This window comes from Podarcis gaigeae, assembly GCF_964106915.1.
Source record: "Podarcis gaigeae genome assembly, chromosome: 8".
In the NCBI taxonomy this organism is placed as follows: Eukaryota; Metazoa; Chordata; class Lepidosauria; order Squamata; family Lacertidae; genus Podarcis; species Podarcis gaigeae.
In genome coordinates, this window is record NC_139684.1 from 65,194,192 (window position 1) to 65,318,634 (window position 124,443).

At 44.2% G+C, this 124,443-nt stretch overlaps 3 protein-coding genes across 14 annotated transcripts; 1 reads left to right on the forward strand and 2 right to left on the reverse strand.

The window, feature by feature from the left end:
• Nucleotides 1-4,977: 4,977 nt before the first annotated feature.
• Nucleotides 4,978-15,490, reverse strand: TMEM222 (transmembrane protein 222). 2 transcript variants are annotated; one of them, XM_083750983.1, is made up of 7 exons: nt 13,761-15,151; nt 12,602-13,124; nt 11,677-12,536; nt 10,699-10,730; nt 9,756-9,852; nt 9,258-9,388; nt 4,978-8,343 (listed from the first exon to the last, which is right to left on the reverse strand). In XM_083750983.1, exons 3-7 carry the CDS (start codon nt 11,905-11,907, stop codon nt 8,256-8,258), a joined length of 579 nt encoding a protein of 192 aa, XP_083607109.1. In that variant the 5' UTR covers nt 11,908-12,536; nt 12,602-13,124; nt 13,761-15,151; the 3' UTR covers nt 4,978-8,255. The 2 variants fall into 2 exon arrangements, with proteins under 2 accessions (XP_083607109.1, XP_083607108.1); XM_083750982.1 differs by lacking the exon at nt 12,602-13,124 and having other exon boundaries at nt 11,677-11,761; nt 15,018-15,490.
• Nucleotides 15,491-20,588: 5,098 nt separating this feature from the next.
• LOC310849966 (uncharacterized protein) lies at nt 20,589-30,670 on the forward strand. Of its 2 annotated transcripts, XM_083751009.1 has the most exons (4): nt 20,589-20,859; nt 21,442-21,513; nt 21,861-21,923; nt 30,519-30,670. In XM_083751009.1, exons 1-4 carry the CDS (start codon nt 20,680-20,682, stop codon nt 30,525-30,527), a joined length of 324 nt encoding a protein of 107 aa, XP_083607135.1. In that variant the 5' UTR covers nt 20,589-20,679; the 3' UTR covers nt 30,528-30,670. The 2 variants fall into 2 exon arrangements, with proteins under 2 accessions (XP_083607135.1, XP_083607134.1); XM_083751008.1 differs by lacking the exon at nt 30,519-30,670 and having other exon boundaries at nt 21,861-23,038.
• PHACTR4 (phosphatase and actin regulator 4) lies at nt 23,631-107,754 on the reverse strand. 10 transcript variants are annotated; one of them, XM_083750757.1, is made up of 14 exons: nt 107,656-107,754; nt 86,183-86,229; nt 47,852-48,028; nt 47,058-47,138; nt 41,035-41,199; nt 38,612-38,989; nt 34,174-34,744; nt 32,262-32,479; nt 31,324-31,483; nt 30,679-30,734; nt 29,355-29,416; nt 28,249-28,386; nt 26,545-26,621; nt 23,631-26,070 (listed from the first exon to the last, which is right to left on the reverse strand). In XM_083750757.1, exons 2-14 carry the CDS (start codon nt 86,208-86,210, stop codon nt 26,055-26,057), a joined length of 2,127 nt encoding a protein of 708 aa, XP_083606883.1. In that variant the 5' UTR covers nt 86,211-86,229; nt 107,656-107,754; the 3' UTR covers nt 23,631-26,054. The 10 variants fall into 10 exon arrangements, with proteins under 10 accessions (XP_083606883.1, XP_083606879.1, XP_083606882.1 ...); XM_083750753.1 differs by having other exon boundaries at nt 107,661-107,722; XM_083750756.1 differs by having other exon boundaries at nt 107,555-107,703.
• Between the last annotated feature and the right edge of the window lie 16,689 nt (nt 107,755-124,443).

Consider the following 124,443-nt stretch of genomic DNA (forward strand, 5'->3'; position numbering starts at 1 on the left):
TGTGCATCACAGATATATAGGCTTGGATTTTAAATAAACTTAAGATAAATGCATTTTTTTAATGTTCTTGTCTCTTCCTTTCCGCTGCCCCATAAGACCCCAAAGAGCCTCTCTGCAGGATTTAGGGTTAGGAGGGCTGCTTATGCATTGGCTCCAAAAGAGAAGGGACTTGTTTGCATTAAGTTTCTGTGTGCTAATTTCTATGCATACATGCAATTTTAGAAATCCTTTACTATAATTTAAATTTGCAATTGCCTTATCATGGTGGGAAGGACTGTGATCAGGTGATGTGTATGACATGCTGTCTGGGTGATGCAAACTGGATGGGCAACTTCAAGGCTCCTCTCCTTTCTTAGCATTCTTAACCGGCGTTGGACCTGACAGCCTACCAAACAGAGGCTGGTTCTTCAAAAAGTAGGACACCAGGGGACCACCCTGAATGTAGAATGGGGTTTGGGTCAGGGAAAATTTCTTGGGGGAGGAAAAGAAGGAGAACTCTCCTCCCATCAACTTATTTTACTTGTTTACTCCTGATCTCTCCAGGTCTTGTGCTGGCATCAGCTGAAATCTGAGTGCCAAAAAGCTTTTGGCAAGAAACAGAGCTTGAGAACATGAAGGCAAGATTCCAGAGAATGTCACCTTGGTGAGATGAAGACGAGAGGGGATGTACAGAAACGGATAATCAGGTTCATGGCTGTGTACCCCCTCCCCCCCACCAAGAAAAAAAAATATCAAAAAATTCTGGGAACTGTATTTTGTTAGGTTTGCTGGGAATTGTAGCTCTGTGAAAGGTAACTACAGTTCCCAGAATACTTGGGGTGGCGGTGCTTCTTTAAATGTATGCAGGTAAAGGTAAAGGACCCCTGGACAGTTAAACCTAGTCAAAGGCAACTATGGGGTTGTGGCGCTTATCTCGCTACCAGGCCAAGGGAGCCGGTGTTTGTCCACAGACAGTTTTCTGGGTCATGTGGCCAGCAGGACTAAACAGCTACTGGCGCACAGAGGGCCGTGACGAGTGCCAGAGCGCACAGAAACGCTGTTTACCTTCCCACCACAGTGGTACCTATTTATCTACTTGCACTGGCATGCTTTCAAACTGCTAGGCTGGCAGGAGCTGGGACAGAGCAACGGGAGCTCACCCCATTGTGCAGATTCGAACCACCAACCTTCTGATTGGCAGGTCCCAAGAGGCTCAGCATGTATGCAGCCCATGTCCTGTTAAGGGGGAAGAAATTGTGATTGATTTATTAGAAACCTTAAGGTGTAATCTACTTCCTGTGCCTTCAAAACTTGAAAAAAATACCTAAGCATCTTGTGTGCAGAATTCAGCTAACTGCATTGGTTATTAGGGGAAGAGCCATAGTTCAGTGGTGAAACATCTGTTGGGCATGCGCAATGTCCCAGGTTCAATCCCCAGCATCTCCAAGTCTGAAACCTTGGAGAGATTCTGCCAGTCAGTGCAGGCAATACTGAGCTAGATGGGCCACTGTTCCAACTTAGTATAAGGCAACGTCTTACGTTCCTATTACCATGTCCCAGTTTCTTAACCTTTACAGTGGTGCCCCGCAAGACGAATGCCTCGCTAAACGAAAAACCCGCAAGACGAAAGGGTTTTCTGATTTTTTAGCGGCTTCGCAAGACGAATTTCCCTATGGGCTTGCTTCGCAAGACGAAAGCCCATAGGGAAATCTCCGGGGACAGCGGGGAAGCGCAGCGCGCCTTCTCCTCTGTTCCTGGACCTGTCCTAAGGCTTGCGGTGGGAGGTCCGGGAACAGAGGGGAAGGCGCGAAGGGCTTCTCCTCTGTTCCCGGGGCTTGCGGTGGGAGGAGGGTTTTTCCTCCCCACCGCCAACATTCAGAACAGCATTCTGAATGTTGGCGGTGGGGAGGAAAGCCCTCCTCCCACTGCAAGCCTTCAGGACAGGTCCGGGAACAGAGGGGAAGGTGTGCAGCGCTTCTCTCCTGTTCCCGGGGCTTGCGGTGGGAAGAGGGTTTTTCCTCCCCACCGCCAACATTCAGAACAGCATTCTTGGGGAGGAGGGACTGGGGAGGAGGGACTAGTGGTTAAAGCACTCTGGGAATCGTGGCCCTCTGAGAGGAATGCAGTTGTGCCTTGGTTTTCAAATGCCTTGGTACTTGTACATTTTAGCTCCCAAACGCCGCAAACCCAGAAGCAAATGTTCTGGTTTGCGAACGTTTTTCAGAAGCCAAACATCCGACATGGCTTCCACTTGAGTGCAGGAAGGTCCTTGGTTTTTGAATGGTTTCAGGAGTCAAACGGACTCCCGGAATTGATTAAGTTCGAGAACCAAGGGACCACTGTTTGGGTCTTCTTAACAGCTCTCAGCATGCTTAACAAGATGCAGCTCCCAGGATTCTTTGTGGGAAGCCAGGATTACTTAAAGTGGCATGATATTACTTAAAAGATGTATGGTGCAGATGAGACCTTCTTTTAAAACCATTGCTTTTCTCTATACTTTAATAAATGTTCAAGATGTCTGTTTGCCTTTAAACTTGATTTCCAGAGCGTTTTCTTTCAGATATTTTACATGGTTTTGTGCAGACTGCTTGAGCACGTGGTTTTGTTTTTTGATCAAGTGGCTACTAAATCTTGTTTTAAAAATTGAATAAATGAAAAGAAGTAACACATGACGAGGCTGATCTTGTGTCATGATCTGAACTCAAGCCTCCTTGCTCCCATGACTTGTCCAATTTGCATCAAAAGCATGCAGTCATTATCTAATAACCCAAATGTCAGCCGGGACACAGACTTTGTAATCAATCAAGGCTGTGACAGTGGAGGTGGAAACAACAGCAAAGTGTGTGAACCGCTAGTCCCAAGGAGGCAGCGGTTTAGAGGAACTTTAATAAAGGGAAGCTGCAGGGTTTCAGGGATGAAGCCAGCCAACTAAAAGCAACCTGCTTTTAATTAGGGGCAATGTCAGTGCTTAGCTTAGCCATCCTGCCAGTGTGAGGTCTCTTGACATCTAAACCAATAAATGCAAGTAGAGAGTGAGCAACTGAAGATCAAGGCAGCTTTGCAGGTTACCCAGAAAAGCTGCCAGCAAGGATGGACCGTTCTCATTTTTCCCAGTGTTAATTTCAGTTCTCCACATCTGCATCCTTTTGCTAGTTAATACTTTTTTCTTGTCTTTATAGAAAACAGACCAGCATTTTAGCACATTTTCCACAGCAAACATTTTTCAATGCAGTTCCACCTGTATTTTGTATATATATTTTTTTGCAAGCAACTCTCCCCTGATACAATGTTTGTAATCTATTTTAACATGTGTGCTTTTTAGATTGAAACATTCCCCCAATATATGTATATTTTTGGTGGGTTGAACTACATTGCCAAATTCAAGTAGGTGCAAATGTGGAGAGGTAAATTTTGTTTCAGAAGGTGCAACGTACGTAGCAGCTTCATACTAAAATGAGAAGTGAACAGTATTTCTGCCTCCACCCAGCCACATATGAAGGACCCCTCACCTTTCCTTTCCACACACACATCTTCTGCACAGTAGGAAGCAACAGCAAGATGGGAAATTCCCGAGGGCACTTCTAGACTATTCCTAATTTGCAGGTGGAATTCAAGCATGTGCTGGCAAGTTCTGGCTGTGCAACTGAAGTGACTGGCAATCTTGTGCAATTAATCTGTTCCCCACCCCTGACTTAGAAAAGTTATAGGAAAATGCACTGGAACGTGTGGGGGTAACAATTGCTTGGGCTGGCTTAAACCTTGGCGGAATCCTCCAATGTTGCAGGTTCCACTTGATTCATACATACAAAACAAGCCCCTGACAGGGTCAAGGGGTACCTGCCCATATTTCCTGAAAGCACATTCCAATGGAAATTGTAAGCCCATTGAAAATGGGGTCATCTCCTCCCCCCCCCCCCCGCCCCATCAATGGGCTTCTGTTCACACTCCCCAGTGAGATAACCCCCCTGCCCCATGTGCTGCATTTCGTGTTTTAGGTTGCTGTACCTGAGTTGCTTCCCCCCACCTGCAAGCTCCCCTCCCAAAGTCCTCTTCAATGAAGCTGTCACCTGAGCATGTGCAATGGCTGACTCGGGTCTAAATGCCTCAGCCTAACAGCAGGTTCTGTTTTGGAAGCTGGTTTGAGCACCAAATGGGAGCATTTCTCAAACTACAGGGTACAAATTGTTTGTGGCTAATGTCATGTGTACATGGCTTTGAACAGCAGTGCACCGGCACCAGAGTAAGCAGTAATGCATGCACAATCCTTAACTAAGACACGTCTTCTCCACCCGGCCTTTGCAGATGTGAGATGTATATTTTTAGGACCCACCTTGGATTTCGTAATTTTTAGTTGTTTTCAACTAAGATCTTGGGACGAAGGTTGGTAATAAATAGCAATATGTGATAATAGTACAGTGGTACCTCGGGTTACAGACACTTCAGGTTACAGACTCCGCTAACCTAGAAATAGTACCTTGGGTTAAGAACCTTGCTTCAGGATGAGAGCAGAAATTGTGCGGCAGCAGTGGGAGGCGCCATTAGCTAAAGTGGTACCTCAGGTTAAGAACAGACCTCCAAAACGAATTAAGTTCTTAACCCAAGGTACCACTGTAATAATGTTGTAGAATACACCTGCAAAAGAACACAATTTTTGGAGGGACTGTTAAGTGGATGTGAACCTAATCAGTGCTTGGTTTCGATATCCACTAGGAATGCCCTTGTAAACTATTCTGCTTTCAAAAACAAGAGATAAAAACAGGATGGTAACCTTACCTTCCCCTCAAAAATGTTGCAGAAATATAGAAATTAAATATGCTCATCATGAGAATCCACCTTATTTGGGGGGGGGGGGGGAGTAAACATTAATTTCTCTACAGTGAGTTTGATCATAGCCATGCAGCCGCTGAGCTCTCATCAATTCTGAACCCAAGCCCTTCTCTCCTCCCCGACAGCTGGAGGGAGGGAAAGAGGCAGCCTGAACAATGAAGCCACCACTGCTTGGAGACATACACAGAAATGCATTTATTTTTCACCATCATCGGGATTATGAAATCACAGCAGCAGAGTTCAGTATATACAAAGGAATCCAGCACCCCCTGGAGAAACGACTCACAGGACAGAGGCCCATCTGGCTAATCATCAGCAAAGGAGGGGAAAGGGGGGAGGGGAGAGAGGGGGAACCCCAAGTGGCACATCAATGAAGCTTCCAGAGAAGAAAGGAAAATGAAGAGGCTGGAATGTAACAAAACAAAACAAAAAGCAAGAACCCTAGAAAGCCTCGATGGGGTAGGTACCAAATAAAGAATGACACCTTTGAGAAGAACCTTGGCACCTAACCAAATCTCTGAAGACATCTAGCCGATGGGAATGCAGAATGCGTGCAGAGACAGTGGCATACAATGACCTCTAAACCACAGGTTTCTCACTGTCCCTGCAACCAGCAAATTTCTGAAAAGAAATGGGAGGCAACAGCTGTATGCTAGCGCATACACACACACCAAGAAACCCTCTGTGCTGCACCCTATGAGTGAGTGACACACAGGTGTCAAAAATCCCTGCGCGGAAGTGCTTCCCCTTAGAGGAAGGTTGTAACTCACACCCTTGCCCTAAAGAGGCGGCGTTAAGTGGGCAGCACAGCATTCAAAAATGAGTGGCAATTAAACAAGTGCTGAAAGGAGGGCCAATTCATTTTGCGGGGTCGTGGCTTACGTGATATACGGGCTTGTGGTGAGGATGTCGCAAATTTATTTCTTCCACTAAACCCACCCATGGCCATGCCAAGTTTCAATTTTTTTCAGCAGTACGGTAAACAAAGGCAGGGCTGAAATTGGGGTGCACAGTGGAGTAAAATGGTGGCTTTGTCATAAGGGGCAGAGTTAGATGATCAGCAACCACTTAAAAACTCACCACAGAAGACCTGCAGTGTGTGTTGGGGGCAGGCATGGGAGAGAGCAGTTGCTTCCCATCAGTTATTGGTGCCCACCATTCCCATCCCTGAGCTGCAACAAGGAAATCCTTTGGAGTAGGATTCAAAACCCAGATTCGTAACTTCTCTGTGCCTTTAGTAGGTTAGCTCATTTGACTTCTGGGGTGTGTCGGAGAAGTTCCACTGTCTTCTCAATTGGTCACCTCTCTTCACCACTAAGCAGGCTGTTCAAGAATGTAGAAATATTATGAGAATGCAAGGGGGGAAAAGGGAGCGAGAGAGGGGAGGGAGAGGAGTGATGGGAGTTTCTGGCATCTTTGCTCCTCCTGCATCTATTGCCAACTTTAACATGTGGCAAAGCTTGTACAGTTGCATCATGTCAGCAAAGCACTTTTTAATTGACTCAAAAGACCAGTTGAGGCTACTGCTACTGTAGAAAGGAAGTAGGCTTTGAATGCCAGGTCTGTGAGTTGCTTGGCTTTCCTGGAGCTCCTTTTTTTTTTTTTTTTTTTTGGCAAATCACTGCAAGATTCCCCCCACTCCAACACACACACACACACACACACACACACACACACACACGAGCAGGGAGGGATAGAGTCTCTCTATTCAGTGGATCTGGTCTATTATTTCCCTCAGAACTAGAATCCCCGCTGGGTGTGGGAGTGTAAGCGAAGCAGCAGAGGGGCAGCGGGACGGGCCACCGCACGCATTCACTTTGATCTAAGACCTTTGATCTCCAATCAGCCTAGAGCTTATTGATCAGCTTTCTACAGCTGCTGTTGTTCATGGTTGAAATGGCAAGGGTCCGACACCCAAGAGGACCTGCTCAGACGCAGGTGTTTTAAGGGGAAGACAATGCGCCGCTCCTTTGCACAGTGCAAAGTACTTGGCACTCCAGGGAGTTTGCGAAAGACTGGAAAGGGGGGAGATTAGCATGGGGAGGGGAGGGTGGGAGGGGGTGGCATGCAGCAGAGAGCGGTGTAGCACTTTCCGTCCCCTTCGGTTAAAAAAAGGAGGAGGAAGACTGTGCTTTTCATTGCTACATGGGCCAAGGCCAAAATTAAGTGGGCGGCACACAATTTTCTAGTGCAGCCTTCGCCACCCTGGTGCCCTCCAGATATTTTGACTACAACTCCCATCAGCCCCAGGCAGTATGTGCTAGCTGTGACTGATGGGAGCTGCAGTGCAAAACCTAACGTGGTCACCAGGTTGCTGAAGACTGCCCTGTTTTCAGGTTACCTGGAAAACAGTACGAGAGAACTTGGCTCTTGAATGAATGGTTCTCTTCCCTTCAAAACAGACTTCATATGGGTAGGACTTCCAGCTTCGCTGGGCTAGATCAGGCATCTCCCTGGGGCGAGTTTTGCTTCTAGAGTCTTTCAAGGCACAGTGTTGTGCAGAACTACGTTATAAGCCATAGAGTTTAACCATCAGGTGGGTAGAACACTCTGTTTCTATCACACACACGTGCACAGAAAATCTTTGGGAACTGGTTTTATGAAGGGGAGCGAGATGTCTTAACTCTCAACAAGAACAGCTCAAGGTCACCCTTGGAAACGACTGCACCAAATTATCACTTAGGTTGGTGGGACCTTGCGGGGGGGGGGGTAGAGAAATCAGCTGCTTTCAGAACAATGGCATTTCTGAGGAGCACCAAATTAAAAGCAAACAAAAAAATGCACTTCTTGTGCAAAGGAGAAGAGGACACAACCTCCACGCTATGGTAAAAAGTCCTATCTGCAGAAGCGAAGACTGAAGGCAACCCCAGCTCTCCTGAGCAACGAGGCTGTCATTTCAGGCTGCCAATCGCTGTGGTACCCAGTCACAGGAACACGGTTACGACCAAGAATGCCACATACCCCATTTACCAGCGCAAGCAGGTTTAAAAACCAAACCCCTCCAACTCTAACCCACAGCATCCACTACTATCATTCCTCATAAAGTGCCATCGAGAAGCTTTCTGCAAGAGATTGGGGAAGCTTACAACCAGCCCTGGCGCCTACTGCGACGTGCCCAAAGTCCTCGCCACACCACCTACAAATCCAAGTCCAGGTCGTGCATCCCTACGCAGGAACTTTGAACCAGAATAGACCTTTGGCAAGAAGCAAAATGCGGTGGTTCCCCCCTTTCCCTTGATGTTTGAAGGGAAGAATTATGAGGAAGAAAAGGGGGGTGGGGAGGGAAGAAAAGAAAGTCCACCAGGATAAAGGAAGAGTTGTTATTACGCAGCACTTCTTTTCTGCGGGTTTCTGGGCCACGCAGCTTACTTCCACAGCCTTCCTGGGCTCGGAGAGCCAGAGTTTTCAAGACTTGACTTCCAAAGAGGGGAGAACGCTGGCGTCGTCCATCATCGCAAGTGAAGAGTCAGGCTGACTATCAGGATAATCCCCAAAAAGAGGATGAAAGGAAGCCAGGTCTTCACAAAGCCCCCTATGCTGCAAGGCAGAGAAAGAGAGATTTAGAGAACAAGAGAGGGAGCAGGGCCAGTAAGAGGCAGGTGGGACCATGAAGGAGATGGGGCAGAAACTGGAGAAGGTTGTTGGGAAACTGGAAGCACAGGAGGGAAAACAAGCTGTGCCAGTCATCTCGGCTTTACTTAAGCCTGTTAAGGAAGGTTGTGCCATACATTCAAAGCACGCAGCTTTCCCCAAAGAATCTTGGGAGCCTGTCCAGGGTTTGGCTCTGTGAACGGTAATCTACAGTTCCCAGGCTTAGGGTGGGAGGGCGGCTATTTCCAACCTGTGTACAAGGTGGTAAAGTGTTTGTGTGCAATTTAAGCTCAGCCCTACTTAAATCTGCATAAATACCAGGAAACTCAGGGGTTTTTTTCCAGCACAGGAAAGCTCAGTTTCCAAGTTGTACTTTAGAAAAGAATAGCTGGAGAAAATACATTAACTGGCCTCAGGTAGGTAGCCACATTGGTCCGCCATAGTCAAAACAGAATAATAATAATAATAAAAAATCCTTCCAGTAACACCTGAGAGGCCAACTAAGTTTGTTATTGGTGTGAGCTTTTTGTGTGCATGCACACTTGGCTGTGCTTTTTCAACTGTGCAAGTGAAGTTCCCAGCAGGTTTTGCCCACAGCCACCAACGTCCAGTCCATAAAGTTGGCCACTCATCCCAAGGGCTTGCTGTTGACCCTGGGACCAAACCTGCCGTCCAGAAGGGCTTAATGTTGCAAGCACCATCAGATTCTATGAGCCGAATAGTTTTCAAATCCCAATAAACATAACCGGTCACCAGACTGCTACGTACTGCAGAAGCTTGGTGGAGATCAAGGCCCTTGATCGAAGTCTGCACCTCTGCACGCCACAGTATTCACAGCAACAGTCAAGCTTTCTACTCACCTTACGTACTTTCCGTACAGAAGGGAGAGGAAGCAAAGTTTGACCATATTCCAGGAAGTGCTGTTGTCATATCGCATGAGGTTTAAGGCCAGGGCTACGTGAGAGTGGCAGTTGTCACAGCAGAGGTTGTGCTGAAATGGTAAAAAGCACACTGCTGATGACACTTTTATTATTAAATACGTATTCATTACCCACCCTTCAGCCTAAGGTCCCAGGGCAGGCTACAGCATTAAGAACAATGTTAGAAACAATCTAAAACAACTAGCTGGGGCTTATGGGAGTTGGAGTGTGACAATATCTGAGAAGACCACAGGTTGCCGGTCTGCGATGCAGGGCTTTCACAGTTAGAAGGGCTCATCTAAAACAACTCCTTGTTTATCTTCAGTAGCTTCCAAAAGGTTTCTTGATCAGCAGAAAGAGCCTTACTCTGCCCTCCCAGCCCCAAATCAATTCTGGGTGCATGTGACCCTGCCGATTTGAGTACTGAAGTCACCTCACCATACGGTGCTTGTACTCCTCAGAGGCGTCGTGCACCGCAGTATCCCAAGCATTAGGGCCACAGGAATACACTTTGCTGGGATCCAGCTTCCAGTATCTGGGAAAAGGGGGTGGAGATAGAGAGAGAAGAGAACTGAAGATGCCAGTTCACATGTTTGATTTCAACAGCCTGCTCCCTCCCCACACACAACATTCTCCTTTCTAATAAATTCTGTTGCTAGTAGGATTTTCAAATGACATCTCTGCAAATTTAGATCCAGAAACTCTGAAAGCAAGGCTGTGTGTGTGTGTGCTTGTGCTGTGTGTGCATTCATCAGCCATTACTTGTGCTTAGGTAATGGAAGTGCAGAAATTATAACCGGATGCAGCATTTAACATCCTGAGAAACCCTTTCCCTACTTAAACTTGTTTCCCGCCCTTACTGCTGCACACACAATATAGAAAGTGCATGGGTGGAATTTCAGAAGCCGGATATAAGATGGTTCCCAAAGAGGATTCCCAATGTATTGGGGATCTGCATCTTCTAGCCCTTCCTGCTCCTTATGCTTTGATCTGGGCACAAAGGGGGGGGGTAGCTTTAAAGAGGTCGGATAGTTGTCTTCCCCATAAGGATTACAGATTTGGAATCTCCCAAAAGGATTCTGTTCTTTCAGAAGTTTCAGCAGCTTTTTGTCTTAGTCTGTAGGCACCAATAAATTACATTCCGTCCATTCTCAAAGCAGCAGAAATATTATTATTACACTGGAACCTCAGACGGCTGCAGGTTTTCTGCTTAAGGAGAGATTTCATGTTATGCCCCTCACTGAGAAGTCCCAGTTCTCTGCTGCAATCTTTAGTCTGCCTTAATAGCTAAAATACAGCATGCATTGCTCAGCTTTTCTGTGGATACAGTTTATTTGCAAGTAAATGCATCAGAAGAGGACGGAGAGAAAACAGCACTTACTTTACAGGCCTCCCAAAAGCCATGTTGTCTTCCTAGAGAGAGTAGGAGGGAAAATAATAAGCACACTTCATTTCCTGAGTAGCATAGAATAAAGAAATTCATATCACTAAATACATAATCTTGGATTCTGAGGAATTACAACAGGGGCTGTTAACACCCACAGAAACCTTCCCTACAAGGGCTCCTCCCCTTGTTGAAGATTGACTTGAAAAACACACACCATTCTGTTCTAGTCAACAGAATAGATGTTTGGATGTGCTTGATGCCAAAAGACTTACTCCAGTTTGAAATATTGCTGACACATAAGTCAGACAAATTTGCTACTGCACCCCCCCCTCTCTCTCTCCCACCACCAGCCGCCCTTCATGTTTTCTTTTCCTAAATTTGCTGGGAGACTTGGAACAGGATTGTCTTCTTCAATGCTTATTATCTCTCGAGAGATAGAGGCCAAGAGGTTTGTGCATTGTCCGCTTCAGAACATTCTGAAACTAGTAACCAAACATGAATTTTCAGAGCTCTTTGGAGCTACTGGAAGGAAAAGGAAACTAACCCTGGAAATCTATACACACTTAGCTGAGAATACATCCCACTGAACTCAAGAGAACTTGCTCTTGGGTAGAGAAGTATATGATTGCACTGTTATAGCCTCCAGGTTTCGTGTACAAGAGGAAGGAGCAACCGGTGGTGGAGAGCCCAGTCTTATTCTTTACATGACCACCTGGATGAATCTCAACTCAGTCTTGTTATTTAACCACTTGCCAGGTTATCATAGGCAACTAGGAATTCCCCTCCCCACGTGCCCTCAGAATCAGCTCTGGAGGGTCCTCCAACTCCCTGGAGCAGATTTTGAGGGTGCTCAGGGGTGCGGCTGCTGAGAAGAGGAGGAGAAAGCAAGAGTACTGCTGCGATAGTGGAACAGCGGCACTGGCCACGACTCAGTGGTTGCCAACAAAGCCACAGGAACAAGTTTCTACTTACCGAGACATAGTATGGCCCTGCAAAGTCCCGGATGACTCCAGCTGAGGTACAAATGCCCATGTGACCAATAATGGGGAACAGCCATCTACCAAAAGAAGAAAAGAAAGTATCAGAGGGCAAAATTTTTGTCCTTGAAAGTAAGTTGCTAAAAAGATGCTGCAGTGGCTGCCCAAGGCCATGGCCTGACAGGACTGAACAGGGTGAGAGACAGTGACAATTCTGACAGTCCATCAAAGCCAGTAGGACCTAACCTGGGCACAAATCAGATGGGATATTTGGTCTTTTTCCTGATTCAAGTTCCCTGTGCTCTGAATGGTTGTAGACTATATGTATTCCTCCTGAACACACAGGCTTCTAAACAACTACTTTCCAGGCCACAAGTAGATAAGTAGGAATCATTTCCAGGTGATCTGGTGGAAAAAAGCCTTTGTAACCTAGGGGCAGTTGCAGTCAATTCATTTATTGAACATTCATCCCGATTTGTTTTGGGGAGGTTAGATAATGTTGTGCCAAAGCAAGTGTCACCACACACTTTCCAGTGTGTTTCTCCATTAAGATTGATCTTTTGGGGAGGTGGATTTGTCGTGCAAGACCTCCCAATCAACTGATCTGCCAGTTTGTGATTGAATCTCACTTGAAAAATAGCAAATCTGGAAGCATCCTAGAAGAAGAAAGCTGGAGCTTTATTCCCACCAGTCTTTAGGAGACATGGATTCATTTCACAAGAGCAGCCTAATTGTATGACCTAAATATGGTGGTATGCAATTGAATCCCACCCAAAGTACAGCAACAGTTGGGCATAGTCCATGGTCTTTAAAGCCATCAAGCATATTTGCCAGAAGATAACTAAGACTGCAACTCTAATCCCACTTACTTGGAAGTAAGGCTGGCTCACTGAATTAAATGAGACTTACTTCTGAGTAACGGGACGTGGTTGGCGCTGTGGGTAAAACCTCAGCGCCTAGGACTTGCCAATCGTCAGGTCGGCGGTTCGAATCCCCACGGCGGGGTACGCTCCCGTTGCTTGGTCCCAGCGCCTGCCAACCTAGCAGTTCGAAAGCACCCCCGGGTGCAAGTAGATAAATAGGGACCGCTTACTAGCGGGAAGGTAAACGGCATTTCTGTGTGCTGCGCTGGCTTGCCAGATGCAGCTTGTCACGCTGGCCACGTGACCCAGAAGTGTCTTCGGACAGCGCTGGCCCCTGGCCTCTTAAGCGAGATGAGCGCGCAACCCTAGTGTTGGACATGACTGGCCCGCACGGGCAGGGGTACCTTTACCTTTACACTTCTGAGTAAATATGGTTAGGACTGCATCATGCCCCACATGCCAATCTACAGAATGCTGTCAGTACCAGCTGAAGAAGTTGACACCCTCTGCAGCAGACACACAAGGTTTATGGCCAGGGAGCACCAGAGGTTTGCCCTAGAAGACTGCATAAAACCCACACCTGGTCAGAAAGTTTAGGATCTTTTTTCTGACCTGTAAGAGTCAAGGAACATTCTCTTCTTTTGTACTTCAGGCTTTCAAAATAATTTCTGAGTTATGTAAATACCTGCAATACTGGACAAATATAATTTCTGTATTTCTAAACCATGTTTGTGTTTTTAAACCCCAGGGTGCATTAGGTCTAGGCACCAAAGCCTGCCACATTAAGGCCCAAAGAGACACAACATGGGAGATCATAGAGCTGGGAGAAACCTCAAAGGTTATTGAGACCAGCTTCCATCTTAATGCAAGAAATACACTCTTAGTTACCTGTGATAAGATCCCAAAGCTTTTCTTTAAATGCTATTCAAAGCGGCTGTGTGGTGCACCAATTTTAATTAGCGCACTGGCTCCAAAGGCAGGTATTTAATTCTTTCCCCATAGACACTTCCCCAATCTAAACTGACATCAACACCCTGCTCCTATTTACTCCACAGAAGGGGGGGGGGAGAGATAATCCTAGATTTCCCCATACAAGAGTAGCAGCAATTTTGTGGGTGGGTGGGTGTGAGTATCTGACATTTAGGTCAGGAAAATGAGATCAGCAGGGAGAAAATGTTGAATATCTCTTTCTCCAGCACTACAAGCTGGCGTTCACCATGGCTTCTTTAAAGCCTCCATTCAAAGATCTGACTACAGAACTCCTACATTAGGGGTGGAGAACCTTTCTCAGTCCAAGGTCCACATTCTCTGGCAGGCAACTTTCTACACACTAGGCGAGGCTGGGGCCTGAGGCAACAAAATGGATGGAGCAACAAATGTGACTCTTATTTTTCTACATTCAAGCTACACAAAAGTCAGAGGTCTCTTTGCTGTGATGAACAAGAAGGGTTTTTAAAATTTATGTTGCAAAATGTTTCAGCTTCATCAGCTATTCTGATAATGATGAAATTATGCTGTTTTTAAGGTGGCAGTTATAGAGCTTTGAGGATAGAATGCTCAGATGGGTTAAGGAATATTTATTATTTTAGTGATTAGCTGAATCCTAAAAATCCAGACTTATCTATCCATCTCTGTACACACATATTTATTTTATGTTGTTCTGTTGTTCTGAACCTACTGTTCATCTGAAGTGCACCAAGGTGACCCCCCCATGTACTATTTTTTGTAAGCAGGAAAGGAAAAAAAAGATGGAAAAACAAAATTACTAGAACAAAACGGGGGGGGGGGGATGGACCCAAGCAACAGTACCAGCTGTGTAGACAAAAAAAATTAATCACACCACATTCTAAACTTTTTGTTTTGTTTTAAATTACTTCACAAGGGGGAACATTTAAAAAATGAACAGATCCCAATGCTCTACTTAACTACTTGATACTGCACAATTTTCTAATAAGCACAGTCTTATATATGATCCAACAACCTACTTCTGAAGTTTGATTTTGCCCCTGAAGAAAAGTGTTTAGGAAAATGCAGAGAGGGACATCTTTTGCCTCTGCTGCTGCTGTTTCCCCCCTCTTCTCCCCCACCATCACGTCCCCGTTAAAACTGGAGCTATTGCTTCAATAATTCCTGGTCCTATCTTTGTGTCTTTTACACATTTTAGCTTAAATCATTATTTCGACCTTCCGTTTTATTTAGTGAGCGGCCCAGAGAACTTTATTCGTTAATGGGCAATCCGTAAACAACAGTGCTTCGAGCCCCGCTTCCTTCCAAAACCCATATCTTACCGCCACAACAACTGTGAGGTAGGCGAGACCCAGAGCAAGTCTTGCAAGACTGCCCGTGTCGTCCCCCACCTCACCCCAAAAAACTCCATTTCACCTTCCTAACAGCCCTGCGGAGTAGGCTAGGCTGAGCGGGGCAGGGAGGAGGGGCTCCGACGCGGCGTCCCGAGAAGGGGGCGGAGACTCACGTGAGCACGGGAATGGGCGTCCACACCACGCAGTAAGGGAAGCGGCAGCGCTCCGGATCCAGCCCGGCTCCCCCGGCGCCGCCGCCGACCCCCACGCTGACGCCGCCGTGGAACTGCTTCATCTTCCCCACCGCAACCTCCTCTTCCTCCATCACCAGGAGGGGGAGGTTCCGGGCCGGGGGCCGGGTGACGTCACTTCCTGGATGCGGGAGCGCCGCTTCCGGGACGGCGAGGGGGGCGGGGCAAAGTCCAGCCAGCCTATCGCGTCGCCGCATCGGCGTTGTTCCTGAAGCTGCCTTCTGTCGAGGGTTCTAATGAGCTAGCCTGGTGACGCCACTGAGGGCAGCCCCGTCACTCAGCCGCACGTTCCCTATGCCTCGCAGAGATGGGGGGTGTGGTGGGAGAAGGGCTGGGTTACTACATCTTTTATTAAACACTGGTGATTTTACTAAGTTTCAGTTTATCTTGAGAAGTTCTTTTGTGAATTCTTTTTATTAATTTTTGCTTAAGTGATCAAAAAGAAAAACAATGACAGCACGAAAAAACAAAAACACGAAAAGAAAAACGGTTACAGCCATTACAACAAAATAAAATAAAACAAATTTCTAAACATAATGACTATTTCCTTTTACACTTCTTTGCTTGTTCAATTGTCTCTTTATATCTCTAGATACTTTAATCCTTCCTTTGTACACCTATTGACTTCCATCCCTACTGGTTTCAGGCTTTTTACATTAAATAATTTATTTCTCTTGCAGTTACTAATTATAATAGACTTATACATCGTAAGATCTAAATCAATCCTTCTGTGGTTTTTATGTTCTTATAGTTCTCTTCAATGTAGGTCATGAATTTTTTCCAGTCATTCGTAAACTTTGTATTTTTTTGGTTTCTAATTTTTTGTGTCATTTTTGCAAGTTGTACAAATTCAAATAACTTTGTTTGCCAATCTCTAATTTCTGGGATACTTTGGCTTTTCCAATTTTGGGCAATTAATAATCTAGCAGCAGCTGTGGCATATTGAAATAATGTTTTATCTTCTTTTTTAATTTCGTCCCCAATTATACCCAATAGGAAGGCCTCCGGCTTTTTAATAAAGGTATATTTAAATATTTTTTTTAGTTCATTATAAATGCCTTCCCAATATTTCTTCATTACTTCGCATGTCCACCACATGTGGAAAAAATTACCTTCTCTAGTTTTACATTTCCAACAAGACTTACTAGCTGTTTTGTACATCTTCCCCAGTTTTGCCGGGGTGATGTACCACCTGTACATCATCTTTTCTAAGTTTTCCCTTAGTGTTACACATGCTGTGAATTTCATTCCGATAGTCCATAAATTCCGCCACTTATCATAGTCTATTGCCAGGAGGCATTGCTTCAGAGGTCTCCCTTCACCACAAGCCTCAGATTGGGTGAGATGGTTTGGATCCCCTGTCTTCAGTTTCTTCTCCTTACCTCTCCCCCCCCTTAACCCTTTGCTCCACACACCCCACACCTTGCTTCTCTGTGGATTTTGTGAGAACTCCGCCCTCCCCCTCCCCGCGGCTGTGCTCGTGTTTATTTGCATTTATTGTGTGGGTGCTTTTGAGGGTGTGTGCATCTGCCTTGTGTTGCTGCTGGTCGTTTTAGCTATGGCACCCTCTTTTCATGCTTTGCTCTGCTATATGATCTTGCTATGGCAGTTGTCAGTCACCATGTTGTTGGGGCCGGTAGGAATGTTTTCCACGTGGCAAACTGACACCAGCCACTTGGTTTTCACCTAAAGGTAAAGGTAAAGGTACCCCTGCCCGTACGGGCCAGTCTTGACAGACTCTGGGGTTGTGCGCCCATCTCACTCAAGAGGCCAGGGGCCAGCGCTGTCCGGAGACACTTCCGAGTCACGTGGCCAGTGTGACATCGCTGCTCTGGCGAGCCAGAGCCGCACACGGAAACGCCGTTTACCTTCCCGCTGGTAAGCGGTCCCTATTTATCTACTTGCACCCGGAGGTGCTTTCGAACTGCTAGGTTGGCAGGCGCTGGGACCGAGCAGCGGGAGCGCACCCCGCCGCAGGGATTCGAACCGCCGACCTTTCAATCGGCAAGTCCTAGGCGCTGAGGCTTTAACCCACAGCGCCACCTGCGTCCCATCCACCTACCTAGTAGCAATCCACAGCTTTTGTGAGCTTAGGCATTGGGTAAGCCTTTGTTTTGTTGGAAGAGAGGTTGTTGCCCCACCTGCCCCACCTCAGTAAGGGTATCCTGTTAAAGGGATCCAGGGTGTGAATACTGTCTAAAGCCTGGGCGTGGGCTAGGGCCATGTCACAGCCCCTACAGGGACCTATCTGACATAAGTTATAGGGCACCCCCTATCTGTGGTTTACTCTTCCCTGCAGACGAGCAAGAGTCAAGACATAGCCTGGCTTCACACCTGCACCTAAGCCAAACCATTCACATCTGTAACCAATAAAGTTGTGGTCTATTTGAACCCATATTCCTTGTCAGTGTGATTTATTGTTCTCCTGGGAACTTTGTGGCTCGGGTGCCTTGGCATGCAAGCACAACTTCTGAGTAAGCATGCATAGAACTGGGCTGTCCTCTGTAGTTCGTTAAACACAGATATACTTTTTATTATATTCTTATCTATTATATTATTTATTAAATTTATATACCGCCCTTCGTGCAAGGATCACAGAGAGGTTTGCAGTAGAAAAAACCCCACCATGAGTGTAACAATAACACCCCCACACACACACAGTTTAAAACGCCAAAGACTGTTTATTTCACAAAAGGTCTGGATGAGGAATGTTTTCACCTAGCACTCAGCTACTTCTGCATATGTATTTATAGGACTGGGCTCCATATGGCCCTTTGTGGGTCTGTAGCTAAAGTCTGCAGGAAAACAAAAGAGTTTGAATAAATATGCAGATCATCTCTCAGCAAAGAGAAAAGTAATGCTTTTTAACTTTTTCATAAACTATTGAGGAGCAGGGAGGTAGCGAAGTTTGTGGACAACGCTGATGGGCTGTTAACTAGAAGGTTGGTGGTTCGAGCCAACCTAGGATTCCCACATGGCAGCCAGTTGGACTAGATGACCCCTGAGGTAAGGTTACCAGATTTTTTTTTCAATTAATCCAGGAACACTTTTCAACTTCAATGGATTTTGTATGGGGACTAATTTGTAAATCCGGGGACTGTCCCCAGGAAACGGGGACGTTTGGTAACTTTAACCTGGAGTCCCTTCCAACTCTACTGTGATTCCATGATTTCGGATGATCAAACGTGCGGATTGTGAAGGGCTCCACAAGAATCTCTCCAAACTGGGTGATGTTAAAATGGCAAATGTGTTTCAATGTAACTTAAGTGTGAAGTGAGGATGCACATGGAGCAAAATAGCATATATATATATATATACACACACACAATCAAATAAATATTGTTGTATAAAACCATTTAAAATAATAAATTCAACAAAAAAATGTGAGCCCAAGGATTTTCCTACAACAACAATAATAAAAAAATTCCTATTCCTCAGTGTCTCAGTACAGTTTGATAGGATTTCTGATGCTGCTGGATTTCTTTAAGAGGGGTTCACTGAAGAGCAGCTCAAGATCCAGCTGACTACTGTCCTTGTGGGTATGAAAAACCAGGAGATGGCTGGATTGTGGATGAAAGCTCTGCAGAAGTTTTCGTCCTGAAGGAGGTCAAGGAACATGTGAGTGGGCAATGAGGTATCATAACACATAACCTTTGTATAGAACATAGTTGGGGAATAGTCAAAACAAAAAAAAATTCCTTCCAGTAGCACCATAAAGACCAACTAAGTCAGTTCTTGGTATGAGCTTTCGTGTGCATGCACACTTCTTCAGATACTATTCCCTGTTGGGGAATAGTGTAACTGATCCCAGCAGGTTTTGCAGTTGGCACTGATCAGTTTGTTTTTGGCAGGTATTGGCTTCACTTCGGAGTTCATGAGCTTCCTGGCTGAGCACCTTGCTGCTATGCACTAATTTATGACCAGGGATCTCTATTGTTTGCTCCAACAGTTTATTAAGCACTTCGCTGACAAAATGGTGAAGGTAAGGTGCTGCAAGGATTGTAGAGAAGAGACTTGGACCATTTCTTTTCAGTGTGTCAGCCAACCTCATGCTATTGGGTCCCATGACATGCAATGGAAGCACTTGCTTACTATTGTTTGTTCAGTGGGGCCTGACAATTTCAGGGCAAAAGTTTAACCAGGTGTCCTGAAAAATATTGTTTTGTGAAAGGCAGAGTTCCCAACAAGTATCTCCGCTTAGCTATCAAATGAGGGGTACTTGCTCTGTGAGGCAGTAGAGGTCTAGTGCTCCCAAGTGTATAAACAACTACCTGACTTTTAGAAGACATCTGAAGGTAGCCCTGTTTAGGGAAGCTTTTAATGTTTGATGTTATATCATGTTTTTCATATATTCTGGTGGGGGCCACCGAGAGGGGCTGGGGAAACCCAACCAGATGGGCCGGGTATAAATAATAAATTGTTAATAGTAATAATAGTAATAGTAATTATTATTAATAATAATAATAATTTCTTTGCGGGCACAGATACCAGCAGCAGCATCCTCCGCTATGAAATCCTCATCCTCACGAAGTACCCCCAGATAGCAGGTGAGGTAAATGGTAAAGTCGTTCTGTTGCACACATTTTATTATTTATACATTTACTGCATTTCTAGGCCCCCTTTATCTTCCAAGGAGCTCAAGGTTCTGCTCCTCCCCATTTCACCCTCACAACAACCCTGTGAGTCAGGGGTCAGCAACCTTTTTCAGCCATGGGCCAGCCCACAATCCCTCAGACCATGTGGTGGGCCAGACTATATTTTGAAGGGGGGGGGGATGAATGAATTTCTATGCCCCACAAATAAACCAGAGATGCATTTTAAATAAAAGGACACACTCTACTCATGTAAAAACGTGCTGATTCCCGGACTGTCTGTGGGCCGGATTGAGAAGGTGATTGCAGCCTAACTGGCCACATGAGTACTTTTTCCTGTTCTTTTTCAATGCACATTATAGAGGTGTGTGTGTTCTGAATGCAGGCCATTTATTCCACATTTTTCATCCCACTATTTGGCTCCTAAGAAGCCCTCAAGGCTTCTTGAAGTAAGAAAACACCACCCTAGAATAATGTGGACAATGGGATGTTCTGCAGGGGTTTGCCACGCCATCCACCTCTTTGCCAACCAGATCAGAATGCGGAGTGGTCTGGCTGCAACTGTTGGCACCTGAGGATGTCACCCGCAGATGCCACTCACTTGTTCACAGGACCACAGCTACAGTTCATCTGCGAGTGGGAGATACCCAAAGATAATGCCATTCTCACTATGCTAGCATGTGGATTTGGTTCCCTCTGGTGCCCAAAGACAGGAAATGCTGGTCTTTGCCAGCCTGCTCACATTCCCTCCCCCTTGTGCTCAGAAGAGAACTGTGGTGTGTCCCCCACCCCCCAATTCGTCTCCTCAGGCTTGCCTCAGTTTCCCTTTGTGGATAGTCTGGACTGAGCCAGCATCTGACTGTGTTATTGTAGAAGTTTCTCATTTCGGTTTTTATCCTAGCTTCAGCACAGGGCTCCTCTAGACACAAGTGGAAAGGGGGCATGGATTTAACGTTTTCACCTTTGGAAGTGAGAAGGGACAATTTGTAGTCATGGTTCCTCTTGTTTCGTGCTTTCAGGATGAAGCCCTGGTTCACGTAGCGGCAGTTAGACACCTGGGGCTGCTGCGGGGCAGGGCTGGGCAGCGGTGGTGTCCCTGCTTGCCGGAGGAAGGCATTGCGGAAGTGGTGAATGCAATCATTCACCTGGAGGACACAGAAGAGGTGGCACAGGTGAGGGCCTGTATGGATTGTTCTCTGGAACCTCATGGACATGTCCACTTTTGAGGCCGCTAACCTCTCCAGCTTCCTCCCCTTCTTGACTCCCTCCCTCTCCCTATCTATGACTTGGGGCTTCTTCCTTTTGGGATGCTCACCCCGCTTCTCTTCCTGCATTGCAGACAGCAAAGGCTGTTCTGAAGCAGCTGGTCCCCAAAGTCATCTGGTGGGCAGAACCAAATGCACCATGCGCTGCATAAGGCAGCTAAATATTTGGTAAGATCACCTTCATTCTTGGGCTGCTTCTAGCTGCTTAGTTGGCTTAGTTGGCTAAGGAGACCAGGGCAGCTTTGCGCAGGGTCGTCCCGTTTTATCTTTCCAACTGCCCAGTCAGGTTGGTAATGGGAGCAGCTGTGCCAGGATCCTCTAGAGAAGCTCCTAGCCATGTGGCGAATTGGGCCCAAGTCTCCCTCATCCAGCTCTAGTGCTCTTAGTCTGTGCATTAAACCACATGGGATGTCTTTGGCACTTAGGTTGGGTATAGGATATTCTCCTATGTGCACAAACCTGCCGTTTCTCCATTTTCTTTTCTGATAGATCAAGACATACAGCAAGGACGTCGTCCGGGGTGCTGCCAAGAGCTTATTGCAGCCTGCTGCCAACAAACAGGTGTGTGTCATGAGTGGCAGCGCTGCTTGTTGGGGTAAGTAGAGCAACATGCCTCCCTGGTAGGGAAGGATGGACTCAGCTCTTGAATGATGGAAATTACAACCCAGGCATGTGACTAGGCAGGGGCCCAGGCACCTCCTGAATCTTTTTCTGAGTGCCCCATGGAGTGTCTCATGATGGGTAATGAATTTCAGGAAATTGGATTGGTATGCAGGGCCACTATGCATTCATCCCTGCTCTGCCCCAGCACATCATGGCCCTTGTAAGCCACTCCTGAGAGTACCTGCTCCCCTCCATTCCATTGGCCTTTCAGAGTGTGACCTCGCTTTTCCCCACTGTCCCTCTAGGACACCTGGCTCACAGCACGGCCACGTTCATTATGGAAGAGGATATGTCTTCCTACTGTTCCTGTAAGTGAGGAGAAAATGCTTCTGCTGAGAAGGGTGTTAAATGAAGAGAGTTTAATATCTGAAATGATCTGAAAAAGACTTCACTGCCCTCAAACATCCCCCTATTGAATGAAATGAGTTTGGGGTGGGCTGAGGTAGATTACCAAATGTTGTACAGTTGAAGTGAAAAGGGACAAGAATTGTCCCTTCTCCAAAACGGAAGCAACCACTGCTTGTGGACACTTGCGATGGATGAACCTATCCATTTCCATTTCTTGGTTTTGCAATGTTATTTATGATGTAATGCTCTTTGCTTTTAAAAACTGAATTGAATTAAAACCTACCCAATGTTTCACTGCAGAAGGAATGGCACACATGGGAAAAAGCAAACCTAGACAACAAATGGTCAAATAGTATTTCTTAGAACGGCCAGCTGGCAGGGGAACAGTTCAGGGCTAGGAGGTGTCTGGAGGAGCTGGTCCTGGAGCAGAGCTGATGGAATGAGCCCTGCTTCCTATCTCTCCCATTCAGGCAGCTTGATGGAATTACCAGGGAATAAGTTCCATTGAACTCAGTGCAATTAGTTCTGTGCAGACATGCAGAATACTGCACGGTTAAGTAGCTATTCAATGTTAAAAATGCAGCTTGTGGCCTTCCCTTTGCATACTACCCAGCTCCCCAAACTCAACACTTTGAAAATTTAGCACAATTCCACTTTGTTTGAAGCTCCAAGCACTCTCAGCTGCCCTTTCTAGGGGATCCAGCATGCCCTTCTAGAGGGGGCCACTCTGCCGTCTTTAGTATTGATCTAATTTCAGAAGATGCAGACCTCCTGTTCCTTTGAACTTTCTAAGTTATCTAACTTTTTATAGTGACAGTCCTTGCAGAATAGTTCAAGGCTGCCCTCTAGTGGGTAGAAAGTTTCTAGAGTGGAAACATGTTTTGGCCTGATTTTTGAAAGAACCCTGCACACCGGGGATGGGGAACCCTTTTCCACCCGAGGGCAGCCTTCCAGGGGACAGGGGACAACGGCAGGCAGAGTGGACAGGATGCAGTTTTTTTGTATGGCACATGACATTCATAACACAAAACCAGGGGTTTCTGCACATATAAACTCACCCAGTGCTTTTTTTCTCTGGGGGGGACGCAGGGGTACGCATACCCCTAAACGTTTGTGAATCTAAATTTGGCCTCATTGATGGGCAGTATTTCAATATGAGTAGGAAAATGAGAGTACCCCTAAACATTTTTTTAAGAAAAAAAGGACTGAACTCACCTATATCTCCCTTTAAAAAATAATAATTCTAAGACCGTTCAGGACAAGCAATTGCAGAGGAAATGAATGCATTGCACTGAGTAGATTTGATATAATAATCTCCACATTTCCATCTGTAAGACACGGGGGGGGGGGGGTAGTATGTAGCTGCACTTTTCACAAGATAGTTTTTACCTCTACAGGGAGTGCAGAGGTAGCAAACCTCTTCTTCGTTGGAAATTTAAAAACCTCTCCTTCCTTGGAGGTTTTTAAGCAGAGGTTGGATGGCCGTCTGTCATGGATGCTTTAGCTGAGATTCCTGCATTGCAGGGGGTTGGACTAGATGACCCTCAGGGTCCCTTCCAACTCTACAATTCTATGATACTATGACGCCCCAAATCACTCTCTGTATCTGGGAAGTGACTGCACAAGAGGTCGGCGATGCAACTGAGAGGGAGAAGAGAAGAGCAAGCTTTTTCTTTTCTAAAAAAAATTTATTCCATAAAATCTTATTGAAAGGAAGACAGCTATACAATGCAATGATCTGCTCTACAGAAATATATTTTACACACTTTGAAAAAGCAGTTCTGGCATAGAGCGCTTCAGCACTCCCCTGATGTCTACAACAGCTTCTCTCCTTGCACTCTTCCTGAAGAAACGCTATTCAAGTAGCAGTAGGAATCCTGTGGGCTCTCCCAGATGCTGGTCTCCAACTCCCATAATCTCCAGCGTTTGGTCATGCTGACTGGGTCCCCTAGGAGTCCAACACATCTGGAAGACCACAGATTGCCCATCCTCTGCCTTAAAGGCAACAAAGCCAAACTCCATCCCCCTCACCCCATGCAAAATATTCTCACCAAGTCAGTGCTCAAGAAAACAAAAGGATTTGGGGTGTGGTTTGGGGGAGGGGGAGAAAGAGAGAACAAAAAAGGTCAGCTGAGGGGTAGGGGGAAAGGGATAGAATGAAACCCTTGAGGTACAAAAGCAGAGTTTGAGATCTTTGTATCCCTGGTCTGCCCCGAAAGGTGACTAGGACATATTGGAATGGGATTATTGATGCTTCAACACGGGTGGAGAACTCCCACCAGCATGGCCAATGGCCATAGATTATGGAAGTTATAGCCCAAGATTACCTGGAGGCACCCACTTACCTGTCTACTGCTGCCTTTAACAGTTGTATAGCAAAGAGTGTTCCAGGCTTTTGTCCTTTGCTCATGAAAATGTATTCTGCTGGATTCAGATAAAGTGAGTGGTGCAGTCCCCACTGAAATCAATGGTTTTTTTAAGTCTTGACAATCTTATTCCTATGGATTTCAGTGGGTTCTAAATTCATTTAATCTGGATCCAGTGTCTCCTGACACTCCTTATCATATGTGATTGTTGCAAGCTATAGCAGCCCTTCTTCTATTGCATCTTACCCACCAGAAGGTTTGGCAACTGGGTAGGCTTCAGCAGTATGTAATGGCCTCTTCTCAAGGCGAGGAAACATAGAATGGCATGGGACACAGCCTTTAGCCATCTGTGCGCTGCCTACCCACTGGTACAGCATCATGTTCTGCAAGGGTAGCTTGTGCAACCAAATCAGTTGTCAAACATGGAGCCACCTACATCCGTCTTCCCCAAACAGAGGCTTGCCAAGTGATGTTGAACTACAACTCCCAGCAGCCTCAGCTGGTGTGGTCAATGGTTGTGGGCCAACATCATCTGGAAGGCCTGAAGCTGGGGGAAGCTGACCTACGTTAACAGGCATCCAAATCCCTCCCAGCCTCTCACACAAAAGGGTGGCCAACCCAGCAGTGGCTGGCAAAATCATCCAGAAACATTCCACGAGAGATCAAGGGATGCTGTATTTGCTAACGTTTATAAATACGAAAAGGTCAATTTCAAGCCCTTCTCAAGCACGTGACATTTGGAACTTCCAATACATTTTGCTACTTGACTAAGAAAAGGCAAGTTCCACTCTAATTTCAGAAAGTTTTTAAAAAGAAAAGGAAGAAGTCATGATTTTTTAAAATATACAATATATTCCATGCCATCTGCTTCCTGAAGGCAACTTGATTTAGGCTTTGCAGTTCCTGTTATATAGGACTAAATATGCACCAGAAAAAAGAGGTCTCAACGTTACAAGTTTTTTGTTGTCCATCTTAAAAAAATTGTCTAAAAACAGTTCCCCTCTCTCAAAATGCAGCATATGCCATTTAAGAACTATACAATTTTAATGCAGGATGATTTAAAATTGGTCAGTAGTGATTCTGCATATTAAGTACATCCAAAAGACATAAGCAAAAAAACAAAACAAAATCTCCCATAATGTGTCAGTTTCCTGCTAGGACAGTATTTTAAAGTTTCCTTTGTACAGAACAAATGCACGCACAAGCACGCACACACTCTCAGTCTCTCTCACCCACATGCACAGGCACACATTCTTGCTTCCTGTTCACTACCTACAAAGTCTGCTCCAATATTATCTCTTCCTTTGAAAAAGCCTATGAAACAGATCAGAACATACTATTTACAGCAGAACAGGAAGTGGGGGAGGCATTATCCATTCAAACGCTGGAGCTGTCCACATCTGATGTGAGTCAGGGCACCCAGCTACAAGCAGGGGGTATTGCTGATTCATCTGAGGTATAGTGTTTCTCCCCCCGCCGTTGTGATTTGATGGCACTTGACAGAAACTCCTTCCAATGAAATGCAACTTTTGGACAAGGCTCTCCCCACCCCTCTTTTGTTTCCCTGAAGAAGGTCATTTCCTGGATACGATCTGAAGGCAAATCTTAGACAAGCCTCAAAGGTTCCTCTTCAGCTCAGGAGAGGGCAACCAGCAAATGCCTCAAGTCATCAGCAACCTTCTCTGGCACATCTATCAGTGTTGGGGAGCGGGTTTTCTAAAAGATTCATGGCCGATGAAACCTGTAAGAGAATCACATTGTGCTTGTGAGAATGGCAATGGGCTTGGACGCCTCCCCCCCCCCTTTTGGGTCTTGCATGCCACATCCCTCAGCACATGAGAACCACAACTGTCAAGCTCTCACTGCTAGATGGTGCTGGCCAACCATCAAATACTATCAGCAAATGTCTGCCTGTGTTGATGTCTCCATTGCCCCTCACCCAGAGCATAACCACTGCCTTCTTGGCTCCAGCCTGCCGCACAACGTTCACCAAACATGGGTTTAGCAGGGGCATGTCCAAAGCTCACTAAAGATGGGGAATCCATGGGGGCAAGTTTCTGCCCTCTCCCCACCCCAAGATATCACACACTAGAGAGGTGATGAGATGCTGGTTCAAACCTGACCATGGCAAGGAAGGCTAGTGGGAATGCTAGGAGCCACTACAGTCCTACGAAAGAAGCATGGGAAGGAAAGTGGGCACCTCCCTCTTACACACCGTGTGAACTGCTTGCTCTCTTCGTGGACTTCCATTTCAGAGCTCTTGAACTCGTTCAGCTCCTTCCGGATGGCAGCCTAAATGGGGAGAAGTGGGGAGAAGGAGCCCCATCAGTTCATATCTGAGCACTTCCATCCCTGACAGGTGCTATCCAATCAGCAGGGTGCCCTAGCTTTGTATGTCTGCCTTATGTCTATTTCATCCTATCAGAAGCAACCCAGCTTAGCCATTGTGCTGCACTTCCTCTTTGGATGTTCTGACCAGTAGCCAGGATCAAAGCACGAAAGGAAAGAATCTGTCAGGAGACCAGAAGGGCCCTGGGTGGGGAGGTGGGGAAACAGCTGGCAGGAAACACTGGGTTTCTGGCAGCTTCATTACTTATGGGGGTTTCAGTATGGTTTATTTACATACTTATTATTTTGGTTATGTAAGAATGCTTCCCCTGCTTTTCTAATGCATAAGCATCACTTATCACATTCCAGTATCAAGACAAAACACCCTGCGATATAGTGTATAACAAAGACAAGGAAGTGCAGATAGAATAATCACTTCCAACAGAACATTGTTGCAGTTTTCATTTAGCCACCAAGAAGGCACTCACTCTTGCCCAGCAAACAAGCCCCCTATCAAAGAGCCTCTACAACAGATGCAAACACATGGACCTATAAAATAGGTGGCGCTTCTTTGTGTAGGTGTATCAGACTTATTTATAACAAGCTCTATCAGACTATAATCAGTGCTTTTGTGGTCATCCTGGCATTTGGTTCTCCCTTTGCAATAAAGCACAGGAAACCTCACTATGCAGGGGCGGGTGAACGGATGGTGCTGCAAGAGGCATGAGACACAGCCGGAAATGGAGCCAGCAAGGAGGATGTTCCTCACTGCCCAGAGGATGAGGAACAGAACAAACCCCTTGAAAGTTTGCACATACGCAAGGCTCAACTTATAAGATGATGAAGAACATGGTGGTGAAATATGGCACTCTCCCATGTGTATGGCACTTTTGCAGAGCACAAGAGAGCAGGAGGTTCCTTGAGAAGTTTAAAATCTAGTATCTTATATAGGCAAGCAAATAGAGAACTGCAAACAGACACAGGCAGGGGTAGAACGTGTATTTACTTCAGATGCACATACCTGAACCTAATTCAACATCCTGCTTTCATAGTGGCTGAAATGCCTATGGGAAGCCTATGGGAAGCCCGTAAAGAGCATCTGAACTCAACTGTACTCTCCCCTCTTGCGGTTTTCAGCATTTGGCATTCAGAAGCCTACTGCCTCTTACTGTGGAGCTTTGATGGGAAGTAGGGATGAGGAACCTGTGTCTCTCCAGATGTTCTTGTACTACAATTCCCATCATCCCTGATCACCAGCCACACTGTCTTGGTCTGATGGGGGCTGGAGTGCAACAACATCTGGAGGTCCAAAGGTTCACCGGAACAGGAAGGCAGAGCAGAAGGCACACAGCCACAAAACAAACAGGGGTTTCATTACTGCAGGGACAAAAGACTTTGCAGAAAAGGTGGAGTTTGAAGGAAATGACAGGTGATGTCATACGAGTATTATGAAAGGCAGCCCCAGTCCGTAAGGTGCAGATGAAGTTGTTTGAGAAGACAGGAGGCCTTGGACATCTGAGGGTGGCAGAGATGCACTGGGACAGGAGTGTGGAGAGACAGGCTGGGCAGAGAGAGCATTTGCCTTTCTCACCTTGTCAGCAGGGGTTAATTTGGTCCATGGCTTGTCTGCTCGCCTGTCGTAGTCCTGGGCATCTGTTACCTCCACATATTCATTAAACCTCAGGATCTTCCTTGCCTGCAGTTCAGCCACAGTAGGCCTTTGACTAAGCTAAAAGGCAGAGAGAGAGAGAGAGAGAAATTGTGACTTGCAAGTGAAATCAGGTGGCCTGCTTCACAAGGCTAAAGTAGATCCTGGCACAAGCGCTGCACCAATCCAGTGTCACAAGTCCTAGCATGGCAGCACTGCATATCCAGGTAGTTGCTCCAGTCCAGTGACTTGGAACAGTGTGGGTTGCCTTGGTGCATCTGTCTGGTGCAAAGCCTCCCAATAGTCAGATATGGAAAGAGGGAGTGTGGTGTATGGACAGGGTGGGTGAGTGGTTTTGTGAAGAGAAAACTCACTTAAGTCAACAAAACCAAAGATGTCTCTTGCCTTGGTGCAACCTTGCAAAATAAGGATTAACCCAAAACCCATGAGGAGCAAATGTCACCTCCTAGGCATAATCCTGGTGGGCTGACTGGCTTCCACTAGTGCAGCTGGTGCAGAAGGAAATGTGAACAAAGTCATTTGTTAGGGCAACTCAGTATGGTTGGGGGTTTTCCCTATTTTTATTTATTTATATAGAAATTAGAGACCTGGATAAATTACATCTGGGGCAGGGCTCTCTCCGATCATTTTATGCAGAGAAGGAGAGCTATTGGGGCATCTCAAAAAGGGGTAGGTTTGAGGTGGTCTGCTTTCTGCTCTTCTACTTCAGAAATATGGGGCAGCCTACTCTGTAGACACTCAGGCTCCACTGTGCAGAGGCCACGTGGAAGTTTGTGGAAAGTGGGGTAATGCATGAGGTGCAGGATCCGTACCACAAGATGACTCTTCACATGCAGGAGAGCAGTGTTTACAATATTACATTGGTGGATACTTTCCGCTGCTTCTGCGCTGTGCTTTGTATATGTTTGTAGATTAAATAACTTTGTGTAGTTTTCTTTGTTGTTTGTAATGCTTAATGAAACTTTTTAAATTAAAAAAATATCAATAAAGCAGTACAGAATTCCCAGCAGCCCATGATGCTCCAATACCTTTCTGGTGAGCCTGCGCTTTATTTCCCTTTTTTCAGCTTGCCGGTCAGCCTCATTTTTTTCTGTGAAAGAGAAAAATGATTGATGATGTCTGAAACTTCTCTTTCCTTCCAACATAGTTTAGCATTAACAAATAAAATGTTGCAATTATTGATCTATGAATGGTACACACCTGTCAGTCAAGTGCTTCTACAGATTTGGTCTCTTGCATGAAGGAAGGTATTAGGAACTTGGTGTGTATGTGTGCATTTGATACTATATAAAGGTAATATGGGTGCCCATTCACACCCAGCAAGATTCCTTATGACCCTCCATGCAAAAATCTGTTCCCTTGGAAACAATTCGACCCACTGATTTTACTTTAGACCACTCATTCCCGGCACGAAACAGTTTATTAAATGACTCTGGATAAATCCAAGCAGAGGAAACCAACTAGATTTATGACCTGACAATCCCTCACTAGAATTGTGGAAGAAGAATAGCATTTATTGCCTTAGTCCACAGAACGTAGCAGCATGACATTACTGAAATGCTTCTTCTACACAGGACCTGTCCCTGAAGACAGTTTAGAAACGTCAACTGGTGCAAAACACAGCAGTTTGATTTCCTGCTTGGCCCCACCCCACCCCCCAGGAATCATGTTATTCCCACATCGCTGACAATCTAAATTGGCTGCCAATGTATTCCTGGGTCCAGTTTATGGAGAGTTTGGAGTTTGTTTTACATTTAAAGTCCTATGACTTGGGCTCTGCCTTCTCCACATGTCCTCCTCCTTAGGTTATCTGGGGAAGACTCACTCGTGTGTGGCATCCCTCTTAGCTCAGGTTGGAAGGCCTTAGCAGGTAGGGCTTTTTCTATTGGGCTAGAGCCACGGCTGTGGATCTCTCAGCTCAGATGAATTTAAAAACAGATACAGCTAAAAAAAACCACCCACCCACCAGTTATAAATATTTTTTAAAAAAGCAGGCCACCATATTAAAACAGCATGGCATATTAAAACAGCACTCTTCCTCCTCTTCCTACAACAAAAAGCAGTTCTACCACCTGCAGTTGCCAAGTGGGAAGAGCTTGCCCTGTGCGCTATTCATTAATTGCAATCCAGATCACCTACTGCAGCATATGGTCTGCTGCAAATTCAAATAAAACTTTCCATGCAAATCACAGGTACGGTAGCAAGAATGCTGCACGGCAGGAATAGCAAGCAACGCTGCAGCAGCACAGTGTTTGGGACAGCAGCCAAGGGACAATGCCTCGGAGCCAGAGTGCTATAGAAATGATCTGAAGACTCCTTAGAAAATAAGCCCATGTAGAAGCTTCTACTTACGTTGAAGTATATTCCTTTGCTCCAATTCCTCTGCTGTTGGTCTCTGACTTAATCGCCTAATTTAAGAGTAAGCAGGGGCAGAAAGGCAAATCACAATTGCATCCAAAAGCATAAAAGAAGACTCTGACACCGACTACAAGAAAACCTGTGGCTTTCCCCATCTTTCTTCGCACTAAGGTAGTTTGCACGTAACCATGGTTTAGCACCATGTGGAGGAGCCCCAATGAGCCCGACTGAAGTGTCAGGCTCACACACACTATTCTTTTCCTGTACAGCTCTAGAACAGCAAAGATGGTTATATTTTATTCCTGTTTTACTGTATTTTGTATTTCATTGCCTTGTATTTGCATTACTGTGGTTAGTGACTTTTGAGTACCATTCGGTGGAAAAACAGGATATAAAACGCAAGAAATAAATGCATACTTAAACAGCAGAATGTCTGAATGGCTTTGATTTCAGGAAGCACAGAAAGTGTCCTCCTGCTTCCAGTGCTGGCAGGCCAGATGTGCAAAATCTGCCTAGGACCGCAGCTGGAGGGGTGGCTGTGTTTAGTACAAATTCAGAGAGGAAAATGGCACCTACCTGGGACATTTCCCACACAATCCCTAACTGGGCCCTATTGTACACTTCCTTCTGCCTTCCTACCTGATCAGTGTCGTCCCAATCTGCTGGCGGATTTCCTGCCACTCTTCCTTGCTCTTCCGAGGAAAGGTGGTGTTCTCTTCTGGTAGCTCCTGCCTGGGAGCCATGTTGCCCAGTTTCATGGCTAGGGTATCTTTCCTCTTGACTTTGTTGGCTAGTGCAGCTTTGGAAAGAGAGAAAGAAAAGGAGATCTTGTCACAAAACAAGCAGAGTGGCTGACCCCCAGCCAGCTGTACCCTCACTTTCAGATCACATTACCATTTTGCTGACAGTCACAGCATGGATAAGTCACAAAGCGGGAGGAATGTGCCACTGCAGCAAAGGAGCACCTGTCTGCTAATGCAAAGCATGTACAGATATAGGCCTTTTTGATCTTGCACCTCAGGGCCAAAGTAAATGTGACATAACATTTATGTGTGTTGCTTAAACACACACACACACACACTGCATTAGCTGCAGGGAGAGGCCCTGATCATTAATGGGGTCACAGCAAGTGTGGGGAAGGAGAGGTGCGCTGTTATTCTAGGTCTTGAAGAGGCTTCCAAAGAAATATATACAGGACTTAAAACATGAATTAAACCTCAAAAACACTTAACCCCCCTGGATATATTTTTTAATAGCAATTTTTTTAAAAAATAGCAGAGCAGCATTTGTAGATAGGTGTCTGAAACTCAGCAAGGGCAGTGGCCTGTCTGACTTCTAGTGGGAGGGAGTTCCACAGAGCTGGGCCCACAGCACCTCTCCTGCTGTGGATGTGAGGTAAACATCGCCCTTGAAGTTAGTGTTGGCACTGAAGAAGAGGAATAACACACGAGATCAAAGGGGGTTCCCTGCTCCCAAGGCAAACATCACCTGTCCCAAAGAAGGGAAAGGGTTAAATTCTCCCCTGCATTTTAGTAGCCCTCTCTGGAGTTAGTTCTGTCCAAAAGTGAGAGCCTTACTGTTATGGCTGTCATCATCTTCATCCTCTTCCTCCTCCTCCTTGTACAGAATAGGTCCCTCGGAGTCTGAGTCGCTTGGACCCTCCTCTTCATCCTGTACTGTCTGGAGGCTGAGCCTGGGAATGACCGTAACAGTGGGAGACTCTCCAATGTAAACATGGGAATTGGAATGATGCACATCCTCTTGGACACCTTCCTCCTCTTCATCATCGTCTGGACTAACAGAAAGGCACACAATTGTGATTTTTAAAACAAAACACTCCAGGTCAGCCTTCTACAAGCGTGCAATTGCATGCATCAAGGTTTTATTTTCTTCCCTTGGCCTTGATTCAGTAGAAACTTATGGTTACACTTCGGGACTCCTTTCTGACCTCAATACCTGAAGAGCAATTAACCGCCAGTGGTTTCTCCCAACCTGGTGCCCTCCAGATGTTTGGGACTGCAATTGTCATCGGCACCAGCATGACCAAGGGTCAGGGCTGATGGAGGGAGGAGGGACAGCAAGCTGCCCACAGCTCTGGCAACCATTTCTCGCTGCAATGACTAGTCAATGTGTATTACACAGAACATGCTTTACAGATTTCATGCTGCCTGCCAAGCTCTATTTTCAGGGCTCAGAGTGCTGGATATTAAAATCATGCCCTACTTGTGAACACCTTAATAAGCTGTTATAATTATACAGTGGTACCTCGGGTTACATACGCTTCAGGTTACAGACTCCGCTAACCCAGAAATAGTACCTCGGGTTAAGAACTTTGCTTCAGGATGAGAACAGAAATCACGTGGCGGTGGCACGGCAGCAGCAGGAGGCCCCATTAGCTAAAGTGGTGCTTCAGGTTAAGAACAGTTTCAGGTTAAGAACGGACCTCTGGAACGAATTAAGTACTTAACCCAAGGTACCACTGTAATTAATTAATTGATTGATTGATTGATTGATTAACTTTGTATAGCGCTCTTCATCCATAGATCCCAGGGCGGTTCACAACATAAAATTACAATATAAAAACCACAAAAGGCATAATAAAAATGAGAACAGCAACCAATAATCCCCCTCCCACAACACTTTTAAAAGGGCACTGGATGTCAATCAGCCCAAGGCCTGGTTGAAGAGGCAGAAGTTATCCTTCATGCCATGTAAAACAAACTGAACAGCCCAAGAAAGACTATACCTAGGCAAGTTAATACAATCGTACCTTGGTTCTCGAATGTCTTGCTACTCGTACATTCTGGCTCCTGAACGCTGCAAACCTGGAAGCAAGTATTCCGGTTTGCGAATGTTTTTCGGAAGCCGAACGACCAACATGGCTTTTGCTTGAGTGCAGGAAGCTCCTGCAGCCAATTGGAAGCTGTGCCTTGGTTTTCAAATGGTTTCGGGAGTCGAAAGGACTCCCAGAACGGATTAAGTTCGAGAACCAAGGTACCACTGTAATAAAATAATAATAATACCAAGTTGAGCATTAAGGATTTTGGTGCTCACGCATCACAAAGTTCTTTGTGTGCCTCCCCATTTGTGGTATGGCCTCACCATGGAAGTTCTGCTAGCACCTTCATTACACACCTTTTGGCACCAGGCAAAAACCTTCCTTTTCAACCAAGCCTTTAGCTGATTAATATTCTATAGCCTTTTAAACATGCTTGGGAGAGAGGAGTGGGGTTATTGCTTTATTGTTTCTGTTTTAACTATTTATTTGTGCTTTTAACTTGCATATCTATTTTGGGAACTGCCCTAAGATTTTTTGATGAAGGGCGGTATATAAATCTAATAAATAAAAATAAGTAAATAAGAGTTCAGAAATAATAGACTATTTCAATAAAGTGTTGGGCATGCAGCAGCCGAGAGACTTGGAGTGGGAAATAAAAGGAGAAACGGACTGCACAGAACTCCACACCAGCAATTTCAAGTGGGACTCACACTTTCAGCATCTCAATAGTAACCGGCAGTGACTTCGTTCTGCCCAGGGTCCCGTTGTCGTCATAGGAGCCTTCGTTCTCAAAGAGCAGGGAGTGTGCCCTGTGTGAGCCTTCTGCTGGTGGTGTTGATGGCAGGGGGCTCGTCAGCGCTTGCTGGATGCGGATGTGGAGCGGGAGCGGGGGCAGCCGCGAAGGCATCCGAGGCTCTCCAAAGCCCTGCTCAGCCATCCTCTTGCCTGCATCTAGCACAGAGAGCCCTTCCTGCAGGGTTTCCGCCCGCAGTTCGGAGGGAAGGGGAGGCTCTGCCCCAGGGGTGGAGGAAGACGAAGGGACATGGGCGGGTTCTGGAGGAATGTGCGAAGGCAGAGGTGGCGAAGGAGAAGGTGGTGGGTGATGTGGCAGCATGTGCGCCGGTATCGAGGAAGGGTAGGACGACCTTTCATTAGGCGACTTGGGAGCAGCAGCCGATTCAAGGGATGAAGGCAAGTTTAATGGGATGCCTCTCTTGGGAGGCAAAGGCGGAGAAGGCTTAGACAAAGCTGTGCCACTACTGATTGCTTGAGTCAATTCAGCTAGAAGAGAAGAGAGGAACACTTGTTAGGTATGGTTACAGCAAGCACCCCAGATCACACAAAGGGGACCCAGACCAGGCAAATTCCGGAGAGAGGCAGGACCTTTTCATGCCTTCAGTCCTCACCCCAATGGAAAACAATTTGCCAGGTACCTACAGGTCATTGGGTGGCGCTGTGGTCTAAACCACTGAGCCTAGGGCTTGCCAATAGGTCAGTAGCTACCGTTGCTCGGTCTCAGCTCCTGCCAACCTAGCAGCTCGAAAGCACGTCAAAGTGCTTCCGGCGGGAAGGTAAACGGCATTTCTGTGCGCTGCTCTGGTTTCACTAGAAGCAGCTTAGTCATGCTGGCCACATGACCTGGAAAAACTGTCTGAGAACAAACGTCGGCTCCCTCGGCCAGTAAAGCGAGATGAGCGCCACAACCCCAGAGTCATTCACGACTGGACAGGGGTCCTTTACCTTTACCTTTTTACAGTTCATTGGCAGACAAATGGGGCAGCAAGGTCAAACGGATAATGAACAGAACTGTAAAGTTTTGTTTTTCCTACTCATCCTTTTATTGATGGCTTTTTCCTCTTTTCTTGCCTCATATATTTAGGTGCTGCTGTTTACACACTGTTGATTTACAGGGTTTGGCTGTTAATGTTTCGCTAGCTTAGTTAACCAAGCCATGATTTATTCAATGAGGGTTTCTTAAACTATGGTTTGTTTGATCAACTGAACGCTGCCCGGTGGCTTAATTACTGTATGTTTAATGCAAACAAACCACAATCTAAAGTCATGTTTTCATTGTTGACTTGCAAACCTTAAGTTTACTTTAATGATAGCTTGGCACTAGATGCAAAACCACCACCCTTCAGTAACCATGGTTTGTTTGGCCACATGTGGGGTGCCTCTGGCCCTCTGGATGCTGCTGAACTATAACCCCCATCATGCCTAGTCACTGGCCATGCCTGCTAGAGCTGATGGGAGATGTAGTTCAGAAACATCCAGAGGGCCAAAGGTTTCCCACATCTGACCCAGATGCTCACTCAACTATAAAGCCACAAGGGGCAGCTGAAGCTGGAAAACAAAAGAAACTTTGGAGATACAGGCTATGGTTTCTTTGATCATCTGTGGGGAAGCTCCTGATAAACTTGTGGTTTGTTAAGGAAATCAGGGCCTTCCCCAACTTGGTGCTCTCGAGCTGTTTTGGACTACAGCCCCAGCCAAAACAGCTAAGCTGCAATGTGACAGTTTTACTCTTAAAAAGTGGGGTGTAAAGGCATTTAATAAATAATAATAACCATTAGATTTAGATCTGTGATCAAACCCCTGATATAATTTTGGGATGTCACTCTCTCAGCCTCAGTTCCTCAAAAAATTAAGAGAAAGCAACAACCTTGTATAGAAAAATGACAGCTTTAGATCACATACACTGAATACTGGATTTTTACCTATTATTCTACAGCAAGGTAATTTCCAGTCCACAGGCCAATTTTGGCCCACCACAGGTCCAATATTGGTCCACAATGCTGTTTGCCCCAAACCACATCCACCCGCCCATCAACTGAAGTGCCTTGTTACATCAGCTGATGGGCAGGATGATGGGATGTAATTCGACACTGGATGTGGGAGCAGGGAACAAGATAATGCAGTCAAGGCTGCAGGATTTAATCCCTGCTCATCACTCATTCATAACTATTCTCTTAGCCCTTTGCTTTCTGCCTCTCCTGGGGCTTTCTTGATCACATCAAGCTCTATAGCAAAAGCTCAAATTGTGACATGTTCCTCCCTGTGGCAGCCCAAACAGGTTCTAGGGGAAGGACAGACTACACCCTACTACTCCTTACCCCCCCTTTTTTACATATGTATTGACTTAACCAGAAGATTTCATACACACCTGATTCACCACATCAATATTCTAACATGGATGCCTACATACTTCATATTAACATGGGAAGCTGGGTCACCTTCTTGCTTACTGTGTTGTCTGATGGCTCTGGTTTCTGCTTTTAGTAAAGAGTGTTTTCGTTCCCTAGGGTTTCATCCACAAGTGTGCCATGTTTATTTCCATGGGTTGAGGCGAGTCCTCTTTGTATTATCTGAGTCAGTTGTCCCAAACTTTGTGCCTTCTAGATGTCACTAGACTCCCACTCTTTCCGGTCCTGGTCAGCATGACCAATGGGCTGGGGTGTTAGAAGCTGGAGTCTAACAACATCTGGAGAGTCATGCTTCAGGAAGCCTGATCAAAACTATACCTACAGACCAATCCATTTCTGTCTCTGAAGTTCTACTTCCATGCATCCCCCAACACACACACACACACACACACACACACACACACACACACACCAATCCCAGGTGCTATCTGGCCAAGTCCCTTCTCATCGCTTTATATTTATGCTCTTCCCTTCATATGAGATTGTAAGGTAGGGCTCTGCAAGCGATACAATATAGAATTTCCTGCTATCATTACCTTGTTTGTCAGAAACAAAAGGCACACTACACCTTACAATGTGAGTACACGTGCGTTCAGAGTAGGATTGTGAAATCTACCACACACTCCCACTGCGAATTCTCAGCAGGTGAGCAGGAACAGGTGCAGTCTTGGAAGATCTGTTTACGTTTCACCCCTCCTTCTCCCCACACCCTCAAACCGCAGGTGTTGCATAGCCCTTCCCTATATACTGCCAGGCTGTGAGTGCTACAGGCATTCTTTCCGAAAAGCTTATGGCAACCTGCTCATGTTGGTTACATTCCCTTGCCTTTCTTCCTTCATGGCATTCCATTTCTAAACAGCTCAGGTGAGTGGCTTTGTTGATATACCTTTGAACTGTGTTAAGAGACACATTGGGAAATACAGCACTGGCTTGGGACGCATATTCCCCACCTATCCTTTACAATATATGAAGCGACCACAAAAAAAGCTTTGCTTCAGAGAACTAAGAGTTCTAAAACCTGACCAGCATCTAGAGGGGAGGAACAGCTAGAAATCCCATGAACAGATGTAGACTTGCGGGATGAACACTACACAAGTACACACACCTACATGAATGCAGTACTGTGCTGAGCTGTGCTGTGTACACGGCACATTTCCGCAGGCTTATGCAATGGATCCTTGTTGTTTGGAATGGGAATGAGTTACCAGGAGCATTGCAGAAAAGGTAGGACAGTTAGGTCTAAGTCACAGAATAGTCCTGCTCATGCTGGCCATGCCAAAAGAACAGCAAACTTCACAGCCAATTAAAGACATATCTTACTCCTGATGTTACCCAGGAGGGTAACCTATTAAAGCACAGAGGCTTGAGAGTTTAGGACTGCCTCGCTGTCTCTTTCTCTCTTACACGCAAACTTCTTTAAGATGGTCTTATATGCTCCAAGTTCTAGTGCTGTGTCTTTGGAAAAGTCTCCTAAGATACTTACAACAGAGGTATAAGAAGAAAGGAAAGTGGCATCAGGAGGCCTAGCAAAGCAAGAGAAAGGAATAAGAGACTGTGTAGAGCGTGAATGCAACCCAGATCCATTCACAAAAATAAAAGATCCAGAGCGTGTGTGCCATGATCCACTCCCAATTGGTAACAAATAGACAAGAGTGAAACAATTATTTTCTGTATCTCAGCATAACACTTCATGCATTTGATGAAGTAGCCCTTGTAGACTTATACCACAATAAATGTGCTAACCTAAGGACAAGTACAGACATTAAAAAGCAAAAGAGAAATGTGGAAAACTGAGTGATTATATATATATTTGGTGCTTTTTCTTCAGACTTTGCCCCATCCACACTGAGCTCGTATCAATTACAACTGCAGTAAGAATCAAGGAAGGGCCTGGAGATGGAACAACGCACATTGCATACACAAAGAAGAGCCAAGAGCCACTTACCTATTAAGGGGTTGCTATTCCTATTCATTGGCTTGGGAGGTGGAACAGGGGGTTGCTTGGCTGGTGCTGCCGGGGTAGCATTCGTAGCAGCAGTAGTGCGAGCATTTGTGAAAGCAGAGGGCACAGTCCTAGGGGCTGGGGAGGGAGCAGTGGAAAAATTGACCCCTTTCGCTGTGCTGGTGGCAGCCGCAACTGTGGAGGGAGGCATAGTCCTTGCGGTGCTGCTGGGAGGGCCAAAATCCCTCGCCTGCACGTTGCTTGTTTCCTGAGAGGAAGATGACAAAGGACGTTTCGGGGGAAGCAGAGGCTGTTTAGGAGCATGAGAATCATGATGGTGGTGGTGCTCCACTTCTGAATTGGGATGGCCGTCCAAGATTCCTGCAATGAAACATATTTTGCTTTTGTCTTCAGCAACATTATGACAATACCTAGAAAAGAACTTCTCATCTCAGGGTAGCTCTCTGATCATTATAGGGAGCATCATTAAAGGGAGCCAAACCTTTTAAAAGTACTGTTATCTGCCCACTTGACATAAACCCCTGAGCTTCCTTACATGCGTGAAGGAGAGGGTTGTGGCATCTTAGAGACTAATTTATACTGCTGAGTGTGAAGGTTTGGACCACAACTTACTTCCTATGTAACACGGACCTTCTGCCTCTAATGTAGCTTTCTCACCTGGTATCCTCCGGATATTTTGGATCCCAACTCTCACCAGCCCCAGCAAGCACAGCCAAAGCATCTAGCAGCCACCAGCCCACAAAAGTATTGGCCACTGGAAACCAGCTGGCCTTAAGGTGCCTCACACCACTCTCTTTGGATGGCTGCAAGCCAAGAGCATATCCAGACAGTATGTTTTGCACTCCTGATTGGGCACAGCAGCTGAAGGTTCCTACCCACGACACCTCGAGCACAGGGAGCCTAAAAAGCTACCATAGACTACATAGATACCACAGTCCATACTGGTTTCTGCCAGCCATGCCAATCAGCAATCGTCAGCAGAGTGTTTAAGACCTTGCATGCCTCTGTGTGTGATACAGATCAAAACCAGCAACAGTTTCCCAGTTCCTGTATTTAGAGCAAGGATACTGTGCCTCTCCATACATTGTTGGACTCCATGATCCCTGACCATTGGCTATGTTGCCTGGGGATGACGGGAGAGGGAATCCATCAATTTCTGGAGGGCCTGAAGCTTCTCCATCCCTGACTTAGAACTTTAACAGGGATATCCTGAAATTTAAGCATTTATGAAAATCAGTAAGTAGGATTATTAATATGCTAACCCTAACTATGCTTTGCTCCAGCGACAGGATCACCTCATAGCACCCCAGGAGTCCCTTCAGGCACTCCTTCCATGCATATATGAACACACACCCTGCCATCACCAACTGTTTTGTGGCCTGTTTGTACATGGCACATTTTTGGAATGTTTTTAAGCTTTGTGTTCAAAATTAAACTTGCTTGTAAGCTGCCATCATATGAGATGGAAAGGGCTTAAACTAGTAAGTGCCCCCACTTATTGGAAAACAGGAAGCAACCTTAAGCTGATTCAGATCTTTGGTTCATCCAGTTCAGTATTGTCTGCACTGGCTGGAAGTGGCTCTCCAGGGTTTCAGACAGGGGGTTTCTCCCACCTCTACCTGGAGAGGCCAGGGATTGAACTGGGGATCTTCTGCTTGCAAGGCAGATGTTCCACCACTGACCTATGACCCTTCCCCAATGAAACAGCAATAGAATTAGGTGATTTTAAACTCTGGATTTAGTTGTTTTATTGAGGGAGCCCTTTAAATGGCAATGCTCATTTCTTCAGAATGTAGTTAACCAGACCTGCATTTGGGGACCCTCCTACTCATTCTGCTAAGTGAAGCACTGGACTTCTACCTCCTGCCCCAGCCCTGCCTTTATGGCACCACAGACTTGAAGAGCATTCTAAAAGTGCTGAGTTTTTGCAAAAAGGGCCTCTTCCTAGTAGTCAGGAAAAGGATCCTATGCACTGTTCTCTGTTTCCACCCAACAGTTCCAAAGAATTCTGATTAAGCATTAAACAATTGTCCCTGGAAAGGGGTGAGGAAACTGCATTGGAAAGTCTTTGCAGTTATTTATGTGCTGTTTGTTGGAGGAAACTTAAAAGGTTTCTTCCAATTTCCAAACTAGAGTTCAAGGTGAAGGCTGGCACTCAGCAGCAAAGCGTGGGCAGGAGGAGACAGAACGTCTGATAATAAGAAAGATAAATTGGGTGGGGCTAACCCCCTGGAAGTGAAGGTGTGAGTCGCTTGTGTTAGAAACTTGTGTGAGAATGAGGAAATCTTCTTGGGTGGGTGTGCTCCACAGGAGAGACCCAAAACTGGTATTTTCACAGTGAAAGCCTGATAGTTAATGAAAAACACTTCTCAGAGAGCCACCACTCCTGCATCCCAGTTTCTCACCTTGTGATTTCTTCAGCTCCTCTAATGGAGCAGGCTTCTTAAGGCTTGTTCTTTTTCCAGTCTCTTCCTCCAGGTGTGCAAGGCTGACAATCCCAGAACCGTCAATGGGGATAGTGTGTCCATTTTTCAAGGCATCGTGGCTGAGTTTGTCTGGCTCCTCCTCATCTGTTTTGGTTGTGGGGGGAGATAGATTAAATAAATAAATAAGAGTTAAGGAAAGCACAGACAGGCCTGAAGATTGAGGCAGAAAATTGGCCAGGAAGGAAAAGGTGCACGTACCATGTAGCAACAAGCCTGCCAGAAAAACACCGAGTCTGCAGGTGGTGGCTGAGGATTAAATATTGGTGGCTGGGATTTAAAGAAAGAAGGCACCTTTGAATAGGCCTTAGCTGAGACTCCTGCATTGCAAGGGGTTGGACTAGATTACCTTTGAGCTCCCTTCCAACTCTACAATTCTATGATTCTGTGATAACACCTTCAAGTAAAAAGGATTGATGAGTGGCGTTGTTAAGGTAAAATAACATCTGGTCCATTTGTCATGACACAGGTGGGGGAATCCCAAGTATAGCAGCTGGGGCAGCCCTTCTCATTTTCTAGCACATTTTTCTTCAACACAGTCAAAAGGCTGAGGGCCCTATTTATTTAGACCTGACATGGGAAGCTTACAGAGGAATGCAGTCACACTGCAACTGATGGAGCTATACAGCCTAAGAGCTTTCATCTATTCTAATTAAACACCAGAGAAACTCAAGAGACAGCAGCCAGCAACCCCAAAGAATTCATAAGGTGCCTCTAGCCTTGACAAAGGTGGGAAGCATTTCCCCACTGTCTGGGTTCCACAACTGGAGTCCAAAGCTTTCCCTGTTAGTGTTATTCTCATTAGAAAAGAACCAAGAGTCTACTGGATAGCTACAATAAAGATCTATGATTCAAAGAGAATTTAAGACAAAAGGTGGCATCCAATGTTAGCTATACTCAGAGTAGACCCATCGAAATTAATGAACATGGCTAACGGGTTCATTGATTTAAATAGGCCTACTCTGATTAGAACATAGTTAAATACAAAGCTAGCAGGATGCATCCTATTGGTTATAACATCAAAGTGGTCCAAGATACAAATATAAAGCATTATTTATTTTTAATTGATCTATTTGTGTCAAGGTTCAAGCATTTGTGCACAAATCCACAAGAGTCTTACCAAGTATCTAATCTTTTCATTATTAATGGGGTCTAAACAGCAAGTAGTGGATAGATCAAAAGGCAAGCACCTGCCACCTCTTACTGGTTGGTTTGATAAAACATGGAAACTTTTAAGTTACAGGCAATATTTCAATCCAAATTAAAGGGGTGTGTAACCTGCTCTGTTTCTAGAAAAAATGTTTCTAGAAAAAATATATATGCATAGAAGACCTTTACATCCAAGTTCAATATTTATTTATTTTGCACTGTGAAAGGAGATGGGGGAGCAAAGGGAAATGCTAAAAGAAACTGCTGAAGAAATGTAAACTTTGCAGCTCTTGAACTTCAAATGTACAGGCAACAATGCTTCTCTATTTTGTAGCCACTCTTAAAAAAAACACCCCTTAAAAATAAGTCAAACCAGGGAGGGGGGGGCAGGGAAAGAAGTGCAAGACCTTGAATGCACAGTCACATAACACTGACTAGAAAAAATACTTAATCTTATTCTGGTTTGGAGGGAACATGTTTGCTCAATTGCTTTGCCAACTCATAAAGTCACAATTTTTTACATTCAATGACATAGAACTGCACCCCAAGAGCACCTGTTCCTGCATTGCTGCATACACATCTGCCAGGGCCCTGTGTTGCCGGTCCTTTTAACACGGTATTCTTAATGAAAGCACCCTGGGGGTTGTGCTAGGAAGTGATAGAGAGGCTTGAATAAATGACGCTCCACATCTTCTCATGTATTGTGCTTAATTCTTCCTGCACTGTCAGCATTTGGTGTAGCAGCCCAGGGCAAGGCCAGATCCAGAGGGTGGCAACATCGGGCCTTTGCTAGAGCAGCAGAAGGCTCGCCACTCATATCAGTGCTACCTTTTCCACTTTGGAGAGTATCCAAGAAAATCACCTGCAGCCCCAACAGCCTAACTACATGTTGACATTAACATTGTGTATTTTTAAAAAGGAGCCCAATTGTCATCAAGAATGCACTGCATGGGGAAGGAAGGTTTAAGCCTTCCCTCCCTGGCCATAATATACCGTATTTTTCGCTCTATAAGATGCACCAGACCACAAGATTTTGGAGGAGGAAAACAAGAAAAAAAATACTCTGAATCCCTCCTGCTGTTCTGGCTTCTGGGATAGCTGTGTAACCTGCATTTGCTCCATAACACACACACACATTTCCCCTTTCTTTTTAGGAGGGAAAAAGTGAGTCTTATAGAGCAAAAAATACGATATGTGAAAGTCACCACATTCATTCTCTGCCAATATGAGGAGGTTGTTTTTTTCCCCTAGCAGCAACATTTGCACTTGGTAAGATCTCCTTCCTGCACTTAAAAAGTAATAATAGCCGAAACTCACGCAAGAATTTTGCACATACCCCAAGCCAGAAAAATACATTTAAAAGAAGCAGTAAAGAGGGAGAGGAATAATAAAGCGTCAGTCATTCCCTCTAATGACAAGCGATATATTATTTTTTGGAGCACTGTTCTATTTGCCTCTCTTCCTTGGATCTTCTACTGTCTAATTATGTCAGCGACCGAGCAACGGCGGAAACAAGCCCCCAGTTCTCAAGAGGCTCCTCTTCTTACTCTACTTCCGATTTACCTCTTGACTCAATTTGTTCCAAGTTTGGTTTACTTTGGGCAACTGAGAGTGAGTTGTTGTGGTTTGCTTAAAAAAACCCAAAACTACGATAAGTTCAAGGGGAAAAAACCCCATTTGACATTGCTTGTGCCTGGAAGATTTTAAATGTTTTAAAATTGTCTGCCGTAGTTCAGCTTTATCTCTCAATGTACTTATCACATTATACCAATGTACCCTTGAACCTTGCAAACATCAGTTGCTCAATCAACAGGTACACATACCATTAATTAGCAACAATTTTTGTCATATACTGTTCGGGGTTTTTGGTTTTCTGTGGGGGTTGATTTGGGCTTTTCCACCACACACACCCACACCCCCGGTACTTTTTTCTACTTCCAATTTCTCAGCATGCTTTAGTTTAAGGAGGAAATTAAGGCAGAAGTTCAGACAATTATCCTGGCAACATATAAAGGCAATGGCTTTTGATGCAATGCCCTACAAATGCAAAGCAAAAAGCCTCTGGCATATGATGGCTTCTAAAACTGAAAGCTGATGAGAGAAAGTGAAGAAACGAGTTGTTTTTGTGAGGGATGGTAGATGCAATGAAATATGTTCTTTGAAGACTAAAACCTATAGGAATGGGATAAAGGAGCGCAGCAGTAACTAGGAAAAGGATCTGGAAGATAAGCTCAAGGTAGGAAGGAGCACAAACACCCTCCCACCTCTGAATTTGTGGGAATGTCCACAGAACCCACATCTGGAATTAAAGTTCTCCAAGGGACAGGCAGAAAGCACAAGCTGCTTCAAGCTCACTCATTACAGTCCAGCTTTCTGCAACCTGGTGCCCTCTAGTTGTTGGCAGACTCTGACCTCCATTAGCCCCAATCAGGATGCCCAATGGTCAGGGACGTGTAGTGAGTCATTTAAAAAACTGTTCTGCATTGCTTTTTAAACTTTTTAAATGTTACTGTATGCCACCCTGATGTTTTGTGAGAGGGCTATATATAAAGGTGATGGACTCTCCTTCTTTGGTGGTTTTTAAGCTGAGGTTGGATGGCCATCTGTCATGGATGCTTTAGCTGAGATTCCTGCATTGCAGGGGGTTGGACTAGATGACCCTTGGAGTCCCTTCCAACTCTATAATTCTATGATTCTAAATACTTAAATAACTAAATGGAAGTTGTAGGCCAACAACATCTGGAGGACACCAAGTTGGAGAAAGCTGCCTAGGTTTTATTTTTGCCAGCTGGGAGGGCTTCAAAAGCATGTTGTTGTCTCTCTTTCTAAAAAACACTCAAGTGTCTCTACGGCAGGGCGGAGAGCAAAACAACCAGAATCAGCAGACTCTGTTCCAACAGCAAGGCTGATGTTATCTTTCTTCCCCTCCACCTTTTAGAGTCAGAGGGGAGGGCTAGGAAGGGAAGGGGGACTAAGCTCTCATTCTATTGAGAACCTAAGAGGAAAAGGGTATTTCCTTTGCTATCTTTTCCTGTGGGAAGGGCTGGATTAACTATTATGCTAAGGCCTCTACAGAGTACGGTTCAGTTTAATGGTTTGACTGCATGCAAAAAATGTGTCCAGCTTGCTTCTTGCAAAATTCCCCATAGCTCAGAACAGGGTGTCTTTCCCCACTAGCACAGTGCAGAGGAGTACACTTCCTAGCTGGAGGAAAACAACACACTGAGCTTAGCCAGCCTGAACTTTTTCCTGCAGAAGACTGCAAGGGTGAGGTGCAGTGGCGTTAGGGAAGCTGTGTTCAAGGTGATGTATTGGTCTGCACAAGTTTTTTTTAGTGTAAAAATCATGGCAGATGAGAGACAAAGATCTGCAAGCGTGAGAAAAAGACTCCCAGAACACGACTTTGCTTAGCCCCCCTCCTGGGACTGTCCTTCAGCCTGGCCTAGAGGGGAGGAAGTCCGAGTTATTTGTACTCCAATTTGCTTCAGACCTTCCTGTCTCTAGTAAAACGACAACCAATTATTGCCATACCGTAGCCAAGCAGCCACAGACAAGGGACTTGTCTGAGCATCTGCTTTAGAATATAAGAAGCTGCCTGATATTCCTGCATGGTGATCCATCTACCGTATTTTTCGTCCCATAGGACGCTCTGTCCCATAGGACGCACCTAGTTTTTTTTGGGGGGGGGAATAAAGAATTTTCCCCCCCTTTATTTTCCTCCCAAAACCAGGTCGGGGAACCGAACCAGGTCGAGGAACAGTGGGATGGCGGCGCTGCGCCTCCCTGCTGTCCCCCAAGTTTGTGGCGCTGGCCGATGTCTGCTTCAGGGTGCCCCACACGCCGGGCGGCAGGCTGCTATCCGCACTGTGGGGAGCCCTGCGGGGAACTCCTGCAGGGCTCCCCATGCTGCGGATGTCTGTCCGGCGCGCGGGGCGCTCTGCTTCAGGGCGCTCCGCCCGCCGGGTGGCAGGCTGCTATCTGCAGCCTAGACAGCCCTGCGGGAACTCCCGCAGGGTTGCCTAGGCTGCGGATGTGTTCCCTAAGCGCCGGGTGCTCTGCTTTCAGCGCGCCCGGTGCTGCGGGAAGCAGGCTGCGGATGCGTTCCCGAAGCCTGGAGAGCGAGAGGGGTCGGTGTGCAAGCTTCAGCGAAAGCCTGCATTCACCCCATAGGACGCACCCAGATTTCCCCTTCATTTTTGGAGGGGGAAAAGTGCGTCCTATAGGACGAAAAATATGGTAGCTTAGTATGTCCTACACTGACTGGTAGGAGCTATTCCAGAGTTTCAAGCTCCCCACCCCACCAACACTTCTGTTGAGCACTGATAAGCAATACATGCTCCTTTTGCCCAGACTTACCAACAGATTTTCGGCATTGAACCTGCAACCTTCTTTATGCAAAGCCACTAGGCTATGCTTCTTTCTCTTTACCGTATGCACATGAAATCCAAGAGAAAACCTTTACTACGGAGCTCACTACATGAACTTTGGCAAGACACAGCCTCCCAAGCTAAACTACCTCATAGGAATGTGGTTGGGGCTAAAATGTCACACAGGGTCCCTTTGGGGAAGGGAACAAAATAAAACAGCTGTTCGCCTCCAAGAATGAGCAATGTCCATAGTGGGAAAAGTTTAAAAGGCAGAACAAGGAGAAAGAATCACATGTAACTAATGGGGGTGGGGGGGGCGGAAATGGCAGGGTGGGGGGCTGCACACAGGCATGGAATCCCTGAGGTGAGGTTTACTGGAGAGTCAGAATGGGCAGTGTAGGGTGGACAAAGGAAGACGGGTAAACTCACCCTGTTCAAGGTCTTCCAACAGAACCCCTCTTTTAATGAGCTCCTCTCTTGGCTTTCGCATTGAAATCTTTCGTTCTAAAACTGACATTACATTGGAGAAAAAAACCAGCACTCAGAATACAGGGCAAGTCGGAGATTTTGAAAAAAAAAATCCTTTAAGATACCATATGTGGCCTAAGTGACTGTTTTTTTTTAGAGCTGAATGTTAAAATACTAGAGAGTCCAGACTGTTTGTGCTTATCTAAAACGCTAGGAGGGACATAAACTATTTCTCCCAAACCATATCTCTGCAAGAAAAGGGGCTAGCAGCATCTTATTGCTAAAAGCGCATAGCCTTTACTTTTAAGAAAAGTATTTCCCAAACATCTTTTCAAGAGAACTTCTGTCTGTGGTTGTGCCTTGTTTAAGGCTTCAGTCCCTAATGTTTGACCAGTTTTGAGGGTTTCCCTAAATTTGTGAAAACGAACATTTTCCATCCCACATCACTGTGTATGACATCTTTTACAGCTCCATTCCACCACCACCATCACCACCAGCCTTCTCCAAACACTTAGGGGCCTCCACGACCATTATGTGATGAAGTACAACTTGAGAGAGACAGTTGCAGAAACAAATGTTCCCTTGCATGAGTGTAGATTACTTCTTAAATTTAAGTTTAAGATTTGATATGGGCTAATTCTGGAATTTTGCGAAAGCAGCTGAGAAAGGTGGGACCCTAGAAGGACAAATCCATTCCATAGCAAAGAACCCTCATAGGCTTGGGAAGAAGGGGATACAAAAGTTTAGTGTATTACCTTCCGAAGTCTCCTTAAACTTGCCACTGCTTTTCTTTTTTCTCCACTTCCAAGGTTTAAAGATCTTGCCAAAACCTGAAAACTTGCTTTTTCTCTTGGAAGGAGGTGTTGTGTCACCAGATTCCAGAACATCAGCCCCCATTCCAGCATCTTGTGATGGCTGATCCACCTCCTCAGCTACACAGAAAGAAAATACAGAAAAATTAATTACCTCTACAGTGGAGATAGAAATAAAGAAAAACTGTCTCTCTTGTTCTGTGTTAGGAAGATGCCTTTGTCTATTTGTCTATTTGTCCATCCAGACCACTATGATCTGGCAGCAGCTCTCTAGGATCTGAGACAGAAAGAGGTCTTTTGCATCACTGGCTACTTGAGCTTTTTAAGTAGAGATGTCAGAGACCTACTGCATACAAAGAATGACTTGCATACGAACCCATCTTTGTAGGCAAATCCACTTAGCTCAGCTGCTTTCTCTTAAAGGTTTTCTAGTGCTGCAGATCTAAAACTATTTTGCATTGGTTAATTCATAATGGTTAGCTTTTGTCATCAAACGTCTTTTAAAACAAAATATTTATTTTATTTCATTTATTTATTTTATAAGGACATTTATAAACTGCCAAGGAAAGGAAAGAATCATGGCGGTGTACCGTAAAATCATAAAAACATCATAATGGTGTAAAATCATTACATACAGAACAAAACTAGCAACACTTGGGAAAAGCAAAAACTTTTTCAACAGGTAAGGAAACATTATAACTGTAGGTGCCTGTTTGATTTCACTAGGAAGTGTTCCCAGTTATGGCACTGTATTTTACGTAAGCTGCCTTGCCTTAAAAGAAATGTTCTAAATAAATAAATCATTTGCAGATTCCATCTTTCCATCCTCAAAGCCAATCCTCCAACTGACCGACTAGCAGAAATACAGGCTACATAGACGCCATACATTTCAAATCACATTTAAAGCCCATGTTTAAAGAACCCTGGGAAATGTAGTTTGTTAAGGGTACTGGGAACTGTAGTTCCACGAGGGCCAAGCTAGTCTCCAAAATTCTTCTGGTGAGGGTGTACTTTGAACATGCTTCAAATGTATGGTGTGTTCACAGCCATAATGTAAGTGGAAGGGAGAAACAGAGATACAAAGCCAGACAAGATGACTCTGAAACCTTCACACAGCCAGGCATTGTCAAACAAGAGCAGCAAGGAAAACAGCAGATATGCAAAGTCCAATATGTGTGTGCAATAGAAGGTAGAAATGTGTTCAGAAATCCATTATGTGACCTATGGTTCACAAACAAAAATACTTTCTTTTGTACTGCTTTGCAGGACGATCTTTGCATCAAACCAGCCAAAATTATCTACTTTATCAGTAAAGTTACACTATTTGGTTTTTTCCTTCCTATTAAAAAAAGAAAGAAGGTGCTGACATCCTGGGCCAAGAGTAACAATCTCAGGAAAGCAACACAATAATCGCCTCCTACTCCACCTACTGTTCTGGCATTTTCCAAACATTTTCAAAAAGGAAAAGAGCTCAGGAGGGGAGAGTTGACTTGTGGGGAAAGTGTTCTGCAATTTGAAGCACCCAAATGAGTACAGCAAAACAAACAGGACTTGGATATGAATCCTCAGCCCAGATAGATTAGCCACTCATGCAGAATATTTATGTTTTCTGCAACCTTGGTTTGATTGCCCAACTGCAGAATGGGGCGGATGGCTGGGAAGGGGGCAGCTCCTGAAAACACGGATCAACTGATGTCAAGGCTAGCTGCATAAATGCCTCCACTGGCAAGCAGGTGCCCGTTTCATAGACCCCAGGTTCACCAATAGCTGCTCCTGCCTCTGTGTCCCTTTTTTCCAGTTGGAAAAACTTCCAAAACAGCTACCAATGGTTAAAATATAATCAGTTAATAGGTTAACAGGGGCAGCTAACCTTTTGTGGCCATAAGGCCGTACTCACTCTTGGGCCAATCCTGTAGGGGGCTTCTTGCCAGTGGTGTGTATGTTTACCCCACACTCTTGCTCTCTCACACACAGGTATACAGCCCCACCCATGCAAACCAGCTGAGGTGGGGGTTGTTCTCACCTCTTCTCCACTCATCAGATGATCAATCAATTGAATGAAGAGGGGCACTTTACATACCCATCAAGACACTGGGCTGGCTAACTGGTTTAAACCTCTCCACCCACCCCAGCATCATGTATACTCTATATCAGGGGTAGTCAACCTTTTTATACCTACCGCATCTTTCTTGATGGTGAAATTTCCTTAACCCACCTAGAATCCTGAAACGCCCACCCACCTAGAATCCTGAAACGCCCACTAGTGGGTGGTAGGGACCAGGTTGAAAACCCCTGCTCTATATTGTGTGTTATTTTTGCGGCCACAAATTTTGGTGAGGTCTTTGGTGTGGGGTATAAATACTGGCTTCATGTCCAGATGAGTCCCCCACCCCAAGAACACGTTTGCCACTCCTAACACAGAATGAAAAAGAAACAATTAAAAGAGAGGGGGGAAGGAAGGGGCCAACCAAACAATAATCAGCAGACATAATCAAAGAGCAAGGCTAGCCTTTGAAATATTACCCACCAAAAACAGGAGGAGGGGAACTCTTTCCTATTGTACTATTGTACATTTTTTGGGTGATTTAGCTTTAATGTTGTGAAGTTTCATTTTACTTAAAAGTGAAAAAGGTATCCGTTCCCAATAAATAAATCAGGATACTATAGGAGTCCAAATGTCACGAGTCCCCTAGTTTAGAAGCTCAGAGCAAACATTATACCCTATGGGTGCAAAACCCTAGAAAGATAATAGCAGCACTATTTCATCATATTGTCACACTTTGCATACTATAAAATATTCAGACAATCAACAGGTGTTGGACACCATAAAGTGGTGTTACACAAATCCTTCCAGCTTGTTCAAGTGACTATACAGTGGTTTGTGATGCAGTGAAAGTAGAATGCAGTGGATAGGATTTGAGCATTATAAAATCAAGCTTCCAATCCCCATTTAAACCTCACTTAATTTCCTTGACTAAATCCTCCTCTCTCAGTGTTACTCACAAAACATTTTTACAAGAACAGAAGCATGGCAAGACACTCCGCACACTGAAAACCATAAAAACCATACGGAAAACCACTTTAGAAATAAATACATTTGCTCCTCTCTCTCTCTCTCTCTCTCTCTCTCTCTCTCTCTCACACACACACACACACACACACACACACACACTGTATAGGATGTCTATCAACTTTGTGGCAAATACTAGAGAAGTTCAAACCAACAGGATACTAGATAAAGGACATTAAGACATTCCAGAAAAAGAAGACTGAGCAAGGAAAGCATGATTTCCACATCACATTTTACTCAGAGAACAACAATTCATCAGATTCCTTTGTCTAACTAAATGAATGCCATTAACTTCATTAAAATGTGCAGGAATAGCCAGGAGGTGGTCAGGGAAACAGAAGCACTTCCAAGATGCACTGTCTCCCCTCCTTCTGCTATGACCTATAACATTAATCTGTAACGCAGATGCTGACAACCTGGATCCAAACATGGATCAACTAAGTCCTCTGTGCAAAGCCTGCTTCTTTCCACACACAAGGGAAGAAGGAAGGAAAGGAAGGAAAGAAAAATTCATTCTGAATCAGGGAGATGCCTGCCAGCAGTCAGAAACATTCAATTGCCAAGAAGTGTATTCACAATGCTCATTGGAGCATTCTGAACTTTTGTCTGGCAAGAAATGGTGAGCAAACATTTCCAAACCTATTCATGGCCAGTAATGGTGCCATGCAAAACAGCAAACACCTATGTTGTGACAGAAGACCAGCTAAGTTGACCTCAAAATATATTTGGGATGCACTTCAAGTACTTTTTGAAACCCAGGATTTGATAGGACATTCTGGAGCAAAACTAGCTATGTTCCCTCCTTAAAATAAGTTTTCTGATCCTCTAATTAATGGGTGGCATGCAAAGTTGACCTGCCTGTCACTTCTTCACTTTCATATAAAAAGTTAGGAGTGTTTCTTTTTTCCCCTTCTGCAAAACCCTCTGGATGTCAAGATAGAGCACTAAACAAAATGATCAATTAGGCAGTTTACGTGTCACAATTAAGCCTGCTTTTGTGTTTATCACAGCTGAAATTCAATACAATGCCTGAATTGCTTAGAATGCACAATCAGTTTAACAATTCTGCTTTTTACTCTTGGGCTTGTAACATTCAGAGACACTGACAAATAACATGTAAGAAGCGAAAAACAACAACAGCATGGCTACAATTTAAAATAAAAAGATAAATGCATGGCCAAACCACCACTTAACCTAAGGTATACAATAGTTTGCCCTTTATTCTGGCTAGTTTATAATTAAGAGGGACGCAGGTGGCGCTGTGGGTTAAAGCCTCAGCGCCTAGGACTTGCCGATCGAAAGGTCGGCGGTTCGAATCCCTGCGGCGGGGTGCGCTCCCGCTGCTCGGTCCCAGCGCCTGCCAACCTAGCAGTTCGAAAGCACCTCCGGGTGCAAGTAGATAAATAGGGACCGCTTACCAGCGGGAAGGTAAACGGCGTTTCCGTGTGCAGCTCTGGCTCGCCAGATGCAGCTTTGTCACGCTGGCCACGTGACCCGGAAGTGTCTCTGGACAGCGCTGGCCCCTGGCCTCTTAAGTGAGATGGGCGCACAACCCCAGAGTCTGTCAAGACTGGCCCGTATGGGCAGGGGTACCTTTACCTTTACCTTATAATTAAGAACAGTTTTCCATCATCCTAAACAAGACTGACACAGAATTATGCTAAAATGCCCAATGAAGTCTAATAAAAACTTCTAGATGCTATTCTTATAGCTCAGAGTGAAAACAGATGTGACTTGGGAGATCTGCGGTTTTGATTTCCCACCCCCTCCAAGTTATTACCCAGCTGGAGAAAAATAACACAGATATGATACAGGTAACTGTCTTTTCCATCAGTAGGATTAATAACAGCAGGATTGGGGGAGGGGGAGAATGTAGGTAAAAGATTACTGCCTGTTCTAATCCATCACCACCATTGCAGCACACAGCTGCTTAAGTAAAAAAGAAGTCAAAACAGTTCATGGACCTCCCACCCACACCACGTCTCTTTTGGCCTTTAAGAGTTTATTAACATTCACTTCCACTTATTCATTTATTTAGAGCATGTCTACAGTCACAAATACTCCCAGAGTGGTTTACGTACAACCATTTGTAGCAAGACAGTCCCTGCCCACAGGCATATAATCTAAAAGCATGGCACAAGAGGAAAGGGGGACAAGGAGGGAAGAGGAAGAAAAGGAAACAGTTCAGGGGCATGAGGTGCTTTCAGAAGAGCTGATGGGATGAGTGGGATATCATTGACACAAACAGAAGAGCCACTAAAGATCCACCTTATGAAGCAACAGTGTCTTCTGTTTGTTCTGTATGATTAATTAGTGGGTGAATCAGCTGCTCCCAGTATGCTTTAGGACTGAGGCATTTCAGGTAACTGCATTACTCAGAGATGGCTTATGCACTGAGGTGATGAGGCGTGTGTTCCCTTGGATTCCCCCTGGAACAAATCTGGATCTCGGCAAGAGCAGAGATGAGGCACGTGGCAACCCAAGGAAACAACTGCACACTGGCATTTCATGTCCAGATTTGTTCTTAAAAAAATAAAATAAAAAATAGAAGGGCTTGCATAAAAGCCCCTCTCGGTGCCGATCAATCTTTGTTGCGTAAGAAAGAGCTTCAGAGAGCACACACCAACTTCACGTCTGAGTCATGAAGTTGGGAAAATAGACACATCAGTGCCTTCCAGAAGACACAACAGGTGGAACTGAGAAATGGGAAGGGCTGCAGCTCAGCTTTCCCTGCCGATGGGCCCAGATTCAGCTCTTTGCACTTCCATCTCTAAAAGATCTCAGGTAGCAAGTGGTGGGAAAGACCTTTGTCTGAGATTCAAGAGAGTTGCTATGTAGACATCACCAAACTAGCTAGGCCAGCTGTCTCACTCAGTAGAAGGCGGCCTCTCAATGTATGAATTTATTCTCGTGTTGAGTAAAATAAAAACCACAAATGCAAACACTAATCAAAATGGTTCACAAATCAAAACCTATTCCAGGAAAACAGTATAAAACATTTAAAACTCTTGGAATACACATATCCACAACATTACAAGTATAACACATGTACTACAACAGATGAGCACTACAATACCAGATCAATCACCTGAGGAAAATTTCCACCTTTTAAGAAATTCTTATATTTATATAATGCCTTTCCTTCAAGGAGCTCAAGTACATTGCCCTCCTCCATTTGATCTTCACAACCGCACCTTGTGAGGTAGGTCAAGCTAAGAGTATGTGACTAGCCCAAGATACAGTGAGATTCAATGTTGGATAGGGATTTATACCTTAACTCTAGTGTCCAAAGTATATGAAAATACCCAGTTCAATCGCCCTAGCAATTATGGTAATTCTGATGCCAATTCAGCTATTTGACTTTTTTGCCACAAAAATTCTTTGTGCAAGGTAGGAAGGAAACCCAAATAAAACAGATGTTTAAAGGCCAAGCAGAATAAATAACTGTGACCTAGGACCCACTTACCTACGGGACTGCCTCTCCTCGTATGCCCCACGGAGGACCTTAAGGTCCACAAATGACAACATTTTGGAGGTCCCAGGTTGCAAGGTGGTTAGATTCATCTAAACTAGGGCCAGGGCCTTTTCAGTACTGGCCCTGACTTGGTGTAACGCTCTGTCACAAGAGACTAGGGCCCTGCGGGTCTTGACATCTTTCCGCAGGGCCTGCAAGACAGAGGTGTTCCGTCTGGCCTTTGGTTTGGACTAAGTCTGACCCTTTTGTTTCCCTCCACTTATGCATTTTAACCTGTATTTTAAATTGTTTTTTTCTTTTACTATTATGTTTTTACTGTAATTTTACTGGTGTTAGCTGCCCTGAGCCCGGCTCTGGCCGGGGAGGGCGGGGTATAAATAAAATTTATTATTATTATTATTATTATGCATAATCTTGCTATAAATTTGGTCCCAAGGAATAAAGATACAGAGCAGGTGAGATCAGTTCTTATATCAGACCAATGTCTTCTTCCACTGGAATATTCAAGCTTTTGCACTGCACAGATTCTGAGAAAGGTGAGTAGAATATCACAATCTGCATCATATCATACCTTTTTTTTTTTTAACAGTTCTACTGTGCCTGTGATTCCCAGTAGGTGTGAACTTTTAAGTACATTTGGCAACAAGGTTACCAGAGCAGACAATCTAAGTAAGTGTACGTTTATAAATTCATGACCATCTTTTAATCCCAAACAATTTCATACAGCAAATCAAACATTTTACTATGTTGGTACATATTCTGAACACAGATTTGTTTATTTGTTGTATTTATAATCCACTTTCATAAAAGTATAACATGGTGGTATACAACATACAAGATTATAATGAAACAAGTAAAAGCACCAGTAAAAACATCAATAAAAACACCAATAAAACATCAGTAAGTATTGCTTGGTTTAAAGGAAGGAGGAAGCATATTGCAACGACCTGCCTAAATAAAACAGTTTTCAGGAGATGTGTAAAAGTAGGTAGGAACGATTCCTGCCAAACCTCCACTGGCAAGGAGTTCCACAGGGCCGAGACTGCCATACTAAAGGCCCTAGTAAAGGTGAAACAAATCTCAGGACAATGGGGAAACACTGGGGAAGTGCCCCATCAGAAGATCTGTGATTGAGAGTGGAGCACTTCAGCAGAGGTACAATGAAGCATCATAATTCTATAAGGATTTATTCACGTATGTCATCAGTGAGAGACACACAAGACAAATGCGCCAACAATCACAATTACTGAGAGGCTGGCACTTGGGTGACATGGCATTTCTGTTGAAGATTAATGCTCTTGCATATACCAATAAATATGAATTATGAACACTGTGAAGAGGGTCACTGGGACCTCAGCCTCAGAACCGAAGGCAATCTAAACCAAGGAGTGATTTTCGTAAGCATGGCTCACTGGATAGCAATTGCTGGATTTGGGAGACGAAGTTTCACCTACAGCGAAAGACATTTGACACAACGCTGTTTCAGCATTATATGTGTAAAGAAGAACCTAGCAGGACCTGCAACAAAATGTTGCAGTATATCCTCATTTTCCACATAGGTGTACTCCAGTGCAAGGTGCCAGGTAGCCTTAGTGTCACCCAGACAGCACCATAAGCATAGTTTCCTGTTCTCTTTTCCAACTGACCCTCAGCATTCCATGGCTGCTGAGTATGCTTGGTGCCCAAGAAGATGTTTTGGTGGAAGGGTTGCCCACTTGGCTTTGATTTTTAAAAGAAGTTGTGGGTTTTTTTGGGTACTTCCACAGACCTTACTTAATGTTCCCTCAGTGGCCTTGTTTTTGGCTCCACTCCTGACACCACCCACTACCTGAATTTGCTATTAAAGGGAGCAGTAGCAACACGTTTGATAGCTGACAGGAAGATAAATTTAGAGTACTGCAAATACCCACACACCAAAATATTTTTTATCGAAGGACGGTGTATCACCATTTGCAGAAGCCATATCAGTTGATCAAGATGAATTATTTTTAGAGTTCTATATAATATAAGGCACTACCATGGTATATTCGGTCTTAATACGAGAGAGATAGATTTATTTTAATTGTTTCTAAGCTGCACAGTCAGATAACACACGGTACACCCATCTTGCTGAATCGAAACAAGTCTGAGTCTGATCAGTGCTCAGATGGCAAGCTGCCTGAGAACCCCTTGACCTCAGTGATGGAAGATATAATAAACATAATAAAACAATGTGCCTTAAACACCTTCATATATCTTATTAAACAAGAAGCTGAAACTTATGTGAACACCCACAGCTTTCACACCAAGGCACATTTTTCTATTGACAAGTTGCTTCAAATTACAATATTCAATTATAGTACTAGGCAAAAAGGCAATGGGAACATTGATATTCCACTGAATAGTGGTTCTAAAGAGGCAATTCATTGGAAACACACAATGGGTTGGCACAGGTGTGTAGCGGCGGCATTCAACCGCAAGTAGAGGGGAATGGAACAACAACAGTTAAATGCAGTAACCCTAATGAATCAAATCACCACATGTGGTCAAAGAAACTGGCTCACTCTTATTTTTAAGGATGTTATGAATGGCTGGATGACAGGGACTGATGCAGTTGAGATGCTCGTATCCCTTCACCATTCAAAGACTTCGTGAGCATGGGCTGTCTGGTTCTATCACTATTTTACCTTCTTCTTTTTAAAGCTTTCTTGTGTTATACATTCCAGAAGGGTAGCAAGGTTAGTTACAACAAACACAGGAAGGAGTCCCATGGCACCTTAGAAACTACCAGTTTTTATGACACACAAGCTTTTGTGGGCAAGTGTTCACTTCATCCAATACATTAACATCAGCAAGTAAATTAAACATACAAATATAGATATGCAAACAGACGTGTGTATGCACACATAATTCAGGTGAAGGCAGCACTTCTTGCATCTGATGAAGTAAGCTCTAGCCCTTGTAAATGTATGCCACAATAAATCATATAGTATTTATTAAGCCACAGGGCTCTATTTTGTATGACAAGTTGTATGTCCCCAAGGGATGAAAAAAGAAAAAGATCACAAGTGCAGAGCTATATGCTTTGGTAAAGTATAAAGCACACTTGCTCCATAGCAAGTGTATTTCTTTCAGGCCCAATACCAAGACCACAAAATTAGGTGTAAAATTAGCATATTGCATTGCACCAGCAGCAGGTGCCAACTTTGGACATAACACCAACACAGTCATCATGCGGCTAATGTCACCAAGCCAAGAAAACCCCATGATGACAGACACATCAGTGAAAACCTGTTATGCAGCACAGCAAGCCAGTAGGCCTTGGAATAGGAACAAATACAACTCAACGACACTTCACCTTTGCATTTGCTCTCACCTGAAGCCAGCAACAATTCTTCTGAGGTCAGTACAAAATAGCACGCACTTTGCACCCTAAAATGCAGCAAAGGAGGTCTTACTCATACCAACCAACAGTGCAATAAAATCTAGGAACATTGGAAGCTGCCTTATACTGAGTCAGAACATTGGTCCATCTAAAAAAAAAAGGGGGGGGGAGAACACTGGTCCATCTAGGTCAGCATTCTCCGCACTGACAGGCAGTAGCTCTCCAGAGTTTCAGACAGGGGGTATTCCCAGCGCTACCTAGAGATGCTTGGGACTGAATTTGGGACCTTCTGTATGCAAAGCACCACTGAGCTATGGCCTTCCCCATGCAAGCCTTTTGTACTGCACTGATGTAGTAATATAAAGGCAGTGGTATTTCCATTTTTGCTCTTTCATTAAGGAAGCCTTTTCACATGCCCTCGACATACCTTCTGCCAAAAGTCATATTTCTCATTCAGAAACTGCAACTCCCATATGATTAAGAGTAGCAGTCAGTTTTGAGACACCTACTTCATTCAGGCATCTGAATGATTCACAGGGAACACTGCTCCCATTTTAGACATGTCTTGCCATCTACATGTACCATCTGAATACTTCCTTGTTTCTTGACAGCAAAATAATATTTTAAAGAATTTGTCATAATTATTTGCCTATACCAGAGGTTGGGAACCTGCGGACATTGTTGGGCTATGGTTTCTGTCATCCCTGACTAGTGAGGTGGGTCTTCTGGAAAAATTCGAATTGGAAACCTATGCAAATTACTGGATAATTTCCATAGGTTTGGGAATATGTCTAATGCCCTAAAGAGTGGTCTAATTTAGCATGTTTATTTTACTTGTACTTAGCAAACAAGTTAAAACAGTTTGAAACTGCCAAGATTGCCTAATAATGAATTTGCAATTGGCATTCATTCATTGTTACTAAAGAACTTATGAAAGAAAAAAATCCCCACGGAAAAACAAAGCAGTGGAAAAATTTCCACCGCCCATTACTGTCCCTGACAGTTGCCATCCCAGATGGAGTTGGAAGTCCAGCAACTTCTGCAGGGCAACAGCTTCTCCACCTCTGGGCAATACCCAACTTTTCCAACACTGCTCACACCATTTCACAAACGATCAACTTTAAGTCAGATAAGATGTAATTATATGTCCTTTAAATGGCTATACAGAAGTTATACCAAAATTCTGGCAGACAAATACATCACAGGCAGTTAACATTCTTATTTCATAATGCTTTGTGAGCGTTGCAACCTAGTAGGAAAAGGAAATCACTTGTTTCCACAGCTGCTTAATTATACTCTGAAGTTCAAGCTCAAACATGAGAATCAGTTTGGGTGGCACTTCTTTTCACAGGGAACCTAAGAAGAAGTCAAGGATGAATCTCTTACCTGAAAACTGGACTGCCTCACATTATGTTTGCTCAAATGTTTATACAACTATCATGATCTGAGTGTGGGGAAGTTCATCCCCACTCCCTCAAAGGGAAAGGGCCTATTATGTTGCTTCCATGGCTAAAAATGAAAATAATAAAAGTGTATGTATCTGGCAGATCTTTGCAAATTAAATAGCACTTTTCCAAGGTATTAACAACTTATTTAAAAATGGTTGTTTCCATCATTATAGAGTCAGTCAATACTATCCACAAAGGCCACATACACAGGCTGCATTAGAGATAAAAATGTTTTCTAATTACTTGTGAAAGCACAAGCAGATATAACTATTTGTGTGCCACAGTAGACATAGAATCATAGAGTTGGAAGAGACCACAAGGGCCATCGAGTCCAACCCCCTGCCAAGCAGGAAACACCATCAGAGCACTCCTGACATATGGTTGTCAAGCCTCTGCTTAAAGACCTCCAAAGAAGGAGACTCCACCACACTCCTTGGCAGCAAATTCCACTGTCAAACAGCTCTTACTGTCAGGAAGTTCTTCCTAATGTTTAGGTGGAATCTTCTTTCTTGTAGTTTGGATCCATTGCTCCGTGTCCGCTTCTCTGGAGCAGCAGAAAACAACCTTTCTCCCTCCTCTATGTGACATCCTTTTATATATTTGAACATGGCTATCATATCACCCCTTAACCTCCTCTTCTCCAGGCTAAACATGCCCAGCTCCCTTAGCCGTTCCTCATAAGGCATCGTTTCCAGGCCTTTGACCATTTTGGTTGCCCTCCTCTGGACACGCTCCAGTTTGTCAGTGTCCTTCTTGAACTGTGGTGCCCAGAACTGGACACAGTACTCCAAGTGAGGTCTGACCAGAGCAGAATACAGTGGCACTATTACTTCCCTTGATCTAGATGCTATACTCCTTTTGATGCAGCCCAGAATTGCATTGGCTTTTTTAGCTGCCACGTCACACTGTTGGCTCATGTCAAGTTTGTGGTCAACCAAGACTCCTAGATCCTTTTCACGTGTACTGCTCTCAAGCCAGGTGTCACCCATCTTGTATTTGTGCCTCTCTTTTTTTTGCCCAAGTGCAATACTTTACATTTCTCCCTGTTAAAATTCATCTTGTTTGTTTTGGCCCAGTTCTCTAATCTGTCTAGGTCGTTTTGAAGTGTGATCCTGTCCTCTGGGGTGTTAGCCACCCCTCCCAGTTTGGTGTCATCTGCAAATTTGATCAGGATGCCCTTGAGTCCATCATCCGTCGTTGATAAAGATGTTGAATAAGACTGGGCCCAAGACAGAACCCTGTGGCACCACACTAGTCACTCTTCTCACATGTTAGAATTCCTCCAGGTGACATATTTATCAAGCATTTGTTCTGATCTATTTTTATTTACAAACATTATGTGGGGAGTTAGATTACATTTGGCCTTTACGGAGTATTCATTCTGATTTGTTTGTGGGGTGGTTATATGACAATGAATATTCATCCCAATTTGCCTGCAAGGGTGTTTTCCCATTATTTATTTACCAAACACATTTCCCTGCCACCTTCTACATTGCTAAAAGCCCAATTCTTTTTTTAAAGTGGTGTGCTGGAGCAAAGCAGTCATAGAATGGTAGAGCTGGAAGGGACCCTGAGGATCAGCTAGTTCAACCCCTGCAATGCAGGAATATGCAGCTATCCCATATGAGAATCAAACCTGAAAGCTTGGCATTATCAACACCACACTCTAACCAATGGAGCTAGCCACACAGTTAAGTCCTTTAATCCACTAACTATGCAAACCTAGAGTTCTGGTATATGCTTGAATACCTCCCACAATACATTGGTAGCTGTCTGGAGGTACCCTTAGCTATAGCAAAAGCATGGCACACACACAAATATTGTGGCACTAACAGTTTTATTGCACCTTAAGCTTTCAGGAACTAGAGTCCACTTTATCAGCTGCCTCTGAGGAAGTGGGCTTCAGTCCACAAAAGGCAAAATACACCTACTAGCCTTTTAAAAGCCAAAATACTCCTCTTTAACTACTAATGTACCTCCCCAAACAGCCAATGAAAATACAAATAAGGTGCTTACAAATAAATAGGTTAATACTAAATATAGCATGCTAGGGGCTATGGCACAGATAGCCAATATGGTACTTCCCAGATGTTGCTATAACTCTCATCACCCCTAACAACTGGCCGGAGTCTAATAACATCAGGAACACACGCACCATGGTGGCTCCTCCTGATGCAGTACGTCCTTCCGCCTGCCCCACAAAAAAGAGTCTTAAAAATCAGATGAATCACACAGAAAGCTAGCCTACAACAGAAGCCATGTAACTCATGCAAGTCAATCTAGAAAATATATTTAAAGTCCACAAACCATCGGAATCAGTCGTCACCTCAACTAAAACCATCTGTAAAATATTTGCAGGGTCAGTTTAAGGAAAAACTAGTAATTTGGCTTGGGTTACTATGTAAATGTTTGGGGTAGATATACAGAAAGCCTCAACTGCCAAGCTCCCTTATCCAGCCCTTATAGCAAGGAATGCCAGGCAACAGGGTGAGGCCCACCACGCCATCTGGGGAGCGTTACAAATGGGATCTGAAGTTGCCAGCTCTAAGCAGGAGTGGGAAAAGACGACAACTGGTGCCACCCCACTGGAAGAATAGTGATAAGCCACATGGGAGATCTTGAAACAAAAAAAAAAATCCCCAAATCAAAAACTCACTCTGCTTCCACTGGACATTACTGGCTGGAAGTTTTTCATTCAAATGCATTCTCCTCCTCAGCCCCTTTGGCAAAGTTAGGTAATCTTAGACTCTGGACTTTAAATGGTCTTACCAGCAGGGGGGGGGGGGGGGCTTCTCTAAATGGTAATGTGTTTTACTTCACCGCAGCCCTCCCCCAAATGAACTCTTGTACTTCCAGAACATCAGATCACAGATGCAATTTAGAGCCAACACAGATTAAAATATCCAACTAAAGATCAGTCATATCAGAGAGGTAAAAAGATAACTCAACACCTGAACCTTAGTATGAAACGCTTAATTCCAGCCCAACACACAACATGTTGCCATGCTTGCTGCTGAACTCTTTAAAGCCAGCTTTTCCCATCATCTGACCATTTTGGCAGGAAAAAGCGAGATCAAAAGGACTGGTTCTTAACAATGTGGCACAGAAACTACAACCCCCCCCCCCCCCGCCACCGCCCACAGAGCAGCAAGTTAAACAGCAAAGTGTATTCCAACCCAAAGGCCTTTAATAAATAATATTATTTTTCTGGATTAAGAAAACAATCCCTTTTTGTCACTTGTTGAGAACTGGAAGCCCCTCTGAGCTGAGTGCAAGTTACACAATCCTCACATTCTTTTTTGAACATGCTTCACCTGCAACTCTCGCCCTGCCTACAGCCGCAGCTAGACCCTCCATTACTCACCTGAGGGAGCTGGATTTACCGGTCTTGAGTAGCGTGTCTGCCCCATTATGAGAGTCTTCGAGGTAGCTCAGGGAAGGAAGAGAAAGAAAAGAGAGTCTATTCTGGAAGCAGACATTAGCCTTCGGAAGATGACAAGCCAACTCCACAGGGTGAGAGCGACGGAATTGTCTGGAGTCCGGGGAGCAGAACAACAACAGCCAGAACTCAGGAAACGGCCGGGGTGTAGGTCGAAGCACAAACCCCTCCTGTATTTCCTGTACCCCTGGGCCGGACACTTCACGATTCTCATAAATAAGCTCCCATGCCAGCTCCTTTCAAGGAGGAATGCCTGTCATTCCACAGTGCGAACTCTGTTTAGGGCTGGATCTCAGGAAGGGGGGCGGAGTCTTCCAACCCCAGAAGCCAAATAAATCAACACCCCTTGCTCTTTAAAAAGCAGGAGTTTAAATGCTGTAAGGGAGTGGAGGAAGGATCAAGAGAGCTCAAAAGAGACTTCAAAGGCAGAACAGCTTTTACAAAAACAGCCCCACTACCTAATTGCCACTGTTTTGCTATTCGGAGAAGAAACCTGAGCTTCCCCAGCCCCGTTGAGGGCAGATTAGAAGACCAGTAGACACAGATCCAAAATAAGGCTCTTATAAGGTGCTCTGTGTTGGTTTGACTCTGCAGAACAATAAATAAAGGCTTAATTAAACAAGAAAGATGGGGTTTTATTGGGTGTAGGTGTGCTTAATTTCTTCTGTACCAGCATGGACGTGGGCACTGTGCTCCGCATGAAAAGGAAATGTGAGCTGAGGGTGACAGTGACTTTGCTAATACAGTATATCAATTGTGTGTGCCTCCTATGGGACTCATAAAGCTTGCAAAATGTGCAAACAATTAATTGGGCTAACCAAAGGGATAGTTTCGTTCTTATTCAGTATGTGTTGTCTTATTTAACATAACACATGTCTTGTGTAAGACACGTAGTATGTGAGAAACAGAATTCCCTCTAGTATCTGACTTAAAGCACTGTATGTGTCCATGATCTGCCAATAATTTAATTCCCACCATTATGAAACACTGATATAAGCCCTGTGCATGCATCTGCCAGTGTACAAACTTTCAATTAAAGTGGTCCTTCCTAAGGAGATGGCATTTGTTTTCATGGATTGTGGCAAATTAGGCATAAGACAGAAAGTTAGTGTGGAAGAGAAATATTGGGGTGGGGGAGCAGGGGGAATCCCACTCCTCTGGCTTCAACGCTTACTGCAGTTGTTGAGCTTGCTTTTCCTTCCAGTTGAGATTTCCAACCTAACAGATGGATAAAACCCCAACTATTCCAGATTCCAAGAAAGATTCAGCTGCATTGCACTTCACAAGACTTGGAATCTGTATTATGGTCAATTAAAGAACTCAGCTTCATCAAGACACTTAATTTAAAGCTCAAGTTGTTTGTTTTGAAACATACAGTGGTAACTCGGGTTAAGTACTTAATTCGTTCCGGAGGTCTGTTCTTAACCTGAAACTGTTCTTAACCTGAAGCACCACTTTAGCTAATGGGGCCTCCCGCTGCTGCTGTGCCGCCGGAGCATGATTTCTGTTCTCATCCTGAAGCAAAGTTCTTAACCCGAGGTACTATTTCTCGGTTAGCGGAGTCTGTAACCTGAAGCATATGTAACCCGAGGTACCACTGTACAAGAAATCACCCAGACACTAAGTGCAAAGGTGAGGTGGCAATGTTGAGTCTTCAAAGAAAGAAGAGTTTGGGAGAATGGATTTCCTCAGCCAAAAGGGATGATAGATGAAATAGATTGATGATAGATCAGTGGACAGTTGTCTGGTGGCCCATTCTCAGAGAACACTGAGGTCTATTTAAAGCACTAGGTGTTCACTGTTAAGATACAGGTTAAATCCAACAGATGAATTCCAAAATGACCAATTCCATTAGTCATTTAATTTTTTAAGGGGGAAAATATTTGTTTTCAGTTTTTGTGATAGTGAGCTTCTTCTATACGCAATGTTTAATACTGAATCATCCTAGACTCAGTTGAAAGTATACTGCACCAAACAAGTGGGATGAACTTCCAAGTGAATGTGCCTAGGATCGGGGGTGAGACAATTTGTATCTAGAAATATTTGGCTTGACATAGGTCCTGTAAAATGGTTCACAACTTCCTGTGTTGCCCTGGCAAAAGGCTGGTTTGCACACAAAAGCAATGATGAACCCCCCATTTCTACAGTAGCTAACTTGACTATATTTTGGTTAATGTCTGAAGGGCATTCATGTGTCTCAAAACACTTAGTAAACATGCCCTAGGAGCCTGTGCTAATTGCTGCTCTTTGGGACACATTTACCACACCGTTTCAGTCATGTTAATGCCTTTTGAGCATTCACAATGGAAATGAAGACTCTGCATTTTGCTGATATCTGAAGCAACCTTGATTGAAGTCAGATATTACACTTCTCCTGGCCCAGTGTTTCAATAGGCCAAAGAAAAGCTGACCCTGTCAGATGTCAAAGCCTCATTAGGGAATGTATGGGGTGTTAGGGGAGGGATAGTACCTCTGTAGTGGGGGACACACCATGCTGCTCCTGGGGTAGTTTGCCCACCTTTGGTCCCCACCCTGCAGTTAGCTCTCACCTGTGGCTCCTATCAGCATGTGACAGCGGCCACACCTCGGAAACAGCTTCGACTAGCAGGCTAAACCAGATGAAGGTAGCCAATGAGTCTCAAACCCTCAGTGAGTTAGTATGTGAAATTAGCATGAGAAAACATGCTCTGGCAGATTGAGCAGACAAGATCAATAGTGGGTCCAACAGTCAAGAAGGCAGCTTCTGCATGTGCTGTAGAGGGAAGAGAGGCAGCTGGTGCTTGTCAACCTGGGAAAGTAGCCCATCTAGGAGAAAGAAAACTCTGATCCTAACCCTCCACTACCTTGCAGGGTTATCTATGGGGGAAGAAAGGGCTAAGAAGTAAACCCTACACAAATCTGGAGTGGAGTCCCTAAGATGGTTGGATGGCAGCTTGTATGCCTCCTTCCAGCAACTCCTGCAGCCAAATTGGTGCCAAACATATTGCTCTGCTTTCCTTTGGAACACATCAGCATGGCTGAGATGAGGGTCTTGTTGTCTGTACAGCCCAGGACCTCCATATACACTGCCTGGGCTTGCACCTTGGGGAGGTCACTTTGGTGCTGCTAACGCAGCAGTTTGATTTCACCCCCCAGAGTCGCACTCCATTGTCTCTTGAGACAGACAGGGGCCAACAATTAGGAAAGACAGTCTCATACATTAGGAATCATTGAAATATTGAGTGGTCTCCCACAACTGCAGAACTGAAGGATAGAATTTCCATTACCACCTCAAAAATTGTATCTTAAAATAATGAGGCTGAACTTCAGACTTCAAAGATAAGCAAATTTATTTCAATAAGAGCAGCAAGGTTAAATGTGGTCAATACAAGTAAATAGAGCAACAGCAGCTTTCTCTGCAGCGATAGTCAATCTTCAAAGCCCTTCAGCAAATTTTATTAAAACCAGTTTCAGCGGGAAGACCTGCGTTCAAATCCGTACTGCGGCATAGATTTACTGAGGGGCTTTCCATGATCTCTGCATGGTTTTCCTATAAATGAGGAACTAAGATCTCCCTTTTAAAATAGGTGTTATGAGGTTAAGAAAAATGTTGCTACTTATCAAAAGCTGGAGGGAAACGATGGGTTTCACCTTTAAGTCATCATCAAGATAAATTACTTCATTTTAAAAAAAAGAACCTTCTTTTCTTGAGCATATTGGGAATACTTCATTATTGTGTCACTGGGCTGCCCTTGAACACTATCCAGAGGCTATACTGAACACAGTTGTGCTTCCATCTCTTAGGAGACAAACTCCTTCCCTATATGTGATTAATACACTTAATCTACATTTCTGCCCAATAGCATAGTTCTCTAGAAGGCTCACAATGATATAAAAATATAACAAACAATATTAAAAATATAATAAAAATAATTGCTGCAGAAACATTTGCAGCACAGGGACATCTAAATCCAAATTGAAAATCAGTGGGATAGCAATCAGATTTTTAAAATAAGCCTTGGGGGGGGGGGGAGTCTTCATCTGACACTGAAATTACCTCAATAAAGTTGTCAGGATAGTCTCTCTTGAGGCTGGTGCGTTCTCTCTCTCTCTCTCTCACCCACACACACCCATGGTGTAGGGCAGGGGTAGGCAACCTAAGGCCCGGGGGCCAGATGTGGCCCAATCGCCTTCTCAATCTGGACCGTGGACGGTCTGGGAATCAGCGTGTTTTTACATGAGTAGAATGTGTCCTTTTACGATATTTTTTGCTCCATAAGATGCACCTGATCATAAGACGCACCTAGTTTTTAGAGGAGGAAAACACGAAAAAAAATATTCTGAATCAAATGTTGTACTAAACTATTTAAAGCAGCAAAGCGGGCAGCTTCTGTCCACTTTGGTGCTTTAAAGCGAGCCTCAGAGGAGGTAAGGAAGGAAAAAAGTGTGTCTTATGAAGCGAAAAATACGGTATTTAAAATGCATCTCTGGGTTATTTGTGGGACCTGTCTGGTGTTTTTACATGAAGAGAATGTGTGCTTTTATTTAAAATGCATCTCTGGGTTATTTGTGGGGCATAGGAATTCGTTCTTTTTTTCCCCCTTTCAAAATAGTCCAGCCCACCACATGGTCTGAGGGACGGTAGACCAACCATAGCTGTCAAGTGTCCCTTATTCCAGCGCCATGTCCCACTGCTGTCCCTTATTGATGGATGTCCCTTAAATGTCCCTTAAATGATGTCCCTTAAATTTCAAAGGAAGCAGCTCCTCTCTCTCCCTCCCTCCCTGCCGGCCAGGGAGGAGGGAGTCTCCAACTGTGTTGCTTGGCTGTGTTGCTCACCCAATAAGAAGTCTAAGAACGACTGGGGGGTGGAGCTTGCATGCCTTGTGTGTGGCTAGTTAATGCAAGCTGAGGGGGTTTTTGAACGCTGGACGCCATTTTGTTGCACATGCTGCTGTAAACTTTGCAGTGCAAAGCCAGGCCGGGGAGCCATCTTAAGGCTTTGTGGTGCATGTGATTCAGATTCTATTCAGTTGAACCTCTGGTTACAAAGTTGGTTGGACAGTGTTCTCAAAGCTACCAGCATGAGTTTGACCAGACTGCAGGAGGACAGGAAGACTGGAGTGCCTAGAACAGGTGAGGCTGCAGGTCCCTTATTTTGGCTGCTGGTCCCTTATTTTCAAGGCTGCTGGTCCCTTATTTTCAAATCTGTAAGTTGACAGCTATGAGACCGACCCATGGCTGAAAAAGGTGGCTGACCCCTGGTATAGGGGCAGTTTACAGATCCATACTCCAGCAGCCCTTTGTGGATCCTCACTTCTGCCTCTAGGCCTGAAATCCCACTTGGAAGTGGGTTAAAAATACCTCCTTTGCTCAGTAACAGTGTTCTTGATCATTGCCTTCAGCAGAGGTATACATATTTCAGGAAATCTTAAGTCATTAATACAGTCAGTACCAAAGAAATGCCACAATAGCAGATCTGCAACTATTCTGAACCACCCGTCAATAAGACAAGCTATTTATAGTCATTGGTCTCACTAGGCGGGAATCTGTATACAAAGCAACTTTCCTAGAAGCAAGCATCTTAAGGTTTAAGGAAGTTTGTATTAAGCATTAATTACTTCTAAGGGTCTCCGGGTCTAACTGAGATATCCATCTTTACAGCACACATTCAATGGCCAAAGTCCAGTGGCAGCACTAACTCAGGGACCTCCATATATCAAGGTGACTAGCTCTCATACCCCAGTTCACAATGTGCATATCAAGATATACCTATAGAATAAACAAGACCACATTACTCACACATACCAAGCCATGCACGATAAGCGAAGGCAAACACCACCAAGCTGCCACCACTTATGGAAATTAGAGCCTTGAAAAACACAAAAAATATATGCCTTCCAACATTTCACAGGAAAAACAGGGAGACTTTAAAAAACAGTTTTTACTGTCTGAACCCACCACTGCTGAAGGCTCTTATTTCCCTGTTGTATCTCAAAACTCTTATGTGACTAGCCAGTGTTAGAAACTCAAGATATATAAGCTAGGCTCCAAATGGCTCCTTAAGCCAAGGTTGCATTTGCCACAACGGAATGTATAGTTGCCATTTTTGGGCAAGATGGCTCTAAATCTTATTTTTCAAATAATGGACTGACTGTGATTGATTTCCAGTTAAACATCTGGCTAGTTCGAGATGACAACCTTGGGCTAGGTTAAGAACTTTGAGAACTGAAGAAGGAAAGTCACTTGATCCAGAGATAGTCCACATATATATTGGCCTATTTTGACTTCTTTTTCTTAATGGTGACTGCTCTTGCTCAGGCTGCACAGAAAAAGTGATTTAGTTCCAGAAATTAATTCTGATTGTACAGATATTATATAACTGATAGATATACCCTACAGATGGGGTATTAGTTTACGAAAGCAGTTCAGATCCAATGATCCCGAGGTGGTGGTGTCAGGTGCCATCCTGGTGCCCAGACATCTTCACTTCTTGTTGATGTTGTTGTTGTTGTTATATCCCAGCTTTTCCCCTGACAGGGACCTCAAGGCAGCTTACAGCTACAATTCCATTTACAGTCGTACCTCGGGTTCAGTACTTAATTCGTTCCGGAGGTCTGTTCTTAACCTGAAACTGTTCTTAACCTAAAGCACCACTTTAGCTAACGGGGCCTCCTGCTGCCGCCGCGCCGCTGGAACATAATTTCTGTTCTCATCCTGAAGCAAAGTTCTTAACCCGAGGTAATATTTCTGGGTTGGCGGAGTCTGTAACCTGAAGCATATGTAACCTGAAGCGTATGTAACCCGAGGTAGCATCTGTTGAAGATGCTATACACAATCCCTTCCCTCACACTCTTTTTCTTTACAACACTGCAATATAGTAAGGCTGAGAGGTTGAAACTGGCTCAAGGTGACCGATGTTGATGTGTATATGACATCTATGTGTACAGGAGATCAAACATGGGAGAAGCTTCCTGATGTAGAATATGTTGTCCCTATTTTCAACTGAGAAATGTAGAGGGGTATGCGCTCATATTTAACATGAGACCTAGGAGAAAGCTAAATACTGAAGAACTCAAGTGGACAGATATCAACTCGGGCAATATTTTTAAAGGGCATCTTCAAATTCTTTCCAAAAACAAAAAATGGTGCTATAAAATAAAAGAGAGAGAGATACTAGAAAAATTGGGGCTGTCCCTATAAATAGGAAAAGTTATAACATTTACATATTGAAGAAAAAATAATGTTAGTACCTCATACCTTCTAAGGAAAAGAAACTGCAACCAACCCTTTCAACATTCAGTAAAAATTAGAGAGCCTTAATTGCAAAAGTAGTACCTACAGAAAGTTGCAAAAAGTTCTCTGATTTGTAATTTTGTAAATTAAAAAATAGCTTTTTATTGGTTCTGGAGGGGGGCGCCTTCTGGGTTGTTTTGTGGCAGGCTTGCTTGGATGTTTTATTTCAAAAAAGCACAAGGAAGAAAGTTCTGCTATTCCACCCACAACTGAATAATCTGAATAATAAACATCTGAATAATCTAGATAATCTTAGACCTACAGATTGACAGGGATGAGCAAAGCATGATTATTTCCCATTTTAAATTCATCCATCCCCAAGGATGGCCGGAAAGACCCTGCCTAAAGTATCCCTGATGTGGGATTTTGGAAAGTCTTTCCAGCAGCCTTTAGAGAAGGATACTTGTATGGAACATTTGTGCTTTGCCCTTCACCACCCACCCGTGTGTTCAGGAATCCAGTACTGGGGTTCTAGGTATTTTGGCTAATAGCTGGGACCCACAGGATCAAACTCCTACACATATCCATAGCCTGCTGAGGTTGTACATCCTCAGTGAGCCCTTGGTCATGGCCCCAAGTGGTTGCTCACACTTGGCACCCAACACTAGCAAGCTACCTAGTTGTGCTTAAAGACAGGATCCGTCGGCCCTGACTGGCAAAGTTTAACCCGCATTTGAAAAAAGAGAAAATGTGAACCAGTACCAATCCCTCCATTCTCTTCAAAATCCTCCCATTAATTGTACTTGAAGCTTGAAGTTTAGAAGTTGCTTTGAGGCCCCCTGGAGCCATCTGGAGGCCCACAGGATACTACAATAAGGAATGACTAACATTCTTTGCCTTCACTATTGCAACACAAACATTTTCAGTGACTCAAACAATCAAATACATCAGATGTTAACATGGGAGGATCCTTTTGCCAGTCCTGAACTGTCAGTTCAGGATCAACAACGATGGAGCAATTGCTTTACAACTATCTCGGCAACAGGGACCCCACAGATTAGATAGAAGATCCAAATTGAAAGGTTTTTTTTAAAGATTCTTATTGTCCGATGAAAGCATCACTACTGGATTTATAAACATTCCTGGAGGGAGCTCAAGGCGGGGAGAGGTGGAAACAAATAGCATTCTGAACATTCTTAAATAGTTTTGCTCTGTTTCATCAGGTTCTCGCCTCCCACCCTCCCCCTTTCCAAGTGCCCACTTTGAAGGGCTTTTAACCTGCTTGTTGGATTTTCCTCTTGGCTTTCATATTTTGCTAGACCAAGCCTGTGCCACCTGTGGACCTTCGGATGTTGCAGAACTACAGCTTCTATTAGCCCTGACCATTGGCCATGCTGGTTGGGATAGATGAGGGTTGGAGTCCAAGAACATCTGGATGACCACAGGTTCTCCATCCCTGACAACTGAAGGCCTGCTTTCTCATGTTCAAGATTTGGGTGCCCACACCTTAAATCTCAAAAGAAGGGCCAGCTAATGTGGCATCTCCAAATACTGTTGGGCTCCAACTCCCATCAGCCCCTGCCTGCAGCATGGCCAACAGGTGAGGGATGATGGACGCTGTAGTCCAGCAGCATTTGGCCACCCCAACTTCTTAAATAGTGTGGAAAATGGAAAATGAGAATATAGCACTTGCACTCATTTCCCCACATAATATACTACAACTGAACAAATTTCCACTTAACAGTATTTGCATTCCCCTAACCCTTGAGGAAATAAGGCTGCCACCGTATATATACGGTATATGTGTTTGCGCACACTTTTTATGCAATTGGTAACAATTAATACAACCACATTGCAAAAGCTCAAGAAGAACATTTTTCAATTTGTTTTTTGACAAATCCCAAAGGAAAAGAAAATGACAACTTCTTAATTTAGCAAAAGGGAGCTTTTAGGTATCCCCCCAAAAGGCAGTATTTAATATTTCCCCATCGAACTTGGCAAAGAAAACATTCCAAATTACAGTAATGCAATAAAGAAAAAATGACTTCTAAAAAACAAACAAGTTCAAGACCCATTTGCATTATGAAAGAAGATGCTGATTTGGAGACACTGACTTCATTGGTATCACACCCCTTAAAATATTAAAGACTGCATGTTAGAACCATGACCACTAACTACCACAAGCTTACCGAACGAATTCAAAACTCCAATCTCTACCAACAGCTTCCATAGTCCAATAAATCCAAAATTCCATCAGAATGGCTCAACTGCAACCAAAAATTCAGCATGAAAGGGAGCCAAATTCACTTTGGGTTCACTCAGACACACTGTTCATATTATTCCAATTACTAGAGAGCTCTGAAGGACACACAGGTGTCTAAATTTCACAGTCCTTAAACAAGCTTGACAGCTTTCATCTTTCAATGCCAGGAAGTGACAGTCAAACACAGATAGAATAAGGTTGTGTCAATAAGTATTCAGATTGGTTGGCTGAATTCATGCACTCTGCTTCATTAAGAAAAAAATAGAATAAACCCAACAGAACTGCCAGGTCTAAACATGAAATATGGTCAGTCACAGTTTGCAAGATACATTAATGATTGAAATCAAATCAGTCAATTTTAATGTCCCAACTATTTCAACTTGATTTGCAATCTGATTTGACAATTTCATGGCTGGCTTTTAAATCCAACTCTGTTTATAATTTTCTTTCCCTCCCCCTGCCACTCCCAAATCAAGGGTGTTACTTCTCCCTGCCCCACCTTCTTATTTCACTTTTAGGCACTTTTTCAACAGTACCTTCCTCCAGATACCTGGTTTTTAAAAGAATAATATCCCTCAAAACCAGATATCTGGAGGAAGGTACTGTTGAAAAAGTGCCAAAATTCGTTTGGCAGCTGTGAGCCCATAACTAAACAGGAAATAGAAAGACTTCCCCAAATCTGCTGGAGGGGTAATATATGCCAAACAAAATCATACCCACAAGACTTTAATGAAAGTAGAGAATACAAAGCTTTTGTTTTTGGAAACACATCTGGGAGGCAGAATGCACAGCACAGACTAACTTTCCCTAACTTGGTTTGCTCCAGATGTTTTGCACTACAGCTCCCATCAGCCCAAGATGGGAGTCACAGATCAACGTCAGAGGGTGGGCATCAAGTTGGGGAAAGGCTTGTATAGGCAGATGTAGCTAACTTCACTAGGCCAAGGAATAAAATGGTGGATGGCAAGCAATGTGCAAAAAATAATAATAATTAAACAAGCCAAAGTCTTCAAAACAGGGAACTAATCCAACCTCAAACAAGTAAGTTCAGGCATATGTGGAACTTTCTGAAGATCTGAAAATTGAGCCAAAAGCCACAGAAACATAGACGGGAAAGGGCAGTGATGCAGAAACCAGGTGACAGAGCTACCCAGGAGCATCAAAAGGCAACCAGACAAAACAGCATGTTTTTGGAGGGAAGCATATTAACCATAGTTTGCATCAGTCTGCACACAACTGAAAGAATTCCTAACGTAAGGAATGCAATGAAAACATTCCTCGGAGGAAAAGATGAGAAAGGAGTGATCATGCATTCACAAAACTGTCCCTCTTTGCAAACCATAGTTTCCTAGGAGTCTCCAATATACCTGGCACCAGGTTTTTCCTCTATTACTTATGCAGGCAGTGACCATTTTGCACACGTCCGTATTGACGTACCCACACCGGCAAGGGCAGGACAGGCTGACGTATGACCGCTGACGTGCAAATGACCCAGAACACAACCCCCAGCAAATGGGGAGCTTCCTGTACCAATATGACTCCAATTCAATGTTTTCAAGATTGGGTAAGAAGCTTTCGAATATGAGAATAATAAACAAAGAGCATAGCTTGGAGGAAGGGCATCTGCTGTGCATGCAGAAGGTCCCAGTTTCAATCCCCACTAGAGCTGGGAATGTCCTATGTCGGAAACCCTGGAGAGCTGCTGCCAGTCAGTATAGACAACACTGAGCTGAGATGGACCAAGGGTCTGACTCAGTCTGAGGCAGCTTTCCATATTCCTACTACTAGCAGTGTTTGCTCTTTTGGCTTAGCTATATAACGCCAAATAAAAGCTCTTTGATTTAGCTTTTGGGAAGCAACCAATATTTACAGGCACCTGCCCTATTTTACTTTCTAACTGGACTAGAAGCTTATTAAAATGCGAAGCAAGTTCAGCATATGCAAGCTCAGCAGCTGATCACTTCGGAAAGACTTTGGCCACCACTGGTAAGTAATTGAAAGGAACTTTCAAACAAGAAACTGGTTAAACTCTTTCATTTTGAAGAGATAAATTCGGGAGCAAAAATGCTCTTCACATTTCGTTCTGTAATCACTAAAACTTTCTCGACTTCCACAGTAGTTCACTTATTTGTCACAGATACACACAAGCTGCTTTTTGCTAGGCTTTCCTAATTGCATGAATCTAACCATAATTACAGGTTTGGCCTCCTTGTACATTGCACCAATATACCTTTTGAAATGATTTATGAATAAATAGTTCCCCAAAGACAGGATCAGCGCAGAAGAAACCCTTCCAGTTTAACAGCCTTGTGATTCAGGTTACTACAAGCCCAACAACACATCTGCCCAATATGAACATCACTAAGTTGTGCCATCTCAGAGATGATCTGGTTGCTTGCTTAGCATCCCAAGCTACTTCCCCATGCCAATTGCCAAGCTCGACTAGAACCTTATTCTCCATGAATTCATCTAATCCCCTTTTAAAGCACTCCAAACCGGCGGCCATATCTACATCATGTGGTAGCAAATTCCAGTTTAACTACACACTGTGTGAAGCACATAGTTCTGTTTGTTTTGAATTTTCCTACTATTCTGCTTCAATGGATGTATGAAAGAGAGAAGCATTTCCCTTTCCACTTTCTCCAGACCATGCATAATTTTATCCACCTGTATCATGTGTCTTCCCGCCCACACACCCCTGACTTGATTTCCCCCTAAGCTAAAAAGACCTGAACTTTGTAGCTGCTTTTCATAAGACAGAATGAAAATAAACAGGGCAGCAAAACTACTCCAGAGAGAGAGAGAGAGAGAGAGAGAGTGAGAGAGAGTGTACCAGGTGACAAATCAGTCCAATCCAAAGGCCAGATAGCCTTAGTGGTCCAGTCACAGGCAAACAGCATAGGGGCCACACAAACATTCCTTGGGACAGGGGCACAATCTCAGCTCCAATGTCAAAGTGGCTGTGTCCTGTGCAGTCACATTTACAAATTCTTCCTCTCTACTTTAAAAACAAAACAAAAAAAATTCTATTCAACTTGAAAGAGATCTCCTGGTCACCCCAGTAAAACAAGACAAAAGTGTTTTGCTTACTTAAATTAACCCCAGAGCCAAATACAGAAATCTGATGCCTAACCCAATTTAATGAGGATCAGTCAAGCATGCTGGCAATGCGGGGGAGGACAACAAAGATCCTGCATAATGCGGGTCCAGCCCTAGCGACACAATGAAATAACAGCTGCTTACAATGGAAAGGCCATTCTGCAGGGCGGGAAGGGAGGGGGGGGTGGAAACTGGCAAGTGGTGATAACAGGGACTGAAAAACAGGTAGGTGCAGCACTCCAGCATTATGAAAGAAACAGCTGCAAAAACGTTATCCTTCTCCAGATATGATCTTTTACACTTCCTGAGATACTTGGCTTTTCTCTGGACACAACCCCCCCCCCCAACCTCACACTTTCAATTCTACAAGAACAAGATGCACACATTTGGTTTCAAGAGGTTAGCAAACCCTCTTTGTGTGGGCTTTCTAGACTTTGCTCCAGCTTGCAAGTATAGGCAGCCTGTGGTTGATGTGAATAAGCAGTTAACTTCTGAATCCTGTAGTGATCAGACTATTATTTACGCGCGCGCACACACACACACACTGAATGTATGAAGCTGGTATTTGGGAGGGGTTTTCATTTTTATCTTCACAAGCTCCCCTACCAAAATTTTAAATGTAAGAACTAGAAATCATAGGCAAACACATAGCAGGTATGGAGTCCCACAAAAAGTTGATAGAAAGAGAAGCAATTGAGTTTGGAAGCAAGAGCAATTGGGGGCATTTCAAGCAGTCAGGCATCAGTATGTTGCGCAGAAGGCTAAAAATTGAAGCTTGATCTCACCTCCTCAGTCATGAACTCCCAAGGCAGTCTTGTGCAAGCTACTATCTTTCAGCACCCTAGTTCACCCCCATCTTTCGCACGGGGCAAAAAACACAGGAAGTTGCCTTATTCTGTAGCTTACATACAATGAATGGATTAACACCCAGGTTTTTGCAGTTATATCAAAAATTACTGATTTGGTTATACTATTAGAAATGCATACAGATAATTATGAAATTATTGTGAGGTTTAATAAGTTAACTGTTTATATTTGGACAAGTTTTCTGCTGTACTTTGTTGGAAGGAGAAAAACAATCATTTCCTTAATAACAATTTAAACAATTTATTTAACTAAAACAATAACATTATAGCATATGTATCCATGTTTGTTAAGTGATGTGGTTAAATGGTGTGTTTTTAAAAAAAAAAACTTAGACTGAGTTTTAGCACACATGAAAAACTTAAAACAAATCCTTATTTCCTGATGAATAGCCTTTGGACTACGTATAATGTAACTTAAACAGAAAACTATCTTTAGAAAGATTTTTCCTCCAAAAGCATTTTATTTTAAAAATCCAATTTAATTTTTTTAAAAATCTGATTTAAATTTTTAAAAATCTGATTTTTTTTTAATTATTATTTTAAATCATTGATTTTTATCCACCCTGATATTACCTGGGGTAACTTGCACAAGCATGTTGCCCTGTGGAGCAGCCTCACTGCAGCTGCTTTTTCAAATGGTCCCTGAACTACTGGGTTGCCTGCATGAATCAAGTCTTAGCAACATTTGTGGGACCAGCTACCATCAGTCACCATATCCAGGTTTACAAATATAATCAAATGAATATTGATTCAGTCACCAAGTGTATCCATACTTCAAATGTGGCAAGTAAGAAGAGAGTCTAAGTTGGGCTTTGTCAACCTCGGTCCTCCAGATGTTTTTGGCCTACAACTCCCATGATCCCTAGCTAGCAGGACCAGTGGTCAGGGATGATGGGAACTGTAGTCTCAAAACATCTGGAGGGCCGAGGTTGAGGAAGCCTGGTCTAAGATCGCATATATGGCAACAGTAATAGCTTGGTGGATAAGCTTCTGAACTTCCATGGTAATTGATGGAGAACCATGTCATCTTACTGGAAGGAACAGCAAAGAGACAGAGGAAGAAATGTTTAAATGTCAGTGAAAATTAGCTCATCATCCATCCATACAAAGCTACGAGTTAATGCAGGGAGAGCCTTTTTGGTTCAGAGAATACACTAGCACACTGCTGTTTTGCCCTAGTACAGTACAGCTTGCTTCCAATTTCAGCTAGTGCTGGGTGAGCAAATTTCCAGATAGAGAAATAATCCCAAACTTATTTCAAAACAGAAAAAACACTCCTTTTTGGTGGAGAAAAAGAAAAAAGCCCTGTACTCAAATCAATAGCCATTTTGAACAAATTTCCTCACCTTGAAAGCTTTAGCCTGAATTTCAGCAACAGGTTTTTGCTGTAGTAGGAGAGGTCCAAACAAGCTATCAGCAGTGACAAACTATAGGGAAAGGAACGTGACTAGAGTGCCATGTCAGGGTGCATGGATACAGGTGTGTTTGCAGAGCACAGGGACTCTTCACCATGGAGAAAGGCTGCCCGCAACTTTAGAGGTCCATTGCCCAAAACTGAATTAAGAATCTGCAGATAATATTGAGCACCAAATGTCATGTATCTGTAGAACTGAAGGAGAGAGTCATCCTTAAGTATGATCATCCTTATTTTTTTATTTTATGTAGATGTTCTGATGTAGCATCCGATAGCAAGCATTGGAGCAAATTACTAGGCTTCAAACAGTGAATGGGAAAACAAGTGTCAGAGGGGAAGGCTTCACTTACATCAAAGGTGCAGGCCATTTTAAAGGTTTCTTTAAGACTTTCAGCAGATGTATTTAAAAAGAAAAAACCACCTCCCAAAAATTACTCTCCCAAGATAGAGGTTAACACTCTATTCCAAGATTCACAGAATTGTAGAGTTGGGACACCCTGAAGATCATCTAGCCCAGCTCCCTTGCAATGCAGGAATATGCAGTTGTCCATTACAGGGATTAAACCTGCATGGCAAAAAGAGTAGGAAGGGGGGAGCGAATGGCTGCCCTCCGTTGCCACCTCCACTGGAGCCATATAGCCAGGGGCTAAGGAAGCCTCTCCGGCACCCACTGGCAGAGGAAGAGGAGTGTGTGGGGAGCACACCGCACCCGGCAGCGCGATCCTGAAGGGGTGCCATTGAGACTGCCCCCCCCGCCCATGCTGGGCACTACGCCCCCAGGATGTTGTCACGCCCCTGTGGGCGGTGTGCCACACCCCCAGGACACGCGCCAGCCCCATCCCCGCCTGCTCTCAGCTCCCCAGTGCCGGAGCATGAAGCTCCGCCACTGTCAGCACCCAGGGCGGGGCATGTACGGGCGCCACAGGGATGCAGCGGGCCATCTTGTTACCCCCCCCAGGTGGCACCTGGAGTGAGCCGCCCTCCCACCCCCTCTTCATATGCCCCTGCATACAGCACCCATTGCAAACAGCAGAGGGAGAGATCTGATCATCTCAGATTTATAACAGATGATTCTTCTATGTACAGTGGTACCTCGGGTTAAGAATTTAATTCATTCTGGAGGTCCGTTCTTAACCTGAAACTGTTCTTAACCTGAAGTACCACTTTAGCTAATGGGGCCTCCCGCTGCCACCCCTGTGCAATGTTCTCATTCTGAAGCAAAGTTCTTAACCCAAGGTACTATTTCTGGGTTAGTGGAGTCTGTAACCTGAAGTGTCTGTAACCCGAGGTACCACTGTATTCTTATTTTGAACTGCATTGTTAAATTGTTTTATACAAGTTTAGGTTTTGCTTGTCACCTAGAACATATAAATTTAAAATAAATGAATAATGCCAGGTTATCAAGGTGAAGACGTGCTCAGCCCACTAAAGCGCCTTTCTGTGAACATGGTGAGCTACGAGACACTTGCCAGAAGTACACAAGCCCCTTACTGTGCCTCTGCTGCAGCAACAGTCCCAGAAGACAAATAACTGAAGAATGAGACCAAAGGAAGGGCCACTGTGAGTTTAGTCCTTATACGTGAACCACCACCGCCCACATAAAATAGGGTGTTGATATTGCTACACACACGAGAACAGTAAACGAACATGAAATAAATTTGGAGCTAACGGAAATAGCTTTCCACACAGCACCATTCGAAACTGCTGAAATGCACAGTTGACTCCCACTGGCCTGATGCCCTTTTGAGAGAGATGTTGCACCTCACTTACAGTGTTTCAGCAATTTGCTAAGAGTCAGTGTTTTTTATGCCAATTACAAGGATAGATATAAGGAAGAAAAATTACTTAGGTCCCCCCACCCAGCTCACTAAAACATTAAATTTGAAGCAGAGCTACACTTAAGTTTAAGACAACACCAAACCACCTTGTCAAGTGTCAAATTTCTATTGTTTCATAAAGAATGGAACACAGAGCAATTTCACATGTAATTTCAGTAAAAAGCCCATGGAAGCCCTTTACACCAGGGATAGGGAACCAGTGGCCTTTCAGGTGTTGTTAGACTACAGTTCCCATCATCCTGGACCACTGGCTATGCTGGCTGGGGCTCATGAGAGTTTGGGGTCCAACAACACTGGGAGGGCCATATAGGTTACTCAGCCCTGCTTTGCCTCATGGGTAGAGAAGCTGCAGCCCTTTAGATGTTGTTGGGTATGACTCCTATACTGTAATGTATTTTTTTACTCACTAAATTTATATTCCACCCATCAACCCAACTTTTATAACAAGATTTATCCCGTATCAGCTTGTCCATACACTGAAGATCCTTCTGAGAGGCCCTGCACTTTGTGACCCCACCACCACCCATATCATAGATTAGCATGCTGGTCAGAGTCTTTTCAACACTGGCATGAAAACTGGAGCTTCTTTCCAAAGGAGGTCCATCTCATTCCATCTTCATTAGTATACAGCTATTACATGGAGGGCTTTCCCTGCCTTTTAGAGTTAATTGCTAAATGACTGACATTGCTATAATTCTATTGTCTATTTTGTTGTTGCTGTTGCTGAGATGTGCCTTGTATTTTAGCCATGATGCTTTAAAACAATGTACTAAAACAATCAGTATTTTCATAGTTGCTTCATGGAACCACAAATTGAAAGGATGTGGAAAAAATATTTTAACAAACAACTGTAAACAAAAAAGTTCTCATGAATGAATGCTGACGTTATACCTTTGCACTGAGATAGCCGATATAGTACCTTCTAGATGATGTCTGACTCCCATTTCCATCAACTCCTGTCAGCATTGCCAATGGTAAAAAATGAAGGGAGTTGGAATCCAACAACACTAGGAAGGCACTACAATGACTATTCCTAGCTTAACACTTGGAAGCTGTACATAAGGTAAAATCTTCCATTAGAATTCTAAAAACAACTCATTACAAACAAGAAGCAGGTATTTTTTGCCGCACAGGTAGAAAGCTCAAAGTGAAGCCTGCCATCTAGTGTCTCGAGAGCAGAAGAGCCTGACTACACAACACATAACATGAGGCACTTATATAATTGGAGCAACCAGAAAAATTGGGCATGAATGCCAAGTTGAGGCTTGTCAGACAGGCAAGTGCAACAGGAACAACAACATTCTGACCAACATGCCTGCAAATCTTGAACTGAAATAATAAGGGTGAATTATAGTCAGCAGTAAATTTTGTTTACAACTGCCACAGATAAGGCCTTTGCCAAATATGAAGACTCTGTGCAAAAGGCAGCAAATCTATTTTATTCCATTTTTAAAATGTGTATGCTATATCCTTGCCATCATCATTACCATTCAGAGGCTTAACAAGATCTCATTAAACTCTGCCCTGCCTTTTATATGGGACCGGTCTTAAGAATAAGACGTGAATATTGGGAGACATTCCTTTCACTTTCACCTCACCTCCCTATTGACCTCCCCACTCCCACCATTCCAATGTTATTCTTCTCACAGGTGAGCTTGCTTCTAGGATCAGAGCTCAGTTGGGAGGAATAGTGAGGCTGGTGCTGCATAGAAACAGACAAGCTGGGCTCAACCCACCTTGAGGATGTGTTTAAGGAAGAGGAGAGAAGCAGGGCAAACACTGAAACAAACACTGACACAAGCATAGTCCATGTCCCCAAGAATCCTGCCATCTAAAATCCTGGAGGCTTTATCAACAAAATAGAAATTAGTGCTGCCAGCACATCAGTGCAATACCATTACAATGCTGCATAGTAACATTAAATGCATTTCAAAGGCCTGGTTCACATGTAACGTGAAGTCAAAGTGTGGCTTAGCAAGCCTGTAATATCCATGGGGGAAATTGCAGTCTCTTCACCTCTTCCCTGGTCCTGCTCCTGCTGCTGCACCACCCAGAGGTAAGCAATGGTTAGGTTTAGAATTACATGTGAAACCAGGTCCATGGTCGCTTAAAGAGAACCAAATCATGAGCCTGACTTTGGACAACACAAGTCAAGGCTTGCTGCTCCTGGCACAACTAAAAGTAGAGGAGGAATGAAGCAGGGATTGTTGTGCATCAAAACTCTGCTCATTTGCATTAAGTCATAGCTAACCATTAACTAAGCCTTAACGTGACATTTGAACACAGCGGCAAAAGATTTACAAATATACCATTTCCTCTAGTGCTGTGTCCTCCAAATCAAATCCATTCTGTAAAATTTGCCCCATTTTCAGTTATGCAAGGAAGGGAAAATAAAATAAAAACATACGACTTCAGAATGCTGCTGTAAGAGTAAAAAGTTTTCTAGGAAAGCAAGAATGACACAGCAAGCTTTTAATAGAGACCTGCACCAAAAAGCATTGCTATGCTGATTCACATTAATCCTCGCTGCATCATAAAACCCAGACAACTATTATGTATCCTCCTCTGGAGGGTTTAATATCCACAAGCTTAAAAAAATTAATTAATCTTTTCATGAGAACACAAAACAAAAGCTCAATCTAATAGATTTTATCTTATTATCAGCCATATTACTCCATAAAGCAGATTAGCTGCAGCAACCAAGCAGAAACTGCTTCTTCCTCACAGTTTCTTCAAAAAGCAGCCAGGGAAAAACTTTCCTTGGCATCCCCTCGTGGCCAACAAGGTGCACAACAATGCTACTCAGAAGACTCATAAAGTCTAATCTAAATAGCTAAGCACCTATTGTGCAAGCGGTAAACAAACAAATGGCAAAGGGCAGAAATCAGTCCAGCCACCTGGTTGGGAAATACATGTAAGTAAATAAAAGATGGGGGAGAAAATGCTGAAGTCAACAGAGCTGGTCTCAAAATACCTGGACTGCAAAGCTCTGCTTCATGGCCGTTCTGGCCTCTGCCCAGAGCCCTATTTGCAGTAGGTTACTGATACTTGGTGGGAGGGAAGTAGCCTTATCGTCCCCCAAGCTACATGCATTCAATTTAATGTACACATAGAGTCTACAAAGATGCAACTATCTGCATGCAAGATTCTCTTCCAGGATTCCTAATTATACAGGGAGAACCCTGGGCAGGAACAGCTGCAAGTACACAGATTCCATGCAGGCACACAAGACTCCCCATGTTCACTCTATGTCGTGAGTACAAGGCTATAGAGACCTTAAATAGTTACTTGGGAAGATAAAACAGCAACATGCAAAGAGCTGCATCAATTGCTCCTAGCAACTGAAATCTAGCATTGCCAAGCTGGGCTGTTTGTGGGGAGGGGGGCAGTGTTAAACCCTCTGATTCAAAAGTCGCAGGAATTTTGGCTTTAGCTGCATTAACTCAGCCATGAAAAGTTTGCAGATTTGATCACTGCACCATGAAGACATAGATTACTATGGGGGGAATATTAAATACATCTGAGCAGTGCCTTTTTTCTCAAAAAAATGTTTAGGGGTTCTCTCATTTTCCTATCTTGAAATACTGCCCCTCAATGAGGCCAAACTTAGATTCACAAAATGTTTATGGGTATGCGTACCCCTGCGTCCCACCAGAAAAAAGCACTGCATCTAAGAATAGAACCTTTACAACAATTATCGCTTAGATTATCCAAAGAGCATTCTGCAGTACAGCATAGCTTGCATCAAATCTCAAGGGAAAAGAAATGGGGCAGTAACATTAGTGAAACATCCAATTAAAGGAACAATTACAGCACATAATAGTAGCTCTGCTGTCATCAGGAGCACCAACACGAAGACATTTCAGTCACGGACTCCAGCATAGACAGGAAACTGCAGTCATGCCAACCAAGTCATTAGGGCCTTGGAGACCGATTTCTGCTGTGTCCCAAGCTGGCCTTTCCCTAACTAATCCCTGTCATTACGGGCACTGGGACAATGCATGACAGAACAGTGCCTCCTGGTTCCGAAGTCTTGGACTACAAAAAATAAAACTAAAAATCAATGGCCACTGCGCAGATTTGGGGTCACAAACTTTTTAAAAGGCTGCAACAATAAAACTAAGTCAGAAAATCTCTTTGCCATATCACTTAGGGGGGAGTCTTTTTAAAAGGACAGAATGTATAGTCTATATGATCCACAAAACAAATAGTTTCTTACAATTATCTCTAATACAGTGTTTCCCAACCTTTTTTGGGCAAAGGCACACTTGTTTCATGAAAAAAATCTCGAGGCACACCACCATTAGAAAATGTTTAAAAAATTAACTCTGTGCCTATATTGACTATATATAAAGTAACTCTTTTTAATAGGCATCAAATAAACACAAAGAAAGTATTTTATAATTACTTTATTATGAAATAGGAAGTACCATATTTTTCGTCCCATAGGACGCTCCGTCCCATAGGACGCACCTACTTTTTTTGGGGGGGGGGAAATAAAGGGGAAAAAACTTCCTTTATTTCCCCCAAAAAACCAGGTCGGGGAACAGTGGGATGACGGTGCTGCGCCTCCCCGCTGTCCCCCGAGCTTGTGGGGCTGGCCCATGTCTGCCTGGCGCGAGGGGCATTCTGCTTCAGGGCGCCCCGCGCGTCGGGCGGCAGGCTACAGTCCACAGCATGGGGAACCCTCTGTTTCAGGGCGCCCCACACACCCCCGGGTGCGCAAGGCTGGCCAACACCAGCGCGGAGCACGGGGCGTCCTCCGTAGGGCGCCCCGTGCTCCGTGCTGCCGGCTTCCGCCCGCAAGCCTTGCACTCCTGGGGGGAGATCCCCCGAGTGCGCAAGGCTTGCCAACACGAGCGCGGAGCACGGGGCGTCCTCCGAAGGGCGCCCCGTGCTCCGCGCTGCCAGCTGCCGCCCGCAAGCCTTGCACTCCCGAGGGGACATCCCCCGGTGCGCAAGGCTGGCCAACACCAGCGCGGAGCACGGGGCGTCCTCCGAAGGGCGCCCCGTGCTCCGCGCTGCCAGCTGCCGCCCGCAAGCCTTGCGCTCCCGGGGGGAGATCCCCCGGTGCGCAAGACTTGCCAACACCAGCGCGGAGCACGGAATGGCCTCCGAAGGGCGCCCCGTGCTCCGCGCTGCCAGCTGCCGCTCACAAGCCTTGCGCTCACGGGGGGAGATCCCCCGGGTGCGCAAGGCTTGCCGACACCAGCGCGGAGCACGGGGTGTCCTCCGAAGGGCGCCCCATGCTCCGTGCTGCCAGCTGCCGCCCGCAAGCCTTGCGCTCCTGGGGGGAGATCCCCCGGGTGCGCAAGGCTGGCCAACAGCAGCGCGGAGCACGGGGCGGCCTCCGAAGGGCGCCCCGTGCTCCGTGCTGCCGGCTTCCACCCGCAAGCCTTGCGCTCTCGGGGGGAGATCCCCCGGGTGCGCAAGGCTGGCCAACACCAGCGCGGAGCACGGGGCGTCCTCCAAAGGGCGCGCAAGGCTTGCCGACACCAGCGCAGAGCACGGGGCGGCCGGCCGAAGCGAGCGGCGATGTGATGTGGGAGGGAGGGAGCTCGCCGCCCCGCGTGTGCTCGCCGCCGCCGCCCCGCCTCTCGCCGCCCGACTCGCCCGCCTCCCTCCCACGGCACACCAGGCAACGTCTCGCGGCACACTAGTGTGCCGCGGAACACCGGTTGGGAAACACTGCTCTAATAGATCAGGCAACACCAGAAATGTCAAAAGGCAGGTGGGTCACTTGCAAAAGTAATTGCCTTTGCTGCACATTATGTATTGTTAAGAATTTTGGCAAAAAAAAAATCAGATGGAAAAGAGTTTACAGCATCTTACTGGCAGCTTTACACAAATTTTGAAACTTGCCAAATTATTTTCATGCCATCAATTAAAGTCACTTACATAGGTTAATTTGACCTGGGAAAGTCATATAGCACAGAAAACTGTTTTTAATTCCGTGTTTAATCCTTTCCTTCACACACAACACATGGCATAATGCCATGCACAAATAAATTAGAGAAGTGCTTCTGAACCCAAATAAATCCTTTTCCTTCTCCATTGGTACACCACAACCATTGGTCCATTTAGCTCAGTACTATCTACTCAGAATGAAAGTAGCTCCCCAGGTTTTCAAACAGCAGCTTTTCCTAGCCTTACATGGAGATGTTGGGGACGCAACTCAGGACCTTCTGCCTGGAAAGCATTTTTGAATTCTACCACTGACCTCTAACCTCTCAACCGCAGAACTGTCATTGTGACCCAGAAGCTGTTTTGAGAAGAGCTTCTGGCATCATAACTGCTTTTCACAGAAATTTTTGAAAAAGCTGAGTGTACATAAGATCACATACTTGCAAATTTTTCAAACCAAGAGAGAAAATGTCTTCCAGGTCTAAAACTCATTCAAGTCAAAATCTTAAACTAACAGCAAACTCAGAGCTCTTTATGTACTTGCATGTAGGGTCAGGCATTTGCCTGGTGAAGGACTGATCAAATTCTGTCAAATAATCAGATATACTTCAGGAATTAACTTTATAAATTTTATAAATTCTAAGCACAGTGACTGCAATTTTATGTGTAAACCAGCTCAATAATTGACTGTGGTCAAATAATATACAGTCAGTGCATAATATCTGACTATTCAATTGACCACTGTGCCAATGCCATTTGTGCCAGTGTGCCAATACCACAATTCAGACTAAAAGTGAACTTTAAAAAATGAAAATTTAGAATGATTGGGGACAGAAGGGATTGCAAACACTGGTTTTGGATAATCAGAAGAACACTTACCAATGCTGTCTTCCGTTTCCTGTGACATGCTTGGTTTTTTAGCAAATCTTGCAAAAGAAAAGAGAAATTAGAAATTTTATTAAATCATGGATCTGTTGAACACCAGAAGATTTGACATCTGAGCAAAAGAAAAAATATCCAGTCCTAAACACAAACTTGTATACAATATGGTCAAAGAGCGTTCCTAGGAACTTTAGGATTTCCTTCTTACATGCAAAGTTCCAACTTAACAAGAAGGTTGGTGGTTCAAGCACAGCCAGGAACAGCTGTGGGAAGGATTCCTACATTGCAGAGGGTTGGACTACATGACCAACCCACTACAAAACTCCATTGAATATAATGGGACTTACTTCCAAATACAAATTGTGTTGAAGGACAAGATCAGGGTTCTGGTGACAACACATTACATATGTCGCTACCAATGCCAGACAAAATGTGTGGACCCCAAATTACATTTAAACTTTAAAATCATATTATTTTCACTCTGCAGGACAAATCTTTAACCCAGATCAGAACAGAACTTCTGCACATCAGTAATAACCCTAAAAAGACATCAGTCCATTTCTCTCTGGGGTCATTCCACGTCAGTTCAATGCGGTCATGTCACCCACTGTCTCAAATTTTGATGAAACTTGGTGTACACCCTTCCCTTATGGTTGAAAGAAACCCCTTTTCTTGGAGGAAAAAAAATAAAATGTACACAAGGCCGAGGATCTCAAGAGGGACTGAAACACAGATTTCATGAAACTTTGGAGTGCTATAAAATCAAAACCGTTTGTGATAGAGGGGAAAAAAATTAAGGGGGTTTCTTTCAACCAAGGGCAATTCAGTCACATGAGCACCAACCTGCAGTTTGAAGTGGTACTTCCTAAAAGACAGGTTAACATTTAATTACCCAAATTTTTAAAGTCCCAAGTTTGGGAAACCCTGTCTTATTGCAACATTTAATTTTCTAGATAGGTTATGATTTCATTTGTACCCTTAAGAACAGGGGTTGGCCCATGGGGCACAAGCGGCCCATGGGGGTCATTTAACTGGCCCATGGCCCCCTGCTGCCAGCTCAGGGACCTCACCGCCCACTTGGTCAGCTTCTGGTGTGGAGCAGACAGAAGACTATCTTCTGCGACGTTGGCCAGCTTCCCATTGGCTGCAGGAAGCTCCTGCAGCCAATGGGAAGTTGTGCACGTCTCCTCCGTGTCGGAAGCTGTATCGAAAATAGCATTTGCGCATGCGTGCGTCCGCCTACTCCGGTGTCTGTGGGACCGTGAACCGGCCCAAGCCACAAAAACCTTCTGACTCCTGCTTAAGAACCATTCACAAATGAAGTTGCATATTAAGCTATTTTTAACCTGGTCTTGTCTGCAGCATCATTTTCTGTGCTTCCAGTTTGGCTCTACTGACAAACCAAGTGGGCAGAAATTTTAAGTAGAAATGTATCCTTTGGGCAAAACAAGAGAGGGTACTCATCTAGCTCTTCCTTGACCTGAAGGAAAGGCAGAACAAAGGAAAGGAGGCTTGTAGAAATCACACTGGGCTATAGGTTTATTGCTAGTAGCAATCCTCTGAAAACCAAAGGTTTGGTCTCCAGCAACATTAACACACAAACTGTAATGCAATTAGACAGTGAAAAGTTTTCATCTCCTAAGAAATAGCTCTCATGTTGGGAAGTGATACTAGGTAGGGCATTCTCTCTTATTTATATCCAGTCCTTCCACAAAGGAGTTCGGGAAAGCATGCCTAGTTTGTTTCCCACATTTAATCCTCACAACAACCTTGTGGGGTAGATTAGCCAGAGAGCGACTGGCTTCACAGATGAGAAGGAATTTGGCATGCACACATAAATTTGCATACATGGGGGGGGGAGCTCTTTCAGTCTATTCAAGATTGAGGACTACCCAATTTTAAGAAATTAAGATGATCTGGAAGTGACCTTCTGTAGAAAACTACTGCCAAATCCCCTACAGGTTGCCACTTGTTCAGAATAAATGTGCCATGAATCAGCCACATTCTTTCAAGTTTATGCTTCAAAAAATTGATAGATAGTAGACCTAATTTATATGGACACCACGTTGGATTTCAGTTTCTTTCACAATAAGCTTCACCAGAAAGGTCAATTTGCACACAAACAAGCAGTTACCAACTCCCCTAACACAGTCACAAGACAGGCCAATACACATGCTTCTAAATTAAACAAGGAAAAACCACCAACTTCATGAAAGAAAATACTGTAGTATGAAAGCTTGCAACTTCCAAAAGGGAAGCTTTCCTCACAATAGGGAACATCTGAGCCGCTACTAGTGCTAAATTTCAAAGGTAGTCAGAGTTACAGCTAAAGTAACAAAGTATCTGCAACATCATCAAAACCAAACAAATGTACCACAACGTTCTCATGGCACTTTTTCTCTAGGCTGTGCACACCTGTGTATACCACAGGAAAGCAGCATGTAAGCAACAGTTTATCAGTTATTAGACAACTCAAGAAAGCATGAATCCTCTGGACAATATGCATATTACTATTACATTAGCCATATTACTATTACATAGTTTAAAACACACTCATGTGTTTAAGCAGTATGGTTGGAATCAGGTCTTATTTGAGAAGGCCCCCAGATTTTCATGGATATGCCAGTCAACTCCCAAATGTAGTTCATGTCACAGCTGCTCCCTAAAGAAGTCCCCCCTGCATTCCCTGATAACTATGATTGTGAAGGCTATGACTATCCATAGTCAGCTCCATCTATTCATGTTAACTTTTAAACAAGATGAAGCCATTTGTTCTTGAACTGTTGAGCCAGCTAGGTAGCATCAAAGGTTAAGCATTCACACCAAATATCTTTGTTTTGTAATGTAAATTAGCAGGGATGGAGACCCATCACTGGAGACCAAATACAGCCCTCCAAGTCTCACCATCCAGCCCATAGGAATGTTCTCAAGCCACACTTCCTCTCCCTATGTCACAACCCCCACTGCCCCTCCTTAAATATTTTTGACTGGCTGGAATGTGTCCTCTTGGTTGCCTAGATGGCAACATGGTTGTATTCATTAATCCAGGATTCCCAGGAACTCTTCAATTAGTGAAGTGAATGTATAACAAGGAAACAAGCTGGCCAACAGCTTATTGTTCACCAAGAACAATAAGTGGCTTCCTAGCAAGTGGGACTCAACACTTCTTGCAAAATGGGTCATTTGCTCCATTTGCTAGGCCTTTTGAGCTAGTCAACTAGTTAATGCCTCTACCTAAATGAGGAAACTGTACCCTAGAATCCCAGATTCCCCATTTTTCAAAACAAGAAATGATGTGCATATGCACACAACTGACTGTGATCCTACACTCATGATTTCAGGTCCTGATTTAAAAGTGCCAGTATCTAATGTTCACATCAAAGCAGCTTGGTACTTGGAACTCTGCCAGTTTTATTTAGTGATACTTCCATAAACCTAAAGCCACAAGACATGCAATAGCCATTTCAGAAGACCAGCCCTCATGGTTTGGTGAAAGACATCAATGCTTTGCAGACTCACCTGAACCCAAAAGACTGTGGAGCTCAGAAACTAAAAGGCAAAGGTTTAAAAATCCCAACAAGCTACCTAGCAGTGGCAGAGAACAAATAGCCAAAATAAATAAGTACATGTTGTAATAAATTTAAAAATTTAAAAAATTGTCCAGTAGCACCTTAGAGACCAACTAAGTTTGTTCTGGGTATAAGCTTCAGTGTGTATCATGCACACGAAAGCTTATACCCAGAACAAACTTAGTTGGTCTATAAGGTACTACTGGAAGGAATTTTTATTATTATTTTGTTTCGACTACGGCAGACCAACACGGCCACCTACCTGTAACTAGAACTACCTGACGCCAAGTACATGTTGTGTTACATATACAGTTTTCTATGCAAAGTGTCAGGAGTAATAATTTTTTGAGAAAGTTTCCATTTCTGATTTCCATACATGAAAACTGCTTTTGTGAGATAATGCTTAACACTCTCTCCAAAGGACACTGAATGTAAGTGACTACAATAGTTACCAATATACCCAAAGAATGCCAACAAACCTCTTGCTACAAAATGGGATCAAATTTATCAAACAAGAAATGCTTCAATTTGTTGCTGGCTAGTTCTTAAACCAACATGACTTAAAAAGGAATGATGCTTGTGCATCTGAAATAATTTACTTGGGTGTACACTCACCTGTGAGCCAATTCAGAAGTCATCAAGCTAGAGGGAATAAAAGAATCATAAACATGTAGAGTTGGAAGGGACCCCAAGGGTCATCTAGCCCAACCCCCTGCAATGCAGGAATCTCAGCTAAAGCATCCATGACAGATGGTCAACCAACCTCTGCTTAAAAACCTCCATGGAAGGAGAGTCCACAACCTCTCAAGGGAGACTGTTCCACTGTCAAACAGCTCTTACTGTCAGATACGGTAGTTTTTCCAAACCTCAATATCCAAAAAGGCCAAATCTGAGAAATGGGTCAAGATCCGAATAGAAAAACTTAAGATTCAGAATTTATTCCAATCATAGATTGGGAGGAGTGTTTAATGCACGTATGTATGTACGTACACTTCTGCATATTAGGAAAGAGAGATCATTCAGTTTCAAACATAAATATTTCAGATAAACATTTTAGCTTTATTGGTGCTATAGCTTAGCAGGGCAACAATATATTTCATTTTAATGGAATAAAAAGAACCAAGCTTAAAAAAGAACCCCCTCGACTCCTAGCATTTTGCAACCTGCTCTACCCTGCACTTGTCTTATCCACAGCAGGACCCACTGCAGTGAATGCACTGCCTCCTCTGTCCTTTCTCCTGCCTTTGCAGCTGGGCACCTGTATGCCTCAACACACTCAATCATTTTGTAAAGAGCAAACAAAAGCAAAGAAGCCGTTGAATCGGGCTGGGTCACCCTCCCCAAACACATTGGGTTAATTCAGAGTAGCAGCTGTGGCAGAAGCACTCTACTTGATAATCCCTTCAGTTCTGCTCTCAATTCCACTCCATCCATCCAAATGAGGTCAGGCCAGAATAACTGTAAACAGCAAAATTAGGCAACTACCCCAAACTCCAGCTAAGAACAAGAGCTGGAGAAGTACAGGTAAGACACCAGATGATAGCCACTTACAGTGATCAAAATCAGAGCTTCTGAACATCCTACATATTTCAAAGGAATCTCCATTTTTTCCAGGACATGCAACATGCATGTATGTAGGTGGAAGGAAGCCCAGAGCATCTTTGGCATGGAAAAGGCAACAGACTCCCTTTATTCTATAACACCACAACACAGCTCTTTGATGCTTTAGAGCAGGAATAGGCAAACTCGGCCCTCCAGATGTTTTGGGACTACAACTCCCATCATCCCTAGCTAACAGGACCAGTGGTCAGGGATGATGGGAGTTGTAGTCCCAAAACATCTGGGAGGCCGAGTTTGCCTATGCCTACTTTAGAGTGTTGTGTCTCTTGGCTTATGACATTTTCATCCAATAACATCACCACAGGTGGCTGCAACCACACTCAAATTTCACAGCTATAACATCCAAGCAAAACAAAGCAATAGCACTTCGCTAGACAGTTTGTTGAGCATGCAGCATCAATAGTTACTTCCTATTTCCCTTTAAACACTGCACACAACTTCTCTCACGTTGTCTTCTGGCCTAGTATTTGAGGTATTAGCAAAACAGACAAGAACATTGGGATACAACATCAGGGTATTAACAAGACTGGTGATGCAATAGTGAGACCCACGAGAAATGAATGTTCAAAGTCTAACCAACTGGGCAGGCAGTTTTTGTTTTGTTTTGGCTTTTTGCAAAGGTGCAGTATTTTCATTTACACTGTCAAGTCATAATGCACAGCACTGCCAAGGAGCTGCCTGCACTGCAGTCAAACCCTTTCTGAACAAGTAAACCAAAGAAGCAAGCTACCAGTGTGAATGAGCCATGATGGTAATTAGCAATGGCTGAATTCAGCTCTTTAAACAATAGACTTTTGGACAGCATGTTAATTATTTTAGCATTAATAATGCTAATAATGCATAGAATAGCATTATTCTATGCAACCATCCCTCCTTTAATTCCCACCCAAACATTGACCAATCACAACAGGCACACTTTGAACTAAGCACAGAGTAGTCCTCCATCTAATAATTGATCTAATAATTGATCCTGAACACATGAACACACACATTTAAAAGTTGTGGTCTATGAACAACTGTTACAGAAATTTAAAGCAAAGGTTGTCAAAGTTTAGCCCAGTTAGTTTTCCTAGTTCCAAATAAATAAAATAACAGGTAACTAGATCTAACAGGTCAGCTTTGGCTGCAAACAACACAAGCAGTGGCCTGCATCCTAACAGCTGAGCCCCAGTCGGATGTTTGATCATGGGGAAACCCCTCTACATAGGGCTTTGTAAAAGGGAAGAGGCCATTTAGGTTCAGCTGTAAACCTGCTTGTGGATGAAAGTGCCAGGTCTGGAAGCTGCAAGTGTCAGGCAGGATGTCCCCAGGAGACAATGATAACAGAAATAAGGGCATTAGCATCAATCAATAAAGGGTATCAATCAGTTGCCAAAAAAGGCATATTTTAAAATTCTAGTCATCCTGAGGCCAGAACCCCTTTGGCAAAGTCCTGATTTCCTCATATGTTGGTTTTGACTTTTAAAACTATTAATAACTTGGGACCAGGTACATGAAGGATCATCAGTCTCCACATTTACATACCTGGACTTTAAATTTTTCTTCTGTGGCTCTTCTTTGGATGTTTCCACTAGGCAAGGTGCAATGAGTGGCTATTAGGTAAAGGAACTTATGAGTGGTGGTACCTCTACTACAGAAAGCCCTCCCCAAGAAAACCATGTCGGTTGTCTACCTTTGACAGCATATCAGCACCAGGCAAAGGCCTTTTTACTTTCCCAGGCTTTGTAATCTGCTCCAGGTCTTACGTCAATTAGTTTTGTCTTTGCCATTTTTTATGCAGCTTTCATACGCTTTATTGTTGACCTATTTTACAGTTTGCATTTTAACTTGCTTTTATTCTTCTTGTAAGTGTCCCTGAGGACATTTATAATGTTTAAAATTAAGAAAGAAAAAAGGTTGTGCATGTTTACACCAGTTTCTGCAGATCCTACTGGTAGCAAATTTGCTGTGCAAGCAAACTAAAATGGTATTTACTTCCCCTTTCTGCACATAAGAATGCAATTCATACCCTGTGTCCCTAGCAGTTGTTCCAGTGCAAGTTTGATTCCCAGCACTGCCACAAAGGCACTAGTTGTGCTTTCAAACTGGCCTTCTAATCCCAATTATTGATGTACTTGAAGTACTGCATGAAATAATAAGATACTCAGCAAGAAATTAGTTATTGACTATGCATTCTGGAAAGGCAGAACATGGTCCAGAAAACAACTTCCTGTCCGCAGCCCAGGTTCATTGTGCGAAATCTATTAGGACCGTTACATTTTATGACGAGGGAGGGAAAAGCTGATCATTGACCTCCAAGGCCAGCAATACTAATAGCGATCACTTTTTAAATTGCCACTGATTTTTAAACAGGCTACAAAAGTCCCCAAAAAACTTTTGTAGCACACCCAAATTCTGCATGCAGAGCTATGACAAAATAAAATGGTGTGGGTGGATTCAACAGGAGCGCAGCTTAGTAGACATCACCTTTCCTGTACTTCCTGCAGCTTTCTAAGAAAGGTTCTACAGTGGGCTGATAAAGTCCATATTAGAACATCTGTTAACACTTTTAACTGCATTAGCCCTGGTCCATTTCTGGCCCAATTCAAGGTGCTGGTCATGACCTTAAATGGCTCTGAACCATATACCTCAAGGGCAAACCACATTATACAAACATTGGCCCAGGTGTTAACCTCCTTTTGCTGTTAGAAGATGCTGGGATCGGTGGGCAGCTGCTCCATGTCATGAGCCACTGAATTGCAGGCAGCAACTTTTGGGTGAAGTGCCCTCAGGCTCTGGACTTACTCTGCCCACCCAAGTTGGCCATTGGCTCCTTTGGGACAGGAAAGAGTTTAAGAGGGCTTTCTGTTGCAGTTGCTTAGGCAACAAAGTGCTCTGAGCTCTGGTGTGTTCCTGTATGCTTTGGCAGTTCTTCAGTTGGCATGCTGCTGAATCCTGCCTCATTTCAAAGAACTGTAGAGGGGGAAGGGTCCCCAAGGGTTATCTAGCCTAATTCCCTGCAATACAGCAATCACAGCTAAGAGGCCCTGCAAGATGGCCATCTAACATGTTTTAAAACCTCAAATGAAAGAGAGTGCAGCACCTCTTGAGGTAGTCCGTTCCACTGTTGAATAGCTATCTATTACCATCAGAAAATTCTCCTTAATATTTAGTCATAAGCTCTTTTTTGTTATTTGAATCTATTTGGTCAGGTCCTATGCTGTGGAGCAGCAAAAACAACCTTGCTCCATCATCCATGTGACACCTCTTCAGATAACTGAAGATGGTTATCCTATCACCTCTCAGTCTTCTCTACTCCCAATTCCCTCATAAGGCTAGCTTTGCAGGTCCTTTAGCATCTTGGGCATCTTCCCCTGCACACATTCCATCTTCTTGATATCCTTCTTAAGCTGTGGTACTCAGAATTAGACAGAGTATTCCAGGTGGGGTCTAACGAAGGCAGAAAAGAGTGGTACTATTACTTCCCTTGATCTGGACACTATGCATGATGTTGATGCTGCCTAGAATTGAATTAGGTTTTTTTGCTGCTGAATCACACTGCTTACCTGTTGGTTCCAACTACTGGCTTTATCTCATACCTCCTGCTCCAGGAACCAGCCCCAAAACTCCTCATTTAAGGTGCGGTAGGATCATCTCAGTTATAACACCCTATCCTTGGAATACATTCCCCAGGGAGGCTGACCAGATGCAGACTATCTTTTTGGCACTGTCCAGGTTTTAACACATTTTAGTGAGAAGAATGGCTTTATTCAGCCTTTGCTTTCCCTCCATTGCAATATAGGATGGTTATATATATATATATATATATATATATATATATATATACACACACACACACACACACACACACACACACACAAGTTTTTAGGTGGACAGCCTTGTAAAGTTTTTCTTAACCTAAAAGGCAATGTATACCAACCTCAAAATGGCTGTTTGAATCCAGGTGCCTCTAATAAAAAATTACATCCTGTGCCCTCTCACACAAGTAAAATGGACCAAAAAAATTTGAGCAAGTTGATACTTCCTTGGCAAAGTTCTTTGAGAACAAATGAAAGTATTTCATCATTCTACTGACTTTTACTGATTATTCGTACTATAAAAGCAGAACTTGCTTTGCTATGAAACATTATACACACCTGCACTTCCTAGGGAAACTCCCAGAGCCATTAGCTTGAAAGAATTGCTAGCAGTCAGGAAAAAGGAAACGAAAACATCTGAAAGTCACCAATACGGTTAAAATATCCACATCGTGTTGCAGTAGTGATGGTGAATTTAAGTATGTCTTTAGCATAAAATTCCTTACCAGAATTAAGTATAAAACCATATGTACACTCTTCAAACCAGGTTGCAGTGAACTATGGACCCCACCCTCTTGGTAAATTTTCAGCTGCTACGGAAACAACGGGCGGTTGTGTAGCACCATGAAATGAGTCAGCTACCTGGAACTGAGGTGCACCTGATTGGGCAGCAGCTAAAGAGCAGCCAGTGCCAAGGAAACTCCCCTCACCGTTGGCACCAATGCTCTGTCATGAAAAAGCAGTAATGTCAATATTGCTCAAACAGTTTCTTCCCGCTTTTCCTATTAAATAAACAAATGCATCTGATACTCAGAGGCAACATCATTCCCCTCTATTTCCAGTGAGAGTCAGTGTAGTGTAGTGGTTAAGAGTGGTAGACTCGTAATCTGGGGAACCGGGTTCGTGTCTCCTCTCCTCCACATGCAGCTGCTGGGTGACCCTGGGCTAGTCACACTTCTCTGAAGTCTCTCAGCCCCACTCATCTCACAGAGTGTTTGTTGTGGGGGAGGAAGGGAAAGGAGAATGTTAGCCGCTTTGAGACTCCTTCGGGTAGTGATAAAGCGGGATATCAAATCCAAAATCCAAATCCAGTGTCTAGGTCAGGTGTGCCATTGCTTATATTTAGCCAAAATGGTACAAGTCAGGTACCATCAGAAAACCTGGAGGTGCCCCAATGTTTTAAGAAGTATTTAAACAATGTTTAGAAAAACTGCTAAGGGGTGAGAAGATGGAGCATGATCAGTGGCCAAACAGTCCTGATTGACGGTTTGGAGGGCAGGTAAAACCGAGTTTCTGAAAACTTGGACAGGAAAACTTCACATTTTGTTGCAGGTCCAAATTGTGCCACTAAATATCAGCCCCTGAAGAGCAAGATTGAGGGATAAGCTCCTGCCTTCATACCCTATTGATGGGTTTTCTATCTCCAGTGTAGGGCATAGGATGCTAGATTAGATGAACATTTACACTCTGAGGATAAAGGTAGGCTACAAACCTAAATTAAGGAAACACCCTCAAATGGTATTATAATCCCCTTGAAAAGGGTTGGCTGATGCCATGTGCACAAATACAGGAGGATGATTCGGAGCCAAAGCATTTTTCAAAGGCATATGATGCAACAACCTTGTTGAAGCTTAGGTGGTTGATGCCTAGATGGAAGAATGTTTGGGGACCCTATGTATGGTGCTGAGTTCCATGTAGGAAGGAAGAATTATAAAATGTAACATATCAAGGACTAGAAATTCATTTTATCACATTACCAGGACAATATGGTCCTGAACAAGAATAAGGTGATGAACACATTTCTCATAGGAAACATATCCTGAGCTTATCAGCTACTTTGCATATATTCAATTAAGATAAATTAGTTTTGAATATACATGTAGTTCTGCACCTGCAATAAACTGGCACATGTCAACTACTGTTGGTTGTTATCTTACATTGAAGTAATCCTGAAAGGTATAGTGCTTTATGTTCAACCTTAAAGAGGGAGGGATATACTGATACTACAGACATAGCATGGAAGTTGAAAACCAGGAGTTTCCTTTTGTCTTCCTCATTCCTGTTCCTCTGGTGTTACTGCTGTCATATTTTCAATGCACACACTGCATTTAAAGGAATAGAATTGTTTTTAGGTTTTGTTAAGGCTCCAATAAATGGTTATAGACCACCCTTGAAAGCTTATTTCCCACATAATGCTTCTGTGTATTCAACATGCATTGTCTGTCCAGTTGTCACCTCCCTCCTCCAAACAACCAGTTTGTGCCTAAGAGTGAAACCACCTTTAGCACAGCCATCACATAGAATGCTTCCAGTCAGGCAGACAGGGAAATTTCACCACAGGTTTGCAGCCTGGAGGCTCAAATGCAGCAAAGTGGATTTCAAAAATGGTTTTTATTTCTCCATCACTAATGCTGCCAAATCAGAATAAATCCTTCAGAGAGAAGAGATAATCTAACTTATGTGCTAACTGGAAATGTAAGCATCCCCAAAGCTTTCAAGCCATCCTACCTGCGTACTTAAGGGAATTAGTATTATTTGTTTATTTATTTTTACAAAGAAAGGGTGAAAATGTTTTTTTTAAAAGACAAATTAAGTTTAATTTTTCAAAGCACAATGCTAAAACATAAAGGGCAAATCCTAGCCCTTCTGCATCCTAACAGAACCACATTTATTTAAAAAGGCTTTGTGGTATTTATATCATTCAGATCAAGGTAGGGGAACCTGTGTCCCTTTCAGATGTTGCTGGACTGCAACATGCAACATCCTGAGGCAGCATGACCAATGGTCAGGGAGGCTTAGCTGCAGCCTGTTTCCATGACAAATTTCCAATGCGGACTAAGGCAAACATTAGATATACTGGGCACTAGTTATTCCCCACAGGAAACTTAATGTGATTTATCCAATGCTATGCTGATCTCACAAGGCATCAGCTTCATTTGGCATTTATTTAAAATGCACTTCTACAATTAATTGGCCTCAGGCACAATAGCCAGCTCATAATAGATGAGAGCAGGATGGGGCGGAGAGGAAATTGCATCTAAACACTATAATTTGGTCTACATCTCAAAAAAAATGAGATGCAAGGAACTCAAAAGGCACACAGTATTTCACACACACTGGAATTTTTATTGTATTAAGTAGTCAATACGGCCGTAGCAGATGCTTCTCCATGCTTTGTTTCCATTTTTATATCTCCAACCACCACAATGAACAGCTGCCTCCCTCTACTTAAAAAGAACATAAATGCACAGGCAGGTAGGTACACGTTGCTCAGCTAAAGCCAGCTGATTAACTTAAAGCCATCATCATCCGGTTAAGAAGACCCACAAACATATAGACATCACATCTAAAATGCAAAGCAGGTCACACATTGACACTCCTACGCTTGAGCAGTAGATGCTTTCTGACTTCCTCCTGGCTCTGATTACAATTTTAGTCAGCTAGGGGATTTCAGCACACAACTAAAGCAAAAGGGAATGCATCCATCTTAAGGGTCACATTGTGGGTTAATTTTCCTGACATCTGGAATATCCTGTTTTACACGGCAGGTATATGGATCAGGAGCCGCAGCATGGACCCACAGCATAATGCATTTGTTATAAAATACACGCGGGTGGCGCAGTGGTCTAAACCACAGAGCCTAGGGCTTACCGATCAGAAGATTAGAAGTTCAAATCCCCACGACGGGGTGAGCTCCTGTTGTTCGGTCCCAGCTTCTGCCCACCTAGCAGTTCGAAAGCATGACAAAGTGCAAGTAGATAAATAGGTACCGCTCTGGCGGGAAGGTAAATGGTGTTTCTGTGCACTGCTTTGGTTCGCCAGAAGTGGCTTAGTCATGCTGGCCATATGACCCAGAAAAACTGTCTGTGGACAAACGCCTGCTCCCTCAGCCAGGAAAGCGAGATGAGCGCGCAACCCCAGAGTGGTCCACGACTGGACCTAACAGTCAGGGGTACCTTTACCTTTTACACTTTGTCCCTACTAGTTGCAGGTGTTAATTTCCAAGCCAGAGAGGAAAAAAGGAAAAGAACAGTTCACGCTTTGAACCCTAACCCTGAAGAAAGACACTCTCTGTTGTTACTCTGTTGTTACTGATTTCAAATATTTATGTAAGCTACTACTGCATGAATTTTATTGTTGTAAGATGCTTTGAGACATCTTGGTAGAAAACAACAAATAAACTCAAATAATATATAAAATCAGCTGGAATGGTACCTAAAGCAAGTGTCAGGCTCATCCTCTGAAAGTGTTTTCTTTCCTGGGTCCAAATGTGCCCTTAAACTATTTATGATGAGAACTGCCTTTCATAAACGCAATTGCTTTCTCTAAGAAGATTCACATGTGGCAGAACTTGTTGCTGCTTCCCCTGAATCACATGTAGTCTCAAGGCCCTGCAATCTGCAGCTATGCCATACCTGCATGAGCCTCACCCAGGATGTGATTAAGGTTGAAAGCTAGCACAAGGACTGACATAGTCCAGAATGGGCTGAGTTTAGCAAAAAGAAGGGGGGGGGGGCTGCAGCTAGTTCAGTGGATTCTTTCCACTGACTAGTGAATGGCATTGTTATCCTTCTCTCCACACCTTTCTTTCAGTTTTGCTGGTAAAACTCCAAATAGGCCCTGCTCTACTACAAGACACTATTCCAGTTTTTTCACATATAGCTTTGTAATTTGATTTGATCTTGCCTACACAAACCCCTCTGCCTATAATGGTTTATGGTTGGAAACTAATCACTCAGAGTACTAGGCTCTCCATAGCTGACCTCCATCCCTGGATACCCTGCATTGCTTCCTGACTTCCAGGAAGACATGCTCAATTAACTAATAATGGCTGGGGAAACCCAGCCAGATGGGCAGGGTAGAAATAACATATTATTATTATTATTATTATTATTATTAGGCTAGACAGCATGTTGTTGTTTAGTCGTTTAGTTGTGCCCGACTCTTCGTGAACACTCTCCAACCATCACTGGTAGCTTCGAGAACACTGTCCAACCATCTCGTCCTCTGCCATCCCCTTCTCCTTTTGCCCTCCATCTTTCCCAACATCAGGGTCTTTTCTAGGGAGTCTTCTCTTCTCATGGTGGCCAAAGTATTGGAGCCTCAGCTTCAGGATCTGTCCTTCCAGGGAGCACTCAGGGCTGATTTCCTTCAGAATGGATAGGTTTGATCTTCTTGCAGTCCATGGGACTCTCAAGATTCTCCTCCAGCCCCATAATTCAAAAGCATCAATTATTTGGCGGCTAGACAGCATGCCCAGTCTTAATTAAGCAATTGCAAATTGCATTTCATAATCCACATACCACTGGCACAAAAACAACAGAATAACATCATTTGCAAAAGTGCTTTATCAGATCTTTCCTGCCTTCCCCACATAAAATATCAGAAGCAGCGCAACAGCTTCCCTTCTGCCTAAAATCAACAGGAGTCTGTAAAGGCCTGTTACTTTACCAAGTACTGCACTAGTGCAAGCTAGGAACAACTGTACCGTGTCAAGGATCCATTGGCATGGAACAGCCAAGAGAATCAGGCAACTTTGAGCCAATATTTTAATTGACCACAGTGACCCAAAGTGATATGTCAGAGGCATTACCGGAAATTATAATGCTGCTCCTAGCCACCAAATGTAGGAGGTTAAGGCAGGTTTTGGCACTGCAGCTCCAGGAACTACCCAAGGATGCATCATGCCAGCACCAAGCCTGGGGAAAGCTAGTCTGCATTCACTTTTCTTTTTGCAGTATCAGTTGTTTACAAGCGAGGGCAAGGGTTGTGGATTGAGTAGAAGTGTCTCCTCTAAGAGTTTTCTGGGGAAAGAAGAGAAGGAAGAGAGGTGCAACATGATACAGACATCATAAGAGGGAATTAAAAGATATAAAGGGCATCACTGAAAATGAGCAGAGTTAATGAAGTTACTATAGTGTCCTGTGCATTTGGCGAGAATTGATATTAAAACCGTACCCTCAAGAAAAGAGTAATCCCTGGAATAAATTTCATTTCTAGCACATGACTTTTCTCCCCTTCTGACCCCTCTTTTTTCTTTGCCTTTGAGATCAGGAGATGACCACACTTTTAGAGAAGTGAAAGTCACAGACAGGGATAATAAGGGCCGGAAAAGGGCTGAATGTTATTGCTCTGGTGGACAGGGTTGCACCTAATAGTACCCTCTCCTCCATTGTGTGCCATTCTGCCTTGCTAGACAACTGGTATCATACAATGCCTCCTATACAAAGCTCCTTCATATGTTCACAGATGCAGTCTGGCTCACGCCACCAGGAGAATATTTTGGGGGAGCATGTTTTCCCCCCACCCACTCCCCAAAGCATTGTATGAAAGAGCTTTGGTGACAGTTATTAGGAAATGAAGACGATTCAAACAAAGATTAGTATGTCAATAAGGATTTAGCAAGGTCTCTGGGCAGAGATCAGTTACTGTAGATAGGCATGCCAGGCTAAAGTAAAGTCCATAGCCACGAGTTTTCTTTCATTTTTGAATCTGTGATAGGATAAGGGGGAAAGCGCAGATTTTTGTTTACAACAAAGCACAACACTTGATTTCAAGTCAGACATTTCTAAAATATGGGAGGGGGTGTTCTTTATGACCTTGAGAGGGGCAGGGGAAGTTGTCTTCTCTTTAACAGCTCTAATCTACATTTAATGGAGGGAAACTCACATACATACACACACTTGAGATCAGAGTATTTTTTTACAATAATCACTTTGATTAAACATTGTGACCCTCAACTATTTACCCTATGGTAACAAATCTCAAGGGTGTATAAATGCTCTACAGTTACTACAGGAAACAACCTAAACTGTGAAACATTGTTTTACTAGGGCAAGGCTAGTTACCAAGCAGTAAGCAAATGAGATATGATCCAGAGACGGAATTTATAGGTACTCTGCTGGAAGCATACACAAGGTTTATAGCATCAAAAGCTGTTATTCAGAAAGAAACTTTTAATGCAATTTAACTGTCAGAGCTTCCTCACTAAATTAGAGCGCTGGGCCACTTTTCATTAAAAAATAACAACCCCAGAAACTGCATCAGAAACAAGCAGTTAACTACCCATATGTAGCTTAACTATTCAGTGACTACCCCACCCACCACACTTATTTAAAAGATGGATTTTGCATCACTATTCCTAATGCTTGGAAGAAACTGATTACATAGATCCATTCCAGTCTGGCTTCAGGCCCAGCATAGCACTGAAACCATCTTGGTTGCCTGTTGGGTGACATTTGTTAAGAGCGAAATAAGAGGAAGTGCAGCTCTGCTTTTTCTCCTTCATGTCTTGGTGGCTTCTGATATCACCGACCACAGTATCCTTCTTGGGGGAAGTGCAGATTGGGGGGGCTGTACTTCAGTGGTCCCACTCCTACCTCTAGAGTTGTTTCCAGAAAGTAGTTATGGAAGGCTACTGCTCAGCATCATGGAAGTTCTCCTGTGGTATCCTGTGGGGGTCCCCCATGCTATTTAATATCCGTATGAAACTGCTGGGGATCGGTCATTAGGAGATTTGAAGTGAGGCAACACCCATATGCAGATGATGCCCATTGATATCTCTCTGTTCATTCTGAATCAGAAAAAGCCATTCAGGTGCTAGACCAGTGCCTGGAGATGTTGAAGGACTGAGATGGGGCAATAAATTGAAGCTGAGCCCTGAAAAGAAAGAGGTGTTAAGTGCCCTAAGTTCTTAAGTCCAGGAGGTGAGGAAGTGGCCTGTCCTGGATTGGGTTGCAGACCCCTGAAAGGGACAGGTCCATAGTTTGTGGGTGCTCTTGGATTCAACACTGTCACTGAAGTTCTCAGGTAGCATTGGTTACTAATAGAAACTTAGTAAACATTCTAACTGCAATCCTTATCATATATGATCGGATCAACACATGTGTCCAGGAGGTGTGGATCAGGCCAGTTAAGTTTCTGTTAGAATTCACAGAAACTGAATTCCACAAGCATCCCTACTGACTGTACCAAAGCCTTTAGCAACCTTGTAAACATGCCCACAAAAGTCGCTAGCCTCCAAAACTTTTTACTAGCCTGCTGTGTGTTAGCAGAGGAGTAATGTGCAGCTCTTGTCCCTCTTGTAGAAACCTGCTGCATCTCTGTACTGGAAACCAAAGCAGGGGCTTTCTTCCTCTGGCAGTTTGATTAGTTTCTATGCTGAACACAGAGGAGGGACAAAGTTTTCAGTCCCTCATATGCCTACACATAGCTCACTTACCTGCACCCAAGTCCATTTTCAATTATGGCTCCTAGGCTAGTGCTCAAATGCAAGACTGTCAGTGCCTACAGACACCCTTCTAGAAAGAAAAAAATACTAAGAGGTTTTGAAAGCACTTTACAGGGTGGGGTGGTGGGCAATGATCTTGATACCGAGAACTGGAAAACAGAGAAAAGGTTGAAGGAAGCAAAACACAACTATTACTGGTAAGTTGCTTCCCTGCATCCCATAATGATTGCTACCAGTAGCCAAGGGTGGCTTCCTAGCAATTCCTTCCACATGCCATTGCCTGCCATTTTGCAAACTGCTCTCTGGCTTTTGACCCACCCCACTTTCTCCAGACACTTTATAAAAGTTAAAGCCTTTGGCTTTCCAAATGCAGTGTTCAGAGTTATTATCTGAGCAAACATCTGGTCAAGAATGAAGGGAAGTTCTTTCAGTTGCTTTTTTAAAATACTGCAATAAGTCTTTGGGAATAGAGGAAGCCAAACACTTGAAATTAAATAAATAAATGAGGCTCACCACTTAAGTCATTCATAACAGCAGCACCGCTACTGTCATACAGCAACACCCAAAAACAACCCTTATCTCAAAGGACTCAGTGAGCACTGCTAATTAACAGCTAAAAATAAACGTTAGGAAAAGCAAGTTCTTTACTCAAAGGCAAGCTCTGATTGTCTCAGAACATTCTACCTCTCATGTGCTTTAAAATAAATGCAACAAAAGAGTGATATACATTTAACAAAGGGGGTATTGATCTCAGAGACATATTCAATAATGGAGCTATAAAACTTTGATGACACAACCTAGTCACAGTTGAACACTTTGAAGTCCAAAGATACCAGGAGTGCCTCTTCCCCTGAAAATTAAGCATGTGCTGAGATATCTCCCCCTGAAGTTAAAAGGATTTCAAACTTTAGTTGGGACATCTCTTTTGCATGTATATATCTCTATCTCACCTTTCTTTCATGGAGCTCAGGGTGACACATATTCGCTTTTCCTTCCTCCATCCCAATTTCATTCTCACAACCACCCTATGAGGTAAGTCAGGCTGAAAGAGTGTGACTAGCCTAAGGTCTTATGATTGAGATGCACAGCTGGGATAGGGGGAATTGAACCCATGCTACCCAGCCTAGCCCAATGCTCTAACCATGACATTAACTTATTTTCTAAGCATTCATTACTTCCTGCAGACTTAAAAGGGAAACTCTGTGACTTACTGATTAAAGCCCTTACTTTTGCACTTCCTAGTTCATAAATTTTGAGCTCCTTGCAAAGCATATCCCTTCTGTTTGGCATGCATTTCACTGTCAATAACAAACTAGCTTTAGTTACAGATAGGTAGCCGTGTTGGTCTGCCATAGTCAAAACAAAAAAAAAAAAATTTCTTCCAGTAGCACCTTAAAGACCAACTAAGTTAGTTCTTGGTATGAGCTTTCGTGTGCATGCACACGAAAGCTCATACCAAGAACTAACTTAGTTGGTCTTTAAGGTGCTACTGGAAGAAAATTATTTTTGTTTAAACTAGCTTTAGTTAACTCCTCATGTTTCCTTTATTAAGATTGGATTTTCTCAAGTTTATGCCACAATAAATCTTTTTTAAAAAACATATTGCTTTTGAGGCTATAGACATAACACATATCCCTCTAGAATTTATATATCAAGTTAACAGCAATTGTCACCTAATTTTATTAATACCTCAACATCACCAATCTCAGTGACTACCATCAAGAACAGCCGCACATGACCAATATACAGACCTATTTTGCTTGGTAGAAGTGATTTGCTTCCCAAGATTATCAAATTAAATTAGAGATTAATTTAACTGGTGGTTGAATGAAGTAGAAAGTCTGCATAATCACATACTTCTAATCCGAAAGCACAGAAACAAATATGCAATCACAATCTAGATCAGCTCCTCAGCAGCAATTTATATTCCCACTCAGATCTTCTAATGGAAGCTCTGTCTTCTTACTATCTATGACTAGCTAAAACTAAAAAATCTCAATGTACAACTGAAGAATCACAACCATTATTTTCCAGTCTTCATTTTCAGAAAACAGTAGCTGGCTGTGTGTTGATTTGACCTATTTAACATGCATTCCCTCCATTACTTCCTGCTCCATAAGACTGTAAGAGTTAACACATTAAGCATTTGCACACCTCTTTCTTACTTCCCATATTTGGGGTTAGGGAAGAACATTCTTGAATGTGATAACTGAGATACAGAAAAAGGGACCTGAAACAATTATTTCATTCTTACCGACAACCCAAACTTTTGCACACTGCACAAGTATGACATACCCCAGTCAAGCCCAACCTGAGGTTGGCACAACACAATCCAAGGTACTCAAAAGGGTTTAATAATCCCATTGGAAGAAAACAGTAAAAAGATAGCATGTTTAGTCCATAGCAACAATATGTTTACATGAGTCATGTGAATAAAAAGACTTGATTAAAGACACACCACATGAAAAAGACAAAAGATACCCCAGGAAACCAACATTGAAGTGCCTAAATAAGTGACCCCCTTTTTGAAAAATGTAGAATAGTCATCTCCCAATTCAGTATTCTGAGAACAAGGACACTTCCCTAAGTAGGTAAAAATATGTTAAGAATCTAATCTTAGATACAGATGCCTAGAAGCACAGATCCTCCACTGCAACATAAAGGATAGCAATTTCCATATCATGGGCCAACATCCATTTAATTAGGTCCAAATGGGATGGTGGGCAGCACAGTACATCTAAAGGTTGGGAAACTCTGGATGAGGCAAGAATTGACTAAAACATTCACTTTTTATGGGGGGGGGGCAGATTAAGACATAGTTTGAATACTCCCACTTTTGCAAATGTAAGTATTTAATTTTTAAAAATAAATACAGTATGCTGCCTCTCCTGAGGCTTAATGCAGCTAGAAACATTAAACGATTAGGGTTGCTTCCTTTTCTTAGTGTAAAACAGAGGAAGATACCAGCATCCCAAAAGTTTACTGTCTGTCTCACACAGATTCCTCTGCTTAAGTTCAAGCAAGCCACATCTATTCTTCCCAATAAATTTCATAATTTGTTTACAAGTTAACAAACATGCTCAGATCAGTTCATTAGGGTAAAAAGAGAATACAAAGACAAATCTCACTTTCTGAGCTACAAAACAATCACAAATCAACCAGCTACCCTTCAAATTGGTTCTTTTGAGGCATTCAAGTCAGTCTTTTGAGGCATTCAACATATACAGCAACATATTTTCATCTTGTACTGGCAGATACATATTGAGACAGACACACACACACACACACACTTCCAAAAGTAAATACAGGACATCACTCTTGATTTAGTTTTTTGTAACACACTGAAAACTCAAGAGGAGAGTTCCCTTTTGGCATGAGTGGGGAGAAAGAGCCAATATACTTGATAAAACACAACAGTCAAAGTCAGGGAGGGGGCAGGGAAGACGAGCGATGAGTGAGGGGTCATGCAAGTCACTCAATGCATTTGGGGGGCAGGGGGCACAAAAGGGAGGTCACCTAGTGACAGGAAGGCACTGACAGATCAACTACCACCTAATATTAGAAGAGGTGGGTTAATACCAGAGGCAGAGAGCGAGAGAGAGAGAAATAATGAGAAACTCCCCATTTTTTTAAATGATGGGTGCAAGATACTTTAAGGGCTGAGGGAGCTGAGAGAATTCAGGAAAAAGACAGTGAATTTGGACGGGCAGATGTATTCATTTGTTTAAAAGAGTTACAGCCCGCCTTTCAGAAGCCTCTTTACAAAACCAGCCACAACACAGATCATGTCAACCGATTGAAAATGAGCGGTTAACAACACGGGGAAAGCAGATCTGTTGATGCGAATGCATTAAAAAAAAAAAAGAAGCAGCAGCAGCAGCTCGGAAGGATTAAGAAGGAGCAGGAAGCAAAGACCCTTGCAGCGTCTGAAAGGGAGGTTGGCAAATTAGAAAAGCGGGATGTGGTGGGGAGTTGGCTGTAGGGATAAAAGAAAGCAAATGCCCCACCCACCTCTCACAGAAAACTAAAGTAGCGAAAACAAAAAAAAAGAGTATTGGGGGGGGGCTGCGAGAGAGACCCCCTCGCTTCTCACTGAGAGCGGGGCTGAGAATTAACTGCCGACTAAACTTGTTCACTTTCCTCACTCACTCACCTGGAGTCAGATGAGGGGAACCAGCAGCACCTCCTCACCTGGCGAACTCCTGCCTAGACGGCCGTGCGGCCGGCCCCTACCCTCACTTCACTCCAACTCACCTCACCTCGCGCCACCAACGCCGCCGCCTCTTTCTGAGAGTCCCTCAGGGGCTGAAGGTCCCCGTCGCCACCGCCGGAAGCCCCGCTCCAGGGAAGGGGGGAGTGAGGCGCGCGGCATGACGGGACTTGTAGTTTACGGCGAGGCCCCGCCCCCGCCCGCGGGGGATCAAGGACGCCGGACAGGTGAGGTCAGGAAGGAGGACGGGCCAGGAGGCCGGGTGCTTCGTCGTCTGGTTCCGTGCGGAAAGGAGGCTTAGTGGGGGGGGGCGGGGGATGCTGTCTTGTCACTAGACGGACGGGCTTCTCGGGAGGGAAATAAGTTCAAGTTATATATATATAGTTCAATAAGTTCAATCTACATATATATAGCGCAGAATACATATTGCAGTTGGGATGATGATGATGAGTTATAACAGGCGAAGGCTTTGTGGCGCCTTAAAAACTTGGCAAGGGTATGAGATTTCGTGGGGCATCTAGTAAACTACTTCACGAAAGTTTACGCCACTGTAAGCCAATGCGGCACGAGAGCCCTTGCAGTTTTTGCTGCAGATGCCCGATATGATTCCCAATAATAACAACAATAGGTCAAGGGTGCTAACTTGAATAAAATAGGGGGGGCAGGTAAACACCACCCCACATAATCACATGGAATAGCACATCCTCAACTTTTTTTGGGGGGGCAGCCCCCTCAAACATTTTATTGGGAGAGGGGGCACAAAGGGACCAAGATCCCTAGGAGTTTGCTCCTATGTAATAGGTACAGCGGGTGACCCTCAAAATTTTGCTGTACTTCAGCCCCAGCCAGCAAGGCCATTGGCTAGGGATGATGGCACTTGTAGTCCAGTAAAATCTGGAGAAGCACAGGTTCCCTCTCCTTGAGTTACAGCATAATGTCACCCATGCTTGGCCAGAAGTAAAACCCACTGTGTTCAGTGGGCTGGCGCCAAAGGCTAATATTGCAGTTTTCAGTGCAATCCTGTACATGCCTGCACAGAAATATGCTCCATTCGTTCAGGGAGCTTACTCCCAAGCAGATAGGATTTGCAGCTTTAGTTGATTAACAAAATAAAGTTAAGCTGGTATCCTAAGGGTTCTGTTTGTTTTTCATGGAAAAATGTGCATAGAGGTGAAATACTGACACAATTGCCTTCCCATTTATCTTTAAAATACCTCCCACAATCTGACTAAACACAAAGGATAACTTAGCTTGTGCTGCTAATAACAGGAACTTAGTTATTAAAAAAATTGCATACTTATAAATGAAAACATACAAATGACACCTCCCTGACTTTGAAGCTACTGCAGACAGAGTTTATAACTCAGGTTTCAGTCCAGCCTTAAGTATATACACTCCAAGAACTATCGTAGCTGCAGGTCATCCAAGTTCCACCCACAGTTGCCTCACCTTACAGAGGGAGTGGGTGGAAATCTGCAGATGAACTTTCTCCTTCAAATGCTTAGGCATCCCTTCTGGCAAAAGTATGACTCAGGTACCAGGAATGCCCACAGGATTCCTCTTCTTTCTTTCTTTCTTTCTTAAATTGACTCCTCTTTTAAGGAAGAGCATGTGATGATTTCTTTTTCTCTGTTAAAAAAAAAAGTTAGCTAGGATAGCTAAGCAGTACTTATGACTAGTGCCTTAATGATACTTAACTCATTGAGCTTGCGCATCAAAGTGGCTAATACCATAAGGTAAAGGTAAAGGTACCCCTGCCCGTATGGGCCAGTCTTGACAGACTCTGGGGTTGTGCGCCCATCTCACTCAAGAGGCCAGGGGCCAGCGCTGTCCGGAGACACTTCCGGGTCACGTGGCCAGCGTGACATCGCTGCTCTGGCGAGCCAGAGCCGCACACGGAAACGCCGTTTACCTTCCCGCTGTGCTTTCGAACTGCTAGGTTGGCAGGCGCTGGGACCGAGCAGCGGGAGCGCACCCCGCCGCAGGGATTCGAACCGCCGACCTTTCGATCGGCAAGTCCTAGGCGCTGAGGCTTTAACCCACAGCGCCACCTGCGTCCCTTCTAATACCATAAACCAAGTGCTTTTTTTCTAGAAAAATAGGTGCCGGTACTCACCATGAAGTTGTTACAGTCACTGCCACACTTTTTAACCAAAAAGGGGGGTGCTGGTACTGCATACCCTTGAGTACCCTCTGAAAAAAAAAGAAGATTGCATAAACCTATGAATGTTTGCTCAAAAGCAAGCTCCATGGAGCTTAATCTGAGGAAAGTATGCATAAGATTTTGGGCTTATGGGCCCCTCCAACCTGTTGGGGTGGAGGGTATATTTTGCAATAATGGTGTTTTAGTAGTGGATTTGTGCTGGACTGTCCACACATTGTTTTGCTATACAGTGGTACCTCGGGTTACATACGCTTCAGGTTACATACACTTTCAGGTTACAGACTCCGCTAACCCAGAAATAGTGCTTCAGGTTAAGAACTTTGCTTCAGGATGAGAACAGAAATTGTGCTCCGGCGGCGCAGCAGCAGCAGGAGGCCCCATTAGCTAAGTGGTGCTTCAGGTTAAGAACAGTTTCAGGTTAAGTACAGACCTCCGGAATGAATTAAGTACTTAACCCGAGGTACCACTGTACTTGTAGTTCTGTGATGCTTCTGCAATGTTGCTTCATTATCGCTGTCTGAAGGGGCACTCTTGTACCACAGTGCTAAAAAGGCAGGACAACACCACCACCTTGGAATGGTCAAAAACTTACAGAATGTCAGCAGGAATTTTTCAGGACACTCACCAGTTGGAAACGAAATTGAATGAATGGGTTAACTCCAGTGTAGGGCTAAGTTAAAGTCACTTAGCAGTATATTTGTTCCACAGGCAAAATGTCTTCTACAAAAAAACTGTGCAAGAGACTGCAGAAGCAAGTTGCTGGCATCTTCATTGTACCATAGAGTGAGCAGTCTATTGCACAACACATTTCTACTAGTGCAACGGTTGCATTAGATTCCTCTGTTGTGCAAGATTAAAACTTGCCCATCTGCTACCACAAGAGCCCTTGAGGTAGAAAACAGAGAACATTAGATACAGCCCTATGTCCACCCCAACACTTTTGCAAGCAGGCACAAACAGTATTGAAAGCATAATCACATATAACCACCCAGATACAAGAAGAAGAAGAAGAAGAAGAGGAGGAGGAGTAGTTTGGATTTGATATCCTGCCTTTCACTCCCTTTAAGGAGTCTCAAAGCAGCTAACATTCTTCTTTCCCTTCCTCCCCCACAACAAATACTCTGAGAGGTGAGTGGGGCTGAGAGACTTCAAAGAAGTGTGACTAGCCCAAGGTCACCCAGCAGCTGCATGTGGAGGAGCGGAGACGCGAACCCGGTTCCCCAGATTACGAGACTACCGCTCTTAACCACTACACCACACTGGCTCAAATAATTTATTATTTGTACCCCACCCATCTGGCTGGGTTTCCCCAGCCACTCTGGGCGGCTTCCACAAAGACCAAAAATACACTAATATGTCATACATTAAAAACTTCCCTGAACAGGGCTGCCTTAAGATGTCTTCTGAATGTCAGGTAGTTGTTTATCCCTTTGACATCTGATGGGAGGGCATTCCACAGGGTGGGCGCCACTACCAAGAAGGCCCTCTGCCTGGTTCCCTCTAGCTTTTCTTCTCGCAATGTGGGAACCACCAGAAGGCCCTCAGCGCTGGACCTCAGCGTCATATGCACAGATAACCAATGTATAATAAAATAACTTTTGGAGGGACCCAAATAAGCTCAACGATCTGGAAGTTCCCTTTTGCAATTCTACTTCTGCCATGAACCCACTAGGGACAGCAATCCTGTAAAACTTACAAGGAAGTAAGTCCCATTGAACATATACTTCTGAACATAGGCGCCGACTCCATGGGGCCTGAGGGGGCCCGAGCCCCCTCAAAAATTCGTTTGGGGGGGCTCTGCCCCCCCAATAATTTAAGAAAATGATTAGTTATATTATGCTTTGTAAAATCACAAAATTATGTTGGTATTTTTTATTTTCCTTGTTTGACGATAGTTACCTTTTAAAATACATTCAGTAATGAGTTAAAACAAAGCCACTCCCGATCTAGAGAGGGGGTGGGGTTGCGGGCTCTCGACCCATCAACAATCTTGCGGGGCTGGCGTCAGCCCTGCGAGAAGCGGGGATTCCCCCTAGCTCATTAATATTCACCGCCCATGGCGGCAGCTAATCGGCTGCCGCAAAGGGCGGGCCCTCACAGGTTCACTTAAGGTCGGGGCAGCCCGGGGCTCGCCCCTTTCGTTCCCCCAGCAGCAGCGGTTTGGAGGTCTTGGGCCCCCCCAATATTTTTTATAAGTCGGTATGGGCCCCCGCCCCCCCAATATTTTTTATAAGTCGGCGCCCCTGCTTCTGAATAAACATGCATAAATTTAGGCTTCATTTGATCTTAAACAAGCCCTAACAGCATAAGAAGAATGCTGATGGATTATTTATTCAAATTGGCACCCCTGCACTTACTCACAATAAGGAAACTGGTCCAGCCCCATTATCAATCACCTGACTGGAAAGACAGATAGAGCTGGATTAATGACACCCAGCTCCATACAGCTTTATATTAATGTTGAACAATATGGAGGACAAAATGGATCTCTGAGGGACCCCATAATGAAAATGTCATGATGCAGAAGGAAGATCTTTATGGAATCCACCCTCCAGGTAGGAGCAGAGCAACTTTGAAGAAGGTGCCTTCATTCCCCAACCTCAGTGATATAAAATGCTACCAAATGATCCAGTAGAACCAACAGAGTTGAATTTCCCCCCTTTTATCTCCTGGTGTATGGCACCCATCATGGTGGTCAAGCCTGTTTCAGTTACAAATCTGGGCCAGAATCTAGATTAAAAAATGGATCCATCTAATCAGTTTGTGAGCATGATCAATCCATCAGTCAAATAAGACTTCTTAAAACTGGGTGACAGAAGTAAATACAGTGGTAAAGGTAAAGGTACCCCTGCCCGTACGGGCCAGTCGTGTCCGACTCTGGGGTTGCGTGCTCATCTCGCTCTAGAGGCCGTGAGCCGGCGCCATCCGAAGACACTTCCGGGTCACGTGGCCAGCGTGACGAAGCTGCAGCTGGCGAGCCAGCACCAGCGCAGCGCACGGAAACGCCGTTTACCTTCCTGCTATAAAGCGGTCCCTATTTATCTACTTGCACTTAAGAGTGCTTTCGAACTGCTAGGTAGGCAGGAGCTGGGACCGAACGACGGGAGCTCCGTGGGGACATTCCTCCGTGGGGATTCAAACCGTCGACCATATGATCGGCAAGTCCTAGGCACTGAGGTTTTACCCACAGCACCACCCGCGTCCCTAAATACAGTGGTACCTTGGGTTAAGTACTTAATTTGTTCTGGAGGTCCATTCTTAACCTGAAACTGTTCTTAACCTGAAGCACCACTTTCGCTAATGGAGCCTCCTGCTGCCGCTGTAGCACGATTTCTGTTCTTATCCTGAAGCAAAGTTCTTAACCCAAGGTACTATTTCTGGGTTAGCAGAGTCTGTAACCTGAAGCATCTGTAACCTGAAGCGTATGTAACCTGAGGTACCACTGTACTAGCAACCAACAATATCTTCTCTCATGTCGTAAATATCCTGTCATCTTTCCTATACATAAACGTGAGACCGAGCCACTGTGATATCAAAGGTGAACTACATGAGCAGAGAAGATTCAGGAACTTTCACTTCAGGACAAAGTCAATCAGTAACTTGCTGCCATTAGCAAAATTAGGAGTCGGGCAAACCATTTGACCTTGATCATGCGGAAGAGAATTCTGTTTACGCGGACAAGAGCAGGCTGTGCAGAGAGACATATAAAACCACACGATTACTTTTGCCAATAATGCCTGTGCTGAAAATTATTATTATTAGTTACATTTATATACCGCCCTTTGTCAAAAGAACGCAAATGTCAATACATAACATAATGTGTATGCAATATGAAAATCAATATGGTTATATAAATACAATTACAAAAAGAAGTAATGCATAATTGGATACAGGTTATCATAAAATGCAAATTATCGTAGCAACAACAGTATAAAAAACAAGGACGAGGAAACTAGCAGGAGAGTAACTAAAATATAAAAACAGTGAACCAATACAAAACCTTCTTTCTGTCCAAAGGCAACTCTTAATTCTGGCTTCCACAGAAAATGACAGACCTTCTCAGCTCTCATCCGAGTCATTTCCATTCCTTTCCCAGTCTCTTACCCTGAGAGATCTTCAGCTTCCCAACTCTCACTCAAAGTCCTTTTACCATCTAGCTGCCACTTTTATGTGGGTGCAGTACTTAGTCCCCAGTGGCACCTCAGAAGGGGAGACACCAGAAGGATAATTCCCTGTGGTGTCTTCCCTTCGAGGTGACTTCCACTGGCAAAGCATGCTACGATGCCTTAGAGTAGGGTTACCAGATGTCCATGGTTCCTGGGAACAGTCCCCAGATTTGCAAATCTGTCCCCGGAATGTCCCCAGATTTGCAAATCCGTCCCCAGGAAACGTGGCAGCGGCAGTCTCTGCAGCCAGGAGCCAGCCTGGTAGCGCAGTTGGCTCTGGCTGGCTTCAGGAGCTGCCCGCTGCCATGGCGCCCACCATTTTTCCTCTCCGGAAGTCCCCATATGATGTGTCTTGTGCGCAACACATCAAATGGGGACTTCCGGAGAGGATAAATGGCGGGCACCTCAGCTGTGAGCAACTCCTGAAGCTAGCCAGAGCCAACTGCGCTACCAGGCTGGCTCCGGGCTGCTGACTGCTGCTGCTGCCGCCACTGCCAAAGGGGAACTGGAGATGTCTGGCAGTACAGATCTCCTGCCCCCTTCCCCCTTTGTTTTGACTGATCGGGGGTCGAGAGTCATGGGCGGGCGGCCATTGCCCAGTTTTTTAAAAACTGCACATTTATGTTTCACAGGGTGCAAAAGAAGAGCTTTTACACCTTGCCCGGTAGAGAAACCGCATGCCTTGCCCCCCTCGTGGGCAACAGCCACCCGTCCACGACTCCTGAGCCTCCCCTGATCTGTCAAAACAAAGGGGGAAGGGGGCAGGAGATTGGGGAAGACTCAGGAGTCACAGGCACGCAGCGCGCTATTGCCCAGTTTTTGAAAAATTCTGTGCATTTATGTTTCAAAGGGTGTGAAAGAAGGGCCTTGCACCTTTATACAATATGCATGTGTGCTTGGGCCCAGGGTCTTTTGCCTCACCATCCCCACTACTGACTCCCTGTTGCTAGGTAAAGGGACCCTTGACCATTAAGTCCAGTCGTGACCGACTCTGGGGTTGCGGCACTCATCTCACTTTATTGGCTGAGGGAGCCGGCGTACAGCTTCCAGGTCATGTGGCCAGCATGACTAAGCCGCTTCTGGCGAACCAGAGCAGTGCACGGAAACGCCATTTACCTTCCCACCAGAGCGATACCTATTTATCTACTTGCACTTTGACGTGCTTTCGAACTGCTAGGTTGGCAGGAGCAGGGACCGAGCAACGGGAGCTCACCCCGCCGCAGGGATTTGAACCGCCGACCTTCTGATCAGCAAGTCCTAGGCTCTGTGGTTTAACCCACAGCACCACCCGCATCCCACCTTTATACAATATGCATGTGTGCTTGGGCCTCGAATCTTTTGCCTCACTATCCCCACTACTGACTCCCTGTTGCTACTCAGCTTTTTTTTTTTAAAAAAAGTGTCACCGGATTCATTGAAAAAAATCTGGTAACCATACCTTAGAGGTCATGGATTTTTTTGTGGGCTGACTTGAGTTTTCTCAGGCCACAGATGAATGAAGCACATGCAGGAAATGGGTGGTGCACAGGGTACATAAGCGAAAGAACAAGGAAACTAAAGGAGACAGGTAAGACCAGCAACAATGCAACAAAAGGTCGGTGGTGTGGAGTGCTCCTGTTCAAGGTATCAGCCATGAAAAAGGCCAACCATTCCCTTTCCCAGGATATGCCATTCTACCCCCTCCCACCTCAGTGGTTTAGCATTCCACTCCTCTCATCAGGTCCTAGGGCTGGGAGAGAGATCCTGCCTGGAACCCTGGAAAGCTGCTGCCCATCAGTGTAGACAACACTAGCTGCTCTCATAGTCTGACTGTACCTTGTTTTCCGACCTGCCAATGCCTTCTTCAGAGTCCATGTGACATGGAAACCTTTTTGGCTGTGGTACCCAGGTGTAGAACACAATCCCCAAATAGCCTGGAACAAAACTAAAACCTTTAGCTTCATCACTCTATTCTGATGAAGGCTGGTATATGAACAAGTCAGGCTGTTGGTCCATCTAGCTCAGTATTGTGTATAGAGCCAGTGTGGTGTAGTGGTTAAGAGCGGTGGACTCGTAATCTGGTGAACCGGGTTTGTGTCTCTGCTCCTCCACATGCAGCTGCTGGGTGACCTTGGGCTAGTCACACTTCTTTGAAGTCTCTCAGCCCCACTCACCTCACAGAGTGTTTGTTGTGGGGGAGGGAGGGAAAGGAGAATGTTAGCCGCTTTGAGACTCCTTCGGGTAGTGATAAAGTGGGATATCAAATCCAAACTCCTATACTGACTGGCAGCAGCTCTCCAGGGTTTCAGGTGAGGGTCTCTCCCACCTCTACCTGGGGAGGCCAGGAATTGAATCTGGGACCTTCTGCATGCAAGGTTGATTCTCTAGCACTGAGCTACGGCCTTTCCCCGATAAAATAATGAATACCTAGGTTCCACTCACCCATTAAACTTACTTGTTTCTCAGTCTGTCCTACCTCACAGGGTTGTGTGAATGAAATGTGGTGGCGTGGGGGAAACCATCTATGCCTCGCTAAGCTTCTTGCAGCAAAGGCAAGATAAAAATGTTAAGTTTTTTGGCTCACAAACCTGAGTGTGGAACAAGAAATAAGGAGAAACAAATTTCTGGTTCCAGAAATTTGAAACAGAATTCCTTCCCTTTGTCAATCCCGCAGAAGATCCAGAGTGGAATGAGAGGTGCATTTTTGCTGTTTGCTCCTCCCCCTGAAGCTCCTGATGCCTCCCCACCACAGTGATCTGCAGGATCAATCCTCTGCAGCAGTTTGGGGTCAGGGTGCAGGAAAAAAAATTAAAATTGACAAAATTTGCCTTCCTTTCTCTCTGCCCCCACCCTTCTCCAGCATGAGAGCTTTATGTTTATGGGATTTCTGGATCCAATAGTGAGAGAACCACTCCGGAATCCTTAAAATTCTCTATGAATTGCAGTTTTGCTCCTGCTGTTGTGACTGGCACCCAAAGGTGGGAAGCCTACAAATTCCTCCTTTGGCACATTGACTTCCTCCAGGTTCCAGAGCTTCTGCAAAACACAAGTAAAAATAAACGCAATTGGGAAAAGAGGAACAAAGGAAATTCTGGCAGATCAGCAAATCTTTCAGTAGTAGTAGAGAACTGCTATATATTTATATCCCTAATGACCTTTTAATAAAGTGTAACAAACACAGAGGCATTATTCTGAATCGAGTTGGCAGTGAGACTGGCTGACTCTGGAATATAGATGACAAATACTCTTTCAGTTTATTATCTGTCTGTTCCAGCAATTTTGAGCTACCATGATAAAAACTGTAACAATGCAAAGCCCTCTATTTTGAAATAGATATAATCAGAATTGCATTTGATAGGAGCAGCCTCTTTATCTCTGACCAGTTGAGGCTCCATCTATTTTTTAATGCAGTTTGGGAGGGAGGGATATGTTGCCATTTTCTTCTACTTGTGAAAAGGTTACTGTGCCTGTAAGAGCTGTGTCACAAGCAGATATTCAACAGACATTGTTCTCTACATTTCCACAATGTGAAATCATTATCTGTTGAATATCTGCCTGTCCTGTAAGATGTTAAATGGGAAGGAGTCGGGCAGGAAGACTGACAGCCCTGTTAGGAAGTGATGAGGCCATCACTTTTTAAAGATTCCAAAACCTATCGTAGAACTAAACTGTCACAAAAGACGGAGCAAACTTCAGAGTACTGTACACCAGAAGTCTTCATCAGCTTGGATGTTGAGCAAAGGAGCGGAGGTGGAGAAGAAAAAAGATTGCCTGTTTACTCAGCATTAATCCGGATTTACTTGCACAAATCTTACACGGCGGTGAGACTGTGTCTAGTCTTTATTGAGCATTTGTTCTGAATTGCTTATAGAGTAATTATATAACCTGATTTGCTTGAGGAGAGTGCATACATCTTCCCATTCACCATTCATTCATCCCACACTTCATTCGGTACAGTTCCCTGCTACTTTCCAAACCACAAAAAAGTCTATTGTTGTCCTTTTAAAGTGGATTTGTGGTGACAGAGCACATTAATCCGCTTTAATTGCACAAACCTAAAGTTCCTATAATATACTTGAACAAAAACACACACCCTGAAAATTACTGAAAGGCACCTTAACTTGATGAGAACTAACCTTGTAATCTAAGGCTTGGTAGGAGTTCACCTTAATCTGTATTGGTCTCAGCCTTAGTGTAGGAAGAGGTACTACTATGCAGTTTCAGGAGACAAATAGAGAGGCTGGGAAGAAGAAACACACAGCTTTCCCCCATTTTTAAAATAATGAAATCCTGCCATTTTCTGCCCCTGTCTCTAGCCTTAATCAAAATGCAAGAGGTTATCGTAGAAGTAGGAGAAACGTGGCGATTTTTACATTAGCAATACAGGAGTTTCACTTTAAGTAGTGTACTAGATAAACAAAATCAATGAAAATGAAGCAGATCCCACCCTCTCCCTCGTGGGTCAACTTTGACAGGTGGGCAGGATTGATACGTAGGTGACCTGCTTTGGTTGCAGGGTGGTATTGGTGGTGAGATAAAGTTCTAATCAGCGGTGCCAAAAAGCTTCCCCACTCCTGACCTAGTGGTTGTGGAGTTTTTTCAAAGAAAAAAGTCCATGGGATTCAAAACAACAGCTTTGGAAAACCAGGGATGAAAATAATAAAGAGAGTCTCCTTTTCTAATCATACTGAAGTGGTTAAGCACAGTGGTTTAATCACGAGGTCGGGAAATGTGCAGCAATAAAGTACCAGCAATGTCCAGAAGGTGGCTCTGTTGAATAAAAAAAAAGCCTTAGCTTTTTTTGGTACAGGATTGGATCACTGTACTCTATGTCCCCTGCAGATAAAACACAATTTTATTCAAGGTACTTTACCAGCAGGATGTTACAAATGGTGACAAGGGCAAGGTGTCAAGGAATGCAGTAGATTAGATTTACACAGGGGGTACGAGCTGCAGATTGGACTAGTCAGATGAAGACAGCATGTTTGGGTCAATATTCCTCCACTAGTAATCCTTCACCCATCCAATCTTTATCCACCCTGTATAAATGCAGGAGTTTCATCCTGTGCCCTCTCTAGCAATCAAACCCAGCTTCTCATGCTTTTAAAGAAAGAAAAAGTGGGCAACTTGTGAAAGGATTCTTCTCGTATTTAATAAGTACTGCTATATGGGCCCAGCGCTGAACACTAAATGACATGTTTTGCATGCAAACAGATGCAGGGGACAGGAAACTGCTTTTTATTGAATCAGGCCACTGGTCCATCCTCTTCAGTCCTGTCTGTGTGCATGAGCAGCAGTGTAGTGGCAGGAGTCTTGCCCATCCCAGTTTGGAGAGGCTAATAGATGAGGACGGAATCCAGGACTTTCTGCATGTAAAGCAGGGGTGGGGAACCTCCATCCTGTGATTTAGCTCACCAGGCCTCCCCAAGTGGCCCACTTGCCCATTTCAGGCAAGCCATGCCCACCAGCCTGGTGTCATATATGATGTCAGGAGTGGGGCAGGTAAGGACAGGGTTTGGCCAAAAGGGGCTCTGTACAGAGGTTCCTAAATCCCTGACAGCCATATACTGGGTACTGGGGAAGCACTGGGTAAAAAAGGTAAAGGTAAAGGGACCCCTGACCATTAGGTCCAGTCGTGACCGACTCTGGGGTTGCAGCGCTCATCTCGCTTTATTGGCCAAGGGAGCCGGCGTACAGCTTCTGGGTCATGGGGCCAGCATGACTAAGCCACTTCTGGCGAACCAGAGCAGCACATGAAAACGCTGTTTACCTTCCCACCGGAGTAGTACCTATTTATCTACTTGCACTTTGACGTGCTTTTGAACTACTAGGTGGGCAGGAGTCAGGACTGAACAATGAGAGCTCACCCTGTCGCGGGGATTCGAACCGCCGACCTTCTGATCGGCAAGCCCTAGGTTCTGTGGTTTAACCCACAGCGTCACCCACGTCCCAGCACTGGGTAAAGTGCTTTGCAAATCAGCGCTCTGCACTTCCCAAGCACCACACATGGGGGTTGGAAAGCTTGCTCCGCCTGCTATGTAGTGCTTCCCAAATGCATGACAGTGAAGCTGGCTGTGCAAATCCCATCTTCCCATCCCACCAACCAACCATGACAAGTGTCCATTGCCTGGCATCGTTATAAAACTGTATGATTGACAGGTAGATAGTCCCACCCAAGCTGGCCTGGAGACAATGCTCCAGCCCATTGGGTGAAAAAGGTTCTCCACCTCTAATACTGTATATGCTGTACATATCTGTAACTCAGGTATAACTCAGATTTTGTGGGGAAGGGGAGACCTGGTCTGTTGAGGGACAATCCAGGCTCCTTCCATTAAGACTGAGACTTCATTTAAAACAACAACAAAACACACATCTAAAGCACATTAAACTCACATTTAAAGCATATGGCTTCCGCCTACAAATATTGATAAATGTAGTTTGTTCAGGGTCCTGGAAATTGTAGCTCTGTGAGGTGGAAACTACAGTTCCCCTGATTCTTTAGGGGAAGTCATGTGTGTTAAATGTGCTTCAAACCATGTAATAAACCATATAATAAAAAATTATTGTATTGCATTGTGGCTATTAGCTTGTTCCTAAATTCGTCCCCAGACATCTTTAACTTAAAAGGATCTCAACCAGTGGGGTTCAGAAAGACCCCCACCCAAGGCTAGTTGGGAAAGTGGCCTAACTCATTATAAGGCACAGAAAGAGAGTACGATAGTGTTGACCAGCACCCATTACCCTCCTTCCTGGATATTTATACTGTGTGGGCAGTCTTACCAGCTTCCCCTGTTTCTGGCTCCAGTGTGGAACAACAACAGCCAGTGTCAGTAGATTTGGCAAGAGTCTATTCTAATTTTGGCAAATGAATATAGGCAACTTGTCCTATTAAATATCAGCTTAACCAGATTCCGAGGAAGCAGCCAAGCCATTTTAAGAGCAACAAGGTAGATTTTGTGCCAGACTATTTACTGAGACAGTGGGAACGAGACACAGGAAGTGCCAGGTACAAGGGACTGTTTCACATCAATGCACTTTGATGGAGGAATGTAGAGTGGTACCTCAAGTTAAGTACTTAATTCGTTCCGGAGGTCCATTCTTAACCTGAAACTGTTCTTAACCTGAAGCACCACTTTAGCTAATGGGGCCTCCTGCTGCTGCTGCGCCGCCGGAGCACAATTTCTGTTCTCATCCTGAAGCAAAGTTCTTAACCTGAAGCACTATTTCTAGGTTAGCGGAGTCTGTAACCTGAAGCGTATGTAACCTGAAGTGTATGTAACCTGAGGTACCACTGTACTACAAAAGAGCAACGTCTGTTGACCTGAGTTTCATCAAGTTACTTTAAGAGAGGATTGGACAAGTTCATGAAGGGAGGTAACAGCTCTGGAGCATGACACCTGTGATCTGCCTCCCTGTTTGAAGGCAGCAATGCTTCTGATGACCAGTTGCTGGAAGTCCCAGGATGGGCGAGTGCTCTTGCACTTTGGTCCTGTGTCCAGGCTTCCCATAGGCACTCGGGTGGCCCATGAGGACAAAATGGCCAGAGTGCTGATCTAGCAGGCTCTTCTTGTGTTCTTACCCTCAACCAGGTATACAAGGCAATGGGGGGTGGGGGTTTCAAGAGACAACAAACCAATACATCTACTGTTCTGTAACACAATTCCTTCCCGACTTTAGGGTGTTATATATAACTATACACATACACACAGTTAACCTCTGCTGCCTTGCAGCTATAGACATTCCTGAGAAATGCTTTGGGAGTAAACACCTGAGGAAAAATTTGTACCCACTGCCTCGTGGGATATCTTCAGAAGAAAATGCTAAGGCAGGCTTCCTCAACCTCAGCCCTCCAGATATTTTGAGACTACAATTCCCTTCATCCCTGACCACTGGTCCTGCTAGCTAGGGATCATGGGAGTTGTAGGCCAAAAACATCTGGAGGGCCGAGGTTGAGGACGCCTGTGCTAAGGAGTAAACCCTACACATATCCAGAATGGAGTCCCTAAAACAGTTGGATGGCACCTTGTACGCCGCCTTCCAGCAACTCCTGCAGCCGAGCTTGTGCCAAACATATTGCTGTTTTCCTTGGGACCACAGCAGTGAGGCTGAGAGGGGGTCTTGTCGTCTGGGCAGCCCAAGATATCAAGCCCCATACCCACTGCCCACCTTGCATTCTGGGAAGGTCACTTTGGTGCTGCTAATGCATCAGCTTGACTTCACCCCTGGAGGCACACTGCATTGTCTGTCAAGACAGACAGATGCCAACAACAACATACACAGTAAGAAGCTTACCAATTCATTCTCAAGCAGCTGGAGCAGGAACACATTTTTTCCTCAAGCCGTACAACATGGAAAGAGAGTTTGTTTTTGATTTAATAAAAGACAAACAGAACTATCAGATTTTAAACAAAAATAAAAGCTTCTTCCAATTGTCCCGAAACTTCAGAGAGGGGGAACACATACCATTAAGCCATGAAAAATAAGAAGCAAACCCAACAGGAAGGACGAAACTTTGATGGAAAGTGCATGTGTGTGTTTGATTGACTGGTGTGTGTTGATCACGTATGGGTGTGCTTGAACTGAATGGAACGCTTTTTAAACTGAAGTCAGATTAAGTTGTGTTTCTTGGGCAGAATCCAATGTCCTCATTCTGTTAGCACAAGGATTTGTACTTGCACAAGGAAATTCCCTCCCCCCCCCCTCAAATCTGCTCTGGAGGATTGGGGTATACCCTAGGATAGATTTAAGAGGGTGCACAGTGGTAGAAGAGGGCAAAGTTCTGTTGCAAAAGCAGAAGTATTTGTGCTGACCAACAAGTCGGTTTGTGCTAATTCAGATATAAATCTTAGTTGCTAGGAATTCAATGGGATTAGGGACGCAGGTGGCGCTGTGGGTTAAAGCCTCAGCGCCTAGGACTTGCCGATCGAAAGCTCGGCGGTTCGAATCCCTGTGGTGGGGTGCGCTCCCGCTGCTCGGTCCCAGCGCCTGCCAACCTAGCAGTTCGAAAGCACCTCCGGGTGCAAGTAGATAAATAGGGACCGCTTACCAGCGGGAAGGTAAACGGCGTTTCCGTGTGCGGCTCTGGCTCGCCAGAGCAGCGATGTCACGCTGGCCACGTGACCCGGAAGTGTCTCCGGACAGCGCTGGCCCCTGGCCTCTTGAGTGAGATGGGCGCACAACCCCAGAGTCTGTCAAGACTGGCCCGTACGGGCAGGGGTACCTTTACCTTTACAATGGGATTACCGTAGTTTAACGGGGACACGGGTGGCGCTGTGGATTAAACCACAGAGCCTAGGACTTGCCAAGCAGAAGGTCCGCAGTTTGAATCCCCGCGACAGGGTGAGCTCCCGTTGCTTGGTCCCTGCCCCTGCCAACCTAGCAGTTCGAAAGCACGTCAAAGTGCAAGTAGATAAATAAGTACCGCTCTGGTGGAAAGGTAAACGGCATTTCTGTGCGCTGCTCTGGTTCGCCAGAAGCGGCTTAGTCATGGTGGCCACATAACCTGGAAGCTGTACGCCGGCTCCCTCGGCCAATAAAGTGAGATGAGCGCCACAACCCCAGAGTCGGTCACGACTGGACCTAATGGTTGGGGGTCCCTTTACCTTTTACCGTAGTTTAAGTATATGTTTGATTGGGCATAAAGTGGTTGAGAAGAGCAAGCTGATCTCTCTTTTGCATAGCTGTCAGTCATGCTATTTATAGATGCGAAATGCATGGTTTTAATTTGTAGTCTTTTGTTTCCTGGTGTTTAGAATATGCTTTGTTTGGTTGTTTATGTTTTGCTATGTGGAACTGCCCTTGTATTTTGTAACCCATTTATATTTTGATGCTAAACAGGATGCTCTTAGTAGCTAATCATGTTTTATAGACTGTGGAGCTTCCCCCATCTTTTATTTGCTTTAACTTGCGCTATAAACTGCTTTGAGATTTGTTTAAATGTTAACATATAAGTTGTCAAAAGAAGAATGGGGCAACTTCAGGAGGCAGCTGGAGGTGCATAAAATGAGTTGCCTGATGTATTGGTTTATCCACCTGCAATGTCATCAGGATTTATTAAGCTGCTCTTAACTTGTGAGGTGTCAGCTGTGAGTCTGTTTTGACGTTGGATTGACTTGTGACAATGGTTACCAATTATGAAAGTAGCAGAAAGGCATGTATGACACACCAACAATGTATAACTTATCTATCACAAGAATGAAGAAATGGTGGACAGAAAATGCACACAACTGACACATTCACAACACATTACGGAGAGGACCCCCAATATATTGTTTTCTGTTTATGCAGCATTTTTGGTGTAGATTAAGAAATCTATCCCCTCCCCCCCCCAAAAAAAACCTGACTGGCTTTTGAGAATCATAATAACTCTTCTATAACCCATCTCCTTTTCTCTTGGGAGAAAAGCAATGTCAAACCTAGACAGCATCTTAAGAAGCAGAGACATCACCTTGCCAACAAAGGTCCGTATAGTTAAAGCTATGGTTTTCCCAGAAGTGATGTATGGAAGTGAGAGCTGGACCATA

What these genes read in the sequence shown, in the direction of transcription:
- LOC310849966 (XM_083751008.1), top strand. Translation starts at nt 20,680, where the DNA reads ATGGTTCCTCTTGTTTCGTGCTTTCAGGATGAAGCCCTGGTTCACGTA. An exon ending in ACACAGAAGAGGTGGCACAG is followed by an intron (nt 20,860 to 21,441) that starts GTGAGGGCCTGT and finishes CTTTTCTGATAG; the next exon opens with ATCAAGACATACAGCAAGGA. An exon ending in AGCCTGCTGCCAACAAACAG is followed by an intron (nt 21,514 to 21,860) that starts GTGTGTGTCATG and finishes CTGTCCCTCTAG; the next exon opens with GACACCTGGCTCACAGCACG.
- PHACTR4 (XM_083750755.1), bottom strand. Translation starts at nt 62,675, where the DNA reads ATGGGGCAGACACGCTACTCAAGACCGGTAAATCCAGCTCCCTCAG. An exon ending in GCAAAGGAATATACTTCAAC is followed by an intron (nt 29,417 to 30,678) that starts GTAAGTAGAAGC and finishes TCTCTTTCACAG; the next exon opens with AAAAAAATGAGGCTGACCGG. An exon ending in AATTAACCCCTGCTGACAAG is followed by an intron (nt 26,622 to 28,248) that starts GTGAGAAAGGCA and finishes CTCCCCATTTAG; the next exon opens with GCTGCCATCCGGAAGGAGCT.
- TMEM222 (XM_083750982.1), bottom strand. Translation starts at nt 15,292, where the DNA reads ATGCGGCGACGCGATAGGCTGGCTGGACTTTGCCCCGCCCCCCTCGCC. An exon ending in AGGAGTACAAGCACCGTATG is followed by an intron (nt 9,389 to 9,755) that starts GTGAGGTGACTT and finishes TTACCATTTCAG; the next exon opens with CACAACCTCTGCTGTGACAA. An exon ending in CTGTACGGAAAGTACGTAAG is followed by an intron (nt 8,344 to 9,257) that starts GTGAGTAGAAAG and finishes TCTGCCTTGCAG; the next exon opens with CATAGGGGGCTTTGTGAAGA.